The 144,179-nt window shown below is 42.0% G+C and overlaps 1 protein-coding gene across 2 annotated transcripts; it reads right to left on the bottom strand.

Moving 5' to 3' along the window:
* Window positions 1-74,398: 74,398 nt before the first annotated feature.
* nnt (nicotinamide nucleotide transhydrogenase) lies at window positions 74,399-143,846 on the bottom strand. 2 transcript variants are annotated; one of them, XM_036937115.1, is made up of 22 exons: window positions 143,705-143,770; window positions 141,247-141,290; window positions 140,557-140,760; window positions 130,335-130,564; window positions 129,969-130,186; window positions 129,301-129,477; window positions 128,174-128,361; window positions 123,087-123,220; window positions 122,634-122,825; window positions 122,215-122,368; window positions 119,359-119,520; window positions 111,301-111,411; window positions 106,614-106,759; window positions 106,057-106,252; window positions 102,647-102,880; window positions 101,396-101,556; window positions 100,062-100,241; window positions 99,530-99,689; window positions 82,969-83,050; window positions 78,073-78,191; window positions 77,846-77,961; window positions 74,399-75,958 (listed from the first exon to the last, which is right to left on the bottom strand). In XM_036937115.1, exons 3-22 carry the CDS (start codon window positions 140,714-140,716, stop codon window positions 75,812-75,814), a joined length of 3,267 nt encoding a protein of 1,088 aa, XP_036793010.1. In that variant the 5' UTR covers window positions 140,717-140,760; window positions 141,247-141,290; window positions 143,705-143,770; the 3' UTR covers window positions 74,399-75,811. The 2 variants fall into 2 exon arrangements, with proteins under 2 accessions (XP_036793010.1, XP_021478600.1); XM_021622925.2 differs by lacking the exon at window positions 141,247-141,290 and having other exon boundaries at window positions 143,705-143,846.
* Window positions 143,847-144,179: the final 333 nt, after the last annotated feature.

Raw genomic sequence — 144,179 nt, 5'->3', positions numbered from 1 at the left:
ATCAAATGTTATTGGTCACATACAAATGCTTAGCAGGTGTTATTGCGAGTGTAGCAAAATTCTTATGCTTCTAAACTCAGCAAAAAAAGAAAGGTCCTCTCACTGTCAACTGCGTTTATTTTCAGCAAACATTAACATGTGTAAATATTTGTATGGACATAAGATTCAACAACTGAGACATAAACTGAACAAGTTCCACAGACATGTGACTAACAGAAATGGAATAATGTGTCCCTGAACAAAGAGGGGGTAAAAATCAAAGGTAACAATCAGTATCTGGTGTGGACACCAGCTGCATTAAGTTCTGCAGTGCATCTCCTCCTCATGGACTGCACCAGACTTGCCAGTTCTTGCTGTGAGATGTTACCCCCCTCTTCCACCAAGGCACCTGCAAGTTTCCGGACATTTCTGGGGGGAATGGCCCTAACCCTCACCCGCCAATCCAAAAGGTCCCAGACGTGCTCAATGGGATTGAGATACTGCTCTTCGCTGGCCATGGCAGAACACTGACATTCCTGTCTTGCAGGAAATCACACACAGAACGAGCAGTATGGCTGGTGGCATTGTCATGCTGGAGGGTCATGTCAGGATGAGCATGCAGGAAGGGTACTACATGAGGGAGGAGGATGTCTTACCTGTAACGCACAGCGATGAGATTGCCTGCAATGACAACAAGCTCAGTACAATGATGCTGTGACACACCGCCCCAGACCATGACGGGCAGCTGATCATCCTCGCAGTGGCAGACCAAGTGTAATAACACCTACACAGGATTGGTACACCTCCAAATCGATCCCGCTCCATAGTACAGGCCTCGGTGTAATGCTCACTCCTCCGACGATAAACGCAAATCCAACCATCACCCCTAGTGAGACAAAACCGCCACTCGTCAGTGAAGAGCACTTTTTGCCAGTCCTGTCTGGTCCAGCAACGGTGGATTTGTGCCCATAGGCGACTTTGTTGCCGGTGAAGTCCACCTCCAAATCGATCCCGCTCCATAGTACAGGCCTCGGTGTAATGCTCATTCCTCCAACGATAAACGCAAATCCAACCATCACCCCTAGTGAGACAAATCCGCCACTCGTCAGTGAAGAGCACCTTTTGCCAGTCCTGTCTGGTCCAGCAACGGTGGATTTGTGCCCATAGGCGACGTTGTTGCCGGTGAAGTCTGGTGAGGACCTGCCTTACAACAGGCCTACAAACCCTCAGTCCAGCCTCTCTCAGCCTATTGTGGACAGTCTCAGCACTGATGGAGGGACTGTGCGTTCCTGGTGTAACTCGGGCTGTTGTTGTTGCCATCCTGTACCTATCCAGGAGGTGTGATGTTCGGATGTACCGATCCTGTGTAGGTGTTATTACACTTGGTCTGCCACGAGGATGATCAGCTGTCCGTCCTGTCTCCCTGTAGCGCTGTCTTAGGTGTCTCACAGTCCGGACATTGACTGCCCTGGCCACATCTGCAGTCCTCATGCCTCCTTGCAGCATGTCTAAGGCACGTTCACACAGATGAGCAGGGACCCTGGGCATCTTTCTTTTGGTGTTTTTCAAAGTCAGTAGAAAGGCCTAGTGTCCTAAGTTTTTATAACTGTGACCTTCATTGCATACCGTCTGTAAGCTGTTACTGTCTTAACGACCGTTCCACGGGTGCATGTTCATTAATTGCTTATGGTTCATTGAACAAGTATGGGAAATAGTATTTAAACCCTTTACAATGAAGATCTGTGCAGTTATTTGGATTTTTACAAATTATCTTTGAAAGACAGGGCCCTGAAAAAGGGACATTTCTTTTTGTGCAGAGTTTAGATCCGACAGTGCAGCAGTATCTAACAGGTAATATCTAACAATTCCACAACAAAACCTAATATCTAACAAATTCTACAACAAAACCGAATACACAATCTAGTAAAGGAATGGGATGAGAATATATAAGTAGAAAATAAATTGATGAGCAGTGACAGAGTGGCTAAGATGCAATAGATGAGTAATGCGAGATACAGTTGAAGTCGGAAGTTTACATACACCCTAGCCAAATACATTTAAACTCAGTTTTTCACAATTACTGACATTTAATCCTAGAATAAATTCCCTGTCTTAGGTCAGTTAGGATCACCACTTTATTTTTTAGAATGTGAAATGTCAGAATAATAGTAGAGGGAATGATTTATTTCAGCTTTTATTTATTTCATCACATTCCCAGTGGGTCAGAAGTTTACATACACTCAATTAGTATTTGGTAGCATTGCCTTTAAATTACTTAACTTGAGTCAAATGTTTCAGGTAGCCTTCCACAAGCTTCCCACAATAAGTTGATTGAATTGTTTCCTCCTGACTGAGCTGGTGTAAATGAATCAGGTTTGTAGGCCTCCTTGCCCGCCCACGCTTTTTCAGTTCTGCCCACACATTTTCTATAGGATTGAGGTCAGTGCTTTGTGATGGCCACTCCAATACCTTGACTTTGTTGTCCTTAAGCCATTTTGCCACAACTTTGGAAGTATGCTTGGGGTCATTGTCCATTTGGAAGACCCATTTGCGACCAAGCTTGAACTCCCTGACTGATGTCTTGAGATGCTGCTTCAATATATCCACGTAATTTCCCTGCCTCATGATGCCATCTATTTTGTGAAAAGCACCAGTCCCTCCTGCAGCAAAGCACCCCCACAACATGATGCTGCCACCCCTGTGCTTCACGGTTGGGATGGTGTTCTTCAACTTGCAAGACCTTTTTTCTCCAAACATAACGATGGTCATTACTGCCAAACACTTCTATTTTTGTTTCATCAGACCAGAAGACATTTCTCCAAAAAAGTACGATCTTTGTCCCCATGTGCAGATGGAAACCGACGTCTGGATTTTTTGGGGCGGTTTTGGAGCAGTGGCTTCTTCCTTGCTGAGCGGCCTTTCAGGTTATGTCGATTTAGGCCTCGTTTTACTGTGAATATAGATACTTTTGTACCTGTTTCCTCTAGCATCTTTACAAGGTTCTTTGCTGTTGTTCTGGGATTGATTTGCACTTTTCGCACCGACGTACGTTCATCTCTAGAAGACAGAACGCGTCTCATTCCTGAGCGGTATGATGGCTGCCTGGTTCCATGATGTTTATACTTGCGTACTATTGTTTCTACAGATGAACGTGGCACCTTCAGGCGTTTAGAAAAAAATGTGGAGGTCTTGGCTGATTTGTTTTGATTTTCCCATGATGTCAAGCTAAGAGGCACTGAGTTTGGCACTGAGTTTAAAGGTAGGCCTTGAAATACATCCACAGGTACACCTCCAATTGACTCAAATTAGGTCAATTAGCCTATCAGGAGCTTCTAAAGCCATTACATTTTCTGGAATTTTCCAAGCTGTTTAAAGGCACAGTCAACTTTGTGTATGTAAACTTCTGACCCACTGGAATTATGATACAGTGAATTATCAGTGAAATAATCTGTCTGTAAACAATTGTTGGAAACATTTCTTAGTAGATAGAAGTCCTAACCAACTTGCCAAAAGTTTGTTAACAAAAAATTTGTGGAGTGGTTGAAAAACGAGTTTTAATGACTCCAGCCTGTGTGTATGTAAACTTCCGACTTCAACTGTATGTAAACATTCTTAAAGTGGCATTATTAAAGTGACTTGTGTTCCATTTATTAAAGTCTGTAGGTAGGCAGCCCCCTCTCTGTGCTAGTGGGGCCTGTTTAACAATCTGATGGCTTTGAAATAGAAGCTGTTTTTCAATCTCTCTCTCCCAGCTCTGACACGCTTGTACTGACCTTGCCTTCTGGATGGATTTGAGATGAACAGGTAGTGGCTCGGGTGGTTATTATCCTTGATTATCTTTTTTTCCTTCCTGTGACATCGGGTGTTGTAGGTGTCCTGGAGGGCAGGTAGTTTCAAATCAAATCAAATTCTATTAGTCACATGCGCCAAATACAACAAGACCTTACAACAGACCTTACAGTGAAATGCTTACTTACGAGCCCCCAACCAACACTGCAGTTTAAAAAAATACGGACAAGAATAAGAGATAAAAGTAACAAGTAATTAAAGAGCAGCAGTAAAAACACATAAACAAGACTATGTACAGGGTGGTATCGGTTCAGAGTCAATGTGCGGGGTCACCGGTTAGTTGAGGTAGTATGTACATGTAGGTAAAGTTATTGACGTTACTATGCATAGATGACATCAACAAAGAGTAGCAGAGGTGTAAAGAAGGGGTGGGAGCAATGCAAATAGTCTGGGTAGCCATTTGATTTTTTGTTCAGGAGGCTTATGGCTTGGGGCTAGACTTGGCGCTCCAGTACCGCTTGACGTGCATTAGCATAGAGAACAGTCTATGACTAGAGTGGCTGGAGTCTTTGACAATTTTTAGGGCCTTCCTCTGACACCGCCTGGTATAGAGGTCCTGGATGGCAGGAAGCTTGGCCCCAGTGGTGTACTGGGCTGTACGTACTACCCTCTGTAGGGCCTTGCGGTCGAAGGCTGAGCAGTTTCCATACCAGGCAGTGATACAAACAGTCAGGATGCTCTCGATGGTGCAGCTGTAGAACCTTTTCAGGATCAGAGGACCCATGCCAAATCTTTTCAGTCTCCTAAGGGGGAATAGGTTTTGTTGTGCCCTCCTCACAACTGTCTTGGTGTGCTTGGACCATGTTAATTTGTTGGCGATGCGGACACCAATGAACTTGAAGCTCTCAACCGGCTCCACTGCAGCCCCGTTGATGAGAATGGGGGTGTGCTCGGTCCTCTTTTTCCTGTAGTCCACAATCATCTCCTTTGTCTTGATCATGTTGAGGGAGAGATTGTTGTCCTGGCACCAGATGGCTAGGTCTCTGACCTCCTCCCTATAGTCTGTCTCACCGTTGTCGGTGATCAGGCCTACCACTGTTGTGTCATTGGCAAAATGAATGATGGTGTTGGAGTCGTGCCTGGCCGTGCAGTCACGAGTGAACAGGAAGTACAGGAGGGGACTGAGCACGCACCCCTGAGGGGCCCCTGTGTTGAGGATTAGTGTGGCGGATGTGTTGTTACCTACCCTTACCACCTGGGTGCGGCCCATCAGGAAGTCTAGGATCCAGGTGCAGAGGATGGTGTTTAGACCCAGGGTCCTTAACTTCTTGATGAGCTTTGAGGGCACTATGGTGTCGAACGCTGAGCTGTAATCAATGAATAGCATTCTCACATAGGTGTTCCTTTTGTCCAGGTGGTAAAGGGCAGAGTGGCGTGCAATAGAGATTGCATCATCTGTGGACCTGTTGGGGTGGTATGCAAATTGGAGTGGGTCTAGGGTTTCTGGGATAATGGTGTTGAGTGCGACAGGTCGGTAGTCATTTAGGCAGGTTACCTTAGAGTTCTTGGGCACAGGCACTATGGTGGTCTGCTTAAAACATGTTGGTAATACAGACTCGGAAAGGGAGAGGTTGAAAATGTCAGTGAAAACACTTGCCAGTTGGTCAAAGCATGCTCGCAGTACATGTCCTGGTAATCCGTCTGGCCCTACTACCTTGTGAATGTTGACCTGTTTAAAACTTCTTATGGCTTGAATCCCACTAACGGGATCTTTATGACAACAGCCAGTGAAAGTGCAGGGCGCCAAATTCAAAACAACAGAAATCTCATAATTAAAATTCCTCAAACATAGAACTATTTTACACCATTTTAAAGATAAACTTGTTGTAAATCCCACCACAGTTTCCGATTTCAAAAAGGCTTTACGACAAAATCATACCAAACGATTATGTTAGGTCTGCACCTAGTCACAGAAAAACAAAAAGACAAAAAAAAGTCACAAAAAGCACAAATAGAGATAAAATGAATCACTAACCTTTAATGATCTTCAACAGATGACACTCACAGGACTTCATGTTACACAATACATGTATGTTTTGTTCGATAAAGTTCATATTTATATACAAAAATCTGAGTTTACATTGCCGCGTTATGTTTAGTAGTTCCGGTGATTTTGAGGAGAGCCACATCAATTTACAGAAACACTCATAATAAACATTGATAAAAGATACAACTATTATGCATGGAATTATAGATACACTTCTCCTTAATGCAACCGCTGTGTCAAATTTCAAAAAAGCTTTACCGAAAAAGCACACCATGCAGTAATCTGAGTACAGCGCTCAGACAACAAATCAAGCCATACAGATATCCGCCATGTTGTGGAGTCAACAGAAGTCAGAAATAACATTATAAATATTCACTTACCTTTGATGATCTTCATCAGAATGCACTCCCAGGAATCACAGTTCCACAAAAAATGTTTGATTTGTTCGATAAAATCCATAATTTATGTCCAAATACCTCCTTTTTGTTCGCGTGTTTAGCCCAGTAATCCAAATGCTCAATGCGCGATCGCTTAGTTCAGACGAAAAGTCAAAAAAGTTATATTACAGTTCGTAGAAACATGTCAAACAATGTATCGAATCAATCTTTAGGGTGTTTTTATCATAAATCTTCAATAATGTTCCAACCAGAGAATTCCTTTGTCTTCAGAAATGTAATGGAACTCAAGCTAACTCTCACGTGAACGCGCGTGACTAGCTCATGCCTCTCTGGCAGACCTCTGACTCAAACCTCTCTCATTCTCCCCCACTTCACAATAGAAGTATGAAACAAGCTACTCATTCAAGCTACTCATCCAAGCTACTCAATACTGCCCCCAGCCATAACAAGTTAAAGGTCTTACTCACATCGGCTACGGAGAGCGTGATCACACAGTCATCCGGAGCAGCTGGAGCTCTCATGCATGTTTCAGTGTTATTTGCCTCAAAGCAAGCATAGAAGTAGTTTATCTCATCTGGTAGGCTCGTATCACTGGGCAGCTCTTGGCTGTGCTGCTCTATGTAGTCTGTAATGGTTTGCAAGCCCTGCTACATCTGATAAGCGTCAGAGCCGGTGTAGTATGATTCGATCTTAGTCCTGTATTGACACTTTGCCTGTTTGATCGTTCGTTGGAGGGCATAGCAGGATTTCTTATAAACTTCCGGGTTAGAGTCCCACTCCTTGAAAGCGGCAGCATCTGCCTTTAGCTCAGTGTGGATGCTGCCTGTAATCCATGGCTTCTGGTTGTGGTATGTACATACGGTCACTGTGGGGACGACGTCATCGATGCACTTATTGATGAAGCCAATGACTGATGTTGTGTACTCCTCAATACCATCGGAGGAATCCTGGAACATATTCCAGTCTGTGCTAGCAAAACAGTCCTGTGCTTAGCATCTGCTTCATCTGAGCACTTTTGTATTAATCTAGTCACTGTTGCTTCCTGCTTTAAATTTTGCTTGTAAGCAGGAATCAGGAGGATAGAATTATGGTCAGATTTGCCAAATAGAGGGTGAGGAGGAGCTGTGTATGCGTCTCTGTGTGTGGAATATATGTGGTCCAGAGGTTTTTTCCTCAGGTTGCACATTTAACATGCTGATAGAAATTTGGTCAAACAGATTTAAATTTCCCTGCATGAAAGTCCCCTGGGTGAGCATTTTCTTGTTTGCTTACGGCAGAATACAGCTCATTCAATGCTATCTTAGTGCCAGCCTTTGACTGTGGTGGTATGTAAACAGCTCCGAAAAATACAGATGAAAACTCTCTAGGTAGATCATGTAGTCTACAGCTTATCATGAGATACTCTACCTTAGGCGAGCAATAGCTCGAGACTTCTTTCGATATCGTGCACCAGCTGTTATTTACAAATAACCGCCCCTTGTCTTGCCAGAAGCCGCTGTTCTATCCACCCGGTATAGCATGTAACCAGCCAGCTGTATGTTGATTGTGTCATCGTTCAGCCACGACTCCGTGAAGCATAAGATGTTACAGTTATTAATGTCCTGTTGGTAGGTTAATCTTCCGCGTAACTCGTCAATTTTGCTAGCAGAATGGAGGGACGTCTGGTTTAGTTTATTAGACCGCCCTTTTGCCCCTTTTTCTCTGCCTCTTCTTCACGCAAATCGCGTGATGCGTTGTGCAGACCGTACCACCCTTGGTAGAGCCCTGCGGTTCTGGGTGGTGCAGTTGCTGTACCAGGGGGTGATACAGCCTGACAGGATGCTCTCAATTGTGCACCTGTAAAAGTTAGTGAGGGTTTTCGGTGACAAGCCAAATTCTTTCAACCTCCTGAGGGTGAAGATGTGCTGTTGTGCCTTCTTCACCACACTGTCTGTGTGCAAGGACCATTTCAGTTTGTCGATGATATGTACACCAAGCAACTTAAAACCTTCCACCATCTCCAATGCTGTCCCGTCGATGTGGATAGGGGGGTGCTCTCTTTGGAGGCGTGCATGGCCACGCAGTTGTGGGTGAACAGGGAGTATAGGAGAGGGCTGAGAATGCACCCTTGTGGGGCCCCAGTGTTGAGGATCAGCGGAGTGGAGATGTTGTTTCCTGCCTTCACCATCTGGGGGCGGCCCGTCAGTAAGCCCAGGACCCAGTTTCATAGGGCAGTGTCGAGACCCAGGGTCCCAAGCTTAATGATAAGTTTGGTGGTTACTATGGTGTTGAATGCTGAGCTGTAGTCAATGAACAGCATTCTTACATAGGTATTCCTCTTGTCCAGGTGGGATAGGGCAGTGTGCAGTGTGATGGTGATTGCATCATCTGTGGACCTATTGGGTCGGGAAGCAAATTGGAGTGGGTTTAGGATAACAGGTAGGGTGGAGGTTTTATTTAACCAGGTAGGCTAGTTGAGAACAAGTTCTCATTTACAACTGCGACCTGGCCAAGATAAAGCATAGCAGTGTGAACAGACAACACAGAGTTACACAAGGAGTAAACAATAAACAAGTCAATAACACAGTAGAAAGAAAAAAAGAGTCTATATTCATTGTGTGCAAAAGGCATGAGGAGGTAGGCGGATAATTACAATTTTGCAGATTAACACTGGAGTGATGAATGATCAGATGGTCATGTGCAGGTAGAGATACTCGTGTGCAAAAGAGCAGAAAAGTAAATAAATATAAACAGTATGGGGATGAGGTAGGTAAATTGGTTTGGCTATTTACCGATGGACTATGTACAGCTGCAGCGATCGGTTAGCTGCTCAGATAGCAGATGTTTGAAGTTGGTGAGGGAGATAAAAGTCTCCAACTTCAGCGATTTTTGCAATTCGTTCCAGTCACAGGCAGCAGAGAACTGGAAGGAAAGGCCAAATGAGGTGTTGGCTTTAGGGATGATCAGTGAGATACACCTGCTGGAGCCTGTGCTACGGGTGGGTGTTGCCATCGTGACCAGTGAACTGAGGCTGAACTGAGATAAGGCAGAGCTTTACCTAGCATGGACTTGTAGATGACCTGGAGCCAGTGGGTCTGGCAACGAATATGTAGCGAGGGCCAGCCGACTAGAGCATACAGGTCGCAGTGGTGGGTGGTATAAGGTGCTTTAGTAACAAAACGGATGGCACTGTGATAAACTGCATCCAGTTTGCTGAGTAGAGTATTGGAAGCTATTTTGTAGATGACATCGCCAAAGTCAAGGATCGGTAGGATAGTCAGTTTTACTAGGGTAAGTTTGGCGGCGTGAGTGAAGGAGGCTTTGTTGCGGAGTAGAAAGCCGACTCTAGATTTGATTTTAGATTGGAGATGTTTGATATGAGTCTGGAAGGAGAGTTTACAGTCTAGCCAGACACCTAGGTACTTATAGATGTCCACATATTCTAGGTCGGAACCATCCAGGGTGGTAATGCTAGTCGGGCGTGCGGGTGCAGGCAGCGAACGGTTGAAAAGCATGCATTTGGTTTTACTAGCGTTTAAGAGCAGTTGGAGGCCACGGAAGGAGTGTTGAATGGCATTGAAGCTCGTTTGGAGGTTAGATAGCACAGTGTCCAAGGAAGGGCCAGAAGTATACAGAATGGTGTCGTCTGCGTAGAGGTGGATCAGGGAATCGCCCGCAGCAAGAGCAATATCATTGATATATGCAGAGAAAAGAGTCGGCCCGAGAATTGAACCCTGTGGCACCCCATAGAGACTGCCAGAGGACCGGACAACATGCCCTCCGATTTGATACACTGAACTCTGTCTGCAAAGTAGTTGGTGAACCAGGCAAGGCAGTCATTAGAAAAACCGAGGCTACTGAGTCTGCCGATAAGAATACGGTGATTGACTGAGTCAATGAAGATGGCTGCACAGTACTGTCTTTTATCGATGGCGGTTATGATAACTTAGGTTTCTTGGGAACATGAACAATGGTGGCCATCTTGAAGCATGTGGGGACAGCAGACTGGGATAGGGATTGATTGAATATGTCCGTAAACACACCAGCCAGCTGGTCTGCACATGCTCTGAGGACGCGGCTAGGATGCCGTCTGGGCCGGGAGCCATGCGACGGTTAACGCGTTTAAATGTTTTACTCACGTCGGCCACGGAGAAGGAAAGCCCACAGTCCCATGTCGGTGGCGCTGTCGTCTGAGAGTAAGACGTCAATGTCCACGACAGGGCTGGTTTTCTTTTTGTAATCTGTGATTGTCTGTAGACCCTGCCACATATGTCTCGTGTTTGAGCTATTAAATTGCGACTCCACTTTGTCTCTGTACTGATGCTTTGCTTGTTTGATTGCCTTACGGAGGGAATAACTACACTGTTTGTATTCGGTCATGTTTCCAGTCGCCTTGCCATGATTAAATGCGCTTGTACGTGCTTTCAGATTTGCACGAATGCTGCCATCAATCCATGGTTTCTGGATAGGGAAGGTTTTAATAGTCATAGTGGGTACAACATCTCATATACACTTCCTTATAAACTCGCTCACTTAGTATACATATACGTCAACGTTATTGTCTGAGGCTACCTGGAACATATCCCAGTCCACGTGATCGAAGCAATCTTGAAGTGTGGAATCCATTTGGTCAGACCAGTGTTGGATATACCTAAGCACAGGTGTTTCCTGATTTAGTTTCTGCATATAGGAGGGGAGCAACAAGATGGAGTAATGGTCAGATTTGCCAAAAGAAGGGCGGGGGAGGGCCTTGTATGCATCGCTGAGGGCGGGGGGGTTGGCCTTGTATGCATTGTGAAAGTTAAAGTAGCAGTGTTGGGACTAACCTCCTGTAGAGTAGCAGTGGTGCAGGAGGGACTTCAGGAAAATATGGTGCACTTCACAAAATAGATGGCGTCATGAGGTAGGAAAATTATGTGGATATATTGAAGCAACATTTCAAGACATCAGTCAGGAAGTTAAAGCATGGTTGTAAATGTGTCTTCCAAATGGACAATGACCCCAAGCATACTTCTAAAGTTGTGGCATCACAAAGCCCTTACCTCAATCTTATAGAAAATTTGTGGGCAGAAGTGAAAAAGTGTGTGCAAGCAAGGATACCTACAAACCTGACTCAGTTGCACCAGCTCTGTCAGGAGGAATGGGCCGAAATTCACACAACTTACTGTGGTAAGCTTGTGGAAGGCTACCCAAAGCATTTGACTCAAGTTAAATAATGTAAAGGCAGTGCTACCAAATATGAATTGAGTGTATGTAAACTTCTGACCCACTGGGAATGTGATGAAAGAAATAAAAGCTGAAATAAATCATTCTCTCTACTATTATTCTGACATTTCACATTCTTAAAATAAAGTGGTGATCCTAATTGACCTAAAACAGGGAATTTTTACTATGATTAAATGTCAGTAATTGTGAAAAACTGAGTATAAATGTATTTGACTAAGGTGTATGCAACCTTCCGGCTTCAACTGTATGGTTTCCAGTTACATATAGACCTGTGAAGTTCTTTGATGGCCGTCTTGGTGTCCCCTTGCGGGAGTATATACACGGCTGTGACTATAACTGGGGAGAGTTCTCTTGGGTGATAATACGGTCGGCATTTGATTGTGAGGAATTCTTGGTCAGGTGAACAAAAGGACTTGACTTGAGTTCTTGTATCGTTAATCATGAAACATACACCCCGCCGTTCTTCTTACAGTGCCTTGCGAAAGTATTCGGCCCCCTTGAACTTTGCGACCTTTTGCCACATTTCAGGCTTCAAACATAAAGATATAAAACTTTATTTTTTTGTGAAGAATCAACAACAAGTGGGACACAATCATGAAGTGGAACGACATTTATTGGATATTTCAAACTTTTTTAACAAATCAAAAACTGAAAAATTGGGAGTGCAAAATTATTCAGCCCCTTTACTTTCAGTGCAGCAAACTCTCTCCAGAAGTTCAGTGAGGATCTCTGAATGATTCAATGTTGACCTAAATGACTAATGATGATAAATACAATCCACCTGTGTGTAATCAAGTCTCCGTATAAATGCACCTGTGATAGTCTCAGAGGTCCGTTAAAAGCGCAGAGAGCATCATGAAGAACAAGGAACACACCAGGCAGGTCCGAGATACTGTTGTGAAGAAGTTTAAAGCCGGATTTGGATACAAAAAGATTTCCCAAACTTTAAACATCCCAAGGAGCACTGTGCAAGCGATAATATTGAAATGGAAGGAGTATCAGACCACTGCAAATCTACCAAGACCTGGCCGTCCCTCTAAACTTTCAGCTCATACAAAGAGAAGACTGATCAGAGATGCAGCCAAGAGGCCCATGATCACTCTGGATGAACTGCAGAGATCTACAGCTGAGGTGGGAGACTCTGTCCATAGGACAACAATCAGTCGTATATTGCACAAATCTGGCCTTTATGGAAGAGTGGCAAGAAGAAAGCCATTTCTTAAAGATATCCATAAAAAGTGTTGTTTAAAGTTTGCCACAAGCCACCTGGGAGACACACCAAACATGTGGAAGAAGGTGCTCTGGTCAGATAAAACCAAAATTGAACTTTTTGACAACAATGCAAAACGTTATGTTTGGCGTAAAAGCAACACAGCTCATCACCCTCAACACACCATCCCCACTGTCAAACATGGTGGTGGCAGCATCATGGTTTGGGCCTGCTTTTCTTCAGCAGGGACAGGGAAGATGGTTAAAATTGATGGGAAGATGGATGGAGCCAAATACAGGACCATTCTGGAAGAAAACCTGATGGAGTCTGCAAAAGACCTGAGACTGGGACGGAGATTTGTCTTCCAACAAGACAATGATCCAAAACATAAAGCAAAATCTACAATGGAATGGTTCAAAAATAAACATATCCAGGTGTTAGAATGGCCAAGTCAAAGTCCAGACCTGAATCCAATCGAGAATCTGTGGAAAGAACTGAAAACTGCTGTTCACAAATGCTCTCCATCCAACCTCACTGAGCTCGAGCTGTTTTGCAAGGAGGAATGGGAAAAAATGTCAGTCTCTCGATGTGCAAAACTGATAGAGACATACCCCAAGCGACTTACAGCTGTAATCGAAGCAAAAGGTGGCGCTACAAAGTATTAACTTAAGGGGGCTGAATAATTTTGCACGCCCAATTTTTCAGTTTTTGATTTGTTAAAAAAGTTTGAAATATCCAATAAATGTCATTCCACTTCATGATTGTGTCCCACTTGTTTGTTCCTGTCAGTGCGATTCACTGAAAGTCCCGTTGGCTGTACAGACTCCCACAGCATGTCCCCAGCTAGCCATGTCTCCGTGAAACAGAGTATATTACAATCCCGGATATCTCTTTGGAAAGCAACTCTTGCCCTAATTTCGTCAACAATGTTAACTAGGGACTGGACATTAGAGAGCAATATACTCTGAAGTGGTGGGTGGTGTCCGCGCATCCAAAGCTTCACTAGGAGACCACTCCGGCACCCTCTCCTCCGACGGCGTTGTTTTCGGTCGGCCTCTAGAATCAGTTCAAATGCCCTGGGAGGTGCAGACAAAGGATATGCTTTGGGAAAGTCGTATTCCTGGTCATAGTGCTGGTTTTGCTGGTAAATTGACATCTCTGTATGTAATAACGCTTAAGGTTCTGGGCTAACAATGTCAGAAATAATACATAAAATCTAAATGCTGCAGTTTTCTAAGGACTTGAAGCGAAGCTGCCATCTCTATCAGCCATAAAGGATACATGTGTTCTTTAATCTCTTACCAACAAAAGGAAACCTGTTTTTGGAGGTATGACTATGAACGTGGTCTCTCTCTACTTGGGCAGAAAATAAGCTTTCTGGAGGTGGCATAGCAGCTGAGCATGTTCCACCTTGACCTGTGATATCTAAATCAGGATGTTTCCCTCTGCCTGTCCAGTGAGTGTCAGATACAAGGCGATGGCATATGGTGTAACATAAATATTAGAAAGTTGTTCATGAGCTGACTCTAATTAAGCATGATGTAATGGTTTCTTTTTTCTCCTCGTAACCTCCAGATCAGTTCCAGCAATTAGCAGATTCAGACAGAGAGCTAGGGCAGGCATCAGGACACACACACACATGCGCGCACGCAAGCAAGCACACATGCGCGCACGCACGCACGCACGCACACACACACACACACACACACACACACACACACACACACACACACACACACACACACACACACACACACACACACACACACACACACACACACACACACACACACACACACACACACTACCACCACCATCCCCACCCAAGGGTGTGTTCAATCACTGTCAATACTCCAACATCTGTTACTCTCTGAGGATATTTCTGAGTGGAATCACAATCTCTCTGTTGATCCTGTTGTTTTGATATAAACAGACTTCTTTTGTTGGCCTCAATAATCCAAAATGTGTAATAGTCATGTCAAAATGTGAGTAAGTATGATGCATTTGAACAAGCTTCAAATTTGCTTTAATCTTAACAGAACACTCAAGCTTTGTTTATATGATTACTTGGGTGTTCTGTAAATATATAATGTACAGTTAGACTGAAATGTATTCAAGGCACCAGTAGAATTGTTTTTCCATAACAAAAATAAAATGATTCTGACAAAGTGTTTGTTTGTTGAACTTAAAGTGTAGGACTATATGTCTGAATACTAGGTTCAAACTATACTTTACATAGTTCATCTTTCACATAACTTGAACTTCTATATACTTCCAGAAATGTGTTTTCTGATGTCTTCAGGAAAAGGTACAGATCAGTGTTTTGTTGATTTAAGGGCATGCGGTATAACGTTGCTATTTTGACTACATAATTTCTAACAAACCTGTGTGGACCTCAAATGAAATCCACACCGATGGCTTCACACATTCACAGCTTCTCTGTTTGCTCAGAGGAATTTGCGGCTTCAGGACCAAACCACAGTACCAGCTGTGAATATTTTATCCTGGAGAGCTCACTTTCTGATGCTCTGGTGGACAAGGCAGTAGATGTTAATAATAACTCAGAGAGCCACAGTTCTGGTGTATTTTCAGAGGTCGGACACAGTGACGTTGGTCCGAACCCCGGGAGTTCTAAGAACAGAGGTGAGTCTGGAACATCCGTGAGGAGCATTGGGTCTCTGGGTCTCCGAAGAGCCTCCTGCCTTGCTTGATGTCAGCAGAATCCAACGGCTAGATGGCTATGTATAGAGAATGTTTTACTGCATTTAACGGCATATATTAAAGCTTGGGCCAGTTCAGGCTGAGGCTTGGACCCCTTCGGGATCTCCGGAGGGCTCCAATTTCAGTTCAGCAGGTGTGTCAAACATTTGCCTTGGCCTTGACTAAGATGAAGCATGTGTTTATCAATTTAGAGAGAGGAGGAGAGGGAAAGAGGGGATGGAGAGAGAGAGAGAGAGAGAGAGAGAGAGAGAGAGAGAGAGAGAGAGAGAGAGAGAGAGAGAGAGAGAGAGAGAGAGAGAGAGAGAGAGAGAGTTTTGCAGGTTCAGATAATGTACAGTATGATCTGTGTCAAGCCTTTCTGAAAACATGTCATATTTGGCCCATCCAACCAATAGGTTTTTCTAATAAGTAACAATGACTGTTGTGACCAGCGGAGCAGAGGCCCTAGCGAGCTCCGGCTCCCACTGACCTTCCTGGTCCACTATCCTACAGGGAGGAGAAATGTGCTTGAAGTCTAAATGAAAATATATTTGTTATTCTTGGACCCCTGACACTGGCGTGATTCTTAGAGAAACCCTGCGCCCCCTGGAAGCACAAGCACAAACGCCGACTATTATCCTTGATCACAGGCAATTACAGTAGAGTGACCATGGCAAACATTAGCATTGACATTGGATCAAATGTACACTAATATATTTGGTACTTGTGTCAGTAAACCACATAATAGCTTTTCTTTACTAACAATCTTTTTGAAAAAGAGTGCATTAGACTGATTAAAGTGCCAAAGACTAACTGTAATTGCTTTAGGAAAGGCTGCTTTGGCTTGGGCCATAATAATGTGTTAATTACTCTGTGTGTGCAGTGTTCATTAGAAGTCAGTATTGGTCTGCCTCGAGGTCATTTGACTGACTCTCAGCAGTGCCTCATGATGTGACGTTGTACATGGCTGGTGACATGGCAGAATAACTTGGCTGTTGGAATGACCAGACTCTTTCTCCCAGTTTAGTCCTGCAGCTCTAGGTAAATAGAGACCATGCAGGGAAACACATGGACCTGCCTTGATGCTTAATTTCTGGAGACGTGATATAACTACTGATCGCAAGATACTGAAGTTATGCAAAAGGTTCGACATAATTTTCCCAGAAGGAGTATTTGCAAAGAGAATTGGCCCCTAGGACCCTAACAAAACCACGACCATAACAAACCTCTATAGATGCACCATTGAGAGCATCCTGTCCTATCATTGCCTGATACGACAAATGCACCGTCCGCAACGGCAGGTCTCTCCAGAGGGTGCTGATGTCAGCCTACAGCACCCGGTGTCACAGGAAGGCCAAGAAGATCGTCATGGACCTCAGCCACCCGTGCCACGTCCTATTCACCCCGCTACCATCTAGAAAGCGGAGACGGTACAGGTGCGTCAAAGTTGGGACCGAGAGACTGAAAAACAGCTTCTATCTCCAGGCCATCAGACTGTTAAAAAGTCAGCACTAGCCAGCCTGCCTAGTCACTGTGACTAGCCAGCTACCACCCGGTAGTCTACCCTGCACCTTAGAGGCTACTGCCCTATGTACAGTGCGATCGGAAAGTATTCAGACCCCCCCATGACTTTTTCCACATTTTGTTAGGTTACAGCCTTATTCTAAAATTGATTTGAAAAATTCTTCCCCTCATCAATCTACACACAGTACGCCATAATGACAAAGCAAAAACAGTTTTTTTCACCGCAGAAACTGAACTAACACATTTACATAAGTATTCAGACCCTTTCCAATTACTTTGTTGAAGCACCTTTGGCAACGATTACAGCCTCAAGTCTTCTTAGGTATGACACTACAAGCTCGGCACACCTTTATTTGGGGACTTTGTCCCATTCTTCTCTGCAGATCCTCTTGTCTCTCAGATTAGACGGGGAGCATTGCTGCACAGCTATTTTCAGGTCTCTCCAGAGATGATTGATTGGCTTCAAGTCCGGGCTCTGGCTGGGTCACTCAAGGGCATTCAGAGACTCCTGCATTGTCTAGGCTGTGCGCTTAGGGTTGTTGTCCTGTTGGATGGTGAACCTTCACCCTTCACGAGGTCCTGAGTGCTCTGGAGCAGGTTTTCATCAAGGATCTCTCTGTACTTTGCGCCATTCATTTTTCCCTCAATCCTGACTAGTCTTCCAGTTCCTTCTGCTGAAAAACATCCCCACGGCATGATGCTGCCACAACCATGCTTCACCGTAGGGATGGTGCCAGGTTTCCTCCAGACGTGACTCTTGGCATTCAGGCTAAAGATTTCAATCTTGGTTTCATTATACCACATAATCTTGTTTTTCACTGTCTGAGAGTCATTTAGGTGCCTTTTGGCAAACTGCAAGCTGGCTGTTATGTGCCTTTTACTGAGGAATGACTTCTGTCTGGCCACTCTACCATAAAGGCCTGATTGGTGGAGTGCTGCAGAGATGGTTGTCCTTCTGGAAGGTTCTCCCATCTCTACAGAGGAACTCTGGAGCTCTGTCAGAGTGACCACTGGACTATTGGTCACCTCCCTGACTAAGGCCCTTCCCCCCTGACTGGTCAGTTTGGCCCGGGCGGCCAGCTCTAGGAAGAATCTTAGTGGTTCCAAACTTCTTCCATATAAGAATGATAGAGGCCACTGTGTTCTTGGGGATCTTCAACGCTGCAGAAATGTTTGGGTACCCTTCCCCAGATCTGTGTCTTGACACAATCCTGTCTCGGTGCTCTACAGACAATTCCTTCGACCTCATGGCTTGGTTTTTGCCCTGACATGCACTGTCAACTGTGGGACCTTATATAGACAGGTGTGTGCCTTTCCAAATTTGTGTTTGCCAGGTGTGTGCCTTTCTGAATTTACCAAAGGTGGACTCCAATCAAGTTGTAAAAACATCTCGAGGATGATCAATGGAAACAGGATGCACCTGAGCTCAATTTCGAGTCTCATAGCAAAGGGTCTGAATATGTATGTAAATAAGGTATTTCTGTTTTTATTTTTTATACATTTGCAAACATTTCGAAAAACCTGTTTTCACTTTGCCATTAAGGGTTATTGTGTGTAGATTACAGTGCATGTTAGAGCAAAAACCAAGCCATGAGGTCAAAGGAATTATCGTTATTGCTCCAAGACCGGATAGTGTCGAGGCACAGATCTGGGGAAGGGTACCGAAACATTTCTGCAGCATTGAAGGTCTCCAAGAACACAGTGGGCTCCATCATTCTTAAATGGAAGACGTTTGGAACTCTGTGGAGATGGGTGAACCTTCCAGAAGGCCAACCATCTCTTTATGGTATAGTGGGTAGACGGAAGCCACTCCTCAGTCAAAGGCACATGACAGCCAGCTTGGGGATTGCCAAAAGGCACCTAAAGGACTCTCAGACCATGAGAAACATATTTTTCTGGTCTAATGAACCAAGATTGAACTCTTTGCCCTGAATGACAAGCGTCACGTCTGGAGGAAACCTTACACCATCCCTACAGTGAAGCACTGTGGTGGCAGCATTGTGGAGGTCATGGAGGTTGTAGAGAAACCACCTTCATGTTCGTGAGAGTCTCATCATCATAGTTTGTTGACCAAACCGTTCGGACACTACAGACGATTTTGTGAGAAGACCGATTTTTGGGATGTCTCATGGTCTTACAAACACCATTCCAGCTCTGTCACCTTTCACCACAGATGCGGAAGTGTGACATAGGCGGATATGGTGGATTGAGACACATGCAAAAATGCAATTATTATTATTTTTTTATGCAAAAAAAACCAGATATATCTAGCTTAAATTATTTTTATGCAGATGTTTTTATTATGCTAATTTGTTTTTCTCGGGGGCGCAGACATCAAACATAGGGGTGACATTGTTGCCTTGGAGAATATGTAGTCCCCATGAAATGTCCTGCTTAGTTTGACATAGAGCTGCAATGTTTCTGTACAATGTTTTGGGTGGTTCATTTGACAACTGTTTTATCTCAGTGATGATGATGAACATAGTCGCTTCAGAACCATGGACAGCACACGATATAGCTTTGTCTCTAATGTAAGTATAAAATTATGAGACTTTTGCAATGTCACTCTTCTGTGAAATAGTTATAATACTGTAATGTGATTTACACTAATTCAGTAAACTTATTTGGTTTAAAGAAATGAAGCCTTGTTGAAGGCACAACCCCATAATATCTAAACCTAACTAGACCTTTTTGTTTCACAAGTTATTATTTATTTATCCTGGAAAGCAACAGGTGCAAACTTTGTGCTAGGGCAAACACTACATTTTGTAAACCTGGCAAAACAACTTTCTGCTTGCCCCTCTGTGTCTGAATCAGTGTTTTTCACTGTTTTCTCCCTGGAATTTGTCCACCAGTACAGTTCTGCATCCCCTCACTAGAAAAAAAAAGAATGTGAATCATATTTAGAGAGCTCACCAGTTCAACAAAAAATAATACCGGACTTTGTACTATACGTAGTACTTCAATATTATTATTGCTACTTATGTGATAGAGTAATAGCTAGGCACGTAGCACAAACAAACTGTCATTAAAATAATTTTGGCACCTGAAAGCTTTTCCAGTCCTGTGCTGTTACTTTGCTCAAAATTAATATGTTGCTACACTCTTCTAAGCTTGAATAAAGATCACATTGACTTGATTTTAATACAGATGGTCGCTGGCCAGTTTTTATTTTGCTTTTATTTTGTCTGATGAAAACAGCTGAATAAAATACACAGTATTGCACAAAATGTAGGATTTTGGTAAAATGCCATGTTTATGGTTTACATTCTGATATTCTGAAACTGTATGCTTGAGATCATAATCCATCTGTCAGTGGTTAAGACGTATCTGCAACTTCAAATATGGGCACTATCATACACTTTACAATGACACTGACGACCCAGCAATACCCACAGCTGTAACACCACTTGATCGGCCATTGATGTGGTCAGTACCATGCACTGTGTGTGTGCGTGTGTGTGTGAGAGAGAGAGAGAGAGAGAGTATATAAAATGGGTCAGAAGGTTCCTAATGATATGCATGCATAGGTTCACTCTGCAGCAGAGTGGGGTTCTGGGAGCTCTCGTCTTCAGGGCCGCATTGCATCATAGCCAAACACCAGCGAGGACACATCTGGCCTTGACATGATAGTTCCCTTTTATCACCTGCTCTCGGCACAGAAAAACAAGTCTGGTTCCTCTCACACAGACGTAGGCTGTTCAGCCCTCTTTGGCTAATCACTGACTGACTATGAGGAGGACGATGAGCTCTGTAATGGGAGAGAGAGAGAGAGAGAGAGAGAGAGAGAGAGAGAGAGAGAGAGAGAGAGAGAGAGAGAGAGAGAGAGAGAGAGAGAGAGAGAGAGAGAGAGAGAGAAAAGGGAGAGATCCCTGTCTGGAGCAGTTGAGCTGGAGCCCTGCCTCCATCCCTCCCTCAGCAACACTGATGACTGTTTCAACACTCGCCACTTTTTCTTTCATCAAAATCGATGAAACAAAAGCAATGATTGTAGCCATTATGGATGGGTGTACACTTATTACCTCATGTGAATAGGCTTGATTCACATAATAACATAATAATATAGGTCAACATGCTAAGAGCAAGAATAATGTTATTTGGATTGTCTTCTGAACGTAAAAACCATTGTGTATCATTTGGAAGGAATGTTTTGGCTCTTGATGTCCATCAAGAGATTTGTTTGTGTTTAAATAAATACCAAAATGTCAAATTATACATGATCGATCATTTGTGATTATAATTACAATTAGATCATTTAAAATGATAGTTATAGCATATAGTATGTCTAGAGAGAATGGAAAAATGGAATATGGAGTTGTTTAATCTTATCGACCAATTTCTCATCTGAATAACGATATTAAACTAATCCAATAAATAACTGTCAAACCTCTCACACGTGCCATACTACATTGCAGTGATATAGAACATTGTTATGAAGTGTTTTGTACCCATCCCCAGATTTGTTTTCTTCGCTTTAGTTCCATTTGCTTTAGTTCCTATCACCCCACTATCATCCAGAAGGTGAGGTCAGTACGGGTGCATCAAAGCTAGGATCGAGAGGCTGAAAAACAGCTTTTATCTCAAGGCCATCAGAGTAACCGGACTACCACCCGGTTACCCAACCCTGCACCTTAGAGGCTGCTGCCCTATATACATAGACATGGAATCACTGGTCACTTTAATAATGTTTACATACTGCTTTACTCATTTCATATGTACATACCGTATTCTATTCTACTGTATTTGAGTCAATGCCACTCCAACATTGCTAGTCCTAATATTTATATATTTCTTAATTCCATTTTTTAAATTTTAGATGTGTGTATTGTTGTGAATTGTTAGATATTACTGCAGCTAGGAACACAAGCATTTCGGCTACACCGCAATAACATCTGCTAAATATATGTGTGACCAATAATATTTGATTTGATTTGATCAGTTAATCTGGTCGTAGTGAGATGCCTCAATGGTAAATATACCCAAAGTGTACATACTGGAAAATGTAAACCACATGCTTGCCACATATGTAAGTAATAAACATATTCTGGCCCTCTGTCCCCAATTACAGCCGTCACACAACACAAGCGTAGATAATAGCAATGATGACTGCCCAAAACACATTTATTGCATGTAATTATTCAGCAGGGCTTTGTAGCCCAAGGTTCTAAGAGTGAGAAGAGTCAGGTGGGTTCAAACACATTGAATACTTAATTCAAATCATATGCAAACCTTCAATGTAATACTAGTAATATTTAATAATAGATTTTTATATGACCCAACTGTCAAAAGTTGCAGAGATTGTTACATTGCCATATAATAACAATAAAGTAGAATTAGATATGCCCTAGCAAGTCTGATATCCCAGAAGAAGCCTATCATATCAGGGAAACACCAGCATTGACATTGACACTACTGGTCTCCTTATTCAATGTAGTCAACTGCATGATCCCTATTAGAAGTTGGGTTGCTCTTCAAACGGGTTGGTTGTCACTCCTATCTGAAAATGTGGACTGTGCTATGACTTCATTTGGACACTAAAATGTGTGAGAGTGAATTAGATTAGATCAGATTAGAAAATACAATAACTGACAACAGTTCAGTCTGTCATCAGCATCTCATTCCCACTGGGCACAGACATCAATTCAACGTTTAGTTAGATTTACATTTGGTTGAGTTGTCAACTAATGTGAATTCAAGTTGAAATCAACAAAAAATGTCACCATATCATTGGATTTAGGTTAAAAGTTGGGTGAAAAAAATATGAAATTCCTTTATGTTGATTACTTTTTTCAAATCCAATCATTTTCCCACGTTGATTCAACGTCATCACATTGAATTGATTCAGTTTTTGTCCAGGGACTTCACATGTTAATCCACAGGCCATGGATCTTCAGCTAAATAAAAAGGTTAATGATAAATGTTGATAGAGATCAAGAACAACCGTCAACATAAACGCTAACGCTAACAATGCTAATTTAGCGCAATAGGTTTGTGAAAGGCATGCTACATAAACGGGTGTGTTAAACAACATTTACATGTGTTTGCGCTCCACTACATCTCAAGCTAAATCCATGTGAACAACAGCTACCCATGCTTCAGACAGTGTCCTTAGGCCTTAGACAGGCTCCTTAGATGGTGGTTTTCACAGTCTGCTGTATTACTGCACAGTACTTCAACAATTAAAGTGTTAAAACAAAAACAAAGATGGAAATGCTTCAGTAGACTTTGAGTTGCACTTGATTGCCATTGTGAAGTTCTTCTAATGGAAACCAAAGATTGCTGGAAAATTCATTGGCAGTGCCTGATCCTGGCAACTCTCAACTTCCCAACTAGAGAAAAGCACTGGTTCAGAGAGATGGAAACGAGGATAGCTGACCACAGTGTCAGTCATATCTTTCCATAGACTGGACTGGGACCGAAAACCGCTCAAAGTCTGTATTATACAAAGGCAAGGACGACAATAGCGGTTAAAGCAGATATTTTTGGTTCTTCGCAACACACATTCCAAGCCGAATCTGACACCACTTGTTGTCACCCACAACATCTCCAGTGTAGAGTACTTTGGTCTACACAAGGCCTACCAGTATCATCTGGAGTTTTCAACAGCAATTGACCTCCACTGAAGTAGAAACAAAATCCTAATTGAATCATTTGAATCGCTGTCATCAGCAGAGGTCAACAGACAGTCACTCCACTCGATCAAACATTATTTATGAAAACGAATCAGTTCCAAATTAGTGTGCTATAGAGCTATCCTAATCGACAGTACATTTATTCATATTTTTTATTCACTTTTATTTATTCAGGGGAGCAGGGTTACATTGTCAATGGTGCCATAAGACCACAAAGCAAAAGATACAAAATATAACAAGATACAATAACATGTACATTACACCAGAACAACACCAACATCATAGCCATCATAAGCAAGTTATTAAATCAATTAATCCAAACAATTGCACACCTCAGTGAACTCATTTATCATCAGCATTTTAAAATACTCTAGTGGCACCATGGGGATGACCTTAGCAGTCCAACCACAACCTTTGAGCCATTTGTCAGGTTACTCTAAATTCTTCTTCATGTGCTCTTTCATACAAGGGAGTTTTCCCTTGCCATATGCAGCCAAGGTGTGTATGTCAATGTCTGGTGATTTAAAAAGCATCCGTGACAATTGTTTTTATGTGAAGCATACAGGTAGAGTTTAGGTAGAGTTCGCCTGTTGTTGGCACAGATCATAATCCAACATGTTTTAAGCAGACCACCATAGTTCCTGTGCCCAAGAACACTAAGGTAACTTGCCTAAATGACTACCGACCCATAGCACTCATGTCTGTAGCCATGAAGTGCTTTGTAAAGCTGGTCATGGCTCACATCAACACCATCATTGTAAGGGATCTCGCCCTCCTCTTCCGAGGAGTAGAAGCGAGAAGGATCGGAGGACCAAAACGCAGCGTGGTAAGTGTCCATAATGTTTATTTTAAAACATAAACTGAACACTACGAAATACAAAACAATAAACGTGAAATGAACGAAACAGTACCGTGTGGCGACAAACACTGACACGGAAACAAACACCCACAAACCAAAAGTGAAACCCAGGCTACCTAAGTATGATTCTCAATCAGGGACAACAATTGACAGCTGCCTCTGATTGAGAACCATACTAGGCCAAACTCAAAAACCAACATAGAAAAACAAACATAGACTGCCCACCCCAACTCATGCCCTGACCATACTAAAACACAGAAAAAAAAGGAACAAAGGTCAGAACGTGACAATCATCCCAGAAACCCTAGATTCACTCCAATTTGCATACCTCCCCAACAGATCCACAGATGATGCAATCTCTATTGCACTCCACATTGCCCTGTCCCACCTGGACAAAAGGAACACCTATGTGAGAATGCCATTCATTGACTACAGCTTAGCGTTCAACACCATAGTGCCCTCAAAGCTCATCAATAAGCTAAGGACCCTGGGACTAAACAGCTCTCTCTGCAACTGGATCCTGTTCTTCCTGACGGGCCGCCCCCAGGTGGTAAGGGTAGGTAACAACACATCCGCCACACTGATCAATACATCCTCAATAAAGGGGCCCCTCAACAGTTGATGTTTTGTGGATCTGCAGGTTCGTCCATCCTCCTCTCTAACAGTTGCTGTTTTTGTGGATCTGCAATTTCGTCCATCCTCTTCTCTAACAGTTGATGTTTTTGTGGATCTGCACGTTGGTCTGTCCTCCTCTCTAACAGTTGATTTTGTTGTGGATGTGCATGTTGGTCTGTCCTCCTCTCTAACAGTTGATTTTGTTGTGGATGTGCATGTTGGTCTGTCCTCCTCTCTAACAGTTGATGTTTTTGTGGATGTGCATGTTGGTCTGTCCTCCTCTCTAACAGTTGATGTTTTGTGGATGTGCACGTTGGTCTGTCCTCCTCTCTAACAGTTGATTTTGTTGTGGATGTGCAGGTTGGTCTGTCCTCCTCTCTAACAGTTGATGTTTTTGTGGATGTGCATGTTGGTCTGTCCTCCTCTCTAACAGTTGATGTTTTGTGGATGTGCACGTTGGTCTGTCCTCCTCTCTAACAGTTGATTTTGTTGTGGATGTGCAGGTTGGTCTGTCCTCCTCACTAACAGTTGATGTTTTTGTGGATGTGCACGTTGGTCTGTCCTCCTCTCTAACAGTTGATGTTTTTGTGGATCTGCAGGTTGGTCTGTCCTACTCTCTAACAGTTGATGTTTTTGTGGATGTGCACGTTGGTCTGTCCTCTCTAACAGTTGATGTTTTTGTGGATCTGCACGTTGGTCTGTCCTCCTCTCTAATAGTTGATGTTTTTTTGGATGTGCACGTTGGTCTGTCCTCCTCTCTAATAGTTGATGTTTTTTTGGATGTGCACGTTGGTCTGTCCTCCTCTCTAATAGTTGATGTTTTTGTGGATCTGCAGGTTGGTCTGTCCTCCTCTCTAATAGTTGATGTTTTTGTGGATCTGCAGGTTGGTCTGTCCTCCTCTCTAATAGTTGATGTTTTTTTGGATGTACACGTTGGTCTGTCCTCCTCTCTAACAGTTGATGTTTTTGTGGATCTGCAGGTTGGTCTGTCCTCCTCTCTAACAGTTGATGTTTTTGTGGATCTGCAGGTTGGTCTGTCCTCCTCTCTAACAGTTGATGATTTTGTGGTTTGATAAGATCTCTCAAGCTGGGACGACAATGCTTCATCATGCTGTCTCAGCGCTCCAGGTCCGTCTCCTGTACCAAAAGCACTCTCAGCCAGATGTAAACAACACAAATTAAGTTTATCTTACTTTCGCCAGTCTGGCTTTAAAGGACTTATCCTCGACCAAGATTTTAAAAAAGAGTAAATGACTCACGGTGGAGTGTCTAACATCAAAAGCAAAAGACGTCTGAATAGAGTCAAAACGGAGAGAGACAGAGGTTGAGGCCAAGGCCTTTGATATACACAATCATTTGCTTTTGAAATCACAGGTAAAGGTTTTCATTCCAGGGTAGAATGTTTGTAATTCTACCCAGAGCAAATCCTATCAAAATGTATATTATGTATCCTGGCACAGACATTCTAGATGTATGAAACTTGGCATATGCTTAATCGAGTTTGTTTATCTGTGGTCCCCTGTGCCCTGGCAGTAACCTGGTGTGAGTATGCACAAGTTTGTCATATGGGTTTGCATAGGCAGGGGATTGCTGATTGGGCGAGCACATGAGTAGACCTAAGCCTCATTCATTACTGTCTAAACACTCTGATTCCAGGAGTTGATTGAATTACCCCATAGTTGTCAAATATATTTAACAAGATGGTACAGCAGTAACCAGCGCTAAATGTTTTTATAAATACACATTGATAGGCCTAGGCCATTATCAGTTCATTTAACAGGAAATTAACAGTTGTTTTCTCAATAGGCCAATATGAGCCTCAACACATCCAACGAGGTTTCACATTTACTGTATTAAGTAATTGTGGTTTTACACCAAAGCACTAAAGAGGGCCAAAAGACTCATTTGAGATCCAGCAGTCAAGATCAACGTCTCCTCTAATACTTTATGGCAGCAAATGGCAAAACATTGTATCATAAGTAGAACAGAAAGATATTGCCTGGCAGCATATCAGAATATAATTTAGATATATAGATGCATAAGAGGGCTTGGCTAACGTCATGGTTAATGATAAATTGTATGTATCAGTGAGCCAAACACTAGTCATGATTTAAGCCCAAGTTTGTCTGAAGTTTTCTTCAGTAATATCAGTACAGAGAAAAACATCTAAGAATTTTTTTTTTTTTATAAAAGGTTTGGAAAATGCTGTCCCAATATGTAATGTATTCCCAGCGAGATACCATGGGGCAAGCATAGTCCTTGGTATTCAGTCTATTTCACGTACACTCAGTCTATTTCACGCACACGATACTCAGCAATTGCTATCTCTGCAGCATTATGCAACCTTTTTCATTTCACATTTTCCACTGCATCCCATGAGCATTCTTTGAAATTTCACTCAAGGCCATATTCTAATGGCATTTTTATAACTAGAATGAGTGGTTTATTGTTACCCTTTTAAGTGATGGACATGGAAAATGTACAAAATTAGTTTCTATTAGTTCATTTCATTGCACATTTCCAGGTTGGTGGTGAATGCCAGCAGGTATTCAACACATATACTGTACCACACTAGTCTAGCTCAGGGTAGACTGTGCTGCTGAGGAATTCATGCAAGCATTCGGCACATTCCTCTGTTTTAAAAACACATAAAATTGTGTGGTTTAGTAAAGTCCTCAATTATTTCCAACCATTATCTGGGTCCAAGCCAAGATGAAATTCCTATTGTGCTCATGAAAAGAGAGAGAGAAACCTCTGTCAGTGGATGATGCTAAATCCATTGTCCCTTAAAAAAGGTTCCGGCTACGCTTTCCACATTTGCAGTCTTACATGTCCGCATGCAAATATTGCTCGATGACTGCCAATTTCTGCATACTGTTGATGTCATTTTGTGTGGTTGAAATGTGATCTTATAAACATGTTTGGTGGTAAAGACGTGTGTTAAAATATCTTTTTAAACAGAAGGAATCAGGAATCTTACAGGTAGGCAGCAATTACAGATGCTGACAGAGTAGCTTTGTGCTGACAGACTAGTGGAAAACAACAACACCTATAAAACACCTACTCTTAATGACTCACATGTGGAAATCACTTGCTTAGTGACCAAGTCAGTACATGAGAGGGAAGAAGAGGGGACACATGCCTTTTCTATCTGGGCAGACAGGACATGGCATAGTACAATGTAAACTGGGGAGAACCTGTTAGCAGTTACATGAGTTTGTTGTGCTTTGTGTTTTGTAGGTCATCATGTCCTCCTCCTCCTCCCAATTATTTGGTGTCTTGGTCTGTCACGCAAGGAGAGGACGAGGAGCAGCCTAGCACAGATGGTTCTGATTAGAGCTGGGCCAGGGGGACTCAGACAGAGAAGAGAGGGAGTGGGTAAGGGCAAGGGTATTTCCTGTTGGAACAGGTTATTTGGGCCAGGGTACAGTTGACCAGGGGCACCGTTCTGTTATCTTACTACAAATTATATTAGGATGGTAGTCTACTGTACATTTTTTTTATATTTCACAATCAACCATCAAACAGCTCAAAAGGCTTTGGTTGTCCTGGGAGGTAACTTCTCATCGGATAAAGTCAATTGTACCACGGTGTTGCTGAATACTTGTTTCTGATTGGCTAGAAGGGAATTCTAGAATGGACATTAAACCCCTAAGGTTGATGTCTGTGCCCCCACGGAAATCTAATTAGTATAGTAACCAAATATCCATAAAAATCCATCAGTTTAACCTAGAGATACAATATCTCTCAGATATAGTACAGACACTTTAGAACAAACTTCCTTTTGATATTTTTTTTTTGGGGGGGGACTATCTGTTCTTCCATGTAGTGAATCTGTTATTCAATTAGTTTGTATGGGCTAACAGCAGTATGGCCAAAAATACTTTTCATCAAATACTTTTTTAAATAGATTTTCTTTTTACTTCAACAGGTCTTAAAATTCTAAATCAAATAGCGAAATGATCCTTGGAATGACCCCCTTTTTCTCCACAATTTCGTGATATCCAATCTTCGTTGCAACTCCCCAACGGGCTCGGGAGAGGTGAAGGTAAAGTCATGCATCCCCTGAAACATGACACGCCAAACAACGCTTCTTAACACCTTAACCTGGAAGCTAGCCGCACCAATGTGTCGGAGGAAACACTGTTTAACTGACGACTGATTCAGCCTGCAGGCACCCAGCCCGCCACAAGGAGTCGCTAGAGCACGATGAGCCAAGTAGAAAAAAAGGGTCAAACCCTCCCCTAACCGGACAATGCTGGGCCAATTGTGCGCCGTCCCTATGGAACTTCCGGTCACGGCTGGTTGTGACATAGCCTGGGATCGAACCCGGGTCCATAGTGATGGCTCAAGCACTGTGATGCAGTGCCTTAGACCGCTGCCCGACTCGGGAGGCCCGGTATGACCATCTTAAAACAATTCCACAGTGCCTTCGGAAAGTATTCAGACCCCTTGACATTTTCCACATTTTGTTAGGTTACAGTCTTATTATAAAATTCATTAAATTGTTATTTTTCCTTCATCAATCTACACACAATATCCCATAATGACACAGCAAAAAGTTTTTTTTTTTTTTTTTGCTAATTCATGTAGAGTCAAAAACCTGAAATATCACATTTACATAAGTATTCAGACCTTTTACTCAGTACTTTGTTGAAGCACCTTTGGCAGTGATTACAGCATCACATATTCTTGGGTATGTGGCTACAAGCTTGGCACATCTGTACTTGGGGAGTTTCTCCAATTCTTCTCTGCAGATCCTCTCAAGCTTTGTCAGGTTGGATGGGGGGGGGGGGGGGGGGGCATTGCTGCACAGCTATTTTCAAGTCTCTCCAGAGATGTTTGATCAGGTTCAAGTCCGGGCTCTGGCTGGGCCACTCAAGGACATTCAGAGACCTGCCCCGAAGCCACTCCTGCGTTGTCTTGGCTGTGTGCTTAGGGTTGTTGTCCTGTTGGAAGGTGAACCTTCACCCCAATTTGAGCTCAGGACCTCAGATTGGGGCGAAGGTTCACCTTCCAGCAGGACAACGACCCTGCAGGTTTTCATTAAAGATCTATCTGTACATTGCTCTGTTCATCTTTCCCTCGATTCTGACTAGTCTCCAAGTCCCTGCCACTGAAAAACATCCCCACGGCATGATGCTGCCACCACCATGCTTCACCGCAGGGATGGTGCCAGGTTTCCTCCAGATGTGATGTGTGCATTCATGCCAAAGAGTTCAATCTTGGTTTCCTTAGACCAGAGAATCTTGTTTCTCATGGTCTGGGAGTCTTTAGGTGCCTTTTGGCAAACTCCAAGCGGGCTGTCATATGCCTTTTACTGAAGAGTGGCTTCCGTCTGGTCACTCTAAGATAAAGGCCTGATTGGTGGAGTGCTATAGAGATGGTTGTCCTTCTGGAAGTTCTCCCATCTCCATAGAGGAACTCTAGAGCTCTGTCAGAGCGACCATCAGGTTCATGGTCACGTCTCTAACCAAGGCCCATATACGTTGATTGCTCAGTTTGGCCGGGCGTCCAACTCTAGGAAGCGTCGGTGGTTCCAAACTTCTTCCATTTAAGAATGATGGAGGCAACTGTACTCTTGGAGACCTTCAATGCTGCAGACATTTTCTTTCACATTTATCACAGGTGGACTTCAATGAAGTTGTAGAAACAGCTGAAGGATCAATGGAAACAGGATGCACCTGAGCTCAATTTCGAGTCTCATAACAAAGTCTGAATACTTATGTAAATAAGGTATTTCTGGTTTTAATTTTTAATAAATGTTTAAAAATGTCTTAAAACCTGATTTTGTTTTTTTTATTATTTAATCCATTTTAGAATAAGGCTGTAACGTAACAAAACGTGTAACAATTCAAGGGGTCTGAATACTTTCCGAAGGCACTGTAGCTTAGTAGTACGATGACATTGCTAAAGTAGACAAATAATTAATTGGAAACAACGTTGGCATTATTATGAATGTCGTCAAATTGACTTTAGAGCGATGGCATTACCTAAAAAAGTTTGTTAAAAAAATGCTAGCTAGCTAAAGTTAAACTGCATCTAAAGTCAATCTAGCGACATCACAACAATGACAAAAGATTTTCCTACTAATTATTTGCCTCCTTTTGAAAATGTCTTTGTGTTTCTAAGCCACTGTAGTGTACTTTAGACAAAATATTCATCAGTGCCAATTGAGAATGCATTGAGCAGAACATTCAGTCAGGTGCATTGCCTAAAGAGAATCTTCATTACAATATTATGACGCAACGTGCAATCTAGGAATACAGATAAATAACTAAAATGTTCAATGTGTAAGTGCTCAAATGCAAGTGTATCACATTTGTACTGTACAATGTTATGACACCGACCCTATATGTAACTACTTAAAGTACACGATTTTTGTACCACCTGATATAAAGGGGCATACAGCAGGGTAAACAGATTGCTGTTGATGTTGAAATAATTTCTTATTTGTTTTAGCTTCATTTTATTGAATTGTGTTGTAACGGATAGCAGATTAGTGTATATAGGCCTATATGTAACTTAACAGTACACATTGTCTTCATTTGTTGTGGTCTTGCGTCTTCTCTATGTTGTTATTATCTGGTTGCTGCAGTAAAGAGGTGAAAACATGTGTGATTAACGTGTTGGCAGTGCAGACCTGAACCCGCGGGTTATGGAAATCCTGGGATAGCTGGCACCAACACCCAAGCGTGTAAAGCCTTGCTAGTTTATGTTTCACAAAACCCAGACTGTGTAAAACAGGGGGAGGGGAGGCTGCAGTGGAGCAGGTCCAAATCACTAGACTTAAAATGGTCCAAACACATTTGTGAAAAAGGCACGACAGCACCTCTTCCCGGTTGGCTGCACCACTGCCTGGTATGGCAATAGCACCGCCCTCGATCGCATGGCGCTACAGAGGGTGTTGCGGACAGACCAGTACATCACTAGAGCTGAGCTGCCAACCATCCACGACATCTATATCAGGCGGTGTGGTAGAAAGGCCCGGAAAATCGTCAAAGACAACCACCCAATCCATAGACTATTCTCTCTGCACTCAAAGCCCCCCCCACACACACACACACACACAATCACCGACTCACATACAAGCTGCTGCTACTCTGTTTATCTTAAATCCTTGCCTAGTCACCTTACCCCTAAACAAAAAAGACAGGGTTGGGCTGTATGTAACACAGAACTCACGTTCTGTCAAGCCGTAAACAAATTGTTAAAATAGTTATAGAAATGTATCAATAATTAACAATAATAATAATCTTTGTCATGATCATTACTGTAATAATCATCATCATAATCATAATAATAATAATTGATGGCTCATCTCTGCAATAAATCAAGTTGACCTTTATTTCTGTAAAACTACCTTTTAGAAGAGTAATTGTGACCTGAGTAGAGAATAGGTTTATGCAGAGAGAGCACCCCAACCTCAAAGCTCCCCCATGGGTAGACTGGCCAGCTGGCATTTCGGGCAAATGCCAGATGGGCTGGTCCATTTTTAGCTTAGTGGGCCTCTCCAAATGTGTTGTTTTTGGCTAACATTTTTGTTTTAAAAGGGGCCTGAGTGGGTGCTTTTAGGGGAAAAAAATGCATGTTTTGGAGGCCTCAAGAAAAAAAATTGTCCGGTGTGTTAGAAATGCCAGAACCGATTTCTGGTCCCAGTCCGCCCCTGGCTTCACCCACCCGTCTCTTCATTTAGCCAGCCTACAAAAGAAAGTAGGACCGAATATCTCAACAGAAGACTTCTGGCTAAGTAGTTTCCATCTGTTTCTTGGGAAGCTAATCATTTTATGTTACTAGATTAAAGACCACATTGACTGCCATTAAGAGCATTAATCATGTCAGATTAATGCTTTTGTAGGAAGTAACCCTAAATAAATAAAAATAAATAAATAAATAAAATCTCATAAAAGCTGACTTAAACTGATACATTATTTTGTGTAAAATTTGAAATGATTGGCTGTCTAGTAGGCTTTCCATCGAATTGTAAACAGATTGTCATGCAAATATTCTAAAATTTGCATTAACAAAAATATGCACATTTTCCCACCAGTGGTGTTTCCACCAAATGGATTTATTGCAGATAAGAATCTGCGCGTGATGACGTAGTGCACACAAAATGTACTTTTTCGCTTAAGTTCCATGTACCGAATAAAAATCGAAAGTTCCATGCATTTTCAACTCTACTGACTCTGCTGCATTCAACTCTACTGACTCTGCTGCATTCAACTCTACTGACTCTGCTGCATTCAACTCTACTGACTCTGCTGCATTAAATACTCTGGTCTTGACACGTGTGCACTAGCCAACAGCTTGGGGGTAGGCTGTGCGTCTAGGCTAGTCGACATTATGAGATTATTGTGGATATTTATATTTGTCAAACAGCAGTCAGGCATCGATCATCATGTCACCAGAATAGGACCCTCTGTATTTATTGGAAAGGAGCATCATGTTCACCATGCACTTTCACCACCATATGAAGTTCGTCATGAGTTATTTCATCTGAGGCCTCATAAACTGCATGGTTTCCTGAGTTGTAGTGGGAGGACCACACACCATATCATCGCTTGGCTCCAGGTTTACTTCGATATGATGGTTTTTATATCAATATTTGCGCATAAAGATGTTTCCACCCGCTATTTCTCGCGTAATTAATTATACAGACACAAAAAGATCCCACCATGTCAAACAAACAAATTATCTGTCTGCATTTATAAAATTGTACTGAAACTTCCTGTTTGCACCACAGCAGTCGGGATTTTTTTATATACGGTACGACTTTACTCCCATAAAAACTGTGGATGGAAACATGGTTAGTGACAACAACCTGCATCACAAGCATCTACTCTGTTTGGCAAAGTGTGAGGCATCAACGTGTCATACTTCATAACAAGTCACACCAGTGATGAACCATGAGTGGCCAAAAACTGCTATAACATTTTATGTCAAGCTCTAAGTCATCTTTATGATAACTGTGTTGACTCGGGACAAAACATTGATATCAAATGTTAAAGATATGGTCTTGGTGGTAAGAAATTACCAAAATATAACAGTCAGACATGCAATCATCATGTTGAAGTGTTCAGCTTAAAATTTGATAAACTCACATCTCCTGTTTGAGTTGGATTGGATTTTTTTGTTAAAATTTAAAAAAATCCCTCCCACATGGCTGGATCACTTTTCACCACAAATTGGTGGCATGCTAAGAAGAGGAAAATCACAAAGGTGTTCAACATCTCCTCAGAGAGAAAGCTGAAATAATGTTCACACAGAGAGAAAAAAAACACAATCGACTTCCAAAGAATGAGCAGCAAAAACATGCTAGCTTTCTAATAAGTGAACTGGAAAGTATTATTCACACAAAGGGCTTTTACAAAAGGCCAGGCAATGAAAGGCAATGAAAGGCAATGGAAGATGTTTTAAACACGTAGCTAAGTTTCCATCTCAACAACCACACTATAATACCAATTGTAGATTTTCTGAGGCAAGAAAAAACATAATGCATTTAATACTGAGTAGTAAAATTTGAATGTGTCTAGAAATACCCTTGGCCCTTTCCTAATCCCAGAAAATAGCCAATGGTAATACCTCTTACACCTCAAGCCACCATAAACCATGTTATTTCATATGGGTATTTATTGAGGGGAGGGAAGGGGTATTACATCAAGTTCGAGTCACAACAGAAACAAAGCAAGCCAAACCACACACAATGGAATCTCGAGTATGTTTGTTTTGTTTCGTTCCAGGCCCTCAGGAACAGAACTGATGGAACATTGTGGAACAGGAGCTAAGCGCAGCCTAGAAAAAAGACATGACTGCGGTCTCTGGAGGTAGATCAGAAATAAGATGTGGCTCCCCGCATCAAAATAGACAGTGTGGTAATTTTAGACTTTGGGCAAAAAATGGGCTCTTTATCCCACTCTTCTCTATTCAGCAGAAAGAGGGAGGTACTGGTGGGCCCTGGTCTCTATCGTTAGGATGTTTAATTATCGTGACTTGAGCTGTAGGAGTAAGAGCAAACTCCCAAATAGCAATTGACTAGTTATTAGAATATTATTACCAACCTCAGGAGCAGGCGAAGGAGCTGATTATTGGCTCATGTGGGAGATACAATTTACCAGGAATGTAGAGAGCCGGAATTGGAATTAACTTCTTGGTAATGGAAGTAGCGTGGCACTTTGGGTAATTACCTGGTCCAAAATGAATTGAATGGAGCGTTCTCAGAACATATCCACATTTTCTTGTTTAGATTTCTGTCCCCATTAAGGTCGGGAGAAATTAGCCAAATCTTCTGCCATTATTTATTCCAAGATTTGCTTTGGTCCTTTGAAATTATCACTGGCTTCCACCTGGTGTGGTCCTGCACCCCCCACAGTGACAGGAGAGGGAGGACATTGAGACCAAGCAGACCACAAGGATTGTCTAATATGGAGTCATTTAAAGAGCAAAGTAAACATTTACAAATAAAATATTGCTTCTTTCCTTTATGCTGTATAATTCTACTGGGAAATGGATTCAACTTGAGTCAAACGCCCCCCACCCAACACACACACACACACACACACACACACACACACACACACACACCAAGCCTTGAGTCAAGGCTGCTGGGCTCTGTTAATTTGCCATTGTTTGTACGTCTGCGAGACGTGTAAATGATGAAGGAAGCAGGTGGCCCTGATCATCTGGTCTGCAGCTGTGGCTTTATGACACACATATACCTTGACCAAGCTCTAGCTACATCACACACACACACACACACACTATATTCACGCACACACAACACACATAAATAACGTTCTCCCCCTTTTGTTATCTCAAACACCCACACAATTTTGCACACTCATACATTCTCTCATACACACATGTTAAATTGACAGCTGCCTGCTCAGCTCTGTCTGTAATAACCTCTCAAACAAGGTTAGCAACAGGACACAGATAGATAGAGAGAGAGAAAGAAAAAGAAAGAGAGAGAGTGAGTGTGAGTAAGAGAGAGAGAGAGAGAGAGAGAGAGATTAGGGAGAGAGAGAGAGTGAGAGATGAAGAGAGAGAGACCATGCTCACACCCCATATAGGCCCCCTCAGATCAGACCTATGCCCCTCCTTGCCCACCCCATGTCCCCCACTCCCGCAAAGAATTGTTTAACTTGAGGCAAACGTTTCGGGTAGCCTTCCACAAGCTTCCCACAATAAGTTGGGTGAATTTTGTCCCATTCCTTCTGACAGAGCTGGTGTAACTAAGTCAGGTTTGTAGGCCTCCTTGCTCGCACACGCTTTTTCAGTTCTGCCCACAAATGTTCTATAAGACTGAGGCAGGGCTTTGTGATGGCCACTCCAATACCTTGACTTTGTTGTCCTTCAGCCATTTTTCCACAACTCTGGCAGTATGCTTGGGGTCATTGTTCATTTGGAAGACCCATTTGCGACCAAGCTTTAACTTGTCTTGAGATGTTGCTTCAATATATCTACATAATTTTCCTCCTCATGTTGCCATCTATTTTGTGAAGTGCACCAGTCCCTCTTGCAGCAAAGCACCCCCACAACATGATGCTGCCACCCCCGGATGAACCACCTTGTGGAGGTCTTGGCTTATTTCTTTTGATTTTCCCATGATGTCAAGCAAAGAGGCACTGAGTTTGAAGGTAGGCCTTGAAATACATACACGGGTACACCTCCAATTGATTCAAATGATGTCAATTACCCTATCAGAAGCTTCTAAAGCCATGACATAATTTTGGGGAATTTTCCAAGCTGTTTAAAGGCACAGTCAACTTAGTGTATGTAAACTTCTGACCCACTGGAATTGTGTGTGATACAATGAATTCTAAGTGAAATAATCTGTATGTAAACAATTGTTGGAAAAAATGATTGTGTCATGCACAAAGTAAATGTCCTAACCCACTTGCCAAAACTATAGTTTTGTGGAGTGGTTGAATAACGCGTTTTAATGCCTCCAACCTAAGTGTATGTAAGCTTCTGACTTCAACTGTACGCCTAGGCTGTGAGCAGGCAAACACACCCAACCCCCACTCTTACACTAGCTCAAGCCAATGGCATGTACCAGATACTCAGCAGACTCTGCTCACACTTACTGGTCTGAGGCCAAACCACACGACTAACAACGTTGGACAATTTATGGAACACAAAGTCTTCACTATCTCATCCTGGAATATCCCAGGCCTGAGGTCATCTGCCTTTGGCCTAAAGAGCAGGAACCTGGACTTCACCAAAGAAATCAGAAATACATACATTTTGTCATGCTACAAGAAACATAGTACAGAGGAGAAGAACCCACTGGTTGCAGAGAGATTGTAACTCCATCCACAAAACTACCAGGTGTGAAACAGGGAAGGGGCTCAGGGGGTATGCTAATTTGGTAAAGAGCAGCCCTAACTTACTCTATCTATTAAATTCATCAAAACAGGAACATTTGACATTTGGCTAGAAATTCAAAGGAAATTGTTTTAACAGAGACAAATGTCCTCCTATGTGCTACCTATATCCCCCCACTAGAATCCCCATACTTTAATGAAGACAGCTTCTCCATCCTGGAGGGGGAAATCAATCATTTCCAGGCCACTAGTCTGTGGCGACCTAAATGCTAGAATTGAACAAGAACCTGACACCCTCAGCACACAGGGGGACTAACACCTACCTGGAGGTGACAGCATTCTCTCCCCCATATGCCCCCTTAAGCAGAACTACGTCCACATAAACAACAAAAACAGGTCACAACTCCTGCAGCTCTGTCGGGTTGGGTATGTACATAGTCAATGGTAGGCTTTGAGGGGATTCGTACAGTAGGTACACCTATAGCACATCTCTTGGGGATCCGAGTGGCGCAGCGGTCTAAGGCATTGCATCTCAGTTCAAGAGGTGTCACTACAGTCCCTGGTTCAAATTCAGGCTGTATCACAACTGGCCGCGATTGGGAGTCCCATAGGGCTGCGCACAATTGGCCCAATGTAGTCCGGGTTTGGCCGGAGTAGGCCATCATTGTAAAAAATTATTTGTTCTTAACTGACTTGCCTAGTTAAATAAAGGATACATTTAAAAATGTTATAATAACAATTGGAGGGTAGTACTGTAGACTACTTTATCACTGACCTAAAAGCCCAGTCTCTCAGAGCGTTCACAGTCAGCCCACTGACACCCCTATCAGATCACAGCCTATTGAACAGAGCAATACTCAATCATGAGGCATCAAAGCCAAATTAACTGAATAACATTAAGAAATTCTATAAATTGAAGGAAAGTAGTGTGGAAACCTACCAAAAAACAATTAGCCAACATCAAATTCAATTCCGTTTAGACAACTTCCTAGACAAAATGTTTCACTGTAATAGGGATGGTGCAAGATTGACAGTAGAAAACCTAACAGTATATTTGACATCTCAGCTTCCCTATCAAAAAAAACCCTAAGAAATTAAAAAACCTATCCAACCAAAAACATAGAGACCCAGAAAACCTGAGCCTACACCTTCACTATGGTGAATCACTAAAACAATACAGAAATACACTACAGAAAAAGAAGAAACAGCACGTCAGAAATCAGCCCAATGTAAATTCATAATCCGTAGAATCTTTCCCACTTCTGGGAAAATTGGAAAACACAAACAACAACACAAAGAGTTATCTGTCCAAAACATAGATTTATGGATAAACCACTTACCCAATCTTTTTGGCCCTGTAACAAAGAACAAACAGCAAAAACATATACAGTACCAGTCCAAAAATGTGGACACACCTACTCATTCAAGGGTTTTTCTTAAGTTTTACTATTTTCTACATTGTAGAATAATAGTGAAGACATCACAACTATGAAATAACACATATATAATCATGTAGTAACCAAAAAGAGTTAAACAAATCAAAATATATGTTATATTTGAGATTCTTCAAAGTAGCCACACTTTGCCTTGATGGCAACTTTGCACACTCTTGGCATTCTCTCAACCAGCTCATGAAGAGGTCACCTGGAAATCATTTCAATTAACAGGTGTGCCTTGTTAAAAGTTCATTTGTGTAATGTATTTTCTTCTTAATGCGACTGAGCCAATCAGTTGTGTTGTGACAAGGTATTTATATAAAAAAATATATATATTTAAACCTTTATTTAACTAGGCAAGTCAGTTAAGAACAAATTTTTATTTACAATGACGGCCTACCAAAAGGGGGGCTGGGATTAAAAATAAAAATGTATTAAATAAAAATATAGGACAAACAATTACAGACTACAAAGGCAAGCACAGCCGAGAGCTGCCCAGTGACATGAGCCTACCAGAAGAGCTAAACTACTTATTTTTTTCACGAGCTTAACTACTTCAATGCTCGCTTCGAGGCAAAATACACTGAAACATGCATGAGAGCATCAGCTGTTCCGGGCGACTGTGTGATCCTGCTCTCCGCAGCCAATGTGAGTAAGACCTTTAAACAGGTCAAAATTCACAATGCTGCAGGGCCAGACAGATTACCAGGACATGGACTGTGGCATTAGTTGGACTAGTAAACGGAAGGTTGCAAGTTCAAACCCCCAAGCTGACAAGGTACAAATCTGTCGTTCTATCCCTTAACAGGCAGTTTAACCCACTGTTCCTAGGCCGTCATTGAAAGTAAGAATTTGTTCTTGACCAACTTGCCTAGTTAAATAAAGGTAAAATAAATAAAAATAAATGCGCTGACCAACTGGCAAGTGTCTTCACTGATATTTTCAACCTCTCCTTGTTTGAGTCTGTAATACCAACATGTTTTAAGCAGACCACCATAGTCCCTGTGCCGAAGAACACTAAGGTAACTTGCCTAAAGGACCACCGACCCATAGCACTCACATCTGTAGCCATGAAGTGCTTTGAAAGGCAGGTCATGGCTCACATCAACACCATTATCCCAGAAACCCTAGAACCACTCCAATTTGCATACTGCCCCAACAGATCCACAGATGGTGCAATTTCTATTGCACTCCACATTGCCACTTCCCACCTGGACAAAAGGAAAACCTATGTGAAAATGCTATTCATTGACTACAGCTCAGCATTCAACACCATAGTGCCCTCAAAGCTCATCAATAAGTTAAGGATCCTGGGACTAAACACATCCCTCTGCAACTGGATCCTCTTCTTCCTGACAGGCCACCCCTAGGTGGTAAGGGTAGGTAACAACACATCCGCCACACTAATCCTCAACCCAGGGGCCCCTCAGTGGTGCGTGCTCAGTCCCCTCTTGTACTCCCTGTTCACTCATGACTGAAGGCCAGGCACGACTCCAACACCATCATTAAATTTGCCGATGAACACAACAGTGGTAGGCCTGATCACAATGACGAGACACCTTATAGGGAGGAGGTCAGAGACCTGGCTATGCGGTGCCAGGACAACAACCACTCCCTCAACGTGATCAAGACAAATTATTGTGGACTAGAGGAAAAGGAGGACCGAGCACGTCCGCATTCTCAACGACGAGGTTGTGGCGGAGCATGGCAACTGCTCGGCCTCCGACCGCAAAGCAATACAGAGGATAGTGCGAATGGCCAGTACCTCACTGGGGCCAAGCTCCCTGCCATCCAGGATTTCCATACCAGGCATGTCAGAGGAAGGACCTAAAAATTGTCAATAACTCCAGCCACCCTAGTCATAGACTGTTCTCTCTGCAAGCGGTACCGGAGTGCCAAGTCTAGGTCAAGAGGCTTCTAAACAGCTTCTACCCCCAAGCCATAAGACTCCTGAACATCTAATCAAATGGCTACCCAGACTATTTTCATTGCTCCCCCTCCCTTTTACGCCGCTGCTACTCTCTGTTATTATCTATGCATTGTCACTTTAATAACTCTACATACATGTACATATTACCTCAATTACCTAGACCTACCATTGCCCCCGCACATTGACTCTGTACCTGTACCCCCTGTATATAGTCTCACAATTGTTATTTTAATGCTGCTCTTTAACTACTTGTTACTTTTTTTTCTTATTTGTATTTTTTCAACTACATTGTTGGTTAGGGGCTTGTAAGTAAGCATTTCACTGTAACGTCTACACATGTTGTATACAATTTTATTTTTATTTGATTCCATATTTGTTATTTTGTAGTTTTGATGTCTTCACTATTATTCTACAATGTGGAAAAAATAAAGAAAACCCCTGGAATGAGTAGGTGTGTCCAAACCTTTGGTTGGTACTGTACAATATCAAATATTAATCTTAGAACCCACTGGATTCCAGAAACCACTGGATTCTCCAATTACATTGAATGAACTACAGGACAAAATACAAACCCTCCAACCCAAAAAGGCCTATGGTGTTAATGGTATCCTAAACTAATGATCAAATATGCAGGCCACACAATTTCAGATGGCTATACTTAAACTATTTAACATCATCCTTGGCTTTGGCATCTTCCACTATATTTGGAACCAATGAATGATCTCCCCAATCCACAAAAGTGGATTCAAATTTGACCCCAACAACTACCGGGGGATTTGCGTCAACAGTAACCTTAGGAAAATCCTCTGCATTATCATTAACAACAGAGTCGTACATTTCCTCTGTGAAAACAATGTACTGAGAAAATTGGCTTTTTTCCAAATGATCATTCGACAGACCACGTATTCACCCTGCACACCCCAATTGACAAACAAACAAACCAAAACAAAGACAAAGTCTTCTCATGCTTTGTTGATTGCAAAAAAAGCTTTAGACTCAATTTGGCATGAGGTTCTGCTATACAAATGGATGGAAAGTGGTATGGAGGAAAAGCATACGACATTATAAAATCCATGTACACAAAACTAAATGGTTAAAATAAATACAAATTCCATCGAGACACAGTTGCCCTAGAGCACACAAAAAACTATACAGACCTTGGCCTAAACATCAGCGCCACAGGTAACTTCAACAAAGCTGTGAGAGACAAGGCAAGAAGGGCCTTCTATGCCATCAAAAGGAACATAGAATTTGACATACCAATTAGGATCTTGCTAAAAGTATTTGAATAAGTTATAGAACCCATTGCCCTCTATGGTTGTGAGGTCTAGGGTCCGCTCACCAACTAAGAATTCAGAAAATGGAAAAAAAACACCAAATTGAGACTCTGATAGGCTGACACTCGCTAATTATTCAAATCCAGAAAAGAGACGTTAAATTCGAGAACCACCTAAAAGGAAGTGATTCTTTAACCTTCCATAACAAAGCAATCACCCACAGAGAGATGAACCAGGAGAAGGGTCCCCTAAGCAAGCTGGTCCTGTGGCTCTGTTCACAAACACGAAAAGACCCCACAGAGCCCCAGGACACAATTAGACCCAACCAAATCATGAGATAACAAGAAGATAATTACTTGACATAATGGAAAGAATACAAATGTATGTACAGACTCAGTAAGCATAGCCTTGCTATTGAGAAAATGCCGCTATTGAGAAAATGCCGCTGAAAATGCCGCTGCTATTGAGAAAATGCCGCTGTAGGCAGACCTGGCTCTCAAGAAAAGACAGGCTATGTGTCACGACTTCCGCCGAACTCGGTCCCTCTCCTTGTTTGGGCGGCGTTTGGCGGTCGACGTCACCGGCCTTCTAGCCATCGCCGATCCACTTTTCATTTTCCATTTGTTTTGTCTTACACACCTGGTTTCAATTCTCCAATTACTTGTTCATTATTTAACCCTCTGCTCCCCCATGTTTGTTTGTGAGTAATTGTTTATTGTTTTGCGGTCTGTATTTGTGGCCTTGAATTTATACGATGAATTTATATATGTATTGTTATATTATTGAGTAAAATTGCTTTCATTACTCATATCTGCTGTCCTGCGCCTGACTCATCTCACCAGCTACACACAGACGCATTACACTATGTGCAAATTGCCCACAAAATTAGGTGGAAACTGAGCTGCACTTCCTAACCTCCTGCCAAATGTCTGACCAAATAAGAGACATATATTTCCTTCAGATTACACAGACCCACAAAGAATTTGAAAACAAATCCAATTTTGATAAAATCCCATATCTAATGGGTGAAATACCACACTGTGCATTCACAGCAGTAAGAATTGTGACCTGTTGCCAAAAGAAAAGGGCACCCAGTGAATACAACCGATATTTATGTTTATTTATTTTCCTTTTTGCACTTAAACTATTTACGCATTGTTACAAAACTGTATATAGACATAATATGACATTTAAAATGTCTATATTTTTTGTAAACTTTGGTGAGTGTAACGTTTACAGTTAATTTTTTATTGTTTATTTAACTTTTGTTTATTATCTATTTCACTTGCTTTGGCAATGTAAACATATGTTTCCTATGCCAATTGAAATTGAATAGAGAGATCGATAGAGAGAGAGAGAGAGAGAGAGAGAGAGAGAGAGAGAGAGAGAGAGAGAGAGTGTGAGAGAGAGATGGAAGGGTACTTCTCTGGGGCAAGGTCTCTGGAGCTAAAGCACTATTTTCTTTCATTTCACTTTGATTTCTGGAACCCTGGAGATCTTTGCATTCCTGGATTTGAGTCAGATTTTGATAAGATAAAATCAAAGATTGGTCTGGGGATCAAAAATGTTTATCAATACCTATGCCATATGCCAAAGTAAGTAAAGTAATGTAAGCATGCGGAACTTTGCAATGGCCGAACACATGCCAAATGATTGTGTTAATATAACAAATATGTTACATTTACAGCTGGTTACAACAACCTAAGTGACAGGACAGTTGACCAATCACAGGACTTCCTGGGTCTCCCTTAACACTTCAAGCATAATTTGTAGCACCAGACCAAAGCCAGTTTGCCGTGTCAGATGTTTTATGGGAAATAAGGCCTGAGTGCTTCATTAAAACAGGCCTCTTACCCTCCTGTGAAGGTTTTTCTTGTCCATTTTATTTATTTTCATGACTTATTGGAATTCCTTCTTTGGCATTTGTGTTTTGGCTGTAACGTTACGGCAATTTGTTCTTAACTGCTCATGAATGAACTTGATACTGTATATTCTATTATATATGTACTTCTCATTTTAGTTGTATTTTTTTAAAAATTTGAATTACTTCGTGTTATTTTGGGACTTTTGTATTTGGCATTTTATTCTCGATCTGTTATTGTTATTGTACTGCATAGTTGTTACCAAATGTATTTTTCCAGAGTGAGCTAACAGGGTGAATAAAAGTTGTTATGTTTGCCATCATAGGCGCGGGAAAATATTTGGGGGTATGGGTGAGATGAGCTATAAACGGCTATATCGGTCCACTAATACAGGATTAGTTAAAGCCCGGTGAAGTACTTTTGTAAGATTTATATATATACACACTACATGACCAAAAGTAGGTGGAAACATGCTTGTCGAACATCTCATTTCTAAATCATGGGCATTAATATTGAGTTGGTCCCCCCTTTGCTGCTATAACAGCTTGCACTCTTCTGGGAAGTCTTTCCACTAGATGTTGGAGCATTTCTGCGGGAACTTGCTTCCATTCAGCCACAAGAACATTAGTGAGATTGGGCAGTTGGTGTTGCAATTAATCCCAAAGGTATTCGATGGGGTTGAGGTGAGGGCTCTGTGCACTGCTGTGCTGGAACAGGAAAGGGCCTTCCCCAAACTGTTGCCACAAAGTTGGAAGCACAGAATCATCTAGAATGTAATTGTATGCTGTAGCATTAATATTTCCCTTCTCTGGACCATGTAAAACAGCCCCAGAACATTATTCCTCCTCCACCAAACTTTACAGTTGGCACTATGCATTCGGGCAGATAGCGTTCTCCTGGCATACGCCAAACACAGGTTCGTCCGTCGGACTGCCAGATGGTGAAGTGTGATTCATCACTCCAGAGAACGCGTTTCCACTGCTCCAGAGTTCAATAGTGGCAAGCTTCAAACTACAGAAATTGAAATATCACATTTACATAAGTATTCAGACCCTTACTCTTACTTTGTATAAGCACGTTTGTAAGCGATTACAGCATTACAGTCTTTTTGGTATGACGCTACTAGCTTCGCACACCTGTATTTGGAGAGGTTTTCCCCAATCTTCTCTGCAGATCCTCTCAAGCTCTGTCAGGTTGGATGGGGAGCGTCGTTGCACAGCTATTTTTAGGTCTCTCCAGAGATGTTCAATCATGTTCAAGTCCGGGCTCTGGCTGGGCCACTCAAGGACATTCAGAGACTTGTCTCGAAGCCATTCCTGCATTCTCTTGGCTGTGTGCTTAGGGTCGTTGTCCTGTTGGAAGGTCAACCTTTGCCCCAGTCTGAGGCCCTGAGTGCTCTGGACAAAGATGGGACCAAGTCATTGTTTTACAAGTCACAAGTAAGTCTCAAGTCTTAGCACTCAAGTCCCAAGTCAAGTCCCAATTCAAGACAGGCAAGTCCAAGTCAAGTCTCAAGTCAAGTCTTAACTCCTAAACTTTGAGTTTCGAGTCCTAAACATGTCATAATATGCTCTTCACCAAATGTAAAACCATTTCATATTTTTAACAAGAGTAATAGTTAGTGTATTACATTTACGCAAGTCATGAATGCTTTTAAAAATATATATATGTTTATTACTTTCCAAATAAACGTTATATTTCCATGAAAATACATGGGTAGCCATGAGAAAGACCCCCCCCCCCCCCCAATAGTGATAGATTATCGAGGATCGCTATGGGGCGCAATCGGGCGATGTAGGCTTGTACACAATCACCCAACCTTAACACACACAATCTGTGTGGTTACAGTAGGCTAACATATGTCAATAGTTTTAGGAACAGCAGTAACATCAGGCAGGATTTAGGCTACCAACTGCCTAGCCAGTTGCAGCTCAGTCTTGGGTGCAATGATCACATTCCCGCACTGACTGACTGTGTGGAGGCTCATTTATTTAACGTTACGTTAGCATACATGCTACGCTAGTAAAGTTATAAATTGTATAGCTGTCAGCTACTGTATAGAAAGGTGTGAGCCTTTCCAAATCATGTCCAATCAACTGAATTTACCACAGGTGGAATCAAGTTGTAGAAACATCTCAAGGACGATCAATGGAAACAGGATGCACCTGAGCTCAATTTCGGGTCTCATAGCAAAGGGTCTGAGTACTTAAGGTATTTCTGTTTTTTATTTTAAATAGATTTGAAAAAAATTCTAAAAAACGGTTTATTGTTTTTCTTTATGGGAAATATGCATTGTAGAATAAGGCTTTAACGTAACAAAATGTGGAAAAAGTAAAGTGGTTTGCATACTTTCCGAATACCCTGTATGGAGACATTAGCATACAACTGGCCTAATATGAAATCATTTCTAACACCCACTGACCAGTGCACTGCCAAATGACCTTAAATGACCCTAACAATGAGCTCACAGTACGTTTCCCATTTTCCATCATGGGGATGACATGGAGGAATCAACGCACTGTAACCTTTGGCCAGTTCCACTTTGGGTGACAGATACAGTTCAGCTGCTATTGGAGGTTTGGAGCGAAAATCAAAACAAACCTTACAGTGAAATGCTTACTTACTAGCCCTTAACCAACTACGCCGTGTTAACCATCCTGTTGTGTTAATTTTCATGTTAATTAATTCTGATTATAAATCCATATAATACATATATTATCACCTAATGTTGTGTTGGATATTTTTTATCAACTTAAGTTCTTGTGAACATTACAAGTTTTGAACTTATATTTGCTATTTGTGGCCTGTAGGCCTCATTGACCTGAGCTCAAACAACTTGTTTTTAAGTTTTAAAAAAGCCTAATGTGTGGATTATTTTGACAATAACAAATACTCAGATGAAACATAGTGCTATTTATCACAGACTACTTTGTGTCAACGTTTAACAAGGACTCTCTCCTCCTCACCAGTGTCATGATCAAAGATATGATTAAGAGCCTCACATACAGTATATCGTTTGGTCATTGTGGTGCCACAGAATGAATTGTGAGCAAAGGCCTCAAAACACTTTATATACAGTTGAAGCCGGAAGTTTACATACACTTAGGTTGGAGTCATCTACTTCGTGCATGACACAAGTAATTTTTCCAACAATTGTTTACGGACAGATTATTTCACTTATAATTCACCGTATCACAATTCCAGTGGGTCAGAAGTTTACATACACGAAGTTCTGTGCATTTAAACAGCTTGGAAATTCCAGAAAATTCTGTCATGGCTTTAGAAGCATCTGATAGGCTAATTGACATCATTTGAGTCAATTGGAGGTGTACCTGTGGATGTATTTCAAGGCCTACCTTCAAACTCTTTGCTTGACATCATGGGAAAATCAAAAGAAATCAGCCAAGACCTCAGAAAAAAAATTGTAGACCTCCACAAGTCAGCAATTTCCAAACGCCTGAAGGTACCACGTTCATCTGTACAAACAATAGTCTGCAAGTATATAAACCATGGGACCACACAGCCGTCATTCCGCTCATGAAGGAGACCCATTCTGTCTCCTAGAGATGAACAAACTTTGGTGTGAAAAGTGCAAATCAATCCCAGAACAACAACAAAAGAGCTTGTGAAGATGCTGTAGGAAACACATACAAAATAATCTATATCCACAGTAAAAACGAGTCCTATATCGATATAACCTGAAAGGCCACTCAGCAAGGAAGAAGCCACTGCTCCAAAACCACCATAAAGCTAGACTACTACACCATAAAGCTAGACTACGGTTTGCAACTGCACATGGGGACAAAGATTGTACTTTTTGGAGAAATGTCCTCTGGTCTGATGAAACAAAAATAGAACTGTTTGGCCATAATTACCATCGTTATGTTTGGATGAAAAAGGGGGAGGCTTGCAAGCCGAAGAACACCATCCCAAACGTGAAGCACAGAGGTGGCAACATCATGTTGTGGGGGGACTTTGCTGCAGGAGGGAATGGTGCACTTCACAAAATAGATGGCCTCATGAGGAGGAAAATTATGAGGATATTTTGAAGCAACCTCTCAAGACATCAGTCAGGAAGTTAAAGCTTGGTCGCAAATGGGTCTTCCAAATGGACAATGACTCCAAGCATTCTTCGAAAGTTGTGGAAAAACGGCTTAAGGACAACACAGTCAAGGTATTGGAGGACGATCACAAAGCCCTGACCTCAATCCTACAGGGAATTTTTACTTGTCACGACTTCCGCCGATGTCGGTTCCTCTCCTTTTTTGGGCGGCGTTTGGCGGTCTTCCGGTCTTCTAGCCATCGCCGATCCACCTTTCATTTTCCATTTGTTTTGTCTTGTTTTCCCACATACCTGGTTTACATTCCCTCATTACTTGTCGTGTATGTAACCCTCTGTTTCCCCCATGTCTGTGTATGAAATTGTTTGTTGTAAAGTGTTTGTGCACTCTGACTGGTTCGCAACGGGATATTTTGTACCCATATTTTGTTGTTCTGGGTGCCGTTGGTTTTGCTTATTAAACTGCTCCGGTTATTACCCAGTTCTGCTCTCCTGCGCCTGACTTCCCTGCAACCAGTCACGCACCTCTTACATTACTAGGATTAAATGCCAGGAATTGTGAAACTGAGTTTAAATGTATTTGGCTAAGGTCTATGTAAACTTCCGACTTCAACTGTATATATTATTGAAACAATGTTGCTATTGTTTGTGAGAATGCCACCAGGTGTGGTTCCCGTGGGGTAAAGATTCTATTGGGGAAAGTTTGCCATGGATTCCAAGAAGGGGAGTGAGGTGTGTGTGTGTGCTCAAACCCAGAGGCCTGGGAGAGGAAGTGTGTCCATCTGATGAATGAGCATGTGCCTGAACTCAATTTTATACACTAATTGTAGTCACCCATTAATTTCTAATGACTGGTCATTTTTCACTGGGAACACCACAGGTGTACAAATGTTAAATAATACACCCAAAATGTAATGAAAATCATCCAATGTAATTTGTGTGTTCAGATGACCTGTGTGGAGAAAGTCATGGAACCTTATGACAATCAGATTAAATTAACTACATTTTTCAGACCGAAAACTTGTAAATCGGTCCAATTTGACTGGAACACAGCAGGAGGGTTTAGAAAAATACACAAAAAATAAAAAATAAAAGTAACAAATAATTTGAGAGCAGCAGTAAAATAACAGTAGTGATGCTATATACAGGGATTACCTGTACAGAGTCAATGTGTGGGGGCACCGGTTAGTCAAGGTAACTGAGGTAATATGTACATGTAGGTAGAGTTATTAAAATGACCATGCATATATAATAACAGAGAGTAGCAGCGTAAAGGAGGGGGGGGGGGGCAGTGGAAATAGTCTGGGTAGCCATTTGAGGTGTAGAAGCTGTTTAGAAGCCTCTTGGACATAGACTTGGGGCTCCGGTACCGCATGCCGTGCGGTAGCAGAGAGGACAGTCTATGACTAGGATTACTGGAGTCTTGCCAATTTTTAGGGCCTTCCTCTGACACCACCTGGTATAGATGTCCTGGATGGCATGAAGCTTGGCCCCAGTGAAGTACTGGGCCGTACGCGTTACCCTCTGTAGTGCCTTGCGGTCAGAGGCCGAGCAGTTGCCATACCAGGCAGTGATGCAACCCATCAGGATGCTCTCAATGGTGCAGCTGTGGAACCTTTTGAGGATCGGAGGATCTCTGCTGAGGGGGAATAGGTTTTGTCGTGCCCTCTTCACGACTGTCTTGGTGTGCTTGGACCATGTTAGTTTGTTGGTGATGTGGACGCCAAGGAACTTGATGCTCTCAACCTGCTCCACTACAGCCCTGTCGATGAGAATGGGGGCGTGCTCGGTCCTCCTTTTCCTGTAGTCCACAATAATTTCCTATGTCTTGATCACATTCAGGGAGAGGTTGTTGTCCTTGCACCACACAGTCAGGTCTCTGACCTCCTCCCTATAGGCTGTCTCGTCATTGTCGGTGATCAGGCCTACCACTGTTGTGTCATCGGCTTTCCCCAATTGATCTGCATTCCCTGCATAGACTGATGGACATGTGACTGATGAGAGTACAAACAAAGACTCACCGACTCAGAGAATAAAAGAATGGAGCCTGTTTGGATTCCTGATATCAAATCAAACAATGGTTACTGTATGAAATAAAAAGAAACACAGCTGCATAATTATTCAGATATTATTGCATTGAACTGGGATTCTGTTCATGGCGCATGCCTGTGACAAAGTTTCCACTATTTATTGAATGAATAGAGCTTTATATTGGGACTCAAAACCACAACTAATGACACTCCAACCGGACAATGATGACCTTTGTAATTACCGAAATACTTGCTGAAATGTGATGTCAGTGGGTGGTAGAAATACTTTAAAGGCTCTGGAAATTGTACAAATATTGCAAAATAGCTCAAATATTACATCAATCACATTTATAATTAACACAATTCAAGTTATCTGTTAAAGTTGGGACTAGAGGGAGATTTGATATCACCCCATATACCAAGCACCTCAGGATGGGACAAGACTGAACATGTTCCTGCTGCTGAGACCTGTGGTGCGGTTCAGGCCCTCACACCCTCACGCCCCCGCACATAAGCACTAATCTATGACCAAAATGTTAACTCAATTTGTCAGTGTTATCTTCATGTCAACAGTTCCCCTCAAATATTTATAATAGGCTCTGCGCTCAGACGACCAGTGAGAGCAGGATGAATCTGAGAATGTTAACATGTAGGGCCCAGTATTTCCACAGGCTGTTAGACTGTTACTGGGAAATGGTACTCACGCCCAAACAACATGTTTTGTAAGACACATGTCTTCAGGAGAGAATGAGTCATGAGTCATTTTCTAAAGTACCATATCATAAATCTATTACTACAACCCTATGTAGTTATAATAATTAATACAAATCAGAACCATGCACAGCTGCACTGAATTTGGGAGATAAGACAAATGCATGAATGAGATGAGCAGTGAGTTGGAGCTAGCTCTCACACAGAATGTCCCACTCTCCCACTGACGTACAGTCTCCATAGGGTTGGTGACCCTGTAATCTATGGAGCACAGCAGCTATGGTCCTAATGCAGTCCTAATGCATCACAAATGTATCCTTAATCATCTGGAGACCTGCAGCAGTAGCAAACCCAGGGAAACCACAAATCTAAACAGAGCAGCACTTCCTGCTTTACAGAGACCAATGCGCACGCACAGGCACACACATACAAACACACACAGCACAAAGAAAGTACAGGTGCATCAAAGCTGGGACCAAGAGACTGAAAAAAGCTTCTATCTCCAGGCCATTAGACTGTTATATAGTCACCACTAACCTGCCTCCGCCTAGCACCCTGTCCTGAACTTAGTTACTGTTAATAGCTGTCTACCATACAGTTGAAGTCAGAAGTTTACATGCACCTAAGCCAACTACATTTAAACTCAGTTTTTCACAATTCCTGACATTTAATCCTAGTAAAGAATTTGCTGTCTTAGATCACCACTTTATTTTAAGAATGTGAAATGCCAGAATAATAGTAGAGAGAATGATTTATTTCAGCTTTTATTTCTTTCATCACATTCCCAGTGGGTCAGACGTTTACATACACTCAATTAGTATTTGGTAGCATTGCATTCAAATTGTTTAACTTGGGTCAAACGTTTCGGGTAGCCTTCCACAAGCTTCCCACAATAAGTTGGGTGAATTTTGGCCCATTCCTCCTGACAGAGCTGGTGTAACGGAGTCAGGTTTGTAGGCCTCCTTGCTCACACACGCTTTTTCAGTTCTGCCCACACATTTTCTATAGGATTGAAGTAAGGGCTTTGTGATGGCCACTCCAATACCTTGACTTTGTTGTCCTTCAGCCATTTTGCCACAACTTTGGAAGTATGCTTGGGATCATTGTCCATTAAGAGGACCAATTTGCAACCAAACTTTAACTTCCTGACTGATGTCTTGAGATGTTGCTTCAATATATCCTCATAATTTTCCTCCTCATGATGTCATCTATTTTGTGAAGTGCACCAGTCCCTCCTGCAGCAACGCACCCCAACAGCATGATGCTGCCATCCCCGTGCTTCACGGTTGGGATGGTGTTCTTCGGCTTGCAAGCCTCCCCATTTTCCTCCAAACATAACAATGGTCATTATGTCAAAACAGTTCTATTTTTGTTTCATCAGACCAGAGGACATTTCTCCAAAAAGTACAATTTTTGTCCCCATGTGCAGTTGCAAACCATAGTCTGGCTTTTTTATGGTGGTTTTGGAGCAGTGGCTTCTTCCTTGCTTCATGGCATTTCAGGTTATGTCGATATCGGACTCGTTTTGCTGTGGATAAAGATACTTTTGTACTGGTTTCCTCCAGCATCTTCACAAGGTTCTTTGCTGTTGTTCTGAGATTTATTTGCACCGACGTACGTTCAACTCTAGGAGACAGAATGCATCTCCTTCCTGAGTGGTATGACGGCTGCGTGGTCCCATGGCGTTTATACTTACGTACTATTGTTTGTAATTGCTCCCAAAGATGAAACAGCGTGTGGAGGTCAACAACTCTTGGCTGAATTGTTTTGATTTTCCCATGTCAAGCAAAGAGGCACTGATTTGAAGGTAGGCCTTGAAATACACTGCTCAAAAAAATAAAGGGAACACTTAAACAACACAATGTAACTCCAATCCAATCACATTTCTGTGAAATCAAACTGTCCACTTAGGAAGCAACACTGATTGACAATAAATTTCACATGCTGTTGTGCAAATGGAATAGACAACAGGTGGAAATTATAGGCAATTAGCAAGACACCCCCAATAAAGGAGTGGTTCTGCAGGTGGTAACCACAGACCACTTCTTAGTTCCTATGCTTCCTGGCTGATGTTTTGGTCACTTTTGAATGCTGACGGTGCTTTCACTCTAGTGGTAGCATGAGACGGAGTCTACAACCCACACAAGTGGCACAGGTAGTGCAGCTCATCCAGGATGGCACATCAATGCGAGCTGTGGAAAGAAGGTTTGCTGTGTCTGTCAGCGTAGTGTCCAGAGCATGGAGGCGCTAACAGGAGACAGGCCAGTACATCAGGAGACGTGGAGGAGGACGTAGGAGGGCAACAACCCAGCAGCAGGACCGCATGTGTCTGCTCAAATGGTCAGAAACAGACTCCATGAGGGTGGTATGAGGGCCCGACGTACACAGGTGGGGGTTGTGCTTACAGCCCAACACTGTGCAGGACATTTGGCATTTGCCAGAGAACACCAAGATTGGCAAATTCGCCACTGGCGCAATGTGCTCTTCACAGATGAAAGCAGGTTCACACTGAGCACATGTGACAGATGTGACAGAGTCTGGAGACGCCGTGGAGAACGTTCTGCTGCCTGCAACATCCTCCAGCATGACCGGTTTGGCGGTGGGTCAGTCATGGTGTGGGGTGGCATTTCTTTGGGGTGCCGCACAGCCCTCCATGTGCTCACCAGAGGTAGCCTGACTGCCATTAGGTACCGAGATGAGACCCTCAGACCCCTTGTGAGACCATATGCTAGTGCGGTTGGCCCTGGGTTCCTCCTAATGCAAGACAATGCTAGACATGGGGCTGGAGTGTGTCAGCAGTTCCTGCAAGAGGAAGGCATTGATGCTATGGACTGGCCCGCCCATTCCCCAGATCTGAATCCAATTGAGCACATCTGGGACATCATGTCTCGCTCCATCCACCAACACCACATTGCACCACACTGTCCAGGAGTTGGCGGATGCTTTAGTCCAGGTCTGGGAGGAGATTCCTCAGGAGACCATCCGCCACCTCATCAGGAGCATGCCCAGGCGTTGTAGGGAAGTCATACAGGCTCGTGGAGGCCACACACACTACTGAGCCTCATTTTGACTTGTTTTAAGGACATTACATCAAAGTTGGATCAGCCTGTAGTGTGGTTTTCCACTTTAATTTTGAGTGTGACTCCAAATCCAGACCTCCATGGGTTGATAAATTTGATTTCCATTGATCATTTTTGTGTGATTTTGTCAGCACATTCAACTATGTAAAGAAAAAAGTATTTAATAAGAACATTTCATTCAAATCTAGGATGTTTCATTTTAGTGTTCCCTTTATTTTTTTGAGCAGTGTACATTCACAGGTACACCTCCAATTGATTCAAATTATGTCAATTAGCCTTTAAGAAGCTTCTAAAGCGATGACATAATTTTCTGGAATTTTCCAAGCTGTTTAAAGGCACAGTCAACTTAGTGTATGTAAACTTCTGACCCACTGGAAATGTGATACCAAAACACTCAAAAATCTTGGTTATGCCACGTATTCCAAACTGCATCAGACATGCGTGTGCCCTGTTCTGGACTATTCAGCAGGAGTGTGGGGTGCTAAGAGGTATTTTAAAAATGAACATGTCCATAACAGAGCAGTACGTTACTTTTTAGGTGTCCACAAGTTTGCACCTATACTTGCAATAACAGGGGATATAGGCTGGGAACCCTGTGAGGTGAGCGTGATGGCATGTATGGTGAGACTTTGGAATAGACTGTTGGATATGCCAATTGCCAGAATAGCAAGTAAAGTTTTTCAATAGGATCTATCCATAGGGGGAGCCTGGGCAACTGAAATGTCTGACATTTTTCAACAGTCTGACTGTGAACATCTGCATGAAAACCAAATGAAGGGAGACATAGATATGATTAAAAAACAACTGTTGATGCAATATGAAAAAAATGGGTGGAGGAGATTCATCATAAACCCAAATTGAGAACCTTTTGTTCGATTAAGGGTACATTCGTGTGTGAGCGATACAGTGGAAGTCGGAAGTTAACATACACTTAGGTTGGAGTCATTAAAACTTGTGTTTCAACCACTATTTTGTAAATGACATTGCTGAAGTCAAGGATCGGTAGGATAGTCAGTTTAACGAGGGTATGTGTGGCAGCATGAGTGAAGGAGGCTTGGTTGCGAAATAGGAAGCCGATTCTAAAATTAATTTTGGATTGGAGATGCTAAATGTGAGTCTGGAAGGAGAGTTTACAGTCTAACCAGACACCTAAGTATTTGTAGTTGTCCACATATTCTAAGTCAGATCTGTCCAGAGTAGTGATGCTAGACGGGCGGGCGTTATTTATCCAATAGAACACAGAGAGTGTTTTCTTCAATGGAAGCTTCTCTATGTACAGTGCAGTGTCCCTCAGGGCAGTTACTTTGGGCCCTTACTCTTCTCTATTTTTACAAATGATTTTCCATGGCCTTGGACAAGCTAGAATGACTATGTATGATGATTCCATTATGTTCCATTATTCCACCTATGTATGAGGATGATTCCACACTCTCCATGTCAGCACCCAAAGTCAGTGAGCTGACTGAAATTATAAATAAGGAGTTACAGTCCGTATCAGAATGGGTGATTAATAATAAACTGGTGTTAAATACATCTAACATGAAAAGCATTGTATTTGGTTTAAAACATTCTCTAAGACCTTAACCTTAACTGGAGTTGTGCATAAAGGGTGTGACCACTGAGCAAATTGAGGAAGCTAATCTCGTAGGTATAACATTGAATAGTCTATTAACATGGTCAAGTCACATTGACAAAGTTGCTGTGAAGATGGGGAGGGGTATATTTGTTATAAATATATCTTCTGCATATTTTACACAAAAATGAACTGTACTAGTTGTTTAGAGTATGGTCTTGTCCCATCTTGATTATTGTCCAGTAATATGGCCAAGTGCAGCAAAGAAAGACCTAACAAAGCTGCAGATGGTTCAAAACAGAGCAGCACACTTTGCTCTTAAATGCACATACAGAACTAACAACAACATGCATGCCAGTCTTTCCTCGTTGAGGGTTGACGAGAGACTTACTGCTTCTCCTAGTTTTTATGAGAAATATTATTGTGATGAAAATTGCAGATTGTCTGCCTAATCAAATAACATTCAACTCAGACACCCATACATACCCCACAATACATGCCACCAGGGGTCTCTTCACAGTCCCCAAGTCCAAACAAATTTACATAACAATAATGAGGCTATATACAGTGGGTACCAGTACCGAGTCAATGTGCAGGGGTACAGATTAATCAAAGTCATTTGTAAAGTGACTATGCATATGCATAGATAATAAACAGCGAGTAGCAGCGGTGTAAAAACAAAGGGAGGGGGGGGGGGGGGTCAATGTAAATAGTCATTTGATGAGTTTAGTTGTTCAGCAGTCTTATGGCTTGGGGGTAGAAGCTGTTAATGAGCATTTTGGTCCTAGACTTGGCGTTCCGGTACCGCTTGCCATGCAGTAGCAAAGAGAACAGTCTATGACTTGGGTGACTGGAGTCTTTGACCATTTTTGGGGCCTTCCTCTGTAACGCACCATATTATACAGAGCCATGATCGCATGGAACTCCCTTCCATCTCCAATTACTCAATCAAACAGCAAAATGACGATTTAAAAATACGATTAAACAACACCTTATGGAATGGCAGGGACTGTGAGGGGACACACACACAGAAACATTATTTTTTAGTTGTACTGTTTGTATAATTTCTTTGTTGTATTATTTGTATGAAGTTGTATTTTACATTTGTGTGACTGTTCTTGTCTATCGGTAACCACGTTTCCATCCAGTTTTCATGCGAGTAAAGTCATACCTTATAAAAAAAAATCACGACAGCTGTGTTGGAAACAGGAAGTTTCGGTCAAATTTTATAAATGCCGACAGATAATTCGTTCATCCGACATGTTGGGATATTTTTGTATCGGTAAAATGTAATATGCAAGAAATAATGGTGGAAATCCCTAAAGTCGCAAATACTGATATAATAACCATCATATCAAAGCAAATTTGGAGTCACGTGATAATATGGTGTGTGGTCCTCCCACTACGACTCAGGAAACCATGAAGCTTTTTATACTACCGATGAAATAAATTGATGAACTGCACAGTGTGGTGAAAGTGCATGTGATGAGCTTGATGCTCCTTTCCAATAAATATTGAGGGTCTTATTCTGATTACATGGTGATCGATGCTTGGTTGCTGTTTGACAAGTAAAAATAAAGTCGCTATTATCCATAATAATCTCATAATTTAGACTAGTCTACCTGCACTGTATCTGCGAGCTGTTGGTTATAGCACACGTGCCAAGACTAGAGTGGGCACATGTACTATATAACTCAATAGTTTTTGTGACAAAACCATCAGTAGAGTTGAAAATGCGATGGAAACCCATTTAACTTCTATTTTGCATTTGGTATATTGGAATTTAACCTCAAACGTTAGTCAGTTTGATCAAATCAAACTTTATTTGTCACCTGCGCTGAATACAACATTCGGCACATTATCGTGAAATGCTTACTTACAAGCCCTTAAACAACAGTGCAGTTCAAGAAAGAGTTAAGAAAATGTGATCAAATAAACTAAAAGTAAAAAATAATAAAAAGAAACACAATAAAATAACGAGGCTATATACAGGGGGTACCGGTACTGAGTCAGTGTGGGGGGGTACAGGTTATTTGAGGTCACTTGTACATGTAGGTAGGGGTGAAGTGACTATATATAGATAATAAACAGAGTAGCAGCAGTGTACATGTAGGTAGGGGTGAAGTGACTATGCAGAGATAATAAACAGAGAGTAGCAGCAGTGTACATGTAGGTAGGGGTGAAGTGACTATGCAGAGATAATAAACAGAGAGTAGCAGCAGTGTACATGTAGGTAGGGGTGAAGTGACTATGCAGAGATAATAAACAGAGAGTAGCAGCAGTGTACATGTAGGTAGGGTGAAGTGACTATGCAGAGATAATAAACAGAGAGTAGCAGCAGTGTACATGTAGGTAGGGGTGAAGTGACTATGCAGAGATAATAAACAGAGAGTAGCAGCAGTGTACATGTAGGTAGAGGTGAAGTGACTATGCAGAGATAATAAACAGAGAGTAGCAGCAGTGTACATGTAGGCAGGGGTGAAGTGACTATACATAGATAATAAACATTTTATGAATTGTTCAGCAGTCTTATGTCTTGGGGGTAGAAACTGTTAACACCACTGTTGGAAAAATATACATATTATTTCATGCCTATTTTTGAGTATTTGCATGAAAATCTGTCGTGAAATGGATGCAAACCTATCTACTGTATCAGTATTTTGTTACTTGTTATGTTTTGTGTTTTTTTGTGGACCCCAGAAAGAGTAACAACTGCTTCTGCAAAAGCTAATGGGGATCCAAATAAACAAACAGACACTGGTGGGAGATGTCTTATACAGATGTAGAGAATGCCTAACATAGAGCAAAACATTAAAAGCAAGAACCTATGTTTCAAGTCCAAACGCATGGTTTAATCTGTCTTTGCCCCCTGAGAGAGATCTTTACCAATAAAATTGTATTGGATTTTAAACTTTGGATGAACAAACATTAACTTTACTTACTGCTATATTAGAAAGCAGTTTGAATCACAGCCAGCGAGGCCTGGAGAGAGATAGCAACATTGGTTACTTAATACCCTGCAGCATAATTACAACAACCTGGAACTAGAGTTACTCTTAGGTTCATTTACCTTTCCTTGACTGCCCATGATCTGGTCACAGAGCTCTAGGAGGGGTGCAAAGGGATTACATTTCAAAACAGACAGAGCTGAGGTCAGAGCCAGGGGATAAGGTAGCCTTATATGGGCCACATGCTACAGGCTAGACAGGAGGGGAAAACACACTTCTTTAGTCACCTGACAAAGGATAGAATCAACATGAGAGGAAAATGGTAATTTGGCATTAGACTGTAATGAGTCTTGTCCATAAAGGGGAGGAATCCCATTCTGCTAACATTGAGATTAATGCATGTATGATTGCCAATGTATGACTTAGATATCCACTTACATGACTATTTTTGTTTGCTAAAATAAGCATTTAATAATGAGGTTCACACGGTATATAGCCCCGCTATTGTTATTTACTGATGCTCCTGAATTATTTGTTTCTCTTACTTTTGTGTGTGTGTGTGTGTGTGTGTGTGTGTGTGTGTGTGTGTGTGTGTGGAGGGGGGGGGGGGGGGGGGGGGTATTTTCTTAAAACTGCATTGTTGGTTAAAACCTCTTTGGGATAGGGGGCAGAATTTTCACGTTTGGATGAAAAGCGTGCCCAGAGTAAACTGCCTGCTACTCAGTTCCAGTTGCTAATATATGCATATAATGATTATGTTAGGTCACCACCAAGCCACAGAAAAACACAGCCATTTTTTCCAGCCAAAGAGAGGAGTCACAAAAAGCAGAAATAGAGATAAAATTAATCACTAACCTTTGATGATCTTCATCAGATGACACTCATAGGACTTCATGTTACCAAATACATGTATGTTTTGCTTGATAAAGTTCATATTTATATAAAAAAATCAGAGTTTACATTGGCGTGTTACGTTCAGTAACACATGATCTTCATCAGAATGCACACCCAGGAATCCCAGTTCCACCATAAATGTTTTGATTTGTTCCTTAATGTCCATCACTTATGTCCAAATATCTTCTTTTGTTAGGGCGTTTGGTTAACAAATCCAAAAGCGCATTCAGGTCGCGGCTAAAGTCGGACGAAAAGTTCAAAAAGTTCCATTACAGCCCGTAGAAACATGCCAACCTAAGTATGGAATCAATCTTTAGGATGTTTTTAACATAAAACTTCATTAATGTTCAAACCGGACAATTCCTTTGTCTGTACAAATTAAGTGGAACGTAGCTACCTTTCACGTGAGCGCGCCAGACAGAGGCTGTGGCACTCTGCCAGACCACTCACTCAAAGAGCCCTTATAAGCCCCTCCTTTAGAGTAGAATCCTCAAAACATGTTCTAAATACTGTTGACATCTAGTGGAAGCCTTGGGAAGTAAAACATAACTTATATCACCCTGTATCTTCAATGGGGGCCGAGTTGAAAAACTACAAACTACAAAACTACAAAAGATTTCCCACTTCCTGGTTGGATTTTTCTCAGGTTTTTGCCTGCTATATGAGTTCTGTTATACTCACAGACACCATTCAAACTGTTTTAGAAACTTTAGAGTGGTTTCTATCCAATACTAATAATACTATGCATATATTCGCATCTGGGACAGAGTAGGAGGCAGTTCACTCTGGGCATGCTATTCATCCAAATGTGAAAATGCTGCCCCCTATCCAAAAAAGGTTAACAAGAAGTTTATCTTTCATTCGATGTATTGCACTTGTTAATGTATGAACGTTACTTCTATTTCTAAAAAATATTTTTGAATTTCGCGCGCTGCCTTTTCAGCGGAACCCCTAGCCATAAGAAGTTTAAGGGCTTGTAGTAAGTAAGCATTTCACTGTAAGGTCTACACCGGTTGTATTCAGTGCATGTGACAAATACAATTTGGTTTGATATGATTTTGACTTCATGTGGTACATTCTGGCTCAATTACCCATCCAATAACTCTAGATTAGACCTATCATACTCCCTGATGAGAGCTGGAGTCTATCACAAAGTCATTTCATCATTTTACATCTATATTACATAAATAGTCAGTGCAATACTTTATATCAAGCTAAGGCTATGAAGGATTTATAAAGAGTTTAAAACTGTTATTTGGTTCATAAATACCTCAAAATGGCTACTAAGGCCTACAAATGCTTTGTAATACCACGATTCTCACAAGCAAAAAAATGAGATAGAACAAAGATAATTGTACAGAAAACAGATTGTTCTACACTTACATTTCTATGTCAGGACAGTTTTCATTCATAAAATATCCAGATATAATAAATATTATGGTAATGAAGGATATGGTCATTGTGGTATATCTTGTGAGTGCATACTCTGCTTGTAACTTCTTTAGAGGGGTAATATACCACACTCAAACTATTGCTATGTAATATATTCCAAATCTTTACACATTATATTGGCATCAGAAAGGCCCCAGAGTTGGTTGGTTTTTGGAGATTGCTGTGTTGATCCAATTTTATGTGACTGTTCCATCTTGGCTAGTTTCTGAGCCAACTGTTTATTTTTTGCTCTTGTTTCTTGTTGCTGTTATGGCTACAATTGTGAGGTTGTGTGCCATTTTTATAATTGAACATACTAGAATATGCACACTTTGATTAAATATATCTACCAATTAGTCTTTGACATAAAAATCCTAATTCATCATGAAACATTTTCTTCCCGACAGTGAACTATGTATTGAATGATTGACAGTGTGATTTAAGGCTGATTGGTGTTCTCTCTGCAAGTTTCTATTTCTCTGCAAGTTTCCATCCTCCTACTCAACTATATTTTGGAAATTGTGACCTCTACAACAACAACCAAGACAAAATGCGGCTCTGGCTGTAATCCCTTGTAAAGTTCTCCATTGCAAATAAACACAGTTCCCATACTCCAGTAACTCCACCAAACAGCTGAGTTGCATCTAGGCCTGGCTGGGAATGACAGGAACGAATCAGGTCATGACCTGTAATTAATTCGATTTTCAATGTGGATTGGGCTCTTGGCATTGCCTTCTCTAGTGTATGAGCTGGACATATGCAATGTTTTTCTCAAACCACTAAATTGGGTTTACACTGCAGTTCCAGCAGGGGTAAGCCATTAGTTAATCAAACTAATGAGGATTTCCCTTTTCTTGAGCTGTCTTTTCCTGTAGATAGACAGGAGATTGTGTTTTTAGGGCTGGTATTTAGAAGAACAGAGGCTAGGGAAAACTCCCTAGAAAGGCAGGAACCTAGGAAAAAACCTAGAGAAGAACCAGGCTCTGAGGGGTGGCCAGTCCTCTTCTGGCTGTGCCTTCTCTAATCGTAAAGTGGGAAGATAAGTCATCAAGTGGGGAATGAGATTAGACTGGGCTGTATTTGTATCATAGGCCTTCATCACCTTGGTTGCATCAGACCATCGTCCCTTTCCCTGATAGCTCAGTAGTTAGATGCTATATTCAACAAAACCATGTTAAGATGCTCAGATAAAGGTAAAACATTTAAACTTTCTTTATGAGAGAACTGATAAAGCAGCCACAGAAATCAAACAACAGAATGCGCCTCTTCTGCAGTGTAAAAAGCTGATTGGCATTTGTGTTTTGGTTGTGGTTTGGGTCCAGGGACGGCGGAGGGTATTTTCTTCCCCTGGTAACATGGGAAAACACATAATAAACAAACACAGTCTGTATGTGTCTCTGTCTGACTGTGAGTGTTAATCCTGTTTGCAGGAGTTGGAGAATCTGTCTCTTTGTCCCGTGTTCCTGACCCCATCGTCGCACGCTCAGGGAGTACTGTAGAACCCTACACCCTCTCCCCATGGCACGAAAAGGTATTGTCTGTCCCCCACCTTTGAAACGCCCCGACAGATAACCTCATTGCGCACAAAGACGATGAGGGCAACACAAGACCGGCATGATTTCAAGCAGGCCTTGAGGATTCCTCCGCTGTACACGAATCACAAAGGGAATACCACCACGATAAGAACAGGACAGGTGTTTTTATTTGAATTTTTACTAATCTCTCTTCATTTACTCAGCTTTGACCCCCGTGCTTCATCGAAACCCCACTTCTATGATCAAAAGCTGCTTCGCAAGAGCATCTAATCACTGAGTGAGCCATTCTAGGAGGAGAAAAGTGTTCAAAGAAATGTACAGCTAAGGTATGCTGCTCCTGTGAATCTTCAGAAGTTAAAATTCCTTCAGCGGTGACACAATTGTTGCCCACATGAGTGGCTGAGTTGTTTTTGCAACTTTCAAACACAAAGGAGAAAGAAAGTGAGTGAAATAATATGTTTTCCTTTTTATGCCCAGGCTCTGAAACCGCATCCCTCTTTCATGGTGTCAGTCGTCCTTTTGTGTATGGCAGTGGCGGGACCCTTTGACACTGTGGTGGTTATCCTCTTGATACCCGACTCCCATTGAAGCTGTGCTCTCTCACTCCTTTGTTCGCTCGTCACCAATGTGCTACCTACCCTGACGGAGACAGAGAGAGGAGAGAGCAAACTGGTAACACCATGCAAAGTCCCAGGCCCCCACCACAGCAAAACAAGCTCTCAGGTAGAATTTTCTTAAAGGCCATACTGGACAGGTACAACTGTGGATAGTCTGATCATAGTGTGTGTTCTGAACTCTTACTCTCAGATTTTTTTATGAATAGTCTCTCTGTGTGTCTCTGTCTCTCTCAAACACACAGACACACACGCACATACCCACGCTAGACAGACAGACACACACACACACATACCTCAGTGGGCAACACAAAGGCCTCTCCAGATACAGGATACCACTGTCAAATCATTCCTGTGGGATTTCAACTCCATTCCAAAGCTTCCTTTGAGAAAGTTCTTAGCGGATTATCACGAAAATCGTCAGAACTCACAGATAAGAGGCACCTCTTCTGACAACTCAAAGTGGCTGCAATGTCATGGGTGAGATAACGACCGGGGGGGGGGGGGGGGGGGGGATAGTTAAGCAACATTATGGTAAGACCTAAACAGATCACAGATGTTTTACACCACTACAACTTCTCACTTTTTTAATGGAGTCTAATAAATGTCACTAAAATGGAATTTGCAGTGTTATGTATTGACCTGGAGTAACATTCTCTCCCTTATTTAAAAGGTCAAAGATTCAAAGTAGTGTAAGACTTTGTAATATTATCTTATGTTTTACGGTAATGGTTGCAGGTATTTTCCATCATTATTTTATGAGTCGAGTCTCACAAGAGATTAGACTATTAAATATAACTGCAAGCAGCAATGAACGGGGTTCACAGGATGACAGAAAGGACCCAAGATCGGTTGGATAACAAAACAAGCACACTATCATGTAGGAACTATCTTCCTGTGTGTAATCAGTGAAAGCATTACCATGTTTAACTCTCAATAACACGATGACGCAAGTTAAGTTGTCTAGTCCTGTAGTTTTGTTATCTTTGAATGCAGCAGGTAATCATTCTTAAATTCATTACTTAACGTATTGAGTTTAATACTAATTCTGAGGTGAATTTGACTACTGATTTATGTTAACTTCTTCGATATAGGGGGCGCTCTTTTAATTTTTGGATGAAAAACGTTCCCGTTTTAAACAAGATATTTTGTCACGAAAAGATGCTCGACTATGCATATAATTGACAGCTTCGGAAAGAAAACACTCTGACGTTTCCAAAACTGCAAAGATATTGTCTGTGAGTGCCACAGAACTGATGCTAAAGGCGAAACCAAGATGACATTTCAAACAGGAAGTGCCCCAGATTTTGAAGGTGCTGTGTTCCAATGTCTCCTTATATGGCTGTGAATGGAACAGGAATGAGCTTACACTTTCTGTCGTTTCCCCAAGGTGTCTGCAGCATTATGACGTATTTGTAGGCATATCATTGGAAGATTGACCATTTTACACTACATCTACCAGGTGCTCTCTTGGTGTCCTCCGTCGCAATTGTTGCGTAATCTCCAGCTGCGTGTATTTTTCTGTTTGCTTCCAAGGAGAAACCCAACTGCCACGAATGATTTATCATCGAATAGATATGTGAAAAACACCTCAAGGATTGATTCTTAACAAAGTTTGCCATGTTTCTGTCGATATTATGGAGTTAATTTGGAAAAAAGTTCAGCGTTGTAATGACTGAATTTTCAGGGTTTTTTCGTAGCCAAACGTGATGAACAAAACGGAGCGATTTCTCCTACACAAACAATCTTTTTGGAAAAAATGAACATTTGCTATCTAACTGAGAGCCTCCTCATTGAAAACATCCGAAGTTCTTCAAGGGTAAATGATTTTATTTGAATGCTTTTCTTGTTTTTGTGAAAATGTTGCCTGCTGAATGCTAGGCTTAAGGCTATGCTAGCTATCAATACTCTTACACAAATGCTTGTGTAGCTATGGTTGAAAAGCATATTTTGAAAATCTGAGATGACAGTGTTGTTAACAAAAGGCTAAGCTTGTGAGTGAATATATTTATTTCATTTAATTAGCGATTTTCATGAATAGTTAACATTGCGTTATGGTAATGAGCTTGAGGCTATGATTACGCTCCCGGATACGGGATTGCTCGACGCAAGAAGTTAAGATTTGTGAAATATTTTCAGCATTCATATTTTTTATCCCTTTGAGCATGACCATTGTGTAGTTAGTAACCTGTGTTATAGTGTGAATTTGGTAAGGTTTAGAGCATTACATGCTGACCAGACCAGACACGTCACATGCGCAAGCATTGCAAAATAAATGTACACATACATGTTATTCAACCATTGCACGCGTCAAAGAGTGTCTGCCTGGCCAGGCACTAAAATAGAAATTGCTTATATTTGTGACGCTCAACGCGCTAGCCGTCCAGCCTGTCCCATCTCCTCATTGGTTTTTAGGACCATATACACAGGTGGGTGATTGAAAGATGAACTTAGGTCCACACTCCAGTCAGTTGGGTTAATGAACCTAAAGTTGGTTGCCAACGGCCATATAAAGTCCAAAATAATAATAAGAAGCCTGAAGGAAGGCGTACAGATGACTAGAAATGAATTCGGTTTACTGTTTTATCTGTCGATTAATTGTTGGAGTAGAGGACCTTGTGCATTTCAGGTAAAATAACAACCCAATGTTTATATCCGAGGACAAATGAGCTGGCAACAGCAAGCTAGCTAGCTAAATTGCCATAAATGTTTAATGCTGTTCGACCTGTCCCCAAATTAATAGAATTGGTTCAGAGTTTGTTTTGATATTTCAACATGTGTGTCCTGATCGTGTCTGGTGTGGGTGGACAAAATCAATGTGCACGCGATGGCGCATGTGGACGCAACTGCGCGTGCGGTCTGATCAGCATGTTAGCGTTATATACGCAAATAATTTGTTATTAATAGTTTCCTTGTTTTTTGAGATATCAATACAAAATTCAATGCTGTTCCTCTCAGGGATGTCAGTGATAGTAATGCCAAGTTTCAAGTTGATAAGCCACTGTGGAGTGGATTTACATGGGTTTAAATGGACATGTAAAATCCCTTACCAAACCCTTAGTTTGAGAAAATGTTAATAAAAACAATTTATGAAGTATCTTTTGGCATATTAGCATATATAAACACCACCATATGTGCTAATATGCATCTACTGGTAGAGTGTACAATCTTTGAATGCATCATTGTTATTTTCTCAAACTCTTTAGGGATGAGTGCACAGACCAAATTTAGAGTGAAATTGACTTTGAGTAATTTATGTTATGATTATTTTAAGCATTAATATTAGTCAAAAAAGTGAATTGTTCATAGTTTCCTTATTTGTATATCAATGCCAAACTTAACATGGTTCATCATGGGAATGTGTTTGATGACCCCAAAAAGTTAAGTTGATAGGCCAATATGAAGTGAATTTACAAAGGATTTAAAGGGACACGTAAAATCTGATTTCCTAATTGATCAATACTTCAGCTAATCCCTTAACTTTTCTCAAACTAAGTTAAGAGATGTACCATGGGCCTACATACTGAATGGTGTTATTTGGACATGTTGTTAATGAGAATATGTTTTTCCAAAATGTCCAAATGGAGGAAAATCTATCCTGATGATCCTTAAGTCAAATGTGTTCAGCATTAGGAAAGACACCTACATCCAAATGTGAGGGTTTAAGTAAGACTGCTTATAACAGTGCCCCCTATAGGCCAATTGGGGCCATAATTTTTTGATCAAGTTACTCATGGCCTCTAGTTTCTGTGTGCCAAATTAGAAACAAAGTTGACAATCTATGCTTGAGTTATTTGACCATGTCAGGGGGGAAAAAAATGTACACAAGTTCAGAGAATGAAAATAGGTGGTGTTCAAATAATGTATTATCTTAATCTAAATATTAATGTTTAAAGAATATGCAGCAGAAGCTGTCATGCCCCTCACATATCATCCCAGAATTAATTGATAAAAGTTTGCACTGTCAGCAAATTCTGTCATCTGCAATGTAAATACAGTTGTGAAGACACAGAATAAGTGTAAAAATACAGTCGGGCAAAAAAGTATTTAGTCAGCCACCAATTGAGTCTTCAAAAGTTCTCCCACTTAAAAAGATGAGAGAGGCCTGTAATTTTCATCATAGGTACACTTCAACTATGACAGACAAAATGAAAAAAAAAATCCAGAAAATCACATTGTATTATGGTGGAAAATAAGTATTTGGTCACCTACAAACAAGCAAGATTTCTGGCTATCACAGACCTGTAACTTCTTCAAGAGGCTCCTCTGTCCTCCACTCGTTACCTGTATTAATGGCACCTGTTTGAACTTATCAGTATAAAAGACACCTGTCCACAACCTCAAACAATCACACTCCAAACTCCACTATGGCCAAGACCAAAGAGCTGTCAAAGGACACCAGAAACAAAATTGTAGACCTGCACCAGGCTGGGAAGACTGAATCTGCAATAGGTGCGCAGCTTGGTTTGAAGAAATCAACTGTGGGAGCAATTATTAGGAAATGGAAGACATACAAGACCACTGATAATCTCCCTCGATCTGGGGCTCCACGCAAGATCTCACCCTGTGGGGTCAAAATGATCACAAGAATGGTAAGCAAAAATCCCAGAACCACACCTAGTGAATGACCTGCAGAGAGCTGGGACCAAAATAACAAAGCCTACCATCAGTAACACACTACGCCGCCAGGGACTCAAATCCTGCAGTGCCAGACGTGTCCCCCTGCTTAAGCCAGAACATGTCCAGGCTCATCTGAAGTTTGCTAGAGAGCATTTAGATGATCCAGAAGAAGATTGGGAGAATGTCATATGGTCAGATGAAACCAAAATATAACTTTTTGGTAAAAACTCAACTCGTCGTGTTTGGAGGACAAAGAAAGCTGAGTTGCATCCAAAGAACACCATACCTACTGTGAAGCATGGGGGTGGAAACATCATGCTTTGGGGCTGTTTTTCTGCAAAGGGACCAGGACGACTGATCCGTGTAAAGGAAAGAATGAATGGGGCCATGTATCGTGAGATTTTGAGTGAAAACCTCATTCCATCAGCAAGGGCATTGAAGATGAATCGTGGCTGGGTCTTTCAGCATGACAATGATCCCAAACACACCGCCCGGGCAACAAAGGAGTGGCTTCGTAAGAAGCATTTCAAGGTCCCGGAGTGGCCTAGCCAGTCTCCAGATCTCAACCCGATAGAAAATATTTGGAGGGAGTTGAAAGTCCGTGTTGCCCAGCAACAGCCCCAAAACATCATTGCTCTAGAGGAGATCTGCATGGAGGAATGGGCCAAAATACCAGCAACAGTGTGTGAAAACCTTGTGAAGACTTACAGAAAATGTTTGACCTCTGTCATTGCCAACAAAGGGTATATAACAAAGTATTGAGATAAACTTTTGTTATTGACTAAATACTTATTTTCCACCATAATTTGGAAATAAATTCATTAAAAATCCTACAGTGATTTTCTGGATTTTTTTTCTCATTTTGTCTGTCATAGTTGAAGTGTACTTATGATGAAAATTACAGGCCTCTCATCTTTTTAAGTGGGAGAACTTGCACAATTGGTGGCTGACTTTTTTGCCCCACTGTACTTGTCATACAGTAGTTTCAATATTTCTCACAGGAGATCAACCACAATAATATATATGGATTTTCTCTTAATGGAGTCAAGAATCGTGACCTGTGGAAATGTTCTCGACTGTGACTAGCTGTGTAGGCAATTCATCTGATTATACTTTATCCTTACCTACTGAATAGATAACTAAGGATGACCTCAATATGGACAATAGGCCTAGAGCATGCAAAAAATCTGCAAACGATCCACATTCAGAACAACCAGGCTTCTTGCCATGGTCCAGCATTGCAATAATACCACAGGCAGCTAAGAATGTTATCGTTTCCACTATGGAGGAACAGAGCAACGTCAGACTATTCAGCATCATTAATTCTCTAAACATGTTTTGAGATTAAGCATTTTACTCCTCCTGGAGCTCGCTCAGAATGCTGGGGGCTTGGTTCTGAGATCGATGCTAAACCCTTGACCTCTGTGGCCGTGCAATGCTAGTCAATGCTAGTCAACAGTCAGGCATGAACTCTTCCTCAGTACTGTCCAGTACAGGTCTAAATCCCTCTAAATCCCTCTGATATCTGAGGAGAAACCTCATGTCATCAGTTCCATCCACACCCAGAAGAGTGTGGATGGAACTATAGTTAACGACTCATCATAACTAACACCTCACAGAGAGCTGAGCACTGTTGAACACCTCAAGCCTGAGGTTCTCCACCATTGAGTCATGTGTTAGTTTGCAGGGAGCAAGTAAATTGTGTCGAAAAATGACCACTCTGGCCATTCACACTGAGATGTGGAATTTAATTTGTAGTTTTAGGATATTATTAGGATAAAAACGCTGTAACGCTAGCTAATCTTCCAGGGGTCCAACACCAATTAACAACATACTACAAACAACCACAATCAAGACTTCACAAACATTCAACAAGTAGACAATACAGATAATGAAAATACCTGACAGGAAGCACATTTAACATTCGGTTGATGCTTTCTATTTGCTGTCCAGTCACATGGTCTTATATTTGAAGGGCTTATCATATTTGACGTTGGTCAAATGTGAGGGGTTGATGGGAAAGCTCTGAGGCCTTAATGTAGGGTCTGGGTTAACACTGGGTTGAGGACACTGGTTTTTAGTTGACGACAGCAGCCTTTAGTTGAGCACACCAGCCTTCTCACTTCCTAGAAAGCAAGTCCTCCTCCATGTTCAGACTATGAATCAGACTCAATGTACTGAACTGAGTCATTCATTTGGTTGCTGCAGGGGTCCACATCTTCAGATGGATATCTGATGCATGACCCATAAACTGTGGCTTAGGGTTATGCACCTGTGTTCCTGCCTGGGTCAACCTCAAAGAATGCAACAGCTAAGAGTGGTTGGGAACGCTTAACATGAAAAGCCAGGCCACCACTCATGGCATTACCCCTTTAACCCTAAATTATAAATGCCAATAAATGATCCAGATGCTTATTTTGTTGTCTTTATTAGTTTAAATATACCCGTAAAGCACTGCCATTTCTTCTTTGGTATTAAAGAAACCATTAAAGCTATACCACCTACAGTGCATTCGGAAAGGATTCAGAGCCCTTCCCTTTTTCCACATTTTGTTTCCTTACAGCCTTATTCTAGAATGTATGAAATAAAAAAAATGTCTTCATCAACCTACAAAAATACCCATAATGACAAAATAAAAACAGGTTTACATGTTTTTAGCAAAATGTATAAATAAAACAAAAAAACAACAACATATTTACAGTATTCAGACCCTTTGCTACAAGACCTGAAATTGAGTTTAGGCGCATCCTGTTTCTATTGATCATCCTTGAAATGTTTCTACAACTTCATTGGAGTCCACCTGTAGTAAATTCAATTGATTGGACATGATTTGGAACGGCACACACCTGTCTATATAAGGTCCCACAGCAAAAACCAAGCCACGAGGTGGAATGACTTGTCCATAGAGCCCCCGAGACAGGATTGTGTCGAGGCACCGATCTGGGGAAGGGTGTCAAAAAAAATGTCTGCAGCATTGAAGGTCCTCAAGAACATAGTGGCCTCCATTATTCTTAAATGGAAGAAGTTTGGAACCACCAAGACTCCTAGAGCTGGTCGCCTCACCAAACTGAGCAATCGGAGGAGAAAAGCTTAGGGAGGTGGCCAAGAACCCGAGTGTCAGTCTGACAGAGGTCCAGAATTCCTCTGTGAGATGAGAGAACCTTCCAGAAGGACAACCATCTCTGCAGCACTCCACTAATCAGGCCTTTATGGTAAAGTGGCCAGACAGAAGCCACTCCTCAGTAAAAAGCACATGACAGCCTGCTTGGAGTTTGTCAAAAGGCTAATCTGATCTGCTGAAACTAAGATTGGACTATTTGGCCTGAATCCCAAGCGTCACGTCTGGAGGAGACCCGGCACCGCTCATCATCTGGCCAATACCATCCCTACGGTGAAGCATGGTAGTTGCAGCATCATGCTGTGGGGATGTTTTTCAGCAGCAGGGACTGGGAGACTTGTCAGGATTGAGAGAAAGATGAATGGAGCAAAGTACAGACATATCCTTGATGAAAACCTGCTCCAGTGCACTCAGGACCTCAGACTGAGGCAAAAGTTCAACTTCCAACAGGACAATGACCCTAAGCACACAGCCAAGACAACGCAGGTGTGGCTTTGGGACAAGTCTCAATGTTCTTGAGTGCCCCATCCAGAGCCCGGACTTGAACCCGATCGAACATCTCTGGAAATACCTGAAAATAGCTGTGCAGCGACGCTCCCCATCCAACCTGACAGAGCTTGAAAGGATCTGAAGAGAGGAATGGGAGAAACTTCCAAAATACAGGTGTGGAAAGTTTGTAGCGTCATACCTTATGAAGACTTGAGACTGCTGCCAAAGGTGCTTCAACAAAGTTCTGAGCAAAGGGACTGAATACTTACGTGAATGTGATAGTTTTACTTTTAATAAATGCGCAAACATTTCTAAAAACCTGTTTTTGCTTTGCCAGATGGGGTATTGTGTGTAGATTGATGAGGAAAAAATAATTTAATCAATTTTAGAATAAGGCTGTAACATAACAAAATATGGAAAAAGTCAAGGGGTCTGAATATTTTCCAAATGCACTGTATACTGAACCCTACGGGCATGGTAAGTATTGTCTTTGTCAGACCATTCCTTAGCCACATCACTGTTCACCCGTCTCTCTTAGCTGGAGACATTCTGCCACAAGCCAATGATCTGCCAGTCTTTTGAAACTCATAAAAGGTGGTATCTGTTCTCTCACAGGGGATGGAGACAGATCAATTATGGTGTGGTCTATGTATCTCATTCACTCAGCTCTGTGATCCCACTGCCTTGATTCTAACATGACTAAAGGCAGCCTCTTTCCTGAGGCATCTATGCAGCAACTACAGCCATTAAGACTCGAGAGATGTAGGATCTTCATTTGAGCCAGTTTTCTACAGCAGGAAAATAATCCAGCAGCAACATGAAATGTGAATTATTGGATTAGAATTAAATGGACAGTTTTGTAGTGCTTAATACATTTATGAGGAAAAATCAAATGGAAATTAAACTTCAGAAGCACACTCAAATACACTTCAAGTTTTGCATTGCAGGAAAGTTTGTCTGCAACAGCGTGATCAAATTAAGATCCTACATCTGTATGCAGCCACTACATCCTGCAATACTTCAGAGAGAACCGCCTCTTATCTCATACATTAACCACCCTTAATTCCCCCAGCACAACATTTACATTCAGAGCAGCTGGTCAATAAAAGTATCTTAAAAAGGACACTCAAACATGTTTGTTACTAAACTTCAAGCTTAAGGAATTTGAACAGTAAAAACAGGGGTCTACAGACGTAGAATCTTAATTTGAGCACTTTTGTTGCTCAGAATTTGAAATGGAAACTTGTAGTGTTCAAAATTAGAAAGGCTTCTAAAGTTTGTAATTTCCACTTTAAAATGTCAGACTTGATTTGCCCTAACGAAAAACTCATCAACTCAATACCCCTACAAAAAATGCCCATTGATTATAATCCATATAATTCACAGTTCCTGTTGCTGCAGCATTATTTTCCTGCTACTAAACTGGCTCAAATTAAAATCCTACATCTGTAGCGTGCCTTCATTTATCTTTATCTTCACAGTGAAACCGCTTTGGCTGGGGCTTTTAAGAGAGTCCTGAATACACAGATTCTTTAAACAAGCCGTTTTCAGATCAGATACTGTCCAAGATCATTATAGCTGGGCATCAAGAGGAGGAGGAAAATAAGAACAATTATGAAAGGAATTTCTCCAGCGGTAGAGCTTTACATGCTTACGTAGGCTCAATAATATCATTTTAAAGTACGTCCACGAGAGGAGGTATAGTACAACCAATACACAGATTAAATACTTTAGTACAATTTACCTTGGTAAAAGTAGCATTTGAGGTCAAATGTATACAAGTAGGCCAATTCATTTAAATTCATCCTTTGGCCTGAAGGGATGATTTTATGATATGCTGAAGTAAAACTAGCTTTGAGGCAGTAGCATTTAAGGCCAAATGAATACAAATACCTATTCCATGTATCCTTTGGACTAATGGCAGATTGTATGATCATTGTATGATATATGAAAAGAGCTGTTCTAAGGATGATGATGCACCCACAGTTTGATGGTTGGTTGAAGGGGCATTTCTAGCAAATGCCAGATGGGCTGTTCCATTTTTTGCCTATTGGGCCTAACTACTATTGTTTTAGCAAAATTATATTTTTCTGTCAAAAATTGGGGGCTACAAGGAATAAAAATGGGCTGGTGTGGGGGCCTCAATGAAAAACATGGTCCAGTATGTTAGAAATGCCAGAGACCATTTCTGGTCCCAGTCCTCCCCTGGTTGGTCGAGGAACATGGTCCAACAGAGAGAAGCCACATCCTTTGTGTCCACGGAGACAAACCACAGCGCAATCTAGTCACATTTGTGGTGAGGGAACCATGTACGCTTCACTCTAATCGCACATAGTTTCATCTGGTGTCGTCTCATTATTTTACAAGGCTGGGGGCTGTTACAGATGCAGGATCTTAATTTGAGCCAATTTATTACAGCAGCAACAGGAAATTTGAATTATGTGGATTATAATGAACATTTTTGTAGGGGCTGATACAACAAAATGTAAGGGAAAATCCAGTCTGAAATGTCAAAGTGGAAATAACTAACTTCAGAAACCTTTTTAACCCTCAAATACCCTGCATTGCAGGACAGTTCTTCGCAACAGGCTGATCAAATTAAGATCCTACATCTGTAGCTTTCAGTGGAATCAAATGCATATGAGAGAAGTAATTTAGGTAGACTGCTGGCAAGAGTCATTGCAGAATGAACCAGAGAGCTACTTTGTGCTGATGAAGGAATCCTTGGCTTTGGGGAGAAGGAGAGAAATCATGCCATAACTGAGTGTGACTTATAGTGTGTGCGCATGTTGGGGAGAAAGGGGTATCATTGAACTGGACTTGAAATTGAAGGTCCCAAATAGCAATGCACATATCCAGATAAAAATATATATATATTATATAAATAAACATTTGCTTATCATACAGTGAAAACATACTAACGCAGCAATACCCCTTTGGAGAAATTGCATGCAAGGCCAAGGAAAACAAATCAATTGGCTTTCAATGAAACAGAAACGAAAGGCAATCCCAAGTGGATTTTGAGGATAAGGGTTGATTGTCACTACAGAAAATGTTCATGTTGGCTATCCTCCTATCCTTAGGCCCTGGAAAAATGCTGCTGGCCGAACAAAAGACTGCTTTAAGTAGAAGGTACAGTACGCCCGCCACCTAACCCTTATTTCAGTTACGTCACCTCTCCCCAAACAAGAGGCGGTTTCCCCCGAACGCCCACACATGCCTGTCAAGAGGATCAGCAGAGAGAGCAGGGTGTCTGAGTGCTACTTGTTACATGATGAAGTAACCCTCATGGCAAACGCATGCAATCCTAGTCATGCGAAATCTTCACTTACATGCCAGAAACTACACCCCATGTATTGGTCACACACTCTCAGCCACACCACTGCCACCATCCATTTCTCTAAGTGTCTATTACAGCTTTAAGAACTTGTTACTCCATACATTAGAAACTAGCTATAACATTTGTAAAAATCAACAAAAATGTGGAGAATTGACTTTCCAAGTGCCATTAAATCAAGGTTTATTTAGGGATGATAAACCAGAGAGAAAAACATTCACAGTATTTCATTCATCTCCCCAACATTAGAAAATTAGAACATTAGAAAAATGTTGTGCAGCAAAGCCTGCGTAAGCCTTAGTCTCACAACTATACAAATAGGTTCTTCTCTATACAAAAATACTTGTGGGAATTTGTTTTGCCATTTATTCACAACTATTATTTTCTAAAATAATTGTTTCCCTCGAGTTGTTCTTTACTTTACCTCATGACTGAAAACTGGACAGAAATGGGGAAAATGACAATTTAACACCAACTAGGTCTGCTATGGCACCACGTGTAAGTGAATAACAACCCTTCATATGTTAACCTTTCTACGCAAAGCTAAATATAGCAAGACAGATACAAGTCTGGAAAGACGGTATTAGTGGAAGAAGAGAATGGTTTACGAAGAAGAGAATGGAAGGTGAATTTGGTCACTTTAGGAAGCTATGCAGAGGTAGGGATGTTGTCATGGTCAGTTTCTCTATAGAGTTGCATTGTATAAGGTCCCAGTAAGAAAACATCAGACAGTGATTCTGTCTAGATGAAGGCATAAGGAAAGAGCTTGGCACAGACAGGGCAGGACTCTAACTAACCATTTGACAAATCAGCAATTCATAAATGTATCCATGCTAAATTAAGCCATAATCTCACAATTTATGATAAATTCTAACAGTCATATTATGATACTCATCTTTTATTAAACTTAAATCTACATGGTTCCTTCAACATCTCTGTAGTGCTAAAAGGGGAAATTTAGCTGCGTGGCGGAGGGCCAACTGAAGCTACATTCACTAAATCCTACTTCTTGAAGCTTCTAATCACATGTAACACATTACCACTACATCACAAAGCTGGTCATTACACTAAGCACAGTCCACCAAACGCATTCGAGAAAAAAAACAACCCATACAGTTAGTGATTAGAGTAACTATTACTGACAATGGCTTTACATTGAAGTTAACAGTTGCTGCTAGGCCAAGGAGCTAAATGCAAATCAATTTGACACTTGTGGTACGATTCGGTCAGGTCAAATACAAAAAATCTAACTACAGTATAAAACTGGAAAACTAACGAACATTGAAAAATCTAAAAATAAAATGTAAAAAAGGTGACACTTTTGCTTTTTTCCTTGCTTTGAAAAAGAGGGTGAGAAGAAAATGCTCCTGGTGAGAAAGAAGAGAACACCTACTCATCATCATTGCAAAAAAACTGTTCAGAAAAAAAGGGAGGAAAACTTGTTGCCAGGAGAGGAAACGACAACATTAATGCTACGTCTAACTATTAGATTGTTTGTGCCCACTCCTCTCCCCCTCTGGACGTGTGATGCCCTGGACCTCGGTCTGACGGGCCCAGGTCCTACTGCACCGGCCACGGCTCACTGGCTGGCCTCGCGGACTTTAGCCTGCAGTGCGTCGCAGGTCTTCTTGGCATCTCCAAGCAACATGGCTGTGTTGGGCTTGTAGAAGATGGGGTTGTCCACGGCAGCATAGCCCACTCCCAGAGAACGCTTCATTACAACCACCTAAGTGACAGGGACACACACACACACACGGCCTCAGCTAAGACATTTACACAACTGAGAAAAAAACACCTGATACGTTGTTCTATCCTACATTTACAAATAATCAAAAGCAATGCAATCACCCAGTTGTTTTCCCTCTTCAAACTCAAAATCATGATGTGGCAAATTAGCTAGAGCTCCAAATGTCATTACTGCTATACCACCTCTCGTTAAGTTTGGTAAAGACTTCAGATGTTAAACACTGATCTAAGAACAAACCCTTAACAGGGGTACAAATGCTGCACCTGCATGTCCTGTAAGTTGGAGATGGATGGGGAAGGGTTCCATTTGGAGGAGAATGGGGAGAAGAGTGTTTGTCTCACAACTAAGGGGTAATTAAGTTGAGGCCATTTACAAAATGAAGCATCATTAGTGTCTGAAGTTGCAGTCTAGGCAGAAAGAGAGAGCAGGTCTTGGGAAATGGATTGGAGCATCCCGTGATTGTGAGCATGTGTTTTGGTGCCTGGAGGCACATAACGCAGCATTATAATTGAATAAGTAAAACCAGAGCAACACTCTCAGCCTTTTACTCCCTGCTATCTGACACGCTGAATGATACTTGGAACAGAAGCGCAGCATATCAAGACACAAAAATCAACAGGAGGAACGTCGGAAACCCCTCAGCGGCAGGGGAGGATCAGTAGTGGCCAGGTGACTCAAAACACAGTGAAGTGTTCCCATGCCACAGTCCCACCCACAAAACCTACTCTAAAACAAACACTTACACATTCTAAGTTACACACACATTCATACAAAAACACAAGTAAGCATGTACTGAATCACAAACACCCACTCCCACTCTAACACCCTCCTGTGAGAGAGGACTGTAAAAATGGATCCCACTATGGTAGTGGTTCAGGCCAGGATTACAGTAAGGATCTGGGACACCCAGGCATGCCTAACCTAGCCAGCCTCTAGGCAGGGCCTCCCAGTCCTAACTCCCAGGCCAGCGAGGGTACAGTACCAAAGGAATGCCCTCTGCCTGCTCTGCCAAGCTTGGCTATGGTGGCATAGAGGAGCCCCGCCCAGTTTGTTTATATCTACAGCCAGACTGCACATAGAGCCCAGACCAGCACACCCACCCACTCTACAGTCTGACCGACCCCACACAGTATCACATAAAAATGAGCCACAAGTGGAAGGTTATTAATTCAAGTGTCTGAGTCACTGAAGAACAATGAAAATAACATTTTCAACAGTAGTGCAGTGAGTCCAGGGGATGTAAACACACAGGTCACTCCAGCTCAGAGTAGAGGGGTGGGATGCTGGTAGTCTTAAAGCTCTATGATTTCCCAAGGGAACCTTTGGAAATTAGGGGTTTTAAAGTAAGGGTGGTGAGGCATATGAATCCCACTTTTAGGGAACGTTTCCCTGGGACGCTCCAAAAATGTCATAATTCCAGAGGGAGTGAGTCACCACTAATGGAAGCCGTGTGAGATCTGCGCCTGCTTGAGCTACACCTAGGTAGGGGCCTATTGCCTCTGTAACAAAGAGTACGAGATGCATGTGTGTGTTTGCATGTGAAAAGAGGCCTGTCTTTCTCTCTAAGGGTGCATCCAAGTCTGGGACAGACTGGAACAGAAAATAAGAACAGCCTCTTTCTGAACCAATGTTAGTCGCTCCAGGAGAAGTTAGCGAACCTCCAAAACTAAACTTTCACCATGGAGAGAGCCAGATTAAATCCACTCAAGCCATTCTGTAACAGTCAGAATATGACGGGGCTGCAGTACCATTCTCTACCCCTTTTTCCACTTTGAAGCGTGTACACTTTGAAGTGTGAAACCAATGGACTAGTGTCGAAAATATGGTAGATCTTCTTTCTAGACCATGCAGGCCCCTCCCTCTCACCTGTTTGGACTTCCACACTTCCAGGACAGGCATGCCAGCGATGATGGAGTTGGGATCCTCCAGGGCTGCAGAGTTCACTGTGTCGTTGGCGCCGATCACCAGAACCAGGTCCGTTTCTGAGACACAGGGAAAGAGAATCATATTAGTTCACAGCAAACCACAGAGACAATGGGGTAATTTCAAACATGAACACGTGAAGAGATAGATGAGGGTGAAAGCAAACATACCAGCAAAGTCCTCGTTGATCTCCTCCATCTCCAGCACGATGTCATAGGGTACGCCCGCCTCAGCCAATAGCACGTTGAGCTGCCCAGGCATACGACCAGCCACGGGGTGGATACCAAACCTGCAAGAGAGAAGGATCACCATCTTATTCACCTCCACGGCTTGTGGCAATGCATGGACAAGGGTTAGGAAACCCTTGTAGCTGAAAGTATTATAATAGTTTGGCTATTGACCAAAGTTCGAGATACTTCGGGATTTTGGCAATGAAGCCCTTTATCAGAGTCAGATACATTTTTATGTCTCTGCATCCAGTATGAAAGATGTTAGAGGTAGTTCTGCGAGCCATTGCTACGTAGCGTTAGCACACTGGCTGGAAGTCTATGGTAACAGCTAGCATGCTTCCAGTCACTGTGCTAACACTAGTTAGCAACTTCCTTCAAACTGCACTCAGACACATAAAAATGGAATCCACGATGTCATCTGACTTTGGAGAAGTAGATAAAGGGCTTCAGTGCCAAAATCCCAAAGTACAGGATGGAGGGGCCATGATGTTAGTGGAGGGGTGGTTTGAGGGCGTGTTTTAATGTCAGAGGTCATTAAGGGCCTGAGAAGCAGGGGAAATGGGTTGAGGATGAAGGATAAGAGGGCCCTACGGATAGACACCAGAGCAGCAGGTTTATGACCAGAGATTAAAAGCAGAGATCAGAGCAGCTGCACTCCACTCACTCAAATCAAATCAAATCTTAGTAGTCACATGCGCCGAAATACAACAGAACTTACAGTGAAACGCTTACTTACGCCCCCCTAACTAACAATGCAGTTTAAAAAAATAAATACGAATAAGAACTAAAAAGTAACAAGCAATTAAAGAGCAGCAGTAAAATAACAATAGCGAGACTATATACAGGGGGGTACCGGTACAGAGTCAATGTGCGGGGGTAGCAGTTAGTCCAGGTAATATGTACATGTAGGTAGAGTAATTCAAGAGACTATGAATAGAAGATGACAACAGAGTAGCAGCGGTGTAAAAGAGGGGGGAGGGATGGTCTGGGTAGCCATTTCATTAGATGTTCAGGAGTCTTATGGCTTGGAGGTAGAAGCTGTTTAGGAGCCTCTTGAACCTATACTTGGCGCTCCGGTACCGCTTGCCATGCGGTAGCAAAGAACAGTCTACGACTAGGGTGGCTGGAGTCTGACAATTTTAAGGCCTATTGCCTGAGTCGTCTCGTTCCCCCTCTCCTGCTCTATCCAGACACTCATCTCCAGCCATTATCAATCAGTCCCCGATTTACACACACACACACACACACACACGGAACTTTGCTACACACAAGGGTATTCAGTGTGCGGAGTTAAGTAACCCGGTTAGCTACATCATGTAATGCAATGCACATGTTACAGTGTTGAAATGGGAGGGGGCTTGGCTTTCACAAGAAACGCTAATCAGAGCAACATCAGACTGTGTGAATTACATTATATTACTGATACATTAGGAACAATATCCATCTCTGGAGCTCCAAACAGTGGCAGCACCATGTCCCGCCCTCATAGCAGCCCAACATCCCCACCCAATTATCCAGCCGAGAGGGAAGGGGAGGAGGAACGGGATTACAGAATCTGGCCACTCTGGCCACCCACTTCCTCCTCTAATCAACTGCAAACTCTCTAAGTAGCAGCAGCTGCTGGAACCTCAGATCAAACGAATGAAAGAAAATGACAAAAGCTTCCGGTGTGCCTTTCCCCTTCCCTCCTCTCCTCTCTACGGTGTGCCTTTCTCCTCCTCTCCTCGGTGTGCCTTTCCCCTTCCCTCCTCTCCTCTCTCCGGTGTGCCTTTCTCCTCCTCTCCTCTCCTCGGTGTGCCTTTCCCCTTCCCTCCTCGGTGTGCCTTTCCCCTTCCCTCCTCTCCTCTCTCCGGTGTGCCTTTCCCCTTCCCTCCTCTCCTCTCTCCGGTGTGCCTTTCCCCTTCCCTCCTCTCCTCTCTCCGGTGTGCCTTTCCCCTTCCCTCCTCTCCTCGGTGTGCCTTTCCCCTTCCCTCCTCTCCTCTCTCCGGTGTGCCTTTCTCCTTCCCTCCTCTCCTCTCTCCGGTGTGCCTTTCCCCTTCTCTCCTCTCTCCGGTGTGCCTTTCCCCTTCTCTCCTCTCTCCGGTGTGCCTTTCCCCTTCCCTCCTCTCTCCGGTGTGCCTTTCCCCTTCCCTCCTCTCTTTTCTCCGGTGTGCCTTTCCCCTTCCCTCCTCTCCTTTCTCCGGTGTGCCTTTCCCCTTCCCTCCTCTCTTTTCTCCGGTGTGCCTTTCCCCTTCCCTCCTCTCCTTTCTCCGGTGTGCCTTTCCCCTTCCCTCCTCTCCTCTCTCCGGTGTGCCTTTCCCCTTCCCTCCTCTCCTCTCTCCGGTGTGCCTTTCTCCTCCTCTCCTCTCTCCGGTGTGCCTTTCCCCTTCCCTCCTCTCCTCTCTCCGGTGTACACATTCCTCCTTTCGCGCTGCTCTCCTTCTCTCTCCTGCCTTTAACCTTCCTCTCCTCTCTACAGTAAGCCTCAACCCTGTCCTTTCCTCTCCTGAGGAATTGTTTTTATTTAATCAATTTTAGAATAAGTAACAACGTAACGTAACAAAATGTGGAAAAAGTTTAGGGGTCTGAATACTTTCCGAAGGCACTGTACACACAAAATATCTAATGAAGGGGTTAAGGCGATATCTTTGGTTACAGTGCCTTCTGAAATTATTCAGACACCTTACAATTTTCCACATTTTGTTACAATCCAGCATTTTCTAAAATTAATAATATTATTTGTTTTCATCAATCTACAGACAATTCCCCATAATGACAAAGTGAACAGGTTTAGACATTTTTGCAGATGTATTAAAAATAAACAAAAACCCCTTATTTACACAAGTATTCAGACCCTTTGCTATGAGACTCAATATAAAGCTCAGGAGAATCCTGTTTCCATTGATCATCCATGAGATGTTTCTACAACCTGTGGTAAATCCAATTGATTGGACATGATTTGGAAATGCACACACCTGTCTATATAAAGGTCCCACAGATGACAGTGCACGTCAGCGCAAAAACCAAGCCAGTAGGTCGAATGAATTGTCTGTAGAGCTACGAGACAGGATTGAGTCGAGTCAGGGGTCTGGGGTAGGGTACCAAAACATTTCTGAAGCAATGAAGGTTCACAAGAACACAGTGGCCTTCATCATTATTAAAATGGAAGAAGTTTGGAACCACCAAGACTCTTTTTAGAGCTTGCCCCTGGCCAGAATGAGCAAACAGGGGAGAAGAGCGGGGATGGGAGAACCTTCCAGAAGGACAGCCATCTTTGCAGCACTCCACCAATCAGGCCTTTATAGTAGAGTGGCCAGACGGAAGCCACTCCTCAGTAAAAGGCACATGAAGGCCCGCTTGGAGGTTGCCAAAATGCACCTACAAGAAACAATATTCTCTGGTCTGATGAACCCAAGATTGAACTCTTTGGCCTGAATGCCAAGAGTCAGGTCTGGAGGAAACATGGCACCATCCCTACAGTGAACCACGATGGTGGCAGCATCAAGCTGTGGGGATGCTTTTCAGCAGCAGGGACTGTGAGACTAGTCAGTATCGAGGAAAGATGAACGGAGAAAAGTACAGAGAGATCCTTGATAAAAACCTGTTCCAGAGAACTCAGGACCTCAGACTGGGGTGAAGGTTCACCTTCCAACAGGACAACGACCCTAAGCACACAGCCAAGAGAACACAGAAGTGGCTCTGGGGCAAGTCTCTGAACGTCCATGAGTGGCCCAGCCAGAGCCCGGACTTGAACCCGATCGAAGGGACCTAAAAATAGCTGTGCAGCGACATTTCCCATCCAACCTGCCAGAGCTAGAGAGGATCTGCAGAGAATAGGAGAAACTCCCCAAATACAGGTGTGCCAAGCTTGCAGCGTCATACGAAAGACTCGTGGCTGTAATCTATGCCAAAGGTGCTTCAACAAAGTACTGAGTAAAGGGTCTGAATACTTATGTATAAATGTGATATTTCTTTTGCTTTGTCATCATGGGTAGATTGATGAGAAAAAAACGAATACATTTTAGAATAAGGTTGTAACATAAAATGTGGAAAAAGTCAAAGGGTCTCAATACTTTCAGGGCCAATTTCCATCCATTTTTTTCCACCACTGAGCACTTTTCAGGTCTGCTGAGTGTAAACATGAACGTTGTGAAAATTCTTTGCATCTTCCGGCGCATTTACTGTGTACACTGAGGCTGTACCCGCTTTAAGTTTACAGTTTTAACAGTGGTTCATAATGTATGCCTACCAGAGTGGCCTATCATCCAAAACAATGGAGAAAAATGCATCATTACATTTTAACATGGAAATAGTTGTTCCATCATTCAGCCTACAGTAGCAGCCAATGTGTGGTGTTCAATGCTTACATTCCATGAGACTTAAAAAAAATAATAATAATACATGCAGGGCTTGACATTAACCTGATAATCTACTTGTCTTTCAGACAAGGTGACTGAAAATGTTTGATGCAAGTAACCACTTTACAAAATAAAATTAGTTATTATTCCCATACCATTATTACAGAGAATCAGACAAATTATGCTACCCTCTGTCTATTGGCTACTTAGCTTATTCAATACCGTCTCAAAATACAACACTTTACCTGACTCGCTTTTCAAAGATGCACACATTTTGTGCTCTTGTTGGAAGCAGTCACTCCCCCACTGTTGACTAGAAATTAGTTATAACTGTGCTAATAATGCACTAACTAGCAAAGAATATGAACAAAGGTGCACAGGTGGCTAAATGCAGCTCTCACTTAGATCTCAAAACAAGCGTAGGGTTGGTTATCTGTTTACCAGGGTACTGAAGGGGTTAGAGCCATAGCTTTGATTATCATTTTACCTGGACCCTCACCTGACTTTCTTGCCCTGCTCCTGCAGCATCTTGACCAGTTCAGCGATGGGGTACTGGGCCTTGGCAGCACACAGACCATAACCTGAAGGACAGGAACACAGACAATGAGGGAACCCAGTCTTCCGTAAAAACTAGAAGCTTTCAAAATAACAATTTCACATTTGCTTTGAAAACCTGTGAACTGCTGTTAGAAAAACAGAAGGAACACAATAAAAAACCTTTGGGAAAAACTGTCTACATTGACTGACTGGCACGTCTTAATCCAAATCAAAAACTGACTTCCACCTCTGAATTGTGATTAAAAAATGCTTGTAGAAATATCAAACATATTCAGGCAATCCCAGAGATTCTGACCCGGACATTGATATTGTAGATGATTAAAACACACGGGCATAAATCCTTATCGAACTTGCCTCAAAAGAATCCTAATATAAACAGTTTGAACATTTCGGAAATAAATGTTATTTCTCCGTTTTTGGTTTTGACAACAGGTATTTGGGCACCGTGAAACTGATCAAACCAGAACAGTGATAACAAGAAAGTTATTCAAACCAACATATCCCAGCAATAGTGAATTAGGGAGTTTTTCTGTTGAGTATAATTTTAGAGGACCAGCGGATACCCAGAGGAACAGAGGATGTCTGAGGGCTCAGGCATAAACAAGTCTACTAACCTACTTTATCTGCATGGTTGGGTTTAAATTGCAGAATATGGTTTTGATAATAATCCTGCATACAAGGGGAGCTCTTTCCTCTCATTTCAACAAGACCGGAGGTAAAATAACAGAGCCTTTTATTTTATAAAACAATAAACAAACGCTGTAAAATAAACAGAAAGGACATCAAGGCTGAAAATAAAAATCAGTTGTGAAATGATTTCAAATCCCTTTATCTGAAGAAGTTCAGTGGGAGCATGTGCAGGATTCTGGAGGAGTGCAAACAGAAATCAATTAAGTTACTGTTAAAGGAGCAATTGCTATGTCCATTTTGGACTTTAAAATTGATGATACATGGCCATTGATTCTTCAAGAATATAATTTATAAAATGCCACATGAGTTTCCAACTGCAGATTGCCCATGTAAGGATGATGGTATCAAAGTACTGATGGAAAATTACTTATTTTGCAAAACAAAGATAGTGGGATTTTCATAGAGGTACAGTGCGTTCAGAAAGTATTAATACCCCTGCACTTATTCCACATTTTGTTGTGCTACAGCCTGCAGTCAAAATAGATTTAATACAAACAAATGATCACCTATCTACACACAATACCCCATAATGAAAAAGTGAAAATGTATTTTCTGGGCAAATTTATCGAAAATTAAATACCGAAATCTTTCATTTACATACAGTGTTCACCTTTCTTGGCATTTTTCCTATTTTGTTGCCTTACAACTTGGAAATAAAATGGACAATTTGGGGGTTTGTATCATTTGATTTACACAACATGCCTACCACTTTGAAGATGCAAAATATTTATTTATTTATTGTGAAACAAACAAGAAATAAGACAAAAAAACTGAAAACTTGAGTGCATTAATGTTCAACCCGCTTCAAGAATTTCCCTGTATTTAGCGACATCCATCAATGAAAAACATCCCCACAGCATGATGCTGCCACCACCATGCTTCCCAGTGGGGATGGTGTTCTCGGGGTGATGAGAGGTGTTGGATTTGCGCCAGACATAGCATTTTCCTTGATGGCCAAAAAGCTACATTTTTGTCTCACCTGACCTGAGTACCTTCTTCAATATGTTTGGGGTGTCTCCAACATGCCTTTTGGCAAACAACAAATGTTTGCGCTTATTTTTTTCTTTGAGCAATGCTTTTTTCTGGCCACTCTTCCGTAAAGCCCAGTTCTGTGGAGTGTTCGGCTTAAAGTGGTCCTATGGTCAGATACTCCAATCTCCGCTGTGGAGCTTCGCAGCTCCTTCAGGGTTATCTTTGGTCTCTTTGTTGGATCTCTGATTAATTCCCTCCTTGCCTGGTCCATGAGTTTTGGTGGATGGCCCTCTCGTGGCAGGTTTGTTGTGGTGCCATATTCTTTCAATTTTTTAATAATGGATTTAAGTGGTGCTCAGTGGGATGTTCAAAGTTTCTGATATTTTTTATAACCCAACCCTGACCTGTTTGAAGAGCTCCTTGGTCTTCATGGTACCACTTGCTTGGTGGTGCCCCTTGCTTTGTGGTGTTGCAGACTCTGGGGCCTTTCGGAACAGGTGTATATATACACTGAGATCATATGACACTTAAATCAAGTCCACCTTTGTGCAATCTAACTAATTATGTGACTTCTGAAGGTAATTGGTTGCACCATATCTTATTTATGGGCTTCATAGCAAAGGGAGTGAATACATATGCACGCACCACTTTCCCATTACATTTTTTATTTTTTGAAAGTTTTTTTTCTTCATTTCCCTTCACCAATTTGGACTATTTTGTGTATGTCCATGACATGAAATCCAAATAAAAATCAATTTAAATTACAGGTTGTAATGCAACAAAATAGGAAAAACGCCAAGGGGAATGAATACTTTTGCAAGGCACTGTAAGTATTCACACACCGGAGTCATTATTTGTTAGAATCACCTTTGGCAGCGATTACAGCTGTGAGTATTTCCCTTAAGTCTAGAAGACCTGGATTGTACAATATTTGCCCATTATTGTTTTAAAAATTCTTCAAGCTTTGTCAAGTTGGTTGCTGATCATTGCTTGACAGCCATTTTCCAGTCTTGCAATATATTTTCTAGAAGATTTAAGTTAAAACTAACTAGGCCACTCAGGAACATTCAATGTCGTCTTGGTAACCAACTCCTAGTGTTTTAGGTTATTGTCCTGCAGAAAGGTGTATTTGCTCCCAGTGTCTGGTGGAAAGCAGACTGAACCAGGTTTTCCTCTAGGATTTTGCCTGTACTTAGCTCTATTCCAGTTTTTATCCCACAAAAACTTATTAGCGGATGACAAGCATACATATAACATGATGCAGCCACCACCATACTTGAAAATATGAAAAGTGGTGGTCAGTGATGTGTTGTGTTGGATTCTTCCCAAACACTGTATTCTGGACAAAGTATATTTCTTTGCCACATTTTTTGTAGTTTTACTTTATTGCAAACAGGATGCATGTTTTTTCATATTTGTCTTCTGTACAGGCTTCATTCTCTTCACGCTGTCATTTAGGTTAGTATTGTGGAGTAACTAAAATGTTGATGATCCATCCTCAGGTCTCCGATCACAGCAATTCAACTCTGATAAAAGACACCATTGGCCTTATGGTGAAACCCCTGAGCGGTTTCCTTCATCTCCTTCAACTGAGTTAAAAAGGACACCTGTATCTTTGTAGTGACTGGGTGTATCGATACACCATCCAAAGAGTAATTAATAACTTCACCATGCTCAAATGGATATTTCATGTTTGCGTTTTTTTTTTTTTTTTTTACACATCTACCAATAGGTGGCGGTCTTTGCAAGGCATTGGAAAACCTCCCTGGTCTTGATGGTTGAATCAGTGTTTGAGTCGAGGTAGTCAAGACATATTAAGAGTCTAATTTTTAATGAATTTGTAAAAATGTCAAAAATATGATTCCACTTTGACATTGAGGTGTGTGTAGGCCAGTGACACAAAATCTCAATTTAATCAATTTTAAATTCAGGCTGTAACAACAAAATGTGGAAAAAGTCAAGGGGTGTGAATACCTTCAGAAGGCACTGTATATTGTCAGAATGTGTACATTATACGCTGAGAGCACATGCATTGCTCCAGTAAGTGTGGGTGGCTGAACATTTCTAACTTACCAAGTAAGTCTTTACTCACTGTTCTTCACCATTCCAAAGCCAACCTAGGCCTGTCAAACATGATACGGACCATCAACACTCATCTGTCATATGGCCCGTGCAGAGTTCAGAAACCTCTCACTGAAATTAGCACCATCCAAGAGAGAAACAATAATTCAAAGCAAATGGACAATTTAAAGCCTCAATTGCTGTTAACAATGTTTGATGGGCCTGTCACAACAGCCGTCAAATACTCGGCTTTAAACATAGCATGTTGCACTGAACATGTCTGTCTACGGTCTATTCTTGCTTCTTAATGATATATATATATATATATATATATAATAATAATACGGACTCAAACACAAGGCTTTCTCCTAACGAAAACAAGCCCGCCCAGACAAGACCCATGTTTATAAAAATAAAAAAAAGTCTTAAACGTTTCCACAGATGTCAATCAAGAAAAGTGACTGCGACTGGTCCAATTATAGGAAATGTGAACAGGAAAACAAGACTGCCCCGGTTCCAGCTCGGGCCTGGTGTAGTTTTGTGCACTGGAGTCAGATGGAGAACCTGGGACCCACTGACAGACCACAAGACAGCGAGCAACAGTGGAACAGTGCACCATAACACCAGGCCTCAGTAGCTGAGGATCACCTTTCAGTCTGGCAGGACTAGCTGGCACATAAACACCAGGTAAATTGGAGAAATTAGGAGAAGATGCTTGAAAATATTGTTCGGGTACAAAAAAAGTCTGGGTTTGCAGTAGTCAGTTAGACCACTGTGTACTTTGAGGATTCAGAACATCCTCCACAATAGATACATAGATCCTAAGTCTCCACCACTGTCTACAGATGCCCGTGGTTTAGATCAATGTTAGATAGACAGGGTCTAACGTCTGGGTCAGGACACCCTACAGTTGAGCCTTGCTGGACGGCTGGAAGACCAGGGGTATTGTGTTGTGCTTGGCCCCACATGCTTGTTTACTCTGGAGTGGCCACATGTTTATATTTACTTTCTCTACATTTATCCCCCCACATCTCATCGCCACTCCATCTGTCCTGGGGTGATGAATAAAACGAGTGAAAATATGTCACTCATTGAAAGTAAGTCTGGTAGATATGTTCTTTGTGCACTAGTTCTATGCTTCCCATTCTTACGTTTAGTTTTTGCGTCTTTAAATTTCAGTTTTGCACACCAGCTTCAAACAGCTGAAAATACAATATTCTTGGATATTGAAAATATATTTCACAGCGGTTTAGGTGGTACAATGACTCTACACTATACATTGTATTGTTGCATACACTGATTCTCTACACTACAATAACTTTGTTACATACAGTGGAATTAGGCTAACTATTACACATTTTGCAAACTGGAAATGGCAAGGCGATTTCTGCATATTAAGTGAGAAGTAGGCATTGGTCTGAAGCTTAAAAACAAAGGAAATTCACAAGTACCACAATGCAAGTACCACAGATTCCAGGCAATTTCTCACATCGAATAGCCTTCATTTATCAGAACAAGAATAGACTGACGAGTTACAGAAGAAAGGTATTTGTTTCTGGACATTTTGAGCCTGTAATCGAACCAGCAAATGCAGATATTCAACTAGTCTAAAGGAGGACATTTATTGCTTCTTTAAATCATTTCTGATGGCTTCACTATCATTCTACAATGTAGAAAATAGTGAAAAACCCTTGAATGCGTAGGTCTGTCAACTTTTGACTGGAACTGTGTGTGTGTGTGGAAGTAGGAAGTTAACAAACACTTAGGTTGGAGTCATTAAAACTTGTTGTTCAACCACTCCACAAATTTCTTGTTAACAAACTATAGTTTTGGCAAGTCGGTTAGGACATCTACTGTGTGCATGACAAGTCATTTTTCCAACAATTGTTTACAGACATATTATTTCACTTATAATTCACTATATCACAATTCCAGTTGGTCTGAAGTTTACATAAAATAAGTTGGCTCTGCCTTTAAACAGCTTGGAAAATTCCAGCAAATTATGTCATGGCTTTAGAAGCTTCTGATAGGCTAATTGACATCATTCGAGTCAATTGGAGGTGTACCTGTGGATGCATTTCAAGGCCCATCTTCAAACTCAGTGCCTCTTTGCTTGACATGGGAAAATCAAAAGAAATCAGCAAAGACCTCTGAAATTTTTTTGTAGACCTCCACAAGTCTGGTTCATCCTTGGGAGCAATTTCCAAATGCCTGAAGGTACCACGTTCATCTGTACAAACAATAGTATGCAAGTATAAACACCATGGGACTACGCAGCCGTCATACCGCTCAGGAAGGAGACGCGTTCTGTCTCCTAGAGATGAGCGTACTTTGGTACGAAAAGTGCAAATCAATCCCAGAACAACAGCAAAGGAACTTGTGAAGATGCTAGAGGAAACAGGTACGAAAGTATCTATATCCACAGTAAAACGAGTCCTATATCGATATAACCTGAAAGGCCACTCAGCAAGGAAGAAGCCACTGCTCCAAAACCACCATTAAAAAGCCAGACTACGGTTTGCAACTGCACATGGGGACAAAGATCGTACATTTTTTGGAGAAATGTCCTCGGGTCTGATGAAACAAAAATAGAACTGTTTGGCCATAATGACCATCATTATGTTTGGAGGAAAAAGGGGGAGGCTTGCAAGCTGAATAACACCATCCCAACCGTGAAGCACAGAGGTGGCAGCATCATGTGGTGGGGGTGCTTTGCTGCAGGAGGGACTGGTGCATTTCACAAAATAGATGGCGTCATGAGAAAGGAAAATTCTGTGGATATATTGAAGCAAAATCTCAAGACATCAGTCAGAAAGTTTAAGCTTGGTCGCAAAAAGGTCTTCTAAATAGACAATGATCCCAAGCATTCTTACAAAGTTGTGGCAAAATGGCTTAAGGACAACAAAGTCAAGGTATTGGAGTGGCCATCACAAAGCCCTGACCTCAGTCCCATAGAAAATGTGTGGGCATAACTGAAAAAGCGTGTGCAAGCAAGGAGGCCTACAAACCTGACTCCGTTACACCAGCTCTGTCAGAAGGAATGGGCCAAAATTCACTCAACTTATTGTGGGAACGTTTGACCCAAGTTAAACAATTTAAAGGCAATGCTACCAAATATCAACTGAGTGCATGTAAACTTCTGACCCAAATGGGAATGTGATGAAAGAAATAAAAGCTGAAATAATTCTCTACTATTATTCTGACATTTCACATTCTTAAAAATAAAGTGGTGATCCTAACTGACCTAAAACAGGCCATTTCTACACAGATTAAATGTCAGAAATAGAGAAAAACTGAGTTTAAATGTAGTTGGCTAAGGTGTATGTAAACTTCCGACTTCCAACCGTGTGTGTGTGTACATACATACGTACGTGTACATACGTACACACACACACACACACACAACACACCCACACACAAAAGGAACTGGTAGTACCTTTTAACATGAGTCTTCAATATTCCCAGGTAAGAAGTTTTAGGTTGTAGTTATTATAGGAATTATAGGACTATTTCTCTCTATACAATTTGTATTTCATTAACCTTTGAATATTGGATGTTCTTATAGGCACTTTAGTATTGCCAGTGTAACAGTATAGCTTCCGTCCCTGACTTCGCTCCTACCTGGGCTCGAACCAGGAACACGAAGACAACAGCCACCCTCGAAGCAGCATTACCCATGCAGAGCAAGGGGAACAACTACTCCAAGTCTCAGAGTGAGTGACGTTTGAAATGCTATTAGCGCGCACCCCGCTAACTAGCTAGCCATTTCACCTCGGTTACACCAGCCTCGTCTCGGGAGTTGAAAGGCTTGAAGTCATAAACAGCTGCTGGCAAACGCACGAGAGTGATGTTTGAATTAATGCTTACGAGCCTGCTGCTGCCTACCATCGCTCAGACTGCTCTATCAAATCATAGACTTAGTTATAACATGATAACACAAAGAAATACGAGCCTTAGGTCATTAATATGGCCGAATCCAAAAACTATCATCTCGAAAAAAAGACGTTTATTCTTTCAGTGAAATACAGAACCGTTCAGTATTTTATCTAACGGGTGGCATCTATAAGTCTAAATATTCCTGTCACATTGCACAACCTTCAATGTTATGTCATAATTGCGTAAAATTCTGGCAAATTAGGCGGCCCAAACTGTTGCATATACACTGACTCTGCGTGCAATGAACGCAAGAGAAGTGACACAATTTCACCTGGTTAATATTGCCTGCTAACCAGGATTTCTTTTGGCTAAAGGTTTAAAAATATATACTTCTGTGTATTGATTTTAAGAAAGGCATTGATGTTTATGGTTAGGTACACATTGGATAAGCACCGCATCGATTACATGCAATGCAGGACACGCTAGATAAACTAGAAATGTCATCAACCATGTGTAGTTAACTAGTGATTATGATTGATTGATTATTTTTTATAAGATAAGTTTAATGCTAGCTAGCAACTTACCTTGGCTTACTGCATTCACGTAACAGGCAGTCTCCTCGTGGAGTGCAACGTAATCAGGTGGTTAGAGCGTTGGACTAGTTAACTGTAAGGTTGCAAGATTGAATCCCCCGAGCTGACAAGGTAAAAATCTGTCGTTCTGCCCCTGAACGAGGCAGTTGGCCTAGGAAGTGTGGGTTGTCATTGAAAATAAGAATGTGTTCTTAACTGACTTGCCAAGGTAAATAAAGATTAAATAAAGGTGTATTTTTTTTTTAGTATTTTCTTTTTTTCAAAATCGGCCAAATCGGTGTTCAAAAATACAGATTTCCGATTATGAAAACTTGAAATCCGCACAAATTAATCGGCCATTCCGATTGATCGGTCGACCTCTACTTTGAACGTTTCTTTAATTGCACTCACAAAAACCATCAAGCGCTATGATGAAACTGGCTCTCATGAGGACCGCCACAGGAAAGGAAGACCCAGAGTTGCCTCTGCTGCAGAGCATAAGTTAATTAGAGAGTTACCAGCCTCAGAAATTGCAGCCCAATAAATGCTTCACAGAGATTAAGTAACAGACACAACTGAACAGCAACTGTTCAGAGGACACAGTGAATCAGGCCTTCAATTGCTGCAAAGGACAAAGGGCCACTAAAGGACACCAATAATAAGAAGAGAATTGCTTGGGCCAAGGAACACGAGAAATTGACATTACAATGGTGGAAATCTGTCCTTTGGTTCAATGAGTCCAAATTTAAGATTTTTGGTATCATCCGCCAAGTCTTTGAGAGACGCAGAGTAGGTGAACGGATGATCTCCACGTGTGTGGTTCCCACCGTGAAGCATGAAGGTGGTGGTGTGATGGTGCTTTGCTGGTGATACTGTCAGTGATTTATTTAACCAGCATGGCTACCACAGGATTCTGTAGCGATATGCCATCCCATCTGGTTTACACTTAGCGGGACTATCATTTGATTTTTCAACAGGATAATGACCCAAAACACACCTCCAGGCTGTGTAAGGGATATTTGACCAAGAAGGAGAGTGATGGAGTGCTGCATCAGATGACCTGGCCTCCACAATCACCCGACCTCAACCCAAGTGAGATGGTTTGGGATCAGTAGGACTGCAGAGTGAAGGAAAAGTAGCCAACAAGTGCTCAGCATATGTGGGAACTCCTTCCAGACTGTTGGAAAATAATTATAGGTGAAGCTGGTTGAGAGAATGACAAGAATGTGCAAAGCTGTCAAGGCGAAGGGTGGCTACTTTGAGGAATCTAAAATATTTAGATTTGTTTAACACTTTTTTGATTACTACATGATTCCATGTGTTATTTCATAGTTTTGATGCCTTCACGATTTTTATACAATGTAGAAAATATATGTATATTTTTTAAAACTTGAATGAGTAGGTGTGTCCAAACTTTTGACTGGTACTAATATATATATACACACACTGCTCAAAAAAATAAAAGGAACACTAAAATAACACATCCTAGATCTGAATGAATGAAATATTCTTATTAAATACTTTTTTCGTTACATAGTTGAATGTGCTGACAACAAAATCAAACAAAAATTATCAATGGAAATCAAATTTATCAACCCATGGAGGTCTGGATTTGGGGTCACACTCAAAATTAAAGTGGAAAACCACACTACAGGCTGATCCAACTTTGATGTAATGTCCTTAAAACAAGTCAAAATGAGGCTCAGTAGTGTGTGTGACCTCCATGTGCCTGTATGACCTCCCTTCAACGCCTGGGCATGCTCCTGATGAGTCTGTGGTGCAATGTGGCATTGGTGGACGGAGCGAGACATGATGCCCCAGATGTGCTCAATTGGGTTCAGGTCTGGGGAACGGGCGGACCAGTCCATAGCATCAATGCCTTCCTCTTGCAGGAACTGCTGATACACTCCAACCACATGAGGTCTAGCATTGTCTTGCATTAGGAGGAACCCAGGGCCAACCGCACCAGCATATGGTCTCACAAGGGGTCTGAGGATCTCATCTCAGTACCTAATGGCAGTCAGGCTACCTCTGGCGAGCACATGGAGGGCTGTGCGGCCCCCCAAAAGAAATACCACCCCACACCATGACTGACCCACCGCCAAACCGGTCATGCTGGAGGATGTTGCAGGCAGCAGAACGTTCTCCACGGCGTCTCCAGACTCTGTCACATGTGCTCAGTGTGAACCTGCTTTCATCTGTGAAGAGCACAGGGCGCCAGTGGCGAATTTGCCAATCTTGGTGTTCTCTGGCAAATGCCAAACGTCCTGCACGGTGTTGGGCTGTAAGCACAACCCCCACCTGTGGACGTCGGGCCCTCATACCACCCTCATGGAGTCTGTTTCTGACCGTTTGAGCACATTTGTGGCCTGCTGGAGGTCATTTTGCAGGGCTCTGTCAGTGCTCCTCCTGCTCCTCCTTGCACAAAGGCGGAGGTAGCGGTCCTACAGCTGGGTTGTTGCCCTCCTACGGCCTCCTCCACGTCTCCTGATGTACTGGCCTGTCTCCTGGTAGCGCCTCCATACTCTGGACACTACGCTGACAGACACAGCAAACCTTCTTGCCACAGCTCGCATTGATATCCCATCCTGGATGAGCTGCACTACCTGAGCCACTTGTGTGGGTTGTAGACTCCGTCTCATGCAACCACTAGAGTGAAAGCACCGCCAGCATTCAAAAGTGACCAAAACATCAGCCAGGAAGCATAGGAACTGAGAAGTGGTCTGTGGTCACCACCTGCAGAACCACTCCTTTATTGGGGGTGTCTTGCTAATTTGCCTATAATTTCCACCTGTTGTCTATTCCATTTGCACAACAGCATGTGAAATGTATTGTCAATCAGTGTTGCTTCCTAAGTGGACAGTTTGATTTCACAGAAGTGTGATTGACTTGTGTTGTTTAAGTGTTCCCTTTATTTTTTTGAGCAGTGTATATTTATATAAATAAATCAATAAAAGGATCCTAAGCAACCTGCCGACACATTGTATTATAATACAATAGACCAACACAGCCATTGTAGTAGGTCAAAGCTGTGTGCTGGAAAAACTTAGTTGAAGTAGGTATTGTGGTGCTCATGTGAATTTCCGTTATTTTTCAGCTTCAGACCAATGCCTACTTCTCACTTAAAAAAAAGGTTTACAGGTGATTTTTGTTAAAGGTGCATTATACAACATTTCCACATTCTTTGACTAACCAAATGACTGTCATTTGCAGTGCTATTGTAACCCACAATCCAGCCCATGAGAAAAGGTCTGGACCTTAATGGCACAGGTGGTGTGCTTGCATAACTGCAAGGGTTGCTGGTTTAAACCCTGGTAAGCTGCCTCTAAATAAACTAGACTGCAACAGAGTCTTACATTGTAGAGTAGGACTTCCATTCATATTAAAGTTTTAACTCAAAGCAAAACTGTTTAACTGATTGACTTCTGAAAGTCTTAGCTCAGACTCTGATGGTCAGACTTTTACAGTTTGTTTCTAGCCTAAAGCGTTGCAGAGTTATGCATTTTAAATACTGGTTATCAGGGTTTGGGAGAGGTTGCCAACCACTGCACCCCCCCCCCCCCCCCCTTCCAACTAGGGGAAACACTGCAAATAGAGTTAGCTAGTACACATGGGCTAGGTGTCAAGCAGCCAGCTCAGAGTTGTCAAGTGCAATCAAGTAACATGGCAAAGTTGTTGGCCAGAGATCTTTGGGATTAAATGTCAAGAGGAGATGGAAGAGTTGACGATGGGAAATTTGCATCAAGGTCAGAACTAGCATGGCATTTTCCCAAAGTTCCGTGTAGGCTTTGAACTAATTGTTTTGTTGAAGAATGTGGGATATATTCAACATTGAGTTGAGGTGCACGAATGCCAACACCACTGTTTGGGTATCCTTGGCTAACGTTAGCTAGTTAGCTAACTGGCATTAGGACATGTGTGAAGTAGCTAGCTAAAGTTAGCTGTGTGAAGTAGCTAGCGAGCTAGGTCAGCTGTTGTCTGGCTCTTGTCGCTAGCTAGCTAACTAGCTAATGATCGAAGTAATCTGCGTAAAAACCTTCCATAACCAAATATAGCTAGCTAGCCAATGTTAGCCCTCATCTGACTGGCCAGACTGGAGTGTAATTAATAGTCCAAACAGTTGCAACTAAAACAAGGGTTTCTATTGGACAAATTCAGATAGGTTTTGCAACAGAATTGGCATAATTTATACACCCCTGGTATAACGGTTTGATGCTTAGCTAGTTAGCTACAACTGCTGGCAAGCTACCTAGATAATCAAAACAAAAACCACATTCAGTGGCTTATCAAATCTGAAAACAGCTCACTAATAACAACCAAACCATTGTTTCATAACCTACAATTATCTGTATGCTACCGGCATGAATATAATAAAGGGAATAGGGTGCCATCGGGACAATGGTTGCAAAGCCTCTGGTAATATACCAAAATTACCAGACTCTTCAGTAAAATAAAAAATCTATGGCAATCTATCATAACTTTGGTAATTTATACTTGAATAACTTTTGAAGATGTATTCACATATATTCTTCATGTTTTATATCTGTGTCCATATAGTCCATGAGTTTCTAGTAGATAGACCATAGTTCAAGAGAATATCCTAATTAATGAAAAAAGGATAATGTTTTACAGCTTTGTCATCCTATTATAATAATAAGTTCATTACCTGAATGCATCTCTATAGCCTAGGCGTTAACAAAATATTCAATCAAATATGATTTGGCCTCATAGACTAGGCCTTGTAGAAAGAAGGTTAAATCATGTTAGGTCTGCCAAATGAATGTATCATTGGAAAAAACATACTTTCAATCCAGCCAAAGTATAACCTTTCATCAAAAAATGTTGTTTATAACATGCACAATTAGAAGCATCAACATATATATATATATAGAGCAAGCGTGACTAAATTCGAGCCCAGTAACTTTGCTCGCAGCATCCTCCTTTGATACTCTCGTCTGGCTGCCACGAAAAGCCCCCACCTGCCGATCTGCAAGAAGTGTGTGCGTGCCACTGGCGATGTACTTCGCTGGACATGCTAGCTGTTCTCGGAGCCGCATCATCACTTCATACGCATTCTGTCGTGGTGTTACCAGTTGGCCCACTACTACCTGGTAGTACTGGTAAAATGTAAGTTATGAATCGCAAATCACCATACAGCTGACACACTTCGATTTCAATCATTTTGACTTCAATTTGGTTGTGCAAAAAATACTATCAGCTTGCACAGCGTCTTTGCTGATGAATGCCCTGATCTCTGGCCAGTCAATTTTTTTAATTACATTGTTTTTCCGTCTATTAAATCGCTTCTAATACATCAGAAAATCGCTTCTAATACATCAGAAAATGATGCAATAACCATGGATATAACGGACATAATGAGGGACCTCCCACGTTTAACATGGACACATAAATAGTAGGAATTTACAGTGGTTTCAGCCATGACCGTATGAGCGAGAAATTAATTATCTGCACGTCGCCTGCAGGTGCGAGCGTGTTTCACTGTCCAATCCGAGGCTCGGAAATGATCTGAGCGCGTGACCTGAGGCTGTTTGGTCTCTTGGGGATCAACTTGGGAAAGCCTCAAGGGAGAGCGGACAGCGCTTTATAAACAAAGAGCCGCATATATTGGCAAAAAAATCTTTAAAATATTTTTGGGATGTCTGGAGAAAAGTGAGTCGGGCATCAGTTGAACAGTAATTCAACTTTGTCCGGCCTCATCTTTAATTATTTCATATATTTTACATGTGATAAGGCCAGAGATAATTAAAGACACCAAAATTCTGGTAGTTTACTGGTAAACTTTGAAAGTTTCCAGTAATATACCCTCCATTTGCAACCCTAATTGGGACCAGGGTTGGGTAGGTTAATTTATTAATATAATCCGTTAGTTACCTGTCCAAAATGTCATCAGTAACTTAACCCTTGAATAACACAAATGTAATCGGATTATCTCCTTAAGAGGTGCAGGTTAGTAGTTGGCACTGCCACGAAGTCATGAAATGAGATTTTAAGCAAAACAATCACCTTAACCACACTGCTAACCCTAAGGCCTAACCTTAAATTAAGAACAAAAAGCTCATTTTTACAATAGACTTTAGCCAATTTTGACTTTGTAGCTAGCCCATCTAGCGCAAATAACTAATTGGGATGGACATTGAGAGTGAGTCACCCACTACATTCAGGGTGATTCAAGTCCCATTCCAAAACATGACCCAGGCTCTTGGACCACCTTGGGATGGAGTGGGCCTGCATGGATGATGGGCCCTACAGGAGAGGTGCCCCAGTGAAGGTTAGCAAATTAGCTGGTGATGTAACAAGGTCAACAGAGGTAAGATAAATAAAGAAAAAAGTTCTGTAATATCTGAAAAATGTAGATGGCAAAGGACATGTTTTATACTTTCTGCACAAGACCTTTGGCCACAACCCACTTACTCTCTAGGTCTTAAAAACGTTTGCAAGTTGAACCCTGTGTACACGAGTGGTTTAGTTTACATTAACCTACTGTCAGTGTCCCAGTGTGTGTAAGTACACTACATGGCCAAAAGTGCTCGCAAGTATCTCATTCCAAAATCATGGTCATTAAAAATGGAGCTTCCCCCCCTTTTACTGCTATAACAGCCTCCACTATTCTGGGAAGGCTTTCCCACTTGATGTAAAATTGCTGCAGTGACTTGCTTCCATTTCATGACGCTCCCGACGAACAGTTCTTGTGCTGACGTTGCTTCCAAGAGGCAGTTTGGAACTCGATAGTGAGTTTTTGCAATCGAGGACAGACTATTTTTACACGCTACGCGCATCAGCCCTTGGCGGTCCCGTACTGTGAGCTTGTGTGGCCTACCACTTCACGGCTGAGCCATTGTTGCTCCTAGACATTTCCTCTTCACAACAACAGTTGACCGGGCAGCTCTAGCAGGGCAGAAATGTGACAAATTGACTTGTTGTAATGGTGGCATCCTATAACGGTGCCACATTGAAAGTCATGGAGCTCTTCAGTACGTGCAATTCTACTGCCAATGTTTGTCTATGGAGATTGTATGGCTGTGTGCTCAATTGTGTATACCTGTCAGCAAAGGGTGTGGCTGAAATAGCCAAATCCACTAATTTGTCCGCATATTTTTGTGTATCACCGTGTTCATGCTGTGTGTACGTGTACATGTGTGTGGTGCTTAGGTTTTCGGAATGGCCGATTAATTAGGGCCGATTTCAAGTTTTCATAACAATCGGAAATCTGTATTTTTGGGCGCCGATTTGCCAATTTTTTTTATACCTTTATTTAACTAGGCAAGTCAGTTAAGAACACATTCTTATTTTCAATGACGGCCTAGGAACGGTGGGTTAACCGCCTTGTTCAGGGGCAAAATGACAGATTTTCACCTTGTCAGCTCGCGGGATCCGATTTTGCAACTTTACAGTTAACTAGTCCAACGCAATAACGACCTGCCGCTCTCTCGTTGCACTCCACAAGGAGTGAATGCAGTAAGCCAAGGTTAGTTGCTAGCTAGCATTAAACTTATCTTATAAAAAAATAATCAATCATAATCACTAGTTAACTACACATGGTTGATGATATTACTAGATATTATCTAGCATGTCCTGCGTTGCATATAATCTGACTGAGCATACAAGCATACAAGTATCTGACTGAGCGGTGGTAGGCAGAAGCAGGCGCGTAAACATTCATTCAAACAGCACTTTCGTGCATTTTGCCAACAGCTCTTCGTTGTGCGTCAAGCATTGCGCTGTTTATGACTTCAAGCCTATCAACACCCGAGATGAGGCTGGTTTAACCAAAGTGAAATGGCTAGCTAGTTAGCGCGCGCTAACTAGAGGGATGGAAGCTATACTGTTTCACTGGCAATACTAAAGTGCCTATAAGAACATCCAATAGTCAAAGGTTAATGAAATACAAATGGTATAGAGGGAAATAGTCCTATAATTCCTATAATAACTACAACCTAAAACTTCTTACCTGGGAATATTGAAGACTCATGTTAAAAGGAACCACCAGCTTTCATATGTTCTCATGTTCTGAGCAAGGAACTGAAACGTTAGCTTTCTTACATAGCACATATTGCACTTTTACTTTCTTCTCCAACACTTTGTTTTTGAATTATTTAAACCAAATTGAACAGGTTTCATTATTTACTTGAGGCTAAGTTGATTTTATTGATGTAGTTAAAATAAGTGTTCATTCAGTATTGTTGTAATTGTCATTATTACAAATATATATATATACATATTTTAAATCGCCCGATTAATCGGTATTGGCTTTTTTGGCCCTCCAATAATCGGTATCAGCGTTTAAAAATTATAAATTGGTCGACCTCTAACCTGGAGTGATGATGATGTTTTGGGCGTCTTTGATCATTTCAACAGTTTGGTCCACGTTGACCTCTGTGTGTGTTCCTATGATCTCCATGGGCTTTCCTGACCCAGTGGATGACGTACCGTACCCACCCAGGATCACATTGGCCAGGGAACGGTTCATGGCCTAGCCAGTGGGAGAGAGGAGAAGAGGGGGTGGAAATAATAAAAAGCTGCTCATTTCTTTTGAGTCAACTGCAGTTTCAATGAACCCAGTTTCCTTCAGGCAGTCAATGCAGCCAGGAAGGCATTTAAGTACAGTTAGAGTTCCTCCTAGTGGAAAACGGTGGAAGCACAGAAAATGCCACTTGCATATTTCAGCATTTTCAAGGTTTACCTGTATAGTCATGGCCTGATGCTCCCTATTCACCTCATACTATCTGATGTGTGACACATCCTACATACAGACAGAAGGATGATATCCTATAGAATGATGAAAGTATAGAGTCTGTGTGATACTTCTAAAATACAGAAGAACTTACAGAGGATGCTTACTTACCACACACATTATGTACGAGAGAATGGCCCCTGAGGAGCCGATGAGGGCACCTACGATGGTGAGCAGGTTGTTGTTGAGCAGGAAGCCCTCGGCACATAGGGCCCAGCCGGAGTAGCTGTTAAGCACCGTGATGACCACCGGCATGTCTGCACCCCCGATGGCTGCTGTCAGAGTCAGGCCCTATGAGAACAAGACCACCGTTAGACTAAAGGTTCATATGGCATTGGGGTTAATAAAGCAAGACATCAATTCGTACTTTCCTTCATATGTTGCTAAATTGAATATATTGCCCATTCAAAAGAAGGTACACAAAGATCATGTTCCACATGTGAGTAGTAGGCCTGGCCATATATAAACGCACATGTAAGCATTTTCCTGAATCATTTTGGCATAAACAGACAACACCCTGTATTATTGAACAGAAAATAGCGAAATCTGATCAGCTAGTAGAAATGTTGTGTATTTAACCCCTATCAGATTGCAGTGGGCCTCAGTCTACTCATAAGGCATTTGTCAAAACATGGAGTTTTCATTTCAAGGGCTCTCTATGATATCATCCTAGTGTTACTCTCCAAGATACTGACCTCAGGGAACAGTTATAACCAGAGCCAGCTACCTAACATTATGTAATGATCCACTCCATCAAAAAAAAAAGAAGACTTGAACAGTATCAGATTTCCTTTTAAAGACATTCATGCTCAGGCACAGGTGATTGTTTAGCTACACCTTAATATCAGTCAGAGTGATGCGATATTGTATACGTAAAAATGAATATCCACTGATTTACTCAACATCGAAATGTCCTTGTTACTGACAAACCACATGGAGGACTGAGCAGCCAACATTCACAACAGTTTTAACCAGAACCACCTTCTCGCAGCGCTGCTTCAAAACCTAATCATCTTAGTTAGCCTTCCATCTATCATCATATTATGGATTGATCCTATGTGTAATGCTTCCAATGAACTCTCTTTCAGGGCCAACAGTTGAGCAGGATCGAGAGGAGAGCACGTTTTATTGAAGGATAGCTGAGTGAACCTAAGCCTACCTTAAAATGGGCTAAAGCACAGGATCCCAATGGCACAAATAGGTAAGACTTCCATCCTATTTCTAAAGGTTCAGTTCAAAGGCCTTTGTTTAGCACTGGTCAATCCAGGTTGGTGGATATTAGCCGGGCCATAGATATAGAATTAGTAGAACAGGAAATGCCCTCACACCACAACAATTTCACTGTACCATCATGACTTCAAACATTGATTTGAATGGGGGGGGGGGATGTCCATTCCAGTCGTTCTATTTCTATGTTTAGAGCAGAGAAGGCGTGTAGATCATACCATGACGGCAGAGAGTGCGGACACAGAGCCCAGACAGGTGATGCCTGTGGTGTAGCTGGGGTCCAGCATGTAGGGGATCATCAGGCCCACACTGGAGGCCATTAGCCCAGCATTCATAGCATGGCGCCCGGGAAGATGGAGGGGGGCGGAGCTCAGCACACCTGGAGAGAGGAACACAGTAGGCATGGAGATAGTGAAATCCTGACATGCATTTAGCTCTATGTGCTGTCCATTTAATTTACGATGTACTTTGTTTACAAGTATTCAGCCCCCAACCACAAGACACATACTGTATGGACTAAAAAGGGAGTTAGTTTTTTTTTTATCCCTGATATGATTCAGCCCTGGGCAGGCAGGTACAAATATAGCAGAGAAATAAAGTTACTGTTTTTAAATAGATTTTGATTTCAGAGACTAAAATGTGTGCAGCTGAGGCTGTTTCATGCTAATTTAAAACAATGCATGTTGACAATCAAATTAACAAAGCTTGCAGCTGGATTCCGCCATCTGTGATACAGGCCACATTTTAATGTTTCATTTACTTCTTGTTTTGAATGCCTTTCAAAAGTACCCCCCAGAAAAAAGAAAAAAAAGTATAGCATGAAATGGCCACTTTTAATCTTATCAGAGCAGGTTTTCCAGATTCCAGTGAGACTGGAGTGGGAACGCTCCCTGGGATAATGCGTTCCAGCTTTCGGGAACAAGTGGAAAATGACTGTGGGTGGAGGGGATAATTAGTGCCAAACAGAGAGGTTCCGCCTGGCCTAGCTTTGAGCAAGAGGGCCTGGGTGGCACAACTGGGCCAGGGGACTGATGCAGAGTGGGTTACAGGCCCTCAGGTATCAACCAAAAGGACCCAGACCACTGTTGGTCTACTACTAGTAGTACTGGATCAAACCCCAGCTGCCTGGGATAAGATGTGGTGCCCAAGAGAAGCAAAATCCTACAACTTCAGGAAAATGTCTGTGTGTGATATATATTAATAATAACATTATGGACAAATGAATCAAACCAATGAACCATGATGTTGAATATGTATGAGAAATATAAGTATGATTTTAAGTGCCTCATTTGCTGACAGGAAACTTAGGTAAAATTGGAACCTTAACTCATGGCGTGCTTGGCCTAGGACTGCCTAAATACCTACCCTTTTTCACTAGCAGCTCCCAACAAAAACACCATCCCGCTTCCACCACCACAGTAACATAGAATTTTAAATGTAATGCATCTTCCCAAATCGCCTTTACTCACCTTGCAGTTTCCCATAAGCTACCAGAGATCCACTAAATGTGACCCCTCCAATGAAGGTGCCCAGGTAGGCGATGATCTTGGTGAGGTTGGCAGACGGGTCGGTAGCAAAGTGAGGGTACTCGATCATGTACTCTGCCACGCAGGTGAGCACTGCAGCCAGACCCACCAGGCTGTGGAAGGCAGCTACCAGTTGGGGGAGGTCGGTGATCTGGATCTTCCTAGCAATACCCAACCCTGGGGGGCAGAGAGGATGACAACCAGTCAACACACGCACGCAGCAGGGTTTCCACAAAGAAAATTTGGCAGTGGACAATGTGAATTTACCAGATATTCATAATCATTGGGTGCGTAACACATTAGGGCGGTCAAACCACAGTGCTCTAAATCACATACAGATTATTGTAATTCATTCATAGAAATTAGCCTGTACAGTTGTAATAAAATAAAGTAGAACAATGTTCTTATACCAACATGACAGGATTTATTGAAAAGCACAACATTGCCCGTTGCGTCTTCATCCCTGAAATAAAAGTTATATAGAAGGGATCCCGCTTTGGACAGAAGGAATCTAACTTTTGTCAGATTTAACTTTTCGTAGCAGGTTAGGAGAATTAGGTTAAGGTTAGGAAAAGGGTTAACTAAAATCCTAAATGTTTTTACTTTTGACATTAATTTGACAAAAGCTGGACCCCTTCTAGTCATGACTGGGCCGGCTCGCTTCACTCCCCATTCCTGCTGTGATCAAAATCACAGCAGTGGAAGGGGACACTTGGCAACCACAAAATTAAGAAATTATAAAACTGATGTTGGACAATCAAATTTGATATGTAAATAAACTAAATGAGTTAAGGCTGGTTCATTGGGCGAAAGCTTATTTTACAATGCTCCTGTGAAACGAGGCCCGCCACCATGCATTTATGAAAGCACGTTTCCAAAGCTCAAATTATATCTCATTCTTTTTACAGTTCTACTGGATGATATTAATAAATGTGATGTTTATTTTTATAGCAATTTGAACTATCGTGGGGTCGTGGCTCATGTCATGTCTGATTTACGTGGCTTATTGATAACTTTCCTACTAATAGGCAGTTGGCTGCCTAGTGATTACAACATTGTATCTTTCCGATTTGAATAGTTGACAACAATGTTTCATTTTCAAGAACAACTGAATAAGCTCAACTGATATGAACCAATTGCGCATGATACCAGTGGCGACCCGTCATTCAAGGCTGGTGGGTCAGAGCCCCATCTGTTTTGAGCCCCACCTGTTTTGGCATTAATACCTGTCACATATCAGTTTGCAAACAATGTAAAAAAAATTATAATAATAATTGTTGAGTTAATAAATCCGCACACAAACATGGTCTCTCTGTTACTTTCTAAGGCAGGTCCATGCAGGTTTTTCAGCCTAGCTCAGTGCTTTCTGTGGTGGTGGGGCAAGCCAGCAGAAAATACGGAGTGTAGGGGTTGGTAATGTTCTCTAGTTGCGCCGTGATTGGCTCAGTGTTGTCACTCATGGGAACACTACATCACTGTAAAATCTACAGGGAAACCTTGAACATTCAGGGTTTTCTTTTACATTAGAAGTGCCCATCCAATGCGGCTCAAGGTCATTGGCCACAGATAAAATGTCGCCAAATCACATTATATATACACCATAGCTTTGATTGGACTGATTATGCCAACATCATACTTTCAAAATCTTAGCTAGCAATCATGAATCAAGTCGACAATCTACTGGCAAATCCTTCAAGCCTTGTCATATATAGACAAATTATAGATAAAACGTTTTGGTGCTCATTGGCCATAAACATTACACAAGTTGGAAATCACAAATTCAATAATAAGTGGTGAATACTTCGCAGCTACTGTATATGCCACCTTTATTTATCCTATAGTTCTGACTTGGTGTGCATAGAGAATACTGTAGTAGTTCATTTCAAAAGTGCTGACTAAATAGTTATATTGACTACGTCTGTCTTAACTCACTCATTGTCTTCATCGAAAGTACAGATTGCCCCTTATCCGCTTTGTTCCCTTATGCCAAAAGGTTTGTACAGGTACATCTCAATTGTCAGTAGAAACCACATTTGTTTAAGCAAGTCAGTCATATCAGCTATGTTTTTTTTAAAGGCAGTAAATTAGGCTGAATGAAGTGTTTCGCTGCCAGACAAGGCTCTGCTGATAGCCAGGTGTAGCAGTGGTAAGGATTCACTCCAAGGTGCTGAAAATAAAGCTCTGCTGTTGGGACAGATTTATGTAGGCCCTAAGAGTTTGTGGGCACAATTTGTCACAGTTCTAATGCAATTAATGTATTGTTGAGTTTGCCCGAACAAGATTTACATGCTAAAATCACCACTGCAAGATACACATCATTACTCTACTCTATCAATCCATTACAAATCTTTATACTATATTTGACACAGGGGCAGCTTATGTTGATCTTGCCTCAGGCAGCAGCAAATCGTTAGGACCGGGCCTGATTAACAATAATTTGCCTCTAATTTACTTGCATTTGCAGCAGACCTTGCTTGGCCAGCTCAAATTTAAGTCAAAACTGTCCAACTCCCTGGATCAACTTGCAATGCACATCAGCCTCATTACGTTGTCCCTCAATAAGGCGCAATCTGGAGGTCATCTTTACTCTGTTTTAGAGAAAGAATCCTCTCTCAGCAGGCACTTTAGAAATGTGGATAATCAACTCAATCTTTGCCCAGTCGGGGTACACTTAGCTGTCCTTTATGGGGAGTAAAAATAAAAACACCCAACACTAAGCATCTTGAGGATTTATTATCCTATGAAGCATATTTGCCTTTGAAGTTGGAGAAAATTGACTGGTATTTCCATCAATGAATAAAAAGCATTATTTTGCAATGCATTTTTCTTCTCCCGGACAATTTGGCCGGCAACAATTTTATTTATCGGCTAAAGGAAACCCTGAACACATGCAATCACACGAGCCAACACACACTAAAGGATTGCTGGGAAATGGGTCATCCTGAGGCACAGGTGTTGCTGATGAGGGTTGTTTGGGGGAAATTCCTTGTTTGTGAGTGCACCTTAGTGTGTGTGTGTGTGTGTGTGTGTGTTCTTCTTGAAGCCCTGTAGACATGGGAGGGGTTAACAGGAGCATCTGGAACAGGGCTAGGGTCTTAATCGATGGTTTAGTCTAGGTTCCAACTTGATTCCAGGAAAAATGTACAATGAAGATGGACGCAGAGCTCCAGAGGTCTGCTGGGTAATACTGGTGATTCAGACATAATGGTGACCATTACCTTGGCACCACTGTAGTACAGCAGTTGGAAGCAGACCACCACATGAGGACTACAGACCGCCACCTGCTGTTAGACAATATGTTCAGACAGAACATACAAATGGCAGACAAATTTCATTTACTACCACACACTTACCAGCGGTGCCACCCACAGCCATGGCGGCACTCATCTGTGCCAGGAGTTCCGGGGTGGGCTTCAGGAAGCCCAGGGTGGCAGCGATGCCCCCCGCCACCCCCATCATACCCAGGGCATTACCCAGACGGGCAGTGGACTGGTTAGACAGACCAGCCAGGGCTCCCACACAGCACATACCAGAGCCCAGGTACATCATCTACAGAGAAAGGGATAAACACACAGCTGCATGTTCAGGAGGGCACACTATACTATAGCAACACGTATTTTGCAATTCTAAATGGGACAAGTCTAGGTAATGCATGCCTGTTTAACTCTAGTTTTCTGCCTACTTAAAGGTGTACTATGCAGAAATGTTAGAACCGGAAGCTTAGAAATAGCGCACAAAGAACAGATATACTGCTTCTTAGACTTGCTTTCAATAAAAATAACAGATCTATAACACACATTTCTATGTTTATTTGGTCAGGTCGCCCAGAAAGTTACATATTGCAGCTTTAACAACCTACTGAACACAACTACTAACCCCGCCACTGGTTTGGGGGTTAGGTGATGCTCACCTGTTCAATGTTGTAGCCAGCCTGCATGGCAACTCCATAACCCCCAACGAACACCCCGGTGGGCAGTAAGTAGAGATAGTTGTATTCTGGAGGGTCAGTGGGACGCTTGAACATGTCCAACATCTTCTTGGTGACCAGGAAACCACCTGAGAGAGAAAGAGAACAAACCCCGTCAAACTCAAACTGGTAGACAATGGTCTGCACATGCCAAGCGGTTGCAAAGAGCGCATCTGACCACAAGGCATTACAGTGGGTAGTGGGTACGAACTCCCTGCCATCCAGGACCTCTATACCGCGCAGTGTCAGAGGAAGGCCCTAAAAATGTTCAAAGACTCCAGCTACCCAAGTCATAGACTAATCTGCTGCCGCACGGCACCGAAGCACCAAGTCTAGAACAAGCAGGACCCTTAACAGCACTACCCCAAGCCATAAGACTTCTAAATGTTTAGTTAACCAAATAGCTACCCGGACTATCTGCATTGACTCTTTTATATTGACTTATCACATATGCTGCTGCTCCAGTTTATTATCGGTTATTATATTCCTAACTATACACAGTGTACAAAATATTAAGAACACCTTCCTAATATTAAGTTGTGCACCCTCCTTTTGCCCTCAGAACAGCCTCAATTCATCGGGGCATGGACTCTACAAGGTGTCGAAAGTGTTCCACAGGGATGCTGGCCCATGTTGACTCCCAATGCATCCCACAGTCGTGTCAAGTTAGCTGGATGTCGATTGGATGGTGGACCATTCTTGATTCACACAGAAAACTGTTGTGTGAAAAACCCAGCAGCGTTGCAGTACTTGACAAATTCAAACCGGTGAACCTGGAACCCACTACCATACCCCATTCAAAAGGTAGTTAAATATTTTGTCTTGCCCATTCACCCTCTGGCACACACACAATCCATGCGTCAATTGTCTTGAGGCTTGAAAATACTTAACTTGTCTCCTCCCCTTCATCTACATTGATTGAAGTGGATTTAACAATAGACATCAATAAGGGATCATATCTTTCATCTGGGCAGTCTCATGGAAAGAGCAGGTGTTCATGTTTTGTCCACTCAGTGAACATACATATCTACCTCAAATACCTCGTACCTCTGCACAATAACCTGTGTATATAACCAAGTTATCGGTACTCATTGTGTATTTACTACTACGTGTTCTACTTTTTTTATTATTTCTCTATTTTTCTCTCTATTTTTGGGAAGGGCTCGTTAATAAGCATTTCACTGTTAGTCGACACCTGTTGTTTACGAAGAACGTGACAAATAAAATTTGACTTGAATGCTTTAGGCATAACAGGGTGAAGACCGTAATATATAAATAAATAAATAAATAAATATTATTTATTGCACTCTTATTTGAGTAAGTCATTAAAACAGCACACAAAAGGTTAATGTAGTGGTCAGGGGTTTTCTTGGTGGGGTCTCTCCCGATATAAACGATCAGACGGAACACTTCATTCTGTTGGGGCGGATCACGTTACATTCCTCTGAGTTCCCTTCAACCACACTACACCCAGACAGGTTATTCACTGGCTAACATCTGTCCACTTCAGCTGTATGGGCTAATTTTAGCCCAGACCAGACCTCAATCACTTAAACACACGAATAATAAAATAAAATAAATTCAGACTAAGGCTTAGAGTCAATACATTCAGATTCAAGAATGAAAAGGGCAGGTATTTAAGAAAAGCAAGCGCAGGACTTTTCCATGCTCCCCCTATAAAAACACATGGAAATACAAAAGACTCTGACTAGAGCCAGAGGAAGAAAAAACTATTCCTCGACCCCTGTCGTATAAGGAGCAGGTAGTCTATAAATTTCAGAGCTAGTTTATGGAAACTAATATTGGAGGGTCATTTTTTGTGTATTCACTTGACAATATAAAACTTGTAGAAGAAGGGGTAGGAAAACAGACGGTGGAATGTCAGTTTTGATGTTAGTTAGGGTTTATGGGTGGCGCGGTAGACCACTAAGAAATGTTGCGTGTGGAATGGAAACCAACTGGACCATTAAACTGAAATTAAACATCTGCTCTTTAAATAAAATACATACATACATACAAACATGCATACATACATATAAAGAGGTGGACTTCAAGCACGCTGGAACACATGCACAAAAGAGATCTGAGAGTTATTAATTGGTTATTACAGCAAATGGCAAAAATCTGCCATAATGCCCCAGTAACAGGGCTTTAAATCCCTGCCATGACCTTTGACCCTGCTAAGTAATCTGACCTATCAGAGGGCCCTCACACAACACTGAGACCTTTGGACCTCTGCAGCTTTTGCCTTAGTGGCTGTCTAGAATCATGCGCCATAGACTTTTCTGAAACCACCGTTAGTGACATTCCCTCATTTCTTCTCAGCAGAGCCAGACTAAGCCTGGTTTATAGCATGTCCGGTGCTCTTTTGAAGATAACTCCGTAATTTCCAGTTCAGGTGTTCTCCTTATTTCCCACCTGAAGTGAGTCAGGGAACGTGTGCTCTCACCTGAACCATGGACCAATTAACTTATTGGTAACAGGGGGTGCAGTATTGAGCAGCTTGGATGAATAAGGTGCCCAGAGTAAATTGCCTGCTACTCTATCCCAGATGCTAATATATGCATATTATTAGTAGTATTGGATAGAAAACACTCTGAAGTTTCTAAAACTGTAAAAATATTGTCTGTGAGTATAACAGAACTGATGTTACAGGCGAAAGCCTGAGAAAAATACAATCCGGGAGTGACTCATCTTTTGAAAGCCCTGTGTTCCGATGCGTCCCTATTGAGCTGTGAATGCCCTATCAACCAGATTACGCTTTCTACGTATTCCCCAAGGTGTCTACAGCATTGTGACGTAGTTTTACGCATTTATGTTGAAGAATACCCGTAGGTGGCTTCATTGCGCAAGTGGTCACCTGATGCTCCCAGAGAAATTATTGCGTAAAATACAGAGGTAGCCATTATTCCAATCGCTTCTACTGAGAAACCAATTGTCCCGGTTGATATATTATCGAATAGATATTTGAAAAACACCTTGAGGATTGATTATAAACAAAGTTTGCCATGTTTCTGTCGATATTATGGAGATAATTTGGAATATTTTTCAGGCATTGTCGTGACCGCAATTTCCGGTTGATTTCTCAGCCAAACGTGAAGAACAAACAGAGCTATTTCGCCTACAAAAATAATCTTTTGGGGAAAAAATTAACTTTGGCTATCTACCTGGGAGTCTCGTGAGTGAAAACATCCGAAGTTCATCAAAGGTAAACAATTTAATTTGATTGCTTTTCTGATTTTCATGACAAGGTTGCCTGCTGCTAGCAAGGCATAATGCTATGCTAGGCTATCGATAAACTTACACAAATGCTTGTCTAGCTTTGGCTGTAAAGCATATTTTGACAGGGTGATTAACAAAAGGCTAAGCTGTGTTCCAATATATTTAACTTGTGATTTTCATGAATAGGAATATTTTCTAGGAAGATTTATGTCCGTTGCGTTATGCTAATTAGTGTCAGATGATGACAACGGTCCCGTTCACGGGATGGGGTGTCACTAGAGGTTAACATCGTTTGACATGTTTCTACAAACTTGAATTTTCGTCTGGATTTTGCGCTCGCGCATTGGGCCTTTGGAAAAGTAAACTATACGCACAAACAAAACAGAGGTATTTGGACATAAATATGGACGTAATCGAACAAAACAAACATTTCTTGTGGGAGTCCTGGGAGTGCATTCCGACAAAGATCAGCAAAGGTAAGTGAAAATTTATAATGCTATTTATGACTTTTGTTGACGCCACATTGGGCGGGTAACTGTATGGCTTGCTTTTGTTGCTGAACCTGTTCTCAGATTATTGAATATTGTGCTTTTGCCGTAAAGCTTTTTTGAAATCTGACATAGCGGTTGCATTAAGAACAAGTTTATCTTTAATTCTATGTTAAAACATGTATCTTTCATCAAAGTTTATGATGATTATTTATGTTATTTGATGTGGCTCTCTGCAATTTCTCCGGATGTTTTGTAGGCATTTCTGAACATGGCGGTTTTTGGATATAAATATGAACTTGATGGAACAAAACATACATGTATTGTGTAACATTGAGTCCTGGGAGTGTCATCTGATGAAGATCGTCAAAGGTTAGTGATTAATTTTATCTATATTTCTGCTTTTTGTGACCCCTCTTTGGTTGGAAAATGGCTGAATGCTTTCTGTGAATAGTTGCTGACCTAACATAATGATATGTTCTGCTTTCGGACACTGTGGTTGGATTAACAAGAAGTGTATCTTTAAAATGGTGTAAAATACTTGTATGGTTGAGGAATTTTAATTATGAATTAAAAAAATTGAATTTGGCATCCTGCAATTTCACTGGCTGTTGGCGAGGTGGGACGCTAGCGTCCCGAACGATCCCAGAGAGGTTAACGGTCACAAGTTAGGAAGAGGGCACAGTGGAGCAATAGCCTTACTTCACCTGCCACGATGCTCTACCAGTTTTTTTAATAGATAGTCAAATGAAATAAAATGTCCCTAAAGGGTTTGATATACTTGTCTCTAAAGTATTTGAAGATCTTATATATGGGGACGAAGGGGATACAATGTTGAGGTAATTGAAGCTCAGTTTGTCTGCTCCATTCACTGTCTGTTTTCACAGTTACTGTCTGGTTTAGTCCAAAGAGTCACTCACCAGCGATGTTGACTGAGGAGATGAAGGCAGCCGCGACAGCCAGGGTCTCAGCAGAGGAGGAGGGGGCGTAGCCACCCCCCATGAGAGACAGACCGCCCACAGCTGTCAGACCTGGGAAAAAAAGAAAAAAAGCTTAGATCACATGGCAACCCATTCCATTCTGATCTTTTGCACAATTGGCAAAAAAAAGGAGGATCAGAATTGGGCTCTCTGTGTAAACAGCCTTAGACCCACATGTGTTGAACTGATGACAAAATAACAGTACAAAACAAACAATTATTGATTACAGTTTACATAGACAAATAAATGTAAACAATTTGGAGTTTCACAATTCCTGACATTTAATTAGAGTAAAAATTCCCTGTCTTAGGCCAGTTAGGATCACCACTTTATTTTAAGAGTGTGAAAATGTCAGAATAATTGTAAATGATTCATTTAAGCTTTTATTTCTTTCATCACATTCCCAGTGGGTCAGATGTTTACATGCTACAAAATAATAATTGAGTGTATTGCCTTTAAATTGTTTAACTTGGGTCAAACTTTTCAGGTAGCCTTCCACAAGCTTCCCACAATACGTTGGATTAATTTTGGCCCATTCCTCCCAACAGAGCTGGTGTAACTGAGTCAGGTTTGTAGGCCTCCTTGCTCGCACACGCTTTTTCAGTTAAACCCACAAATTGTCTATAGGATTGAGGTCAGGGCTTTGTGATGGCCACTCTAATACCTTGACTTTATTGTCCTTAAGCCATTTTGCCACAACTTTGGAAGTATGCTTGGGGACATTGTCCATTTGGAAGACCCATTTACGACCAAGCTTTAACTTCCTGACTGATGTCTTGAGATGTTGCTTCAATATATCCACATAATTTTCCTCCTCATGATGCCATTTATTTTGTGAAGTGCACCATTCCCTACTGCAGCAAAGCACCCCCACAAAATCATGCTGCCACCCCCGTGCTTCACGGTTGGGATGGTGTTCTTTGGCTTGCAAGCCTCCCCCCTTTTCCTCCAAATATAACGATGGTCATTATGACCAAACAGTTCTATTTTTGTTTCATCAGACCAGAGGACATTTCTCCAAAAAGTACAATCTTTGTCCCCATGTGCAGTTGCAAATTGTAGTCTGGCTTTTTTTATGGCGGTTTTGGAGCAGTGACTTCTTCCTTGCTGAGCGGCCTCAGGTTATGTCTATATAGGACTTGTTTTACTGTGGATATAGATACTTTTGTACCCGTTTCCTCTTGCATCTTCACAAGGTTCCTTTGTTGTTCTGGGACTGATTTGCACTTTTCGTACCAAAGTATGCTCATCTCTAGGAGACAGAAAGCGCCTCTTTCCTGAACAGTATGACGGCTGCGTGGTCCCATGGTGTTTATACTTGCATACTATTATTTGTACAGATGAACGTGGTACCTTCAGGCATTTGGAAATTACTCCCAAGTATGAACCAGACTTGTGGAGGTCTACAAAAAAAATGTCTGGGGTCTTGGCTGAATTTTTTTATTTCCCATGATGTCAAGCAAAGAGGCACTGAGTTTGAAGGTAGGCCTTGAAATACATCCACAGATACACCACCAATTGACTAAATTTATGTCAATTAGCCTATCAGAAGCTTCTAAAGCCATGACATAATTTGCTGGAATTTTAAAAGCTGTTTAAAGGCACAGTCAACTTAGTGTATGTAAACTTCTGACCCACTGGAATTGCTTGTGTCATGCACAAAGTAGATGTCCTAACCGACTTGCCAAAACTATAGATTGTTTAACAAGAAATTTGTGGCATGGTTGAAAAACGAGTATTAATGACTCCAACCTAAGTGTATGTAAACTTCCGACTTCAACTGTATGTACCCAATTGCCTTGTCAGACAAAAACAGCTTAATTACATTTGAAGTGCAGTGAAGACAGGTATGTTTTACACATTAGAGTACAGCTGTACAGCTTAATGTGGAAATTGTCAGAGCACAGAGGGAATCCTGATCACTATCAGCCCTATATTGACTTACAAATGCTGCCTGCTATACTGTAGTGAACACCACAACAGGCTCGTCAGAGACCGAGCCAGCAGGCTCGTCAGAGACCGAGCCAGCAGGCTCGTCAGAGACCGAGCCAGCATGCTCGTCAGAGACCGAGCCAGCATGCTCGTCAGACCGAGCCAACAGGCTCACAGTCATGCGTTTGTGTTTCTGAATGACTGGGTGAGATTTTCCTGACTGTCCCTTTCTGGAACTACACAGTAACAATTAGTCACAGACAGACAGACCAGGGGTTGAATTAAAAGGTGCATTGCACACTACCTCAGTGTCACAGGAAATGCATACAGCAGGCAATTAGGTTAGAAAATTATATTTACACACTCAAAAAGCGAGACATGCTGTTCACTCACACTATCCTAGACACGTCGCCGACAAGGTGAACTTTGAAACCTTTATGCCATCAGATACCCACCTAAAGTTTCCCTCCCTTGAAAAAGAGGGTGATTTACTCCACCCTCAATGTGAGGTTACATTTGGAAGGGGCGTCATAATCAGGCCATTGAGATCACAGACATAGGCTACCTGACCAAATAGACACCAATACCACCTACCTCCTGCTGACTTATCAAGACAGCTCTTAGATAGTCAGCCAGTGATATCTATGTTGATCACATAAACCCACACACAATAGAGATGAGGTCCCATGGGAGGTGCATAGAGCAGACTTCAGAAAGGACAGACTTTTTCCAATTGTGAGTCAATAGTTTCAGGTAGATTAAAGAGACTGTCAAGAGACTGGAGGATGGCGCCATAACTGCCATTGGGCAAAACCAAAGGTTCCCTATCAAAAGTAACCCAATGCTCTAGACGGAGTGACACCCACTTCTCTTTCCCTCATGAGAATACGAAATTTCAAATTCCATTATGCTTCACTAACGTCTCGGGCTCTTTTAACTTTTTTACATTTGGCACAACAATAAGAATTCCAATGGCTTCAAAGTTTCCCCTTCTTTGCATGACCAAAATAAAAGGCATTGTTTAGGTAATGCCAAATATGCGGGGAACACACCCAAGAGTGTGTTAGGATAGAGACTGACCAGGGTGGGGAGGGTGTGTGTGTAGTAGTGATGGGAGGAAGAAAAAAAATCATAGCTACATATTGCAATATTCTTTTTCGACAATATAGCGTATTTGACTCTATTGTAGGTAGCTTACCTAGCGGTAGTCGGCTGTGCCAAAACGCTGATATTTTTCATCGTATAGCGTGTTCTCCTTTTTAAAATAGTTAGCCAACATGTTTTCAGCACTTTTATTTCCCTGACTTATCAAAACTAGTTCTGTTGCTCTCTCGTCTCTCTGCAGCAGACATCAGTGTTGTGTTCGAGACCACCTAAAGCAAAACCGATTCAAGACCAAGACCGAATCGAGTCAGTCAAGACCGAGAGGGGGAGGAGTCTGAGACCAGAAAATTGCAAGTCCAATTCAAGACCATGATTGTAATTTTGTCAAGTCACCACCATAAGAGTTCAAAATGTCCAGTATTTCTGTGTTCATATTTCAGGAGAACATATGGATTCTTTAGACATTCAGAATGGCAAATAGAGCCACTTTACAAGTTGTTACTAACCCAAACACAGTGGGGAACAACAAGGGCCTTCTAGCCCAAATTATTATTATTATTTTAATGTTGTTCTGCTTTAATCCCGCCTCTCTCTTTTGTGCACAAATCAATCTGAGAGCCCCCACCTGTCCACTTACGCAATGTGGTCGTTCACGCTCATTCTTCAAAATAAAAGCCTGAAACTATGTCTAAAAGGCTGTTGACACCTTAGGGAAGCCATAGAAAAAGGAATCTGGTTGATATCCCTTTCAATGGGCAATAGGGATGCATAGAAACACAGGGGTTTCAAAATAAGAGAGTCAGTTCCTGATTGGATATTTCTCAGGCTTTCGCCTGCAATATCAGTTCCGTTATACTCACAGACAATATTTTTACAGTTTTGGAAACTTTAGAGTGTTTTCTATCCTAAGATGTCAATTATATGCATATTCTAGCATCTGGTCCTGAGAAATAGGCTGTTTACTTTGGGAACGTTATTTTTCCAAACATAAAAAGTGCCTCCCAGCTTCAAAAGGTTAACTAACACTGGAGAAAAAAAGATCCAAATCAGGATTTGTTTTTGTGGTCTCTGGGGAGATAAATCTAGCTAGCTAAATCAGCCATTGACTAGGCCATCTGCCATTGAACTGTATTTGGGCCAAATTTTGGAGTGACAGCAGAATCAACCAATGCCATTTTGACTTGTAATGGGTGGCACCGTTTTTACAAAAACCTTCTGCCTTCTCCAAGGCCAACAGGTTACTTACTGTACAATAGTGAGCAGTAGTTCTCACGGTCTAGCTAGTTTTTGTTTTAGCTTAGTTTGCAGTTTCAAATGATCATCATCTGATGAGGAAAACTGTGTTTATTGCAGCTTGGTTGCTGTTGTTAGCCATCTTTTTGAAAATAACTTGTGTGTGAAACATTGTTGCATTTTAATTAAACTTTAGATCACCGGTTACTTTGCGTGCTGAACATTAATATGTTTTTTGCAAGGGGAAGTAATAGTTGTCCATTTTGATTGGGAAATGCTTAGCCTAATGGTTGTGTTTTTGTATTCTTAGGATTGGGACCTACTGGCCTTTTATGTGAGTGAATGACTGCTTATCCTTTAACCTCATGCTGTGTGTGACTGATGTCTTTCTAGCAGCCCTATGTGTCTCCCTAAAAGTGCACTCTCCTACATTGAGAGCGCTGGTATTAAGGTCACTGTCCTTTCAGCATCCTTTGACGTGTCACTGTTGGTGATAGTGAGGGCGTTAGGCTACCATAAGTTGCGTAAGCGGTACAATTGTAGTTGTTGGCAGCATTATCTGGGGGGGGTGTTCTCTCTGTGTGAGTGGCAGCCTGAAGCTCAAATCAGCCTCAGGGCTGTTTGATTCAGCTGGGGGCATTAAGTGATGCTATGTTTCTGTTTGCTACAACGTGTTGGACAAATTGTTTTCCCCACTGAAGGCCTATAGCCACAGTTTGCCACAGTTTGCCACAGTTTGCCACTGCACAAAACATGTCTATAATAAATATAAAGACTGTTACAATTCCTCCCGGTCTCCCCTTACTAATAGTGAGCATGCAACTTTCAAACAATTCCCCCCACTCTTCCCTACCAGGGAATCAAGGAAATGCTATAGTAATGTTACGAGTAAAGTAGGAGGCCCAAGATTCAATAGGCGATAAGATGTTTCATGAAAGGAGTGTATACATTTGGCCTGGCGCAGCGGTTTTATGCACTGACTGAATGGAAGCTGATAATTACTGTATGATTTTTTTACTCCGCTGGTATCGGGAAGAAATTACGAGTTCTCACTGACCAGTTTAGAGCAATACAACACCGGCAGACACCGTGAGCAATATCTTTGGAACATCAAATCGCAATACAATTGCAGTAATACATATTGTATTGTGAGAATCACAATACTACCATACCAGCATCTAATTATCGTGAACACCTATACAACACCATTCTGTATACATCTGGCCCTTCCTTGGACACTGTGCTAACAAACCTCCAAATGAGCTTCAATGCCATACAACACTTCTTCTGTGGCCTCCAACTGCTAGTGGCCTCCAACTGCTAAATGCTAGTAAAACTAAGTGCATGCTCTTCAACCGATTGCTGCCCGCACCCTCCCGTCCGACCAGCATCACTACTCTGGATGGTTCCGACTTAGAATATGTGGACAACTACAAATACCTAGGTGTCTGGTTAGACTGTAATCTCCCCTTCAGGACTCACATTAAGCATCTCCAATCCAAAATTAAATCTAGAATCGGCTTCCTATTTCGCAACAAAGCCTCATTCACTCATGTCAAACATACCTTCGTAAAACTGACTATCCTTGACTTCGACAATGTAATTTACAAAATAGCCTCCAACACTCTACTTAGCAAACTGGATGTAGTCTATCACAGTGCCATCCATTTTGTCACCAAAGCCCCATATACTACCCACCACTGCGACCTGTAGGCTCTCGTTGGCTGGCCCTCGCTTCATATTCATCACCAAGCCCATTGGCTCCAGCTCATCTATGTCTTTGCTAGGTAAAGCCCCGCCTTATCTCAGCTCACTAGTGACCATAGCAACACCCACCCATAGCACGCGCTCCAGCAGGTATATTTCACTGGTCATCCCCAAAGCCAAAACTTCCTTTGGCCACATTTCCTTCCAGTTCTCTACTGCCAATGACTGGAACAAATTGCACAAATCACTGAAGCCTTATCTCCCTCTAACTTTAAGCATCAGCTGTCAGAGCAGCTTACCGATCACTGTACCTGTACACAGCCAATCTGTAAATAGCACACCCAACTACCTCACCCCCATATTGTTACTTAACCTCTTGCTCTTTTGCACCCCAGTATCTCTACTTGCACATCATCTCCACATCACTCCAGTGTTACTCCAGTGTTAATGTTAATGCTAAATTGTAATTATTTTGCCTGTATGGACTATTTATTGCCTACCTCCCTACATTTGCACACACTGTACATTGATTTTTCTATTGTGTTATTGACTGTACGTTTGTTTATGTGTGACTGTTGTTGTTTTTGGTCGCACTGCTTTGCATTATCTTGGCCAGGTCGCAGTTGTAAATGAGAACTTGTTCTCAACTGGACTACCTGGTTAAATAAAGGTGAAATAAAATGTAAAAAAATACTATCTTATCGTGAGATCCCTGGTAATTCCCAGCAATAACATGCAGAGTGTGGCGTAATAAAGCAGTCGACAGGAACTGTGCAGTAGGTCCAGGGAGATAATTGCTACATTGGATGCCGCCATCACGCCTTCTCTGAAGTTGGCATCTGTGGCGACATGAAGGGGGCTTTAATGTTGGGCCACCATGGGCTCTTTAACAACCAAGTCTTTCCTGGTTCCTGGACCCAGACCCCGGTCGTGACCGACTGTCCTACCGCTGAAGGGAAGAACGAGGAAATGCTTAACCAAGTACCAGATACCACAGCCAGCTTGTCACTTCCGCCCTTGTCAAGAATAATCAACATGCTGCGAACGGACACACACCCTGCGCTGCATTCTGTTATGTAAACAATTGGCTGAGCCTTGGATACAGCAGCTAGTATTGCGCCAAACGCACATCACTCATTTGCTACACAAATCACTTAGGTCACCCATTTTGGATTCAAAACGGTGAATATCGCCGAAAGGCGACTAGTTTGCGTCCCTGAATAACGCCACAGACATCAGTGCGCAAATTAATGTCTTCTTGATCTAGGACAGAGTAATGATCAAATGTCTTGTCAGCATTATCAAAGCATTGAGTTACCATTTTATCAGCATAATATTCTGTTTCTATTTTATTTACAGACAAAGAAATATTCAATTACAGATTAATCTACTATAATCTATTAGCCTATATTCAGAGTGGAACCTGAGACCTATGCTTTCAGTTGCTTGAAGCGGATCTCAACTCTGGAGTAGAAGCGTTTTAAATCATCCAGACTACAAGGATCATGAATCATTTCCTGTTTCCTCCAGGTCTTACTCATCACGAGAAGAGAGGACCTGCAGGTGTGGAGGTAGAGGGAGATTTAACCTCCACGTCTGTAAGGGAATCTCCTCTGGACAGCATGCTTTTTATGGACTAGTAAATCAAATTAAAAACATCTGAGTTTAAAAACTGGATTTATTCTCATTTGAAGCCAAATCCCAAGTGATGTAATGTAGGCATATATGCATTTTTATCAGTTGGTTTACCTCCCTTCATATCTATAAATACATCACTAAATATACTAAAATAATGACTTGCCTATGTTTAGTCTTGCCTTTCGTGAACTAACACTCACACCCAACTTTCATATTTATTTATACTTCTTTTCTACTAGCACTGACTTTGCTGATAGCTACTTGGAGGAAAAATGTGTTCTGACAGATGTGTTGTTCTGGCTAAATGACTCAAATATAAATGTAAAATGTAGTCTTCTTTGCACTGTGTCCATTTCATTAATAGAAGTCTTCATAAACACTCACCGGAGATGGCGTTGGTGACGGACATGAGTGGGGAGTGAAGGGCTGGGCTCACCCCCCACACCGTGTGGTAGCCCACAATGGTAGCCAGGCCGAAGATGGTCACCATCTGAGTGAAGGCTGCATTGGGCGCAGCTAGGCCCAGGCCTAACATGGTGCCAAGACCTGAGAGGGGCAAAGGGTTAATAAATAACTTTACACTAGCCCATGCTACATATCTAATGTCCATATGTAATATAGATAAGGGCTTTTTAACAATTCAAATGCAAGCAAAACAAATAAAATGATAATCATTGATCGTCATAAGGTGTTGAATTGAATTAGGCCATGTCCTATGAGGCACATTATAGAGTAGAAATGCTGACTCTTTCTGATGTCTACTAATTTTCTTAAGTGAGGACAAGAGACAGACGTTGCCGTAAGCAATTTATCTAGGCGCAATTAGACAGCAACCCAAGTATGGTGGTGGTACACGACGCGCCGACCACAGCCAACCTAAAACGAGCTGCTTGGGGGAACGTGTGAACGGGGTTTACAGGCCTGCTGTCTCCAGTCACCACTACCAGAGCAAGTGTCTGTGGGAAACAGCTACAGCACTACTTCAGACAGACACAGCAGGAGGAGGGAGGGCTCGACATCCCACATTTTATTAGTCCCAGTTTCCTGGCACTAAGGGGCTGCTGGTGGTGGTTTGGACTGAGAGACAGGGAGGGAGGGGGCATGTTAGGTTAGGTTGAGCTCTAATTAGGTGACCAATCCTAATTTCAAAGGGGATCTCCTCCTCTCTGGCTTCTTGCATGGCTGATCCGGTGGTCAGGACATCACGATGGTCCAGCAGCACCTGCCTTGGCTTCAGCAGGGAGATACGGAGCAAACTCACTCAAGAAAGAACAGGAAGATGAATGTGCCCGTTTGTTAATCTCAGGGTGTTTATTTACGTGTAAACCCAGTTTGTGGCTCATTTATCTGACTGTTGGGGAAGAAGGACGTGTTCTCTGGATCTCTTTGATGTGATTCCAGAACAGAACAGAGACGAAAGTTCCTGCCTGCCTCGTCTGTAACCAATAGAAATAATCTGCAAGGATTTCTGTTCAGAGTAGCTTTTATGTCTGATCACGACTGTTGCTGCTCTCATAATGGGGTCACAGCTCACCTTTCCCACATAAGTCAGATATGCAGAAGACTTGTGCGTGTGTTAGTAGAGAACGTAACAATGTAATGAATGTGGTAATAAAACATTAACGGGCTGCTTTTAACCCCCCCGCCATAGTCCTGTTAACCCAGGTCGTTGTGAGGAGAGTGAGACCACCATAGGAGCTCAGAGAGACTCATGACACCGCTCAGTTTAGGGGCCATTATCCTGACAGCCAGGGTTGTTCTGCATCCTCTGCTTTCTGCGATGTCAGCCATTTTAATCCCCTTACATTATAATTAAGTAAACAACTAACTTCATTTACGTAAGTATTCACATCCCTGAGTCAAAACATCGTTGGCAGCTGCGAGTCTTTCTGGGTAAGTTTCTAAGAGCTTTGCACCCTTGGATTGTACAATATTTTCCCATTATTATTTTCAAAATTCTTCAAGCTCTGTCAAATTGGTTGTTGATAAATGTTAGACAACCATTTTCAAGTTTTGCCATAGATGTTCAAGCAGATTTAAGTCAAATCTGTAACTCGGCCACTAAGGAACATTCACTGTCATCTTGGTAAGAAATTCCAGTGTAGAATTGGCCTTGTGCTAAGGTTATTGTCCTGCTTTAAAGGTGAATGAATCTCCCGGTGTCTGGTGGAAAGCAGACAACCAGGTTTTCCTCTAGCATCTTGCCTGTTCTTTGCTCCATTACGTTTATTTTTATCCTGAAAAACTCCCCAGTCCTTAATGATTACAAGCAGTCCTTATCCATGATGCAGCCACCACTATGCTTAAATATGGAGTGTGGAGCTCAGTAAATGTGTTGTATTGGATTTGCCCCAAACATAACACTTTGTATTCAGGATAAAAAGTTAAATTGCTTTGCCACATTTTTTGCAGTATTACTTTAGAGGCTTTAGTGCCGAACAGGATGCATGTTTTGGAATATATTTGTATTCTGTACAGGCTTCCTTCTTTTCACTCTGTCAGTTAGTAAACTGTAGTTACTCCACAATACTAAGCTATTACAGCCATTAAACTAACGGCTTTAAAGTCACCATTGCATTGGCTTAATGGTTAAATCCCTAAGCTGTTTCCTTCCTCTCCGGCAACCGAGTTAGTAAGGATGCTTGCATCTTTGTAGTGACTGGGTGTATTGATATACCATCCATAATTTAATTAATAACTTCAACATGCTCAAACAGATATTCAATGTCTGCTTTTTATTTTTACCCATCTACCAATAGGTGCCCTTTGCGAGGCATTAGTAAACCTCCCTGATGTTCGTGGTTGAATCAGTGTTTGAAATTCACTGCACGACAGAGACCTTACAGATAATTGTATGTGTGGGGTACAGAGGATAGGTAGTCATTCTAAAATATGTGTTCAACACTATTATTGAGTCCATGTAACTTATTGTGTGACTTGTTAAGCAAAATGTTAACTCCTGAACTTATTTAGGCTTGACCTAACAAAGGTATTGAATACTTACTGACTCAAGACATATCAGCCTTTCATTTGTAAACATTTTGAAAAACATAGTCCCACTTTGACATTATTGGGTATTGTGTGTAGGCCAGTGACCAAAACATCTAAATGTAATCCATTTTAAATGCAGGCTGTAACACAACAAAATGTGGAACAATTCAAGGGGTGTGAATACTTTCTAAAGGCACTGTAAGTATAAATGAATGAAGCATCTAGGCAGTCAGTAATGGTGTGTCTCACCTCCAGTGTACATGCCAGCGGTGGTTAGGGTAGCCTTGAAGGGAGACACGGCAGCAGCCTTCTCCTTAGCCAGCTCCTGCTTGCTCTTGGGTTTGGGAGGGGCTGCCACTGGGATGTTATCGGGCAGAGGAGCTGGGAAGAGGTTGGTTCCATTCTGCACCAGATAGAAAGGTGGAAATCATAGAGAACGCCAACCAAACAAGTCAACCATGCATGGATGTACATTTGAGATCAAAGTTTCCTTTTCACCAAACACTATCAAAACACTTCATTATCACCAAACAAACCAATCAACAAAGACTATTTTAATTTGTCAACTGTAGAACTAGAGAGTATAGCTTCACCATGATCTAATTAACCAGTCTTATCTAAAAACAGATAACCAAGGAAACCAAACCCATTTAACCCAGATGATTCACCTGCATGACAACAGATCCTCTGATGACATGGTCCATGGTTCCGTAGTTAAACTTCTCCTTGACTTCATAGTTGAAGTTCTCAGTAGATGGGCTGATGGCACGGATGAGTTTGGTCAGGTTGTTTGAGTACAGGGTGCTGGACTGGGTGGGCAGGCGGCTGGGAAGGTCGGTGAAACCAATGTGGGTCACACCCTAAGAACAAATCACATAAGCCATTATTTTATTGAAGACCAAAATTGTGCACTCTCACTTTGACCGGTTAAAATGGGACTGAATTACAATACTGCAACAAGGTGACCTGGTGGTATGATTTCAGTGCTAGGGAAACCAAACACAAAAGCTAACAAAATGACTGACAATAAGGAGCCGGTTCACCACAACATCACAAGGGAAAACGGTGATAATGAAATTGAAGGTAATAATGATAAGCGACTGTGGACAGGCCCATCTGACCTTGTGTACAGACAGTTCTCCAGGCACCGTGGTCTCGATGTTTCCTCCAGCCTCAGCAGCCAGGTCCACCACCACAGAGCCATCCTTCATGCTCTCCACCATATCCTTGGTGATCAGGATGGGAGCCTTGCGACCTGGCGACAGGACACATCACCATGGTGACAAAGGGGTCTTGTCTGCAGTACCAACAGGGTGCTCTATCAGCAGCTGACCTCTATTCAGCCTTTTGTACAATAAAGTCTTCAAATATGGATTTAAATGACAATGAATCTAACCCTGGAAAATAAACAAATTGCAGTTTGTTATTCTCGGTTTACGCTAGGCAATGTTTTCAGGTCTCTTCTGATGTTTACACTAGCTTTCAAGTCAACAGATCTCATGAGAACACAGAGAAACTCTTTCAAAATCATGTCGAACTGGTCAGAACAGAAGACATCAGTACTGATCAGGCTAGGGTAGGCTGGTGTCAACCAGACAAAAGGAGTCGGTCTCTCCAACCAACAGGACAGTAGCATTAGTATAGGGGACAGGACAACATGCCCTAGGGCACATGAAGTCAGTGGAGAGGAGAATGTCATTCATAACTATAGTATTCACCCCTCTTGGCATTTTTCCTATTTTGTTGCCTTACAACCTGGATTTAAAATGGATTTGGGGAGGGGGGGGGGTTGTATCATTTGATTTACACAATATGCCTACCACTTTGAAGATGCAAAAATATTTTTTCTTGTGAAACAAAGAAAAAAAAAACTGAAAACTTGAGCATGCATAACTATTCACTCCCCCCAAATCCAATACTTTGTAGAGCCACATTTTGCAACTACAGCTGCAAGTCTCTTGGGGTATGTCTCTATAAGCTTGGCACATCTAGCCACTGGGATTTTTGCCCATTCTTCAAGGCAAAACTGCTCCAGCTCCTTCAAGTTGGATGGCTTCCGCTGGTGTACATCAATATTTAAGTCATACCACAGATTCTCAATTGGATTGAGGTCTGGGCTCTGACTAGGCCATTCCGTGCCATTTAAATGTTTCCCCTTAAACCACTCGAGTGATGATTTAGCAGTATGCTTTGGGTCACTGTCCTGCTGGAAGGTGAACCTCCGTCCCAGTCTCAAATCTCTGGAATACTTTTTTTCTGGCCACAGCTCTGTGGAGTGTACGGCTTAAAGTGGTCCTATGGACAGACTCTACCAATCTCCGCTGTGGAGCTTTGCAGCTCCTTCATGGTTATTGTTGGTCTCTTTGTTGCCTCTGATTAATGCCCTCCTTGCCTGGTCTGTGAGTTTTGGTGGGCGGCCATCTCTTGGCAGGTTTGTTGTGGTGCCATATTCTTTCCATTTTTTAAATAATGGATTTAAGTGGTGCTCAGTGGGATGTTAAAAGTTTCAGATATGTTTTTTATAACCCAACCCTGATCTGTACTTCTCCACAACTTTGTCTCTGACCTGTTTTCGAGAGCTCCTTGGTCTTCATGGTGCCACTTGCTTGGTGGCGCCCCTTGCTTAGTGGTGTTGCAGACTCTGGGGCCTTTTGTAACAGGTGTATATATACTGAGATCATGTGACAAATAAAGTCCACCTGTGAGCAATCTAACTAATGTGACTTCTGAAGGTAATTGGTTGCACCAGGTCTTATTTAGAGCTTCACAGCAAAGGGTTGAATACACACCACCACTTTTTTTTTTTTTTTTTGAAAAGTCATTTTTTTTCGTTTCACTTCAACAATTAGGACTATTTTGTATATGTCCATCACATGAAATCCAAATAATAATCCATTTAAATTACAGGTTGTAATACAACAAAAATAGGAAAAACGCCAAGGGGGTTGAATACTTTTGCAAGTCACTGTACGGCTGCATATCTTATCATAGCCGTCAACCAATGTAAACAAGGGATGAGAATGTAGAGTTTTGCTTTTCCTTGTGTGCTTTTTAGTCGTTCAGTTTTTATTGCTATTCTTTTGTATCATGTTATCATTTTAAGCACATTGAGTTGCATTCCATGTCTGAAATGAGCGGTTTACAAAGCTTGATTTGATCATAGCAATATCTCTATGGTGTCTCTGTGGTCTGTTATAGGCTGCTACAGGAACGGAATAATATCAACTCAGCCTTGAGGGGCAGAGTTAACCAGATGAATAGGACCTAAACACTACCTTAACTACACTAGGTAACTGAGCTGATGGAGCCTTAAAGCAGCTTAGTGTCTGAGAGGATTGGACAGATGAGAGCTGACCATAGCAATACATGCATTTCATACATGATTGAGGTAGAACAAAACAAATGGGTGAAATCAGGGGTGACAATAGCCTGGTTGCCAGATCTCCTGCTCTGAAGCCAAACTGTTTGATGACAATGGTGTGAGTAGGCCAGAACACAAACAGATCAGACCAGGAGGACTGCAGTGCAGCTTAAGATGTAAAGGTAAAGTAAAGCCAGTAGATTAAGAGGACAAAGAAATAGGGGTAGTGAGGGGCGTCTCCCTGCGGGAGAACAGATGTAGCCCTTGGTTCACTCCAGACCTGACTGCCCTCGACCAGCACAAAAACATCCTGTGGCGGACTGCAATAGCATCGAATAGTCCCCGCGATATGCAACTGTTCAGGGAAGTCAGGAACCAATACACGCAGTCAGTCAGGAAAGCAAAGGCTAACTTTTTTCAAACAGAAATTTGCATCCTGTAGCTCAAATGCCAAAATATTTTGGGACACTAAAGTCCATGGAAAACAAGAGCTCCTCCTAGCAGCTCCCACTGCACTGAAGCTAGGTAACACTGTCACAACCGATAAATCCACAATAAGCATTTCTCTACGGCTAGCCATGCTTTCCTCCTGGCTACCCCAACTGGGGCGGCAGGGTAGCCTAGTGGTTAGAGCGTTGGGACTAGTAACCGGAAGGTTGCAAGTTCAAATCTGTCGTTCTGCCCCTGAACAGGCAGTTAACCCACTGTTCCTAGGCCGTCATTGAAAATAAGAATTTGTTCTTAACTGACTTGCCTGGTTAAATAAAGGTAAAAAAAAAAATTACATCCGGCCAAATGCTCCGCACCCCCCACAGCTACTTGCCCAAGCCTCCCCAGCTTCTCCTTCACCCTAATCCTGTTCTGAAAGAGCTGCAAAACCTAGACCCGTACAAATAAGCTGGGCTAGACAACCTGAACCCTTGCTTTCTTAAATGATCCGCCACCATTGTTAAAAACCCCTATTACCAGTCTGTTCAACCTCTCCTTCGTATCGTCCGAGATCCCTAAAGATTGGAAAGCTGACGCAGTCATCCCCCTCTTCAAAGGGGGTGACATTCTAGACCCAAACTGTTATGGACCTATATCTATCCTGCCTTTCTAAAGTCTTCGAAAGCTAATAAGTTAATAAACAGATCACTGACAATTTCGAATCCCACCGTACCTTCTCCGCTGTGCAATCCGGTTTCCGAGCTGGTCAATGGTGCACCTCAGCCACGCTCAATGTACTAAACGATATCATAACCGCCATCGATAAAAGATTGTACATTGTAGCCGTCTTCATCGACCTGGCCAAGGCTTTCGACTGTCAATGACCGTATTCTTATCGGCAGACTCAACAGCCTTGGTTTCTCAAATGACTGCCTCGACTGGTTCACCAACTACTTCTCAGACAGAGTTCAGTGAGTCAAATCGGCGGGCCTGTTGTCCGGACCTCTGGCAGTCTCTATGGGGGTATCACAGGGTACAATTCTCAGGCCGACTCTTTTCTCTGTATATATCAACGATGTCGCTCTTGCTGATTGCGATTCCCTGATCCACCTCTACACAGATGACACCATTCTGTATACATCTGGCCCTTCTTTGGACACTGTGTTAAACCTCCAAACGAGATTCAATGCCATACAACACTCCTTCCGTGGCTTCCAACTGCTCTTAAATGCTAGTAAAACTAAATGCATGCTTTTCAACCGTTCGCTGCCCGCACCCGCCCGCCCAACCAGCATCACTACTCTGGACGGTTCTGACTTAGAATATGTGGACAACTACAAACACCTAGGTGTCTGGCTAGGCTGTAAACTCTCCTTCCAGGCTCACAGTAAGCATCTCCAATCCAAAATTAAATCTAGAGTTGGATTACTATTTCGCAACAAAGCCTCCTTCACTCACGCCGCCAAACATACCCTCGTAAAACTGACTATCCTACAGATCCTCGATTTCGGCGTCATTTACAAAATAGCCTCTAACACTCTACTCTGCACATTGAATGCAGTCTATCACAGTGCCATCAGTTTTGTCACCAAAGCCCCATATACCACCCACCACTGCGACCTGTATGCTCTAGTTGGCAGGCCCTCGCTACATATTCGTTACCAGACCCACTGGCTCCAGGTCATCTATAAGTCCTTGCTAGGTAAAGCTCACTATCTCAACTCACAATAACAACACCCACCCGTAGCACGCGTTCCAGCAGGTATATCTCACTGGTCATCCCCAAAGCCAACACCTCTTTTGGTCGCCTTTCCTTCCAGTTCTCTGCTCCCAACGACTGGAACGAATTGCAAAAATCGCTGAAGCTGGAGACTTATATTTCCCTCACTAACTTTAAACATCAGCTATCTGAGCAGCTAACAGATCACTGCAGCTGTACATAGCCCATCTGTAAATAGCCCATCCAATCGACCTACCTCATCCCCATATGGTTTGTATTTACTTTTCTGCTCTTTTGCACACCAGTATTTCTACTTGATCATCATCATCTGCACATCTATCACTCCAGTGTTAATTTGCTAAACTGTAGTTACTTTGCTACTATGGCCTATATTATATATTGCCTTACCTCCTCACGCCATTTGCACACACTGTATATAGACTTTCCTTATTCTATTGTGTTGACTGTACGCTTGTTTATTCCATGTGTAACGACACTGTTGTTGTTTGTGTCGCACTGCTTTGCTTTATCTTGGCCAGGTCGCAGTTGTAAATGAGAACTTGTTCTCAACTAGCTTACCTGGTTAAATAAAGGTGAAATAAAAAAATACATAAAAATGGGGGTAGTGAGGGGCATCTCCCTGTGGGAGGGGATAGATGGGGGTAGTGAGGTGTGGTTGCTTAGATCACTGTACAAACCGGGGATGAGTGCCGTGCTGATGAGGATGTCTACTTCCAGACACTGCTTAGCAAACAGCTTCATCTCAGCCTCGATGAACTCCTTGGACATCTCCTTGGCGTAGCCGCCCTGACCGTCGCCGGCCTCCTTAATGTCCACCTCCAGAGTCTCAGCTCCCAGAGACTTGAACTGCTCTAAGGCTGCCGCTCTGGGGAGGGAACACAGGGAATGTCATGGAAGGCACTGGCAAGAGGGACGGGGTGCTTAATGAAAGCCCCTGATACATTCAAAAGCATCACTGCAGGAGCTTAGGCTATGTCTATGATTGTTGTAAAATCTCCAAGTAGTAAACAATGTTACACAATGGTCGGGGTGGGGAGATTCAAATCTTTGAATCTGGAGAGTAAAAACAGTAAAGAACAGCGTTTTATCCCATTATTCCACCCTTTAAAGTAAGTGGAAGCAATCTGCAGTTTTCTAGGGACAATGAGCTGCAAGTTGTCATATGTAAGGCAGCTACTACCACCAACTGGAGAATTAGCAACATCACACTTTCAAATCCACTAAAGAGACTTAGACAGCAGCCAATCTGGGGTGAGTTAGTTGAAATAAAAGCAAAGGTGAAGGAATCTGGTCAGAAATCATTTGTAACATTTTATCAGGGTTTTAAAAAAAACAGCTTGTACCCCCAAGCCATAAATAGTTAACCAAATAGCTACCCGGACTACCTGCATTGCCCCTACAAATAGCAACTCTTTTGACTCTGCTGTTACTGTTTATCATCTATCCTGATGCCTAGTCACTTTATCCCTACATGTACCCTTGCACTCGGTCCTGGTACCACGTGTATGTAACCAAGTTATCGTGACTCATTGTGGATTTATTCTTCCTGTTATTATTTTCCTATTATTTCTTTCTTTTTCTCTGTGCTTTATTGGGATGGACCCGTCAGTAAGCATTTCACTGTTAGTCCACACCTGTTGTTTACGAAGCATGTGACAAATACTATTTTTTTTATTTATTTTTTTAAATCTCAAAACAAATATGGGGGCAGCTCTATAATGTGATAATGAACCAACCAATGAGTCCCAGTGATTTCATTGGTAAAGTAATAACTGAATATCCAGGGTTGGGTGGTCCCACTCACCGAGTGTCAAAGCCCCTGACGATAGCACCCATGGATCTGGCAGTACCAGCAGCAGCCAGGCCTGCTACTCCTCCTCCAATGATCAGCACCTTAGCAGGTGGGACCTTCCCAGCAGCAGTGATCTGTCCAGTGAAGAAGCGCCCAAAGCTGTTGGCTGCCAGCACCACAGCTTTGTATCTGGAAACACAGGAACAGAAAAATGGCCAATTACAAATACTGTCAGAGCACGTCTACCCAGCCTCAAAATACATCACAAGCAATTAACTCTGCCAAGTGGACCACACACAGCGAGACACACACACACACACACACACACACACACACACACACACAAGATGATGCAGCTGGACAGACACAGTAGTGAGCTGACCAAGAGAAGTGCATTCAACACAAATGTTTTCCATTTATTGACATGACAACCTCCCTCATTAAAACAAACTGCCTCAGACACAGGCTTGTTCATTCTAGTTGCATTTCAAAATACTTGTCTTGGACATAAATTAGTACCTTTGAAGATTCAGCTTTTACTTGTCTCTCTAGTCTTCCAGCATCGTCTCACCATTTAGCCATTTGTAATTGTAAGCTACACAAATAAAGCACATTAGCAAGAAAAAGGCCAGTGGCACAGCTCTGGGAGTCCACCCTCCCACCGCCCATACCGTCTTTACCCTGCAATGTTAGCCATGGAGCTGAGAGCGTCGTAGCCCTGTGCGATGGTGACGCGGGGCACCTGGTCCATGGCCAGCACAGTGGCCTTCCTCTGGGACAGCATGTCCATCAGCTCAGGGTTCTGGGCCGGGTAGATGAAGCTGAACAAAGTGGCTGCCTCCTTCATCAGCTCCACCTCATGGGCTCCCAGCTCAGGGTTGAAGACGGGAGCACGCACCTGAGATACAGACAAACACAGACAGAGACAAGCAATAGAGACGTTTGATGTAAAATCCCTTGCGCGATACAATAGTTACCATGGCAGCAAATGAGGGTTGAATGACTATCCACCCTATTTTCATCACTTACACAGCCTCTTCCCTTACCTTGACCAGTACATCAGAGGCCAGGACATCTTTGACATCTTTGATGGTGGCTCCAGCCTGGATGTAGTGTTGATCGGGGAACTTGGAGGGCTCTCCTGCCCCAGACTCCACCACCACGTTGAAGCCCTGTTTGATAAGGGCCTGCACTCCGGCCGGGGACAGAGCCACACGACGCTCATTCTGGAAGATCTCCTTCGGTACACCCACTGTCAGCTGCTTATAGGGAATACCTGGAAGAACAGTAACACAATTCTAAGGAAAGTTTTATTCATTCAGCAAAGAGTAATCTGCAAAGATATGTTGAAGAAAACTAGGTAAATCTTAAAAACATCCGCATTCAGAAAACTAGAATATTAAGAAGCTGTGTTGCCATTTTCATATGTTGACATGTATTGTAATACATTTACCAATTTGCTGAAGATGATATCAAGTTGGAGCCTTGGGTTTCAAAACGTGTGTACAGCATTCAACATTCATAATACAGTTGACCAATTTAAAACTAAATATCTACTACTAGTGATGGGGGGGGGGGGAGAATACATACTTCCATATTGGGATATTATTTAATGATATATCGAATCGTATAGTTTTCACAAGGTCGCACCAAAACTCAGCTTGTTGTCCATTTTTCTTTTTAATTAGGGAGCCAATATGTTCTGAGCACTTTTATTTCCACGATTGATAAAAGACTCATTCTCATGGCTCCATCTTGTCCCTCTGCAGCAGACATACGGTGAGAAATGTTTGGTATATCGAATAGCAATACATCAGCCTCCAGTATTTATGTTGCAGTAGTTTATGTGTCGGGGGGCTAGGGTCAGTTTGTTATATCTGGAGTACTTCTCCTGTCTTATTCGGTGTCCTGTGTGAATTTAAGTGTGCTCTCTCTAATTCCATCTTTCTTTCTCTCTCTCGGAGGACCTGAGCCCTAGGACCATGCCCCAGGACTACCTGACATGATGACTCCTTGCTGTCCCCAGTCCACCTGACTGTGCTGCTGCTCCAGTTTCAACTGTTCTGCCTTATTATTATTTGACCATGCTGGTCATTTATGAACATTTGAACATCTTGGCCATGTTCTGTTATAATCTCCACCCGGCACAGCCAGAAGAGGACTGGCCACCCCACATAGCCTGGTTCCTCTCTAGGTTTCTTCCTAGGTTTTGGCCTTTCTAGGGAGTTTTTCCTAGCCACCGTGCTTCTACACCTGCATTGCTTGCTGTTTGGGGCTGGGTTTCTGTACAGCACTTTGAGACATCAGCTGATGTACGAAGGGCTATATAAATAAATTTGATATAGAATCGTGATACACATCGTATCGGCACCTAAGCATTGAGATAATATTGCATAGTGAGGTCCCTGGCAATTCCCTGCCCTATCAGTTACTCTGCACTCTTGAATGAGGTGGACTTGGGAGGGGTAAGATATATGATGCACAGTAGTTTACAACAATCGCTGCTAATCGGAGGGACATTTTACACTACTTTGGAGACCTTTGAGACTTCTGTGTACAATAAACCACTCAACTGTCTGTGACAAATCATCCTTATAAGACATAAGCTTCCTCCTCTACCATCTGAACTATGTGGCCATGTTTGGACACTGGTAGATGCATTCTGCTATCAGTGCAAAATATAAATAGATGACTCAAGAAGAAAGACCCATTGCTTACGACAAAAAAAAAAATATATATATATATATATATAAATAATACTCTTCATTGGGCACTGGTCAAAATCACATTTTCACCTTTTTATAGGCTACAATTTGTCATTTCTACCAAGAGTGAGTTTACTGTGACGGTGTCTACTGCCTTCTTTGTAAGAAAGATCACATGCCCCCTTCGGAAATTTCCACTCTTGGTCTATAGATAAACAGCATTGGAATGTCTGGCTGTCACCACCCTATACTGAATCAGAGCAGATTGAACCACAAGACTGACCCCAAGAACAGGAGTTTTAGCTCTAATTGTTCTTCTGAAAGCAAATGACGATTTGCTGGCAGTAATGTGCATTCCAGTATAGATATCAGACATTGAAGTATCAGATAAGCAGTGCTGCTACTGGTTAATGAGGCAGAGATATAAGGCTGATGTGGTTCACCAATAGGTGAAAGCGACAGTTATGGAGACAACAATGTAAAGATGTGTTTATCAGATGTGTCTTCTCAGATAGCTGCTACGCCCTGGCCCCTTCAGTTGATACTCTGCCAGGGAAAGCATCTGCCAGCAGTCAGAGTGCCAAGAACGTCAATCATGACAGGCCTGTCTCAAAAAGACTTGCAGAGTCCAGCTACAACCACACCAAACGAACACATCAGCGCATAATTACACATACAGGATCACCAAGGCATGTAATGGAGGCTCCTCCAAAGAGGAAGAGGACCATCCTAGGTGAATTTGATAAAAATTGAATTTTTTTTAAAAGTTTTCATTTTTAGATAAAACTATATACATTCACGTCACCAAATAATTGATTAAAACACACCGTTTTGCAATGAAGGTCTACATTAGCCTCAACAGCACTCTGTTGGGTAGCACCATGGTGTAACCGGAGGACAGCTAACGTCTGTCCTCCTCTGGGTACATTCCACAGATTTACACAGTAATTATGACAACTTCCGGAGGATGTCCTCCAACCTATCAGAGCTCTTGCAGCATGAATTTACATGTCAATCCAATCAAAGGATCAGAAAATGAATCTAGTACTGAAAGCGAGAGGGCAAAAGCTGGCTAGCTATATTTGGTTGTATTCACTCTGCTAGCTGAATGCAACTAGCTAGTTTAGCCTACTCAAACACCCGGCTCAAACAAAGAGGGATGCTATGTTAGCTAGGTGGCTATAGCTGTCCAACACTGGAACTATTTCAAGGCAAGGTAAGCTTTTGGTTTGATTAATTTATTGCCACCGGGGCCTGCCGGTATAACTGCTAAACTGCTTTCTGACTACACTGTACCATGCAATTGTAGAGAGTTACTAACACGTTAGTTCTAGTAGCTACAGTGCTTTCGGAAAGTATTCAGACCCCTTTACCTTCTCCAAATGTTGTTACGTTACATCCTTATCCTAAACATTTATTAAATTGTCCCCCCCCCCCCCCCCCATCAATACCCCATAATGACAAAGCAAAAAGAGGATTTTAGAAATGTTAGCAAATGTATTTATTTTTAAATCAAAACTGAAATATCACATTTACATAAGTATTCAGACCCTTTACTCAGTACTTTGTTGAATCACCTTTGGCAGCGGTTAGAGCCTCAAGTCTTCTTGGGTATGATGCTACAATCTTGGCACACCTGTATTTGGGGAGTTTCTCGCATTCTTCTCTACAGATCCTTTCAAGCTCTGTTAGGTTGGATGAGGAGCGTCGCTGCGCAGCTATTTTCAGGTCTCTCTAGAGATGTTCGATCGGTTTCAAGTCCGGGCTCTGGCTGGGAAACTCAAGAACATTGAGACTTGTCCCGAAGCCACTCCTGCGTTGTCTTGGCTGTGTGCTTAGGGTCGTTGTACTGTTGGGAGGTGAACCTTTGCCCCAGTCTGACGTCCTGAGTGCTCTGAAGCAGGTTTTCATCAAGGACCTCTCCATACATCTATCAGGATTAGCCTCCCAGTCCCTGACGCTGAAAAACATCCCCACAGCATGATGCTGCCACCACGCTTCACCGTAGGTCTCCGTAGGTCACCGTAGGTCTCCTCCAGACATGGCGCTTGGCATTCAGGACAAAGAGTTTAATTTTGATATCATCCGACCAGAGAATCTTGTATCTCATGGTCTGAGTCCTTTAGGTGCCTTTATGCAAACTCCAAGTGGGCTGTCATGTGCCTTTTACTGAGGAGTGGCTTCCGTCTGGCAACTCTACCATAAAGGCCTGATTGGTGGGGTGCTGCAGAGATGGTTGTCCTTCTGGTTCACCCATTTCAACAAAGTAACTATGGAGCTCTGTGTGAGGCCCTTCTCCCCTGATTGCTCAGTTTGGCAGAGCAGCCCGCTCTAGGAAGAGTCTTGGTGGTTCTTCCGTTTAAGAATGATGGAGGCCACTGTGTTCTTTGGGACCTTCAATGCTGCAGACATTTGTTGGTACCCTTCCCCAGATCTGTGCCTCGACACAATCCTGTCTCGTAGCTCTACGGACAATTCCTTCAACCTCATGGCTTGTTTATTGCTCTGACATGCAAAGTAGACTGTGGGACCTTATTTCAACAGGTGTTTGCCCTTCCAAATAATTTCAATGTTAACAGGATGCACCTTAACTCCATATCAAATATCATAGCAAAGGGTCCGAATACTTAAGTAAATAAGGTAGATTAGCGAAGGCGAATCGCTAGTTAGCTAGCGAGCTAATAAATGTACTGAGTCAGGGCAAACGTAGCTAGCTAATACCAGTGTTGGTGTAGGTCTAAATCAGCATGTTGTTTGAGCAACAGTATCTTCTAAATCAAAGAGGAATAGGCTAAGCATGAATATGTTGGCTACATGAAGAAACATTTAATGTAGCCAAAGATTATATGGTCCTCTAGGAAACACTGACCATCACTTTGGTTCCAACCCTGTCACAATAACTCCTCCCTGGCATTTTCACTAGTTGTCATGTCAAATAACACAGTATTCAAAGTGCCCACTATTATTTATAGTCTAACAATAGAATAAACATATTTCCATGATTCACACAGTTCACCCAAGTATTTTGATCTAAATAGCAAGTCAAATCGCAATTGCAACATTTGGTTAAAAATAAGGACTAGATTTTTTGCCTATATAGCGCAGCCCTACATGACATTTTCGGAATTATCTCAAATGAGTGCAGGAAATGCAGAAATTGATGAAATGCAGGAAATTATTTTAGGCTGAAGTTGAATTGAACAGTATAAAACAATCAGAATGGAGAAAGACCCATTGAACAGTTGAAGTCGGAAGTTTACATACACCTTAGCCAAATACATTTAAACACAGTTTCACAATTCCTGACATTTGATCCTAGTAAAAATCCCCCATCTTAGGCCAGTTAAGATCACCACTTTATTTTAACAATGTGAAATGTCAGAATAATAGTAGAGAATGATTTATTTCAGCTTTTATTTCTTTCATCACATTCCCAGTGGGTCAGAAGTTTACATACACTCAATTAGTATTTGGTAGCATTGCCTTTAAATTGTTTAACTTGGGTCAAACGCTTCGAGTAGCCTTTGTTGTCCTTAAGCCATTTTTCCACCACTTTGGAAGTATGCTTGGGGTCATTGACCATTTGGAGGACCCATTTGCTACCAAGCTTTAACTTCCTGACTGATGTCTTGAGATGTTGCTTCAATATATGCACGTAATTTTCTTCATGATGCCATCTATTTTGTGAAGTGCACCAGTCCCTCCTGCAGCAAAGCACCCCCACAACATAATGCTGCCACTAGAGGTTGACCGGTTAATTGGAATGGCCGATTAATTTGGGCCGATTTGAAGTTTTCATAACAATTGGAAATCGGTATTTTTGGCCGATTTATTTTTTACACCTTTATTTAACTAGGAAAGTCAGTTAAGAAAACATTCTTATTTTCAATGACGGCTAGGAACAGTGGGTTAACTGCCTGTTCAGGGTTAAAATGACAGATTTTTACCTTGTCAGCTCCGGGATTCAATCTTGCAACCTTATACAGTTAACTAGTCCAACGCTCTAACCACCTGCCTCTCATTGCACTCCACGAGGAGCCTGTTACGCGAATGCAGTAAGAAGCCACGGTAAGTTGCTAGCTAGCATTAAACTTATCTTATAAAAAACAAATCAATCATAATCACTAGTTAACTACACATGGTTGACGATATTAGTTTATCTAGCGTGTCCTGCGTTGCATATAATCGATGCCGTGCGCATTCGCGAAAGAGGACTGTCGTTGCGCCAACATGTACACAACCACTAACATCAATGCCTTTCTTAAAATCAATACACAGAAGTATATATTTTTAAACCTGCATATTTAGCTAAAAGAATTCCAGGTTAGCAGGCAAAATTAACCAGGTGAAATTGTGTCACTTCTCTTGCGTTCATTGCACGCAGAGTCAGGGTATATGCAACAATTTGGGCAACCTGGCTCGTTGCTAACTAATTTGCCAGGATTTTATGTAATTATGACATAACATTGAAGGTTGTACAATGTAACAGGAATATTTAGACTAAGATAAAATACTGAACAGTTCCGTATTTCAATGAAATAATAAACGTTTTGTTTTCGAAATGATAGTTTCCGGATTCGACCATATTAATGACCCAAGGCTTGTATTTCTGTGTGTTATTATGTTATAATTAAGTCTATGATTTGACAGAGCAGTCTGACTGAGCAATGGTAAGCACCAGCTCGTACGCATTCATTCAAACAGCACTTGTGCGTTTTACCAACAGCTTGTCGCTGTGCTTAAAGCATTGCGCTGTTTATGACTTCAAGCCTATCAACTCCCGAGATGAGGCTGGTGTAACCGATGTGAAATGGCTAGCTAGTTAGCGGGGTGCGCACTAATAGCGTTTCAAACCTCACTCGCTCTGATACTTGGAGTAGTTGTTCCCCTTGCTCTGCATGGGTAACGCTGCTTCGAGGGTGGCTGTTGTCAATGTGTTCCTGGTTCGAGCCCAGGTAGGAGCTAGGAGAGGGACGGAAGCTATACTGTTACACTGGCAATACTAAAGTGCCAATAAGAACATCCAATAGTCAAAGGTTTATGAAATATAAATCGTATAGAGAGAAATAGTCCTATAATAACTACAACCTCTTCCCTGGGAATATTGAAGACTCATGTTAAAAGGAACCACCAGATTTCATATGTTCTCATGTTCCGAGCAAGGAACTGAAATGTTAGCTTTCTTACATGGCACATATTGCACTTTTACTTTCTTCTCCAACACTTGGTTTTTGCATTATTTAAACCAAATTGAACATGTTTCATTATTTATTTGAGGCTAAAATGAATTTATTGAAGTATTATATTAAGTTAAAATAAGTGTTCATTCAGTATTGTTGTAATTGTCATTATTACAAATAAATTTAAAAAACATTTTTTTTATATATATATCTGCCGATGAATCGGAAATGGGCTTTTTTTGGTCCTCCAATAATCGGTATCGGCGTTGAAAAATCATAAAATCGGTCAACCTTTAGCTGCCACCCCCATGCTTCACGGTTGGGATGTGGTTCTTCAGCTTGCAAGCATCCCCCTTTTTCCTTCAAACATAACGATGGTCATTATGGCCAAACAGTTATATTTTTGTTTCATCAGACCAGAGGACATTTCTCCAAAAAGTATGATATTTGTCTCCATGTGCAGTCTGGCTTTTTAATGGCAGTTTTGGAGCAGTGGCTTCTTCCTTGCTGAGCGGCCTTTCAGGTTATATCTATATAGGACTTGTTTTACTGTGGATATAGATACTTTTGTACCGGTTTCCTCCAGCATCTTCACAAGGTCCTTTGCTGTTGTTCTGGGATTTTCGCACCAATGTACGTTCATCTCTTGGAGACAGAACGCGTCTCTTTCCTGAGAGATATGGCGGCTGCATGGTCCCATGGTGTATATACTTGCGTACTATTGTTTGTACAGATGAACGTGGTACCTTCAGGCCTTTGGAAATTGCTTCCAAAGATGACTCAGACTTGTGGAGGTCCACAATTTTTTTTCTGACATCTTGGCTGATTTCTTTTGATTTTCACATGATGTCAAGCAAAGAGGCACAGAGTTTGAAGGTAGGCCTTGCAATACATCCAAAGGTACACCTCCAATTGACTCAAATTATGTCAATTAGCCTATCAGAAGCTTCTAAAGCCATGACATAATTTTCTGGAATTTTCCAAGCTGTCTAAAGGCACAGTCAACTTAGTGTATGGAAACCTCTGACCCACTGGAATTGTGATAGTGAATTTCTAGTGAAATAATATGTCTGTAAAAAATTGTTGGAAAAGTTACTTGTGTCATGCACAAAGTAGATGTCCTAACTGACTTGCCAAAACTATAGTTTGTTAACAATAAATGTGTGGAGTGGTTGAAAAACAAGTTTTAATGACTCCAACTTAAGTGTATGTAAACGTCCGACATCAACTGTATGTTTTGCCACTGCAGCGTCACGCACTACTTTTATTATTCAAAAACATAAAACACAGTTAAATACCATATATATCTATATACAGTGAGGGAAAAAAATATTTCATCCCCTGCTGATTTTGTACGTTTGCCCACTGACAAAGAAATTATCTGTCTATAATTGTAATAGTAGATTTATTTGAACAGTGAGAGACAGAATAACAACAACAAAATCCAGAAAAACGCATGTCAAAAAATGTTATTAATTGATTTGCATTTTAATGAGGGAAATAAGTATTTGACCCCTCTGCAAAACATGACTTAGTACTTGGTGGAAAAACCCTTGTTGGCAATCACAGAGGTCAGACGTTTCTTGTAGTTGGCCACCAGGTTCGCACACATCTTAGGAGGGATTTTGTCCCACTCCTCTTTGCAGATCTTCTCCAAGTCATTAAGGTTTCGAGGCTGACCTTCAGCTCCCTCCACAGATTTTCTATGGGATTAAGGTCTGGAGACTGGCTAGGCCACTCCAGGACCTTAATGTGCTTCTTCTTGAGCCACTCCTTTGTTGCCTTGGCTGTGTGTTTTGGGTCATTGTCATGCTGGAATACCCATCCATGACCCATTTTCAATGCCCTGGCTGCGGGAAGGAGGTTCTCACCCAAGATTTGACAGTACATGGCCCCCGTCCATCGTCCCTTTGATGCAGTGAAGTTGTCCTGTCCCCTTAGCATAATGCTTCCACCTCCATGTTTGATGGTGAGGATGGTGTTCTTGGAGTCATTGGCAGCATTCCTCCTCCTCCAAACACGGCGAGTTGAGTTGATGCCAAAGAGCTCCATTTTGGTCTCATCTGACTACAACACTTTCACCCAGTTGTCCTCTGAATCATTCAGATGTTCATTGGCAAACTTCAGACGGGCATGTATATGTGCTTTCTTGAGCAGGGGGACCTTGCGGGCGCTGCAGGATTTCGGTCCTTCACAGCATAGTGTGTTACCAATTGTTTTCTTGGTGACTATGGTCCCAGCTGCCTTGAGATCATTGACAAGATCCTCCCGTGTAGTTCTGGGCTGATTCCTCACCGTTCTCATGATCATTGCAACTCCACAAGGCGAGATCTTTCATGGAGCCCCAGGCTGAGGAAGATTGACTGTTCTTTTGTGTTTCTTCCATTTGCGAATAATCGCATCAACTGTTGTCACCTTCTCACCAAGCTGCTTGGCGATGGTCTTGTAGCCCATTCCAGCCTTGTGTAGGTCTACAATCTTGCAGGTCTACAACCCTGACATCCTTGGAGAGCTCTTCGGTCTTGGCCATGGTGGAGAGTTTGTAATTTGGATTGATTGCTTCTGTGGACAGGTAACTTTTATGCAGGTAACAAACAGATTAGGAGCACTCCCTTTAAGAGTGTGCTCCACCTCCATGTTTGATATTTCTGATTGAGAGGGGGTCAAATACTTATTTCCCTCATTAAAATGCTAATCAATTTGTAACATTTTTGACATGTGTTTTTCTGGATATCTTTGTTGTTATTCTGTCTCTCACTGTTCAAATAAACCTACCATTAAAATTATAGACGGATCATTTCTTTGTCAGTGGGCAAACGTACAAAATCAGCAGGGGATTAAATACTTTTTGCCGTCACTGTGTGCGTGTGTGTATATATATATATAATATTTTGGCCATATCGCCGGGCCCTAGCTGGAACATGCAAACAGCCAGCAAATTCTGGCTATACAGACACACACCCCATCACATTTCTGACTCTAATTGCAGGTTTTGCTGACCGCACAGTCAAGAGAGAAGGGGGTGGGAAGAGGAAGACCTGTGAGTGTACGCTGTAGTATCTATAATATGACCTTGGTTGGTTGCAACAAAAGCAAAAAAAGAGGTGGCAAAAGAAATGGCCCCTGCCATGCTTCCTCTCCGGACAACTACCAAGACATCCATTGTCTGAGTAAGCAGGCGACTGTGGATGATAGGCTACATGTTTGTCCAAAATCTATGGATAACATTTTGATCAACAATCAACTAAGCATAAGAGAAGGCAATCCTGTGTTTTACATTGGTGTGTATGTGCATTGCAATTGCTATTGTGCTCAAGCTGTTACCTGGGTTACTGTAGCATAGTGCTGGGTGCTGTCGGAGGGATAGTAGTTATGCTAGTTACCTGGACTGGCGCAGCGGTTGAGAGCTTGCTGAGTCCTGAAGAAGCGCAGGCATGGCGCCTTCACTGACCGGGCACTAGCCTGGAGCCGAACACAGGCCACCCCACTGAACAGTGGAGCAGAGCAGCTGGTAGCCACCACACGCAGAAGGCTCGACGCCATCGCAGACACACAAGGAGGAGCAGTGCAGCCGGATCGACCTCCTCCTATAAACACACACACACCACAACAAGGGAAAGAGAAGAGGGGGGCAAGACGGTGAGAGAGTGAACTGTGAACAGTAGAGAAACCGACTGACCTATCGTGGCATGCCCATGTTCCTAAACAAAAGCCCCTATACCACTGCTTCAGCTGGTCTATCTTTACACACAACTCTGTAGTTAATACAATAAGAATGTGCCCCAGTGTGCTATACACAGACATGCCCATTTAACCTAAAATCATGCAGCAACACGAAAATATGTCCTTATACTGCAAGTAAATCATTGCTAGCGTCACAAATATACCCGTTTAACTGTTTTCAGCATGTGTCAGTTCAACTAGTAATAGGGGGGGGGGGGGGGGGGGGGGGGGGCAGTCAAGGACACTCCAAATATAATGTCCACAAACGTCCGGTGACCCTGTGTAGCTGTGTGTAATATGTTTGGCTTAGTCACTTCAGAGGCCTGATGTGTCGAGATAAGAGCTGTTACCAGAGTGAACCTCTTGACTGGAAGATTCTGGTGTGGTTCAGGCCCTAGGGGGTTCCAGGCAGTATCAATTAGATAGTACACCATTACAGAAAACAGGGTCAGTTCAACAGAGTTGTATGGGCATTCAAAATAATGATCCCAGATATTTAGTGCCTTTCTATCCTATATAATATACAGTGCTTTCAGAAAGTATTCAGTCCCCTTGACTTTTTCCACATTGTTACATTACAGCCTTATTCTAAAATTAATTAAACGTTATTTTTTCCTCAATCTATACACAATGCCCCATAATGACAAAGCAAAAACAGGTTTAGAATGTGTTATTTTTTACATTTATTTTTAATAAATTATGGAGTAATCAGACACTTCACTCTGTACTTTGTTGAAGCACCCTTGGCAGCATCAAGTCTTCTTGGGTATGATGCTACAAGCTTGGCACACCTGTATTTGGAAAGTTTATCTTTCTCTGTTCATCTTTAACTCGATCCTGACTAGTCTCCCAGTCCCTGCCGCTGAAAAACATCCCCACAGCAGGATGCTGCCACCACCATGCTTCACCGTAGGGATGGCGCCAGGTTTCCTCCAGACCTGACGCTTGGCATTCAGGCCAGAGTTTTCAATCTTGGTTAAATCAGACCAGAGAATTTTGTTTCTCATGGTCTGAGAGTCTTTAGGTGCATTTTGGCAAACTGCAAGCGGACGGTCATGTGCCTTTTACTGAGGAGTGGCTTCCATCAGGCCACGACCATAAAGGCCTGATAGGTGGAGTGCTGCAGAGACGGGTGTCCTTCTGGAAGGTTCTCCCATCTCCACAAAGGAACTCTAGAGCTCTGTCAGAGTGACCATCGGGTTCTTGATAACCTTTTGACCAAGGCCCTTCTCCCCGACTGCTCAGTTTGGCCGGGTGGCCAGCTCTAGGAAGTCTTGGTGGTTCAAAACTTCTTCCATTAAAGAATGATTGAGGCCACTGTGTTCTTAGAGACCTTCAATGCTGCAGAACTGTTTGGGTACCCTACCCCAGATCTGTGCCTCGACATAACCCTGTCTCGGAGATCTACAGACAATTCCTTCAACTTCATGGCTTGGTTTTTGCTCTGACATGCACTGTCAACTGTGGGACCTTGTATAGACAGGTGTGTGCCTTTCCAAATGATGTCCAATCAATTTAATTTACCACAGGTGGACTAATCAAGTTGTAGAAACATCTCAAGGATGATCAATGGAAACAGGATGCAGTTGAACTCAATTTCGAGTCCCATAGCAAAGGGTCTGAATACTATAAGGTAGATAGATACACACTTTTTTAAATTCGAAAAAAACTTGTTTCGCTTTGTCATTATGGGGTATTGTGTGCAGATTGAGGAAAATGTTTTACTTAATCAATTTTAGAATGAGGCTGTAACAATGTTACAAAATGTGGGAAATGGAAGGGGTCTGAATACTTTCCGAATGCACTGTAAATGTCAGATATTGTGAAACCATGAACGTGAGAGAGAGTGCGTTTACTGTATAGGCTTACAATTCATTAGGCCTAGTTTACCAACCAGTTTCAGTGCTAGAAGGAGGAATGCATTTGCTAATGCTACAAATTCTGTCCTGACATAGCTAGTTAGCTACTGAATGAAGGCAGACATGCTACCTGCAGATTAAACTATAATGTATTGCACTATATGCTGATCAAGCAGATTTCATAGAAACTGGGTTTCCTTTCCACACTGTAAACTTCAACTTGTGTGTGACCTCATTTCTTCAGAATACCAAAATTACCGGGCTTAATTTAAAAACTCTAACGTTAGCCAGCTACCGAAATACATACCACGTCAGCAATATGATTCGCCTGGCAGGCTTAATAAACCAAAACCGTCTGACCATTGTTGTTCAGCTATCTAGCTAGCTAGTCCAGCCAGATATCTTTGGTCTAACGTTAACTACCTATGTCGCTTTTGATGTGAATTTAAGTTTTATGACATATACGTTAAATCGGCATTTGTTTATATTGCCAATATAATTATGCAAACATACGTGCATAGCCATCTCACGAGCCAACAAAAGCGAATGACGAAAATAATCAAATTCATTCATTAATTCATTGCAACAGCACCAATTTGCCATTTGGGTTATGATAGATAGCATATACTGATTATTTGCTGTGTAAAAATGCATGACATTATTTGTAGTTTTCGCCTCAAAATACTGTGCATTAGCTGGACAGATAGCGAGCCATCTGTTCAGAACGGATTTAGAGCAGTTGCCGACCATCACTTCCCTTTTTTTATTGAATGAAAGGACTCGGCAGCAAAACTAGCTAACGCGAATGCTAACAAACAAAAACTAAGCTTTTTTTTGCATCAAACTGGAGGCCACTTTCACTTTCCACAACACAGCTGTTTGTGTGTAAAAAAAAATAAACCAACAGGTCTAAAAAATAAATAAGCTTTCTTTAAATAACACAACTGACCTTTGCAGACTGTCTTGATTTTGTGAACCACAGCACAGCCGAAAATTCTTTCCAACCGGAAGAAATTACATGAATTGGACAGAACCGCCCACTTCATACAGTCAACAACAGTACAGCATATTACCTACCAGGGTATTGAAATATGTCATTTTGAATAGACATTTAAGCGTTTTTGAGGTGGTCACCATAATGATCAATAGAAGGATTTACTCCATACTTATTTGTCAAAGTGATGTTCAAGAATAAAACGTTGAATTGTGGGTTTATCTTTTTTGATCATATTGGGAACATAATGTAGCAATTAAATCATGGTTGCATAAACATATAACATGAAATAAGATGTGGCTTTTCTTATCTTGAGAGTGAGTAATTAAAAAATAATACAAAATATAGACGTTGGTATTTCTGACGTCTGGATGTTTGGCGTAAGATGTCAATGTCTACAGCAGATGGTACTGTTGGACACTTCTAAGTA

Source organism: Oncorhynchus mykiss, chromosome 12 (genome assembly GCF_013265735.2).
Source record: "Oncorhynchus mykiss isolate Arlee chromosome 12, USDA_OmykA_1.1, whole genome shotgun sequence".
NCBI classification, from domain to species: domain Eukaryota; kingdom Metazoa; phylum Chordata; class Actinopteri; order Salmoniformes; family Salmonidae; genus Oncorhynchus; species Oncorhynchus mykiss.
Note: the sequence above shows the minus strand (reverse complement) of the source record. Positions and strands in the feature narration are given on the sequence as shown.

Coding starts and splice junctions, on each gene's coding strand:
- nnt (XM_021622925.2), bottom strand. CDS start 143,801: ATGAAGTGGGCGGTTCTGTCCAATTCATGTAATTTCTTCCGGTTGGAA. Junction 129,478..129,968: donor TCCATGGCTAACATTGCAGG/GTAAAGACGGTA, acceptor CTGTGTTTCCAG/ATACAAAGCTGTGGTGCTGG. Junction 77,962..78,072: donor GATCAACGAGGACTTTGCTG/GTATGTTTGCTT, acceptor CCTGTGTCTCAG/AAACGGACCTGGTTCTGGTG.